Source organism: Cebidichthys violaceus, unplaced genomic scaffold (genome assembly GCF_023349555.1).
Source record: "Cebidichthys violaceus isolate CVI_PGR_0920_01 unplaced genomic scaffold, fCebVio1.0.p SCAF_23, whole genome shotgun sequence".
Taxonomy (NCBI): Eukaryota; Metazoa; Chordata; class Actinopteri; order Perciformes; family Stichaeidae; genus Cebidichthys; species Cebidichthys violaceus.
In genome coordinates this window covers 8,260,986-8,404,074 of record NW_027176406.1, presented here as the reverse complement: position 1 = coordinate 8,404,074, position 143,089 = coordinate 8,260,986, and the positions used below count along the sequence as shown (strand labels likewise).

General features: G+C 39.9%; 8 protein-coding genes and 2 long non-coding RNA genes across 24 annotated transcripts in view; 5 read left to right on the top strand and 5 right to left on the bottom strand.

Moving 5' to 3' along the window:
• Window positions 1-6,214, top strand: part of gprc5ba (G protein-coupled receptor, class C, group 5, member Ba) — a 15,283-nt gene extending 9,069 nt beyond the window's left edge. Inside the window, exons 2-4 of one of the 2 annotated variants that reach the window (XM_068718463.1) lie at window positions 1-921; window positions 1,122-1,267; window positions 2,824-6,214. The exon at window positions 1-921 is cut by the window's left edge and continues 97 nt beyond it. In XM_068718463.1, coding sequence (XP_068574564.1) covers window positions 1-921; window positions 1,122-1,267; window positions 2,824-2,868 — 1,112 coding nt within the window. In that variant the 3' untranslated portion in view covers window positions 2,869-6,214. The remainder of the gene's footprint in view (window positions 922-1,121; window positions 1,268-2,823) is intronic. The other variant, XM_068718464.1, reaches the window with a different exon arrangement.
• A 615-nt stretch (window positions 6,215-6,829) lies between these two features.
• On the bottom strand, window positions 6,830-20,343 carry iqck (IQ motif containing K). 2 transcript variants are annotated; one of them, XM_068718466.1, is made up of 10 exons: window positions 20,264-20,343; window positions 20,055-20,170; window positions 19,845-19,974; window positions 19,598-19,695; window positions 18,876-18,928; window positions 18,566-18,643; window positions 18,236-18,320; window positions 11,481-11,592; window positions 8,139-8,357; window positions 6,830-6,917 (listed from the first exon to the last, which is right to left on the bottom strand). In XM_068718466.1, the coding sequence occupies exons 1-10, from the start codon at window positions 20,313-20,315 to the stop codon at window positions 6,862-6,864; spliced, it is 999 nt and encodes a 332-aa protein (XP_068574567.1). In that variant the 5' UTR covers window positions 20,316-20,343; the 3' UTR covers window positions 6,830-6,861. The 2 variants fall into 2 exon arrangements, with proteins under 2 accessions (XP_068574567.1, XP_068574566.1); XM_068718465.1 differs by lacking the exon at window positions 6,830-6,917 and having other exon boundaries at window positions 7,086-8,357.
• A 1,093-nt stretch (window positions 20,344-21,436) lies between these two features.
• sun1b (Sad1 and UNC84 domain containing 1b) lies at window positions 21,437-48,516 on the bottom strand. Of its 8 annotated transcripts, none has more exons than XM_068718240.1 (23): window positions 48,410-48,516; window positions 47,446-47,506; window positions 34,533-34,727; window positions 33,860-34,125; window positions 32,517-32,783; window positions 32,238-32,372; window positions 31,842-31,970; window positions 31,057-31,140; window positions 30,084-30,194; window positions 29,816-29,935; window positions 29,613-29,706; window positions 29,102-29,160; window positions 28,317-28,519; window positions 27,718-27,993; window positions 27,524-27,616; window positions 26,398-26,507; window positions 26,127-26,271; window positions 25,723-26,037; window positions 25,517-25,601; window positions 24,326-24,441; window positions 23,574-23,741; window positions 23,381-23,473; window positions 21,437-23,299 (listed from the first exon to the last, which is right to left on the bottom strand). In XM_068718240.1, exons 3-23 carry the CDS (start codon window positions 34,652-34,654, stop codon window positions 23,183-23,185), a joined length of 3,108 nt encoding a protein of 1,035 aa, XP_068574341.1. In that variant the 5' UTR covers window positions 34,655-34,727; window positions 47,446-47,506; window positions 48,410-48,516; the 3' UTR covers window positions 21,437-23,182. The 8 variants fall into 8 exon arrangements, with proteins under 8 accessions (XP_068574341.1, XP_068574338.1, XP_068574337.1 ...); XM_068718237.1 differs by lacking the exons at window positions 47,446-47,506; window positions 48,410-48,516 and adding exons at window positions 42,950-43,047; window positions 45,279-45,574; XM_068718236.1 differs by lacking the exons at window positions 47,446-47,506; window positions 48,410-48,516 and adding exons at window positions 42,950-43,047; window positions 43,505-43,710.
• Window positions 48,517-51,526: 3,010 nt separating this feature from the next.
• On the top strand, window positions 51,527-61,451 carry LOC137878724 (centriolar coiled-coil protein of 110 kDa-like). 3 transcript variants are annotated; one of them, XM_068719118.1, is made up of 14 exons: window positions 51,527-51,674; window positions 52,477-52,648; window positions 53,533-53,661; window positions 55,023-56,235; window positions 56,399-56,520; window positions 56,726-56,903; window positions 57,191-57,300; window positions 58,862-58,978; window positions 59,143-59,244; window positions 59,325-59,441; window positions 59,899-59,972; window positions 60,099-60,164; window positions 60,248-60,307; window positions 60,788-61,451. In XM_068719118.1, the coding sequence occupies exons 2-14, from the start codon at window positions 52,484-52,486 to the stop codon at window positions 60,861-60,863; spliced, it is 2,529 nt and encodes an 842-aa protein (XP_068575219.1). In that variant the 5' UTR covers window positions 51,527-51,674; window positions 52,477-52,483; the 3' UTR covers window positions 60,864-61,451. The 3 variants fall into 3 exon arrangements, with proteins under 3 accessions (XP_068575219.1, XP_068575220.1, XP_068575218.1); XM_068719119.1 differs by having other exon boundaries at window positions 52,438-52,648; window positions 56,726-56,804; XM_068719117.1 differs by having other exon boundaries at window positions 52,438-52,648.
• A 1,869-nt stretch (window positions 61,452-63,320) lies between these two features.
• On the bottom strand, window positions 63,321-77,044 carry LOC137878108 (nuclear GTPase SLIP-GC-like). Of its 2 annotated transcripts, none has more exons than XM_068718226.1 (22): window positions 76,959-77,044; window positions 75,877-75,958; window positions 75,539-75,651; window positions 72,431-72,478; window positions 72,261-72,294; window positions 71,993-72,085; window positions 71,764-71,854; window positions 70,930-71,146; window positions 70,619-70,831; window positions 69,342-69,548; window positions 69,048-69,223; window positions 67,974-68,067; window positions 67,799-67,886; window positions 67,531-67,652; window positions 67,053-67,226; window positions 66,803-66,960; window positions 66,485-66,608; window positions 65,879-65,987; window positions 65,627-65,760; window positions 65,324-65,405; window positions 65,115-65,193; window positions 63,321-65,030 (listed from the first exon to the last, which is right to left on the bottom strand). In XM_068718226.1, exons 2-22 carry the CDS (start codon window positions 75,941-75,943, stop codon window positions 64,985-64,987), a joined length of 2,469 nt encoding a protein of 822 aa, XP_068574327.1. In that variant the 5' UTR covers window positions 75,944-75,958; window positions 76,959-77,044; the 3' UTR covers window positions 63,321-64,984. The 2 variants fall into 2 exon arrangements, with proteins under 2 accessions (XP_068574327.1, XP_068574328.1); XM_068718227.1 differs by having other exon boundaries at window positions 72,431-72,475.
• Window positions 77,045-78,794: 1,750 nt separating this feature from the next.
• On the top strand, window positions 78,795-80,585 carry LOC137878497 (uncharacterized). Its single transcript, XR_011103622.1, has 3 exons — window positions 78,795-79,258; window positions 79,501-79,645; window positions 79,737-80,585. It is a non-coding gene; the product is annotated as an uncharacterized lncRNA (long non-coding RNA).
• Window positions 80,586-86,186: 5,601 nt separating this feature from the next.
• On the top strand, window positions 86,187-88,414 carry LOC137878190 (uncharacterized). 2 transcript variants are annotated; one of them, XR_011103596.1, is made up of 3 exons: window positions 86,187-86,259; window positions 86,646-86,755; window positions 88,317-88,414. It is a non-coding gene; the product is annotated as an uncharacterized lncRNA (long non-coding RNA). The 2 variants fall into 2 exon arrangements; XR_011103595.1 differs by lacking the exon at window positions 86,187-86,259 and adding an exon at window positions 86,276-86,358.
• A 403-nt stretch (window positions 88,415-88,817) lies between these two features.
• Window positions 88,818-90,642, top strand: LOC137878527 (centriolar coiled-coil protein of 110 kDa-like). The gene is made up of 5 exons (XM_068718865.1): window positions 88,818-88,896; window positions 89,354-89,427; window positions 89,554-89,619; window positions 89,703-89,762; window positions 90,243-90,642. Exons 1-5 carry the CDS (start codon window positions 88,822-88,824, stop codon window positions 90,316-90,318), a joined length of 351 nt encoding a protein of 116 aa, XP_068574966.1. The 5' UTR covers window positions 88,818-88,821; the 3' UTR covers window positions 90,319-90,642.
• A 2,905-nt stretch (window positions 90,643-93,547) lies between these two features.
• On the bottom strand, window positions 93,548-114,466 carry LOC137878107 (nuclear GTPase SLIP-GC-like). Its single transcript, XM_068718225.1, has 22 exons — window positions 114,415-114,466; window positions 113,343-113,424; window positions 110,446-110,558; window positions 110,219-110,266; window positions 110,043-110,076; window positions 109,770-109,862; window positions 109,423-109,513; window positions 108,613-108,829; window positions 108,289-108,516; window positions 101,330-101,536; window positions 101,036-101,211; window positions 99,127-99,220; window positions 98,952-99,039; window positions 98,689-98,810; window positions 98,210-98,386; window positions 97,959-98,116; window positions 97,634-97,757; window positions 96,567-96,675; window positions 96,311-96,444; window positions 96,001-96,082; window positions 95,797-95,875; window positions 93,548-95,697 (listed from the first exon to the last, which is right to left on the bottom strand). The coding sequence occupies exons 2-22, from the start codon at window positions 113,407-113,409 to the stop codon at window positions 95,667-95,669; spliced, it is 2,472 nt and encodes an 823-aa protein (XP_068574326.1). The 5' UTR covers window positions 113,410-113,424; window positions 114,415-114,466; the 3' UTR covers window positions 93,548-95,666.
• Window positions 114,467-130,697: 16,231 nt separating this feature from the next.
• LOC137878106 (nuclear GTPase SLIP-GC-like) lies at window positions 130,698-139,382 on the bottom strand. Of its 2 annotated transcripts, XM_068718223.1 has the most exons (22): window positions 139,305-139,382; window positions 138,631-138,712; window positions 138,295-138,407; window positions 138,072-138,116; window positions 137,896-137,929; window positions 137,625-137,717; window positions 137,286-137,376; window positions 136,892-137,108; window positions 136,564-136,791; window positions 135,179-135,379; window positions 134,876-135,060; window positions 134,380-134,473; window positions 134,206-134,293; window positions 133,943-134,064; window positions 133,482-133,658; window positions 133,235-133,389; window positions 132,903-133,026; window positions 132,292-132,400; window positions 132,042-132,175; window positions 131,746-131,827; window positions 131,539-131,617; window positions 130,698-131,454 (listed from the first exon to the last, which is right to left on the bottom strand). In XM_068718223.1, the coding sequence occupies exons 2-22, from the start codon at window positions 138,695-138,697 to the stop codon at window positions 131,409-131,411; spliced, it is 2,484 nt and encodes an 827-aa protein (XP_068574324.1). In that variant the 5' UTR covers window positions 138,698-138,712; window positions 139,305-139,382; the 3' UTR covers window positions 130,698-131,408. The 2 variants fall into 2 exon arrangements, with proteins under 2 accessions (XP_068574324.1, XP_068574325.1); XM_068718224.1 differs by lacking the exon at window positions 138,072-138,116.
• Window positions 139,383-143,089: the final 3,707 nt, after the last annotated feature.

Sequence of the window (143,089 nt, the reverse complement as noted above, 5' to 3'; positions counted from 1 at the left end):
TTGAGCGTCCCTACACCCTCCTCTGTGACCTGGACTCCATATGGGGTGTGGCTGTCGAGTCAGTGGCCGCCGGCGGGATGCTGACTGCCATCATGTTAGCCCTAATCCTGCTGTGCCGCTTACACCACATCAGTGAGGCTGAGAAGCGCAGCGGCGTGGGACCCATCCTCTTGCTGCTCCTCGGCATCCTCGGCTTGTTCGGCCTGAGCTTTGCTTACCTGATCGAGCAGGATGAGTGTTTATGTTTGCTCCGCAGGGCCCTGTGGGGTCTCCTGTTTGCCGTCTGCTTCTCCTGCTTGTTGGTGCAGGGTGTCCGCCTACGAAGGATTGGCCGTGAGCGCCGGAGCCCTGGTGGCTGCGCCCTTACAGGCCTCGCGCTGGGTTTGAGCGCCGTACAGGGTATCATCGCTGCCGAGTGGCTTCTTCTCACCGTGCTGAGGGAAGGACGAGCTGCCTGTGAGTATCTGCCACTTGACTTTTCACTAGCCTGCAGTTACGTGCTAGCCCTCCTACTAGCCGCGCTGACTGCCGCCTCCCTGGCCCTGTGTGGGAAGACACATCAGTGGCGCTGCAATGCCATCTGGCTGCTGGTGACCTGCCTGCTGTCGCTGCTCCTGTGGGTGGCCTGGGTGGGCTTCTATCTGTACGGCAACGCCTGGCTGGGGAGATCCCCAGAATGGAATGACCCGGCACTGGCCATTGCTTTAGTAGCTCAGGGTTGGCTGCTGCTGATCTTCCACGCCATTCCTGAATCCCACATCTGCCTGAGACCCCCTCCACAGCCAACTGCCCCAGATTACTTTGACACCTCCCAGAACTCGACACGGATGAGGGAGACCAGCTTCGACGAAGACATCCCTCTCTCTCACAGGCAGTTTGTGGAGAACCAGGGCTACGGATACAGCGATGAGAACACTGCAGGTACCGTACAATCCAATATTTTAGAGCAGACAGGCGTAATATGTGCGGACAGGCTGTAGGTGGAATGTAGGCCAAAGTGAGTAATAGAATGCCAGGAAATACAGGGTTACACAGCAAGTTTGTCTTTCTTCAAGGGAAACAGGGAGTTGGTGAGTCACAGTAAGTAATCTCCGTTCGCCTCTCTGTGTATTCAATACAAGGCTTGAGGAGCAGTGCCGGTGCCGGGCAACATAACAGCAACACCGCCGCTAGGCCCAGTGCTCCTTTTCGCAGCAATGTCTACCAACCCACTGAGATGACCATGATCCTGAACGGGGGAGCGGTGAGTACATCCTCCCAGTCACAGGTACACGCCGCTTACACGCCGCTCTCTCATTCGACCACGCCGACAAGACTGCATGCACATTTGTGCGTTCAAGACCGTACGTCATTGCTCACGAATGAGGGAGAGGTGTGAGTATGTGTGTGCGCATTATCAGTTTGCCGGATGCATGGTCATGTGCCTGTGTGTGTCGTATTTTGTGGGCACATGCATGGATGGTTTTGTCACAAATGGTCACTCATCTGACATTGAGTTTGTGTATGGGTGAGTGTGAGAGAGCTTCCATTTGCTCCTGTGTGTGTAAATAAGCTGCGATGCTATCTGTCCACTGAATGATGCGACTGTCTGCTGCCCTGTCACGCCCTTTGTTATGCAGGATGAATGCGCACTCGGGCTGGCACAGGTGAACTTATTTTCAGCCCCTGTGTTATGAATTTAGCACAAGAGCCCAACACACCACTGGAGGCTAGAACGCTGAAGCAAGACTTTCTACTGGGTAGAACATCATTTGTAGTCACTATTCCTAGAGATAGCAGGCGTGCTGATTTAACGGACAAAGGGAACGCAGAGACTCCTTAACTGCCCTGCATAAAATATCATCAGTGTTTTTGTGCATTCATTTTAAAGACAGATTATTTATATAGCATTCTTCATACTCAAAGGGAAGTGCTTTGCATCAGGCATACAATGCATTAAATGAGAAATTCATCTTAACATAGCGATTTAAGAGGATAAGATATTTAAAAGATGAAAGCACAGAATTAAATAGAAGGGAGTGTAGGATGCAAGTGCAAGATGGATAAAGGTCTACGTGTGTAAGATTGAGTTCACTGAATAGTTTGACATTTTTTTCTAAAACTTACCCTTATTCACTTCATTGCAGAAGGTTAAATGAGCAGATTGATACCACTGTCTTGTGTGTACAATACATATTAAGCAGCACTTAGCTTAGCTTAGCTTAAAGACTGGAAATAGGGGGAAACAGCTAGCCAGGCTCTGTCCAACAAACACCTATCACCCGCAATTTCACACCTTGGTTTTGTGCGAATTAAACAAGTGAGATCAGTGAGCTTCAGAGGATGCTGGTTGGTAGATTTTGACACAGCCAGGCTAGCTGTTTCCCCTTGTTTCCAGTCTTTGTGCTCCTATGTCTGAGAGTGGTATGCATCTTCTCATCTAACTCTTGGCAAAAAAGCTAATAAGCTTAGTTCGCTAAATATCAAACACTTGCTTTAAATGAAATGGGGAGCATAAAGGATAAAGATCTTGAGACAGGTCTAATACCTTAAGGAGGTTTGTATCTGCTTTGCACAGTACAATAGGTAAATGCTACTTTGCTGTGGTTTGCCTTAAAATCCGGTACAGTACAGGTACCAGATGACACGAGACAGTTTATGTTGAGTTAGAAGACAGTCAGAGATATATTTTTTCCTAAACCACAGAGGGATTTGTAGACAAGCATGTGTCAAAATGGGTAAATGTGCAGCTACCGTATGAATGTGTGTATAAAGATGCATGTGTGAGTATTGTTGATATCCAAATTATTCAATCATTTACAAACTTAATTTTTCCTTCTACAGGTGCCCTCTGCCCCTCCAACCTACACAGGGAGGCAGCTGTGGTGAGTCAGAGGATTGGAAAGAAGATGTGTGGTAGAAAATGAAGAAGAGGAAGGAGAGGTTGGGGAGGGAGGGATCCGGATCGAGGGGCCCGTCTGGTTGAATTGGACTTAAAACATGGATGCCAACAGGGTTGTTTCACTCTGTGTACAGACTTTAACACTGACTGTGTGCCAATCAACTATTGTATGAGTGTGTGTGAGTCTGAGAGAGAGTAGGGCATGGAGGACAGAGCTAAAGTTCTTCTAGCACACAAATCTCTATAGAAGGGTTCAAAAACTCAAAATGTGACCAGCAAGTAGCAAAACAAAACACACGCTGACTCAGATCTGAAACATGCAGTATACTTTTTCATTTTGTTTGATTTGCTCCCCTGAGACTATACAGCACTGTAAGCATCCTTGAAAAACTGTGAAATCTATCGCTTTTTCCTGCTCTCTCTCTTTCTGTCAGTCAGGATGTCTTTTCTGCTGCTCTTCACAATGCTGACTCTCACATGGAAACATTTGGCTCTGTCCTCCATCCATCCACAGTGTAGGTAAAGACAGAGCACATGGGCAACTGTACAGCTTAAGCACCACCCGTTTAAAATAATCAAGCCTCTGTGAGTGTGTATGTACAGAATATGAGAGGGGGATAAAAGAGTGTGCGTATTCCCTACATCTCATCTCCACCGCTCCAATAAACCTTCCCCTGCAGACTGTTACCCCTCCGTGAACACGTCTTCTTCCTCCCTCCCTCCGTATCTCTGTTTCCGGTTTCACTGCACCGTCTGTGAATATAAAACATAACTCCTGCCCCATCCTCACACCTGCATGGACACTTTGCAAAATGTGAAACAAACTGAATCCCGAACTGCGGGAAAAGAAGTTCCCATTGACCACGCGGCCTGAAGCACCTGAACAGAAGGATTTCAAGCTGCTAATGAACTGCTGTTAGATACGATGGAGCAGAGTGGATTCTGATTGGATGGGCAGGGCGTCAGTCATCATTGGGGAGGCACCTCTTCATGAATCTAGGTCAACTGCTCTCCCACATCTCCGGTGGCCACTGGCGTTTTGAACCAGCCAGTAGAAACTGTCACTTTATGTCAGCAGGAAACGAAGCGAGGAAATGACATGTTCTCCTGTGCTTAGCTCCTCTATCTGTGTTTATGTGTGCGTTTGTGTGATTTTATGAGTGACGGGGGGGGGGGGGGGGATACAAAAATCAAGGTTGCTTTCTGGTGCTAAATATTCCTCCACACAACTCCCAAGTGTGGCACAGAACTACAAGAACAACGCTGATGCATAAACGTCAGTCAAAACTGTGAGTGACAGGCTATAGATAGAGCTGTGGCTGCTGTGTGGAGATATCCTAGAGCCTTAGAAAGATCAGATTTACAGTGCAAGGTAGAAAGAGGGAGATCAAATGTTAGAGGAGGAAGAAGGGGATGGGAGCGAGGAGGAAGGAGATAGCGAGTGACTGGCCGAGGGGAGTCTATGCGACAGTGTGAGATCTGTTAGAGAAAATGGCTCCCTGGTCGGTGTGTCTCTGTGTGTTTGTGCGTGATGTGCGGGCGGCCGTTCTGCTCTGATCTATGTGGTTGTGTTCTTTCTCTGGTGAAGCATCTCTCTCCCTCCTCCTCCTCATGGTCGGCTATAGCTCAAGTGTAGCCCCGTGCCAAGAAGGACTCTTGTTTCACTGGAGTCTCCGTTTCACGCCCTTTTCCTTCATCACGACACCAGCTCTCTCTCTTCACCCGAGAAGCTGTGTACATAGTAGTGCTGTAAAGCTTTGCTTGCTTGTTTACTTTTTTTTTCTTCAAACTGTAGCCTGAGGTTAGACACCAGTGTCATATGACCCACTGGAGAACTGACTGCAAACTTATCTGGGGATTTTTTTTTTTTTAAACTGGTTTGCTTTGTTGTTCATACATTTGCTTATTGTTACAATATACTTTTATTTCTCTCTTGCTGGTGTCTTTTAGTTTTCAGACTAGCATTCTTGGAAATGTTTTGCCAACACTAGATATGCTTCTTTTTTGGGATTAATGTTGAGAAAAGTTATGAGTTGTCATTCATAGGGATCTACTTTGGTTGTACCTCCGGTTCTCTCTTTGCTGTAACAGTTACGGGGACATAAACCACCTATTTTTTTTTTATTTTTTCCAAACAATTATATTGGCTGTGAATAATTTTCAGCACATAATGCAGTAGACAATTACTTATTCTTCAATACTTATGGGATAGTTATTTTAAAAGAAATTAGAGCAGGCAGGGCTGAAAAAACTTCAAGCCCCTTCCAACAGTCGCTTTGATGACCCCTGATCTTACATCAACCCTCAACTAAGAAAAGCCAAAGGGTCAACCCTTGACTGCTGCTGTACATTCATGTCTTACCCACCGGCTATTCTAAAATAGGACTGGTTTCATCAGGCCATCTCGATGCCCAAAGACAGCGTGTCCTGTTAGAGCGTCAGGCTCTGTGGTCAGAAACAGGCTACGCTCCCCAGAGCCATGCGTCATGAAGAAGAACGGTCCTCAGGGTTTTGGATGGTCAGCATTAACGAGACAAAACTCTCAACACTTCGAGCGGAGGAGGGAGGTTTCAGTTCTTGCGATGTTTTTCACTCAATGTGGAGTACAAAAAAACAATAACATGTGACTTTGTAGATTTTGCACTTGTCGACTACCTATCTGTGCATGCTTATCACCATTTCTACATGTAAGACCTTTCTCAGACGTACTTTTGAATACTAACTATTTATGTAAAGGTCATGTGACAGCAATCATAATTTCAGTGTATATCAGATGACACACTTAATGTCTGTGCTTTCCTAAACACAAAAAGAGAGCTGGCTCTTGAGAAGCAAAGAGATTAAAGTCAGGGGAAAATGGTCCAAAATAGTAGGATTCCCCAAAAAGGAATAAAATGCCATCATCACTGGACCTAATAATAACTTCCTCTGTTAGTTTGAAGACTCGAGGGTGAAAAAAAGAGAATCTTCGGACTGATATTGTCTCTGTGTTTAAAATCAAATAGACTGTGGTGAAATTTGCACAAAACTTCTATATGTTAAGTTTGTCATCCCTGGGCAGCCCACTGAACACCCATCCTCCCTGGGTTTGACATGTCCTTGCCTGTCCTCTCCTGATTTGTCTTGCCTTCAGACTGTTCCAGCGGGGCAGCTGACAGGGGTGATATTGGTTTTCACAGCTGTGACTGTGCAGTGACGCAGCATGCCTATGTATAGAACTTGATTCCCCTGATTAGAAAAAACAAACAAAAAAAATAAACAAACAGGTAACTCATGTTTCTGTAACTGAATCAGGAAAAAATAAGTACAATAAAGTGTCATGTTTGTAGTTAACTCCGAATTGGATGTGGTGTTTTTTCACGGGTAATGATGCAGTGACATACCTGATTATTCTGAAGCGTCAAAATTAGAGCCCAAAACTAGAGATATGACATATCGTCCCATATATATATACACTATTTTCTTTTAAACAATTTTTACATTTTTTAAAGGATACTGTTAATTTTGTTATTTAAAATCAATACATCTATTAAATGGGGCTTGTTCCATTTGAATAACCTTGAAAATATCATCATTAATTTAGGCCTATAACTTCCTACATGTTTTAGGGGTTTGAACAATGTTTGTGGCATACTGTTTATATTTAAGAACATGGTGTCAATGTAATTTATAATCAGTGTATTGCTAGCACACACAGGATTACACTCTTGTATTCTACACTTCCATTGCAGCCCAGCACCAGTTGTTTACTAGCTTTGCTCCGACAGCCTGCTGCCCACTCCCCTCTGCTGCTGTGTGATTTGGTTTCAGTCGGGCCCAGTGCTGCCAGACTCTGTGGAGCTGTCTGCACTATCAGATGTCCCCAGAATGAAATGAGCTGTTTTATCACCTCACCCAGTGGCAGCTGTCTCCTAGGCATCCACATACCTGCAAAGAGAGATACATGACCCTCCTCATGCCTCACTGTGAGGCGGTGTGCATCAGTGACTGGGATAGTCAAGAAAGCAGTCCATCACAAGGCTGCCGCCTCGCTGCTCTGCAGAGGAAACCAGAAGTATCCTCTCAGGTACGTGATGGAAATAAGCCAGGGGTGCACTCTATTCACTCAGTTTAATTGACACACAGTCAAGAGAAGACGTTATAGCTTGCACGGTCTTTTGAGTTGGCATGAAGGAGAGTAAAGAACTGAAGTGGAACATTTTTGCTAATCAAATTTTATTAACTTTCCATGACATTTAAGATGACGTTTGAACACTACCAGGAACAAAACAAAAAAAAGACTGAAGCTGATGGAGCCATCAGGGGCAAAATGCAAAATGTGTAACCTTTAGTTACATCTAGCAAAAGACCAAAAATAAAAATATTCCAACTGAATAAAATACAGCATGTACAAAAGAAACATTTTCACTATCGTACAAGTTTGACACTGTATGATGGTGTCCGTCGGTCTGTCTGTTAATTTGCATATTTTCATTGTGATGTTAGTATTTTATGTCATGTGCTCAATGAGTACTACAGGGTTATTATCACTTGTAAAACAGTAAGATCTAAGGAGAATGTAGAATATTACTCCTTGCTGCTCTGTCAGCTAGCTGTTAATCACCCACCAGTGATCTCAGTGATGTTTTTAAAGACTTTTTTATTCCCTGTTTCCCTGGCAGGACCATTTCCTTTCCTGATAAACAGGATAGAAAGTGCTGCTCTGCACACTGACTCACTTTTCACTTTGGCCTCAATTCCTGGCTTGAATGGAAATGCTATAAACTCTTTTGTTGAGTGATATGTATTGCTAAGGAAAAAGGTAATGACAAAGCAAGGAAATACGATTTGATTATCTTCCAGTGAGCTATCAGCTCGAGGTGCTGCATGGAAATATTAAGTCTGTTATGGAAGGCTTCACCCTGACAGTAATAATATGTGAACCCTACTATATGGTGTTCATTTGTCGGGTGAGACTCGTGAAGGGAAGTGATCCATCAAAAAAGCAATGAAAGCAATCAACTAATTAGACATGAATCTCAGACCATAAATCCCTGCCTGGCCATATCCAATTGGTTACAGGTGTTTTTAATGGCTTGTTTGACTGAGCATTTTGGTCGGTTTCACATCAACCTCATAGAGTTTAATAGCCTCTAAAAAATAGAAAACAACTTGTTCACGGGAATGAGCTAATGATTTCAGTTAACAGTACCACCAGTCTAGCTCAGGTTTTGACTTCCTAGTAAAGAAGGAGACGCTGCTGTCAGGGATATGTCACCATGCACGGATACAGCCAGGAAACCAGTCAGGGATGATGTGGAGGCCATTTTCTCCATGCTGCAGACGCTGGGGGTCAGCCACTCAACACCCTCAGGGGTCATCTGAAGGGTGGGGGTGTGGACCACAGTGCTCTGGGGGGTTGGGGAAACCACCTGGATGGATACATCTGACTCGCCAGGCTGGGGGCTTCCTGGAAGATCTGTCATGGAAGAGCCCACTGGAGACAAACAAGAACTGTATCCTTAATATGAACAAGTTCATTGTGGTTGCAAGAAGACCGTTACGAATGTTCATCACTTAACGTCATCTCCTCAACAATAAGCTTTTCTTTTTTGAGAATCTTTACATTCTGCTGCATTCCGCACTGCGGCAAAATCAACAGTTGCCTTCAAAAGTGCCTTCAAAATCCAGAAAAAAATTTCCTGATAAAAAATCAATTGCCTTGAAGGCCCCATATTGTAGAAAGAGAAAATTCCATGTCTTTTTTTTTATTTTATTTTTTATTACAAAGCAGGTTTAGGTGCTATAAACATATCGTGAAAGTTTCAAAAAGCTCAAAGATGTAGCCTATCTAATTATACTCTAAGCCTCCTGATTAGTTTCTGAAAAAGAAAATGGCTGTAATTGTGGTTTTAGGTGTGGTTTTGAAAACTCTTTGGGGTGCATCAATACAATCTGTAGCATCAACACCTGCATCGATGCAGCTATTTAGTAGCCTTTTTATCTTTTAAAGACACCACGAATCCTACTTTTAATAATGTGCAATTTATCAACATCTTCTTGGTCTTCTTAATAAATGAGGAAGGTAATAGAAATGCAGAATGTAATTTGTGCCAGACTCGAGTACAATGCACTGCAATTGACACATTTATATAACCGTTTGATTTCATGCCAAACTATTAACAACAACATGAATTGACATTTCAAGTTGTTACTATTATCACCATTAGGAGACGCTGTGTTTTCCCAGGCTAGATAACTACTCTGTTTTAACAGTGCTTGGACCGATGGTACACGTCAGGCTACAGTCAAGGACAGACGTGGTGATTCATGATCTGTTGAGAGCTGCACCTGCCCAATGATCCGTGACCTCTAGACCTTGGAGTATAATCGTGTGTCTGCTCTCTGGGCTACTTCGCTCTTTCCCTGTTTGTTTTCTTCTCCGTCTCCAGCTAATTCCGATTTCAGGCTGTGAAACGTGAAATGGCAGAAGAGGTATCGCATGCTGGTCTCCTCGGGTCAAATGAGACGAGTGCAGCTGTTGCTGGATCGACTTAAAGTGTATACAGTGGGGAGAGGGCTTCCTTAAATAATTTTCTCTTCGTCACTCACCCTCTCTCTACCACAGCCTCTGTCCAAAACATGGCTCATTTATCAGACAGCGCTGGGGGGGGGGGCAGTGCTTGCTTCATTACATCCAAAACAACAAAAGGCAAAACCAGCAAACAAACTGCAACTTCAGCACCAATCTCTTCCCCTCCCTTTCTGCCTCTTGTCTCACACGTTTCTGGTTCTATCTCCGACTCATCCATTTCAGATTCTGTTGAAGAGGTCAGAAAATGGCTTCCATTCAGGCCAGTCTGGGCAGACACTACACTCACATGCTCTCTTACAAAACACACACACATCCCCAGGCCCCCTGCTTAAATGTCAGGTCAGCAGTTGTGGTGCAGCAGCATGGCAGCAGTTAGCCACAGCATACCAGCCAGGCTGTGGCACCCCAGTTGAAGAATGTTTGTCGATCCACTGCAGCGAGCGCCTTTGTTGTGTGGAATGTGTCGGTGTGGAAGAAACCTGTGTTTATGGTGCAGTCATTGTTTGTGGGCGACAAAAACAGAGATGATACGACGCCCAGCTTTAGTGTGCAAGTTGGTGTGTGTGTGTGTGTGTGTGTGTGTGTGTGTGTGTGTGTGTGTTTGTCATCACATATATGCACATTCATTTAAAGTGGCTATAGTCAATATTCATCAATATTCTGGATCACGTGACTACTTGAATGTGGACAGGGTCGCTCGTGGCGGCAAACTCTTTGAGAATTGCCACCCGACTCTGCTTTTCCTCTCAAGAGTATTTCAGCTGTTCTGGTTCACTCTCACCGCTCTCATAGTGTCGTTTTTGACAAGAGCAGTCCACTTCCTGTCTTCATGCACTCTCAACTGCAACACGTGAACGTACAATGTAACAATAGACTCCTGTGCAGCTGGCCTGTTGTAGCTGGAGGGTTACTAGCTATTGTGATAATAAATAAACTAAACAGGACTTAGAGCCTAGAGTCAGGCTAACTGATCTGTGAGGCTGTACTTTGTGCTAAATGCTAAGGCTTGAATGCTAGCATGATCCCAATAATAATGCAAATGTGCTCATGTTTAATGGTGACGATGTTCATCATATTAGTTTAGCATGTTAGCATGCTAATATTTGCTACTCAGAATGTAATACAGCTGAAGCTGATGGGAATGTCTGTTTTGCAGGTATTTTGTCATAAATCAAACCTGATGGTCGAGCCAGAAGAAAAACATTTCATCACAATCCATCCAACAGTTGTTGAGATATTTCATCTCGACCAAAGTGGTGGACTGACGAACCCCTCGATTAATACTCACTGGTCAGGAATCATGGTAGAGTGTATCACTGAGTGTGTGTGTGTGTGTGTGTGTGTGTGTGTGTGTCATTGAGCTCTAATGCCAGTCAGTCACAATAGGCATGGGCCTGCATTCTCAGCTGCTCTGCACACAGTACACACACGCGCAAACACATTCAGGTATAGAGACACTTTATCACTTTATACGTCTCTCTGTCATGTCCCTCCCTCTTTGCACTGTATCTCGTCTCTTTCTCCACATGTATCCCCAGTCTCCTTCCTCCCTCTCTGTCACTCAAGCACACCCTGAGCCCTGCGGACATTTTATTTCTCCCCTTCACTTTCAATCTTCTCTCTCTTTCTTCGACTCGCTCTCCCCGTCTCTTTCTCCATCTCTGTCTCTGGCCTCATTCTCTCTCTGTGTCACTGCTCTACTCATCTCCCTGCTTTAACTTCAAAGCCTTGTTGGGATGAATGCTGTATCTCTGCAGTTTATATGCGTGTGCGTGAGACTGTACTGTGCGGCGGCTGATGTGTATATTATGTGATATGATATGTGTATATTGTTGATATGTAGCCTGTTTGTGTGAATGCTAACGTGTGTTGGTATCCTGCCTGCCTATCAGCAGCTGTTGCCGGCCACAAGAGAAAATTCAAAATCAATGGTATTGTGTTGCCAGTGAGCCTGAGGCCTGGCATTCACTGATTGGAGTGTGTGTGTGTGTGTGTGTGTGTGTGTGTGTGTGTATTTGCTCTCACCTCGGCTCTCTTGTTGGGCCCAGAACTGCTCAACAGTTTTACCAATGTCGCTGTTCTCTCTCAGTTCTTTCTGCCACTGGCGTAGCTCCTGCACATCTGGGTGTGCCCTGATCTATAACACGCACGCACGCACGCACGCACGCACGCACGCACGCACGCACACACACACGCACACACACACACACACACACACACACACACACACACACACACACACACACACACACACACACACACACACACACACACAGCACATGCAGACAGTACATGCATAAATTAATATTCACAAGCAAACATAATCAATAGCATAATTAAGTTAAGTAAATCAGTGCTAGTAAGCGGTAAGTGATGTCCATTAGAGTGTCCAATATGTTTTTTAGTGAATATATCATTCTGTGTACTTGTATGCTGGTTAAACAGTGGAAGTGGCTCATTTACCGTGTTTGGAGACACACATCCACATACGTGATACTATGCTATTGTTAGATCACATCTGTCTAAATGACAATGCTTATGCTTCATCACCTCTGTAAATAATATATTATATACTGTGTGCTTACTACAACAGGGTGAAACATCTTAATAAACATGCCATTAGATGCTCCATCATCTTCTCAGTCAGGGCCCTCAGCTTTGGACCTTCTAAAGATCTGAGGCTTAAAGAACCAGCAACATCTTAATATATTTCACTCTTTTCATTCTATTATATTTAGTGTATTTTATTTGCCTTACTCTTTAATTTCCTTGATATTATTTAACTCTATAGCACTGATATGTTTCAATCTGGATTTTTCCATGCAACACATCCTGTAACATTGTTTTCAAAGGTACTCTATGTGTATAAATAAGCTTTATTTTTATGATTATTTTTCTATAATTCTGACATGTGGCAAGTTGTGAAATGCAGCTTTAACTTTTATGCTACACCTCTGAACAACATAGTTAAGAACCTATATTAAGACATGTGCATGTGTCTCAGTATGTGTTATGTAAAAGTTTAAATTAATGATATGGCACTCTATAAATGTAGTGACTAAATGACTAAAAGGTCCCAGCAGAGAAAAGGCTTCTGTTAGTAGTAGATGTATAGCTGAGTGTCTTTGTGCATCTGTGTCCACATAGGTGGGTAAATGGGTCAAATTGTGCTGCAGATTCATGTCAAAAAGCTGTCTCTGATTCTTCTCTCCATCCAGGCTGTAGTTGGCATGAATTATGCTTTTGTTCCTGGAGGTAACCCCTGTGGCTGTTGTGTGTGCGCGGCTGGCTTTCCTGAGAGATTACTAAACAGACTTGCTGTTTTTGATGAATAGAAAATGTCCCTGAAGAGCTCACTCTCCTTTATTATCACCCCTCTCCTCTTCCTCTACCTACTACTACTACTACTACTACTACTACTACTACTACTACTACTACTACTACTCAGCCTCCTTCTCCTTCCTTTTCCTCCTCCTTGTCTTCCCTGTCTTCTCCTTCAGTACCAAGGTGTGCCTCTCCCTCTCACTCGACTTCTGAAAATATCTCTCATACCAACGCCTTATTCTCCCCTCATTCTCCAGCACAGCAATGATTCATCTCTCTCCTCTCTCCTCTGTATTCTCTCCCACCGCTCCAATCTTGTTTTCCTGTTACTCCTCCCTCTCTGTTCGTCTGCTTGAAAGGCAACAATAGTGTTGCTATTAGCAGTGCGTATGAAAGTGGGTCTGTTATATAAGCCTGGCGATGGTTTGAGGAATGGGTAAGACTAGCGTGCTCCAATAGTTAATTTACCGGGTGTCACAGTTCTGTAACAGCCTCTCTGCTGATGGGAGCAAACCATAGAAATGGAAATGAGGGGTGAGGGTCAGGAGGGATGGGGGGTTGGAGTCTGTCGTGTCTGCTCACCATCGCTTGTGTGTATATTTGTGTGTGTGTGCGTGTGTGTGTGTGTGTGGCCATTTCTACTCTGTCATTTTCCATTGGTGTCCTGCAGAAACATTACAATGGTACAGTTCTTCTGTACTGCTAAACAACGGAAATATTTCTCGGCTGGGGGACCCCTGAGACAAAGCTTTACGATGTGCCACACAAAGACAAAATCAAAGTCTCAGTTCTTGGAAAGCTGACTTTTTGAATATACATGCTTTCTACTAGCCGCTGCCAGTTTGTGTGTGATAGCAGGAGACAAAGAGCTGAGTTGAGTGGGTGAGCGTTTTGAAACCTGTCTGTGTGCATCAGTACAGCTGATTAGCAGGGGTGAGGTATTGTTTTGACTGTGTGCATCAAGGACTGTGTGTGTGTGTGTGTGTGTGTGTGTGTGTGTGTGTGTGTGTGTGTGTGTGTGTGTGTGTATCTCTATATGTGTTCTGAGCGTATATGCATATGATTTACAACACCAAAATCTGTCTTTTTTTAAAATCTATGCTTCTGAATAATTATGAATCATTAATAATAATACAGTTTTGTGTTGCTATGATCGTCCATGTCACAGCACACGTGCCTCATGCTGGGTGTATGAACGAAGGCTGGGATTAGAGTGATTAGAAAAAAAAAGTAAAACATTGCAAGGCTACATGGAATCACATGCATTACTTGACATGCAAAAGCACAACTACAATAAAACACACACACATATTGAAAATAACACAAACACACAAAAAAAGACGGACTTCCGTCTCTCAAAGGCAGCAGCACAAGCAGAACCCCCCTCCCCCCCTCGCTCCCCACGTATCCACAAAAATGCCCTCTTTCTCACACACACACACACTTCAATCTCACTGCACAGCCTTTCAAGCTGCCTTCCCTTTTTGTGCAAAGCTGCCTGTGAGACCGAGCTCCTCTCGCAGTCTCACACTCTGCACAATGGCTTCTGTCATTCAAAACTGGCTGCAGTCACATCCTCAACCGCACTGACAGGCTGCATAAAGACAGCCACCACAGCCTGCTCCATCTACTCCACGAACCCAGTCCACCCACCGATCCATCATGCTTCCATCAAGGTTTAACCAGCTGAGCAACCTGTGATTTGATTCATGCCTTTGTAGACTAATGCACAGAAATTAGTAGAACTGTGACCCTACTGTCCTTCGTGAGAACACTTAAGACATAAATGCTCTCTATATTACATACGATAGTGGATATTACAAGACTACCTGAGTAGGCCTGTCATGCCATGACCAGGTCCATCTCACTCTGGGACAGCGTGCCCCCTACAGTGATTCTGCAGGAAGGGGGAAGTGAGGACAAAGCAGAGCCACCGGACCGCCCGTCCTAAGTGCCTGTGACATATTTTCTGCATGAGTGTCACTACACGTGGCCTGTCACTGACTACTGGAGCTCAATTCAAACCATTCATTTCTTACTGCCCTCAGATCATTCATCTGGAATCGCAGACCTAGTTCTGCTGTTGACTCTACAGCTTTCTGGGTGTGAGTGTGTGTGTGTGTGTGTGTGTGTGTGTGTGTGTGTGTGTGAGAGTCTTTCAAACAGCTCTATTAGTTTATGTCATGTGGAATACATTCAGTACTCAATGTCCTACTTTTAGACCACAACTGGGCCTGCTAGCAGCCCAACAAGACTTTCTTTAGACATGTATGGACTGTAAAAAAATTTGATTCAAATTGACTTACCAAATAATAATAGATTATATTTTGTGTGCATCGTAGCTCTCAGAAACAAAGCATCCACTTCAGTTGAGAAAATCTACATCAGGGTTTCTTACATTTTGGGAAATAGGCTTATTCATTTTTCTGTTGAGAGTGAGATGAGGAAATTGACACCACTCCCTATGTCTGTATGGTTAAGCAAAGTCTTTATGCTAAGTTGAGATAACCAACTGTTAGTTGTAGCTTTGTAATTACTGGACACAAAGAGTGGTATTGATTTTCTCATCTAACTCTCTATCAGAAGGTGAATAACCGTATTTCTCAACATGTTGAACTATTCCTTTAAGTTTTCTAAAAAAAAACAAAACAAACAAAAACACCATAGAATCAAATCTGACAACGGATCATGGACTGGAACAAGGAAACAAACATCTTGTCTGACCTGCATTAGAATATGCTTCACAGGACAGTGCTGTGCTTTTAGCCAGGAAAAGGCCAACCTCAGTGTGTTCACGCTTAATAGATCAATAGAAATGATCATTATGATAAAAGCCTGCTTCTATACCTGACCACAAACCCTTAATATACTGACAGCCTAAATGCCTATTTATTACACAACAGCCACATTACTCCAACTCAGCTGACCAGACCTGCGAGAGCCTGAGAGGTCTGAGTGATCAGTGCGTGTGCACAGTGTGCGTGCATGTACACATGTGTGCATTAGTGTAGCAAGCGTGGATGAATGGATTAGTGTGAGCACAGTATAAAGAACATTATGTAATATGATTAGACCCAGCAGCTCTTCATAGTTGTACATGAGATAAACAGGAGACAATCGCATTGTCTAGGTCATAGATGTGAGTTAGTGTGTGTACCATCTCTACCGCTGCTCTTCTTCACTCCTCAATTTGTTTTGATGAAAGAGATTAATAATGCAGGGATACAATTCCAAGCTACAAAAATACCCTGCTCCCTGGCCCTCAGTCTGTCTGTCTTTCTTACAAACACACACAAATATACACACACACACACACACACACACACACACACACACACACACACACACACACTCTGCAGTCAGCGCTGCGTCAGGCAGGTTATATAACTGCAGAGCGTGAGGGGGAAAGAGAGGGTCTGTGGACAGGGGTGAAGAGCACAGAGTACATTGATGAAAGTAATTTGGATAAAGTTGTTAATATCAAAGCATTAGATATCTATATGTTACGATATTTTGTGAAGTATTTAAAAACCACACCATTTTTTGGGGTGTTTTTCTAAAGCAAAATCCCATAATCCTATTATAAACCCTCAAAAATATTCTCAAGCACTTACAAATTAGGACAGATTATGGTGAAATATAGCCTGATATTCTTCACTTTGATATTTATTCTGTCAACCATGAGAGCTTGAGTTTTGTCAGAATACATTTAGAATGGGAGACGTTAAAAGATATTGTATGTACGTATGTAATAACATTGAATGATAACATGCTATTTAAAACACCTACAGTATACATTCTCATGCCAGAAGACACACACACACACACACACACACACACACACACACACACACACACACAGAAACGAATGAAGTTTTACAGTGCATCAGTGCTTCACAGATGACTCTGCTCTGCTGCCCACTGAGCTGTTAACGGCTGCTCTTCTCGAGCCAAGGTAACAGCAGCCGTGACAAACTACAACGCCTGTCAGGACTTTGCCTCAGTGCCTACCCAAAATATCTCCACCCTGTGTACCTTGAATAAGTCATGATCTTAGGATGCAAACCCTCAACTTCAGAACCTGACTGTGATGTGCTTCTCAGAGGTTTCATCTCTCTCCCTATTTCTATCCGCTACAGATGTTGCCAAAGATCCATTTCCTGCCTCCACCATGCCCCATTCCTCATCCAAAAGCCACACTGCAACATCATCTTGCCTCTCTCCTCCCTTTTATCATCCATCTATCTGAAAAATGTTCCTAACATAACCTGAGCGTCATCCTTCCAGATATATCAACCTATTCCCTCACTACTGTCCCTTTCTGGCTGTGTCTCTCCTGCTCTGAATTCCTTGGGGTGCTGGGCTGCAGCGCTATCAGCGGCCTCACTGAACCTCTCTTCGTTCAGGGTAAACAAAGTGAGGAGTGACAGGCAGCCGGCTCACTGCTGCCACCTTATGTAAGCAGAGACTGGTATGATTTTTTGGTTGTTACAGAAATAGGAAAGAGGAAGTGTTGCCCTCTGCTGGTGCATAAGTAGCCCAAACAGGGATACATGCTGCAGGCACGCACGCACATCTTTTCATGCACACACACAAAAATTCAGCTACATGTTCAGATTGTTCAAACAGAATGTAATTGCACATGACAGCACAGCTGGCATCTTTTCCTCTCAATGGTTTGTGCAGCGACACTGAAGCTGAATCCTCCCACAAGCATGAATGATACAAATAAATAAAATAAGCGCTTCTGTTGAGAGAAACAAAAACAAGATCCCCTCCTTACATCCCTACAGCATACAAGACTAGGTTTATTTGTGTGGAGAAATTGCTGCTGTTTGCCTCTGGTATAGTGTCTGTTTATGTCTATTTATATCACAGCACAGAGTACTTCAGACCACAGCACCCACACAGGAAGGACTTAAATCCCGGCATCATTGATGACATAATCAAGCTGCTGAATGAAACTGCCATCCCTGTGGAAGAGGAGCTCTTCAGCGAGATGGGATTATACAACAATATCACACTGTGGGCCAATGCACATGCAGGAGGGCGGCACCCCCCCCCCCCCCCCACACACAGGCTGTGTGTGGGTTGCAGGGTTCCTTCAAGCTTTACTTTTTTTCCACTCTGACTTCTTAAATCAATCTGGAAAGTTTGGGAGGTGGTAATTAGAGTTGGTCAGCCTGACGAGCCCAGCCAGGCATCACTAAAGTTATGTGTAAATATGTCAAGTGAAAAGGGTTTTCTCCCAGGCTTTTAATTCAATTTCAAATGTCCCCGATATTCTTAGTTTAAGTGTTTATTTTCCATATTTTTCAAGGCATTCGAGACTTGTGTTGGGCCAATGTAACTATTGTTCTTTTACCTCCGTTCGTCTGCATTCCTCAACCCAGTCCTTTAAAATATGTTTGTAAATAAAGTCTGCAAAGATTTGCTTCTAGCTATATCCAGTGTACCTTGTATCCCCTCCAGAAAGCCTGGATGAGCAGAGCAGCCTGATCCTCACTCAGCAGTAGATACAGAGGGATGGGAGACCTGGGGCTGAAGACAGAGAGAGAGAAAAGACGGACAAAATAAAAGTGTTTCAGCTCATCTGCATAATGAAAATGCAGCATGTATCTCTAGATTTTGCAGGTTTTTTCCCATTAAATTATTGTTTGTTTCATACTTTAGACACAGCAACCTGGTGACAATGGAACTCCAAATGGCGAAAGTCAGATTTGTGTCATTTGTTGACAAACAATGAAACAGCTGTAGCGTGCCTGACAGGTTGGGGAGACACTCACTGCATGCTGAGAAAGTCTTTGACAAAAGGGATGTCATGGAAGTTCACTGGGACCTGTCCTCGTCTGCGGGGGTTGTGGCTGAGGAAAAAGTAAGCGGAAGAGGACCAAAAAAAACGTGACACACAATTTGTCTTTGCACACAGCATTAAGAATATGACATTATTGGGAATAAATGGGATGAGGTGCACATTATACAGTGAAGAGACAGAAAGAGAGAGAGAGAGAGAGAGAGAGAGAGAGAGAGAGAGAGAGAGAGAGAGAGAGAGAGAGAGAGAGAGAGAGAGAGAGAGAGAGAGAGAGGTCCTTTTACTTGTATAGCCACTCAGTCAGGAAGTCACACGGGTTAAAGGCTGTTTTTAGCCTCTGCAACACAAAAGAAAGTAATGCCATCACGCAGAAGTAGTATTCAGCATTACTTTCACACATCACAGGAGTAAAAGTAACAATATGTCAATGTAGAAATAGTCCTTTATGGTTGAAAGTCCTGCATTCAAAACCTCACTTGAACAAAAGCACAGAAGTGTTGTCAGCAAAAATGTAGTAAAATGTACTCATTTTGTCTCCTGTCAATGTTATATCATGTTACTGGATTACTATTAATGATGCAGTAATGTGTAAGTATTTATACTGCCAAAGTTTGTCACGGTGAAGTGAATTTAAATGACTTCATATACTTCTAATTTAATATATATCAATATATTGCATATTATATTATTTGTATGTCAATTTTGAATTAGCAAAGTAACTAATAACTTCAGCTGGGAAATAAATGTGAAGTAAAACATTTTTTTCCAACTGATTTGTTGTGGATACTTTAAGTTATGAAGGAGATGAAAATGGAAATGCTATTAGTAAAGTACAAGTACCTAAAAACTGTACTTAATCACAGCACTTGAGTTAATAATGTACATTTTTACAATATTTATCCTAACAGACCTTAACACACAAAGTGCTTTGTTTTCAGATGAGGTCATTTAAACAACATGAGCCAGCTGTAACTTTATTTGTTAGATTATCAGGAGAAATTCAGACCTCGAAACAGCCATGTTTCTGGGCTTCTTTCAGCAAAGCCTCAAGTCCAGGCAACAACACTGGAAACACTCGCCTCTCCAAAAACCGTGTAACAGGACCTGACACACACACACACACACACACACACACACACACACACACACACACACACACACACACACACACACACACACACACACACACACATAATATTAATGCCCGTGATGGCAGTTGCACTCTGCAGGACAAAGTTAAATCATCATCTTACGTTCATGTAGTAGTGGAGGCGACGTAGTTCCAGCAGTTGACGGGCGCTTCTGGCTTGAACAGAGTTCAGAGGAGCCAGGGTGGCAAAGAAGAGGGTCAACGTCTCTCACGGGACCATCGTCCACAAACATCTAATGAACCAATAACGATAACATCAGGACATGCCCGAGTGACAGGAAACTAAACCAGACACAGGGATGAATGAGCTGACCGTGGCTGTGCTGAGTCCATAGGACACAGGAGAGTGTGTACTGGTGCTGTACTGGGAGTGCCGAGTGCTCATTGAGCCATCAGTCCACACAGCACTGGGCTGCTCCGCTTCATACTCTCCAAAAACACATCATCCATTAAATGCTTTTAGTTTACGCAACTTTCAAATCACAACAAAGCTTGATAGCCAATAGAATAATATCACCTTACCTTCACACTCTTGTTGCCAAAGGGATTTTTTGTCACCGATTAACTTCGCCATTATTTTGAAGTGGTTGCCAGGGACTCGCTCGGTTGTCCAGGAAGTAGTCATGCCATTGACTTCCGGTCTACAGGAGCATGGACTACAGGAGCAGGAGACAATAAGGGACAATAAAACAAATGCTGAAGGTTGTTTAAAACAAAGGAATGTCCTAATCAACGACTCAACGGTTTCTGGAATACAACATGATGGCTCACCGAAAATATATATACAAGTACAAACTACTACCGTAGAAGTACACCGTTAACTACAGCTTCAATACTTACGGGAAATTGACACTTTTTATCATCACAGTGTAACACATCGTTACTAACTCTAGTTTATATAGTTTTATACTAAAACGTAGCCTACCTGAACGGTGCAATTCTTGCCAAACAAACGGCACTTCTTTAATTCTGTTGTTCTGCTATTCTCCGCTAGAGGGGAGCAGATGACTTCAAATAAATGATCAAAAGCCTTCATGACTGAAGAGCTATAATGTGATTTCACATTTGCACATAGTATTTGCCTCACTATAAACTCTCGGAGAAAAAGAATCACATTTTTTTTGAGGCATTATGCTTTATCATTAATCAAGGTATGTCAGCGTTTCTATTTGGTTTACTCCGAATGGTATTTGTTTTTAAGAATGCTGTAAATATTTAAGTAAACTATTAATGAACCCTATTGTAGGGGTTTATGCATGTAATAGCCCCTTAATAACGCCATACATTGATAGTTTACACATTCATTTAAAATACCTAAGATGCCATGTACTTAATTAGCTTTTTTACCTTTTCTAAATAATACATTATTATTTGGTTATCATTGCACTTAATAGTGTTTTCAGAAGAACAGTTAATTAATGTTAGTTTAAGTTTTTTTTGGTTTCATTCCGCTCGTCATCTTGTACTTTTTTATATTTTAGTGAGGACGTTATTACGTTCCTGATGTGTTGCTCTCCTATGAGGAAAAGTTTCTGTTCTAACATGATGTCCAATCTATTATTGTTGGCTCTAAATTAAGGATGAACCAAAATTGAAATATTGATCAAAACTATTGTTATGTTTGTATAGTAATAAATGGGCACAACATAAAGCTTTTGCTGAAGATAGCATCACAATCTTAGCCTTTAGCCATGATTACATTATGACAAGTTCTTCAAAATTAAAGTCTTTATTGGAATATATTCCAAAGCAGTTGAGTCATCTCATGACTGAACAAAAATAGCCATTTATCTTAAAAAAAAGTCCCAAGATGGTTCCAAAATGCACTGAACAGCTTTTGACAAAATATACATTGCAGTAACTAATTTCTTGCATTTACTATTTAACTTGTTAATAAATAAGATTGTGAACGAAACATTTTTTATACATACAATTTGAGACTTCCCCATATATGCAACCAAAATCAATCACTACACTCGCCCGCCATTTTTAAAAACAAAATTGTGAAGACCTGTGCCACAAACATTTCTCTAACAAGCTGTTGCAGTGCATCCTCTGACATCAACAACCCCCCAAAACATACCAAAAAAAGCAAAACACCACAATGAGTAACAGTAGAAATAATGGTAGTAATACAATAATAATTATGATAATGATGGGATGATTTTCTTTATAAAGCAACACTGATAAAAGCAGATATAATAAAAGGACCAACTATCAACAACGAAATATACAAATTACATTCCTTCAGGGTTTCAGAATAGAGGGAGTCCATGTGAGGAGGACGATTATAACTGAGCAAGGAGACAGACAGAGTCCCCTCTTTAGAGAAACGGAAAAGAAAAGTCACACTCTTGTCTACAGGAGTAGTTATATTATTTAGCGTTCAACAGCAAGACGGTGAAAGCTAAATAACGGTCATTATTTAGCTTTCAACGTCAGTCATTAGTAATTTGAGATCCAGGCACAGGAGCCAAAACTTCAAAGAGGACACGCTCATGTAAATCCATGTAAAAGTTAAGTAGTATGGTTTGGGAAGAATCACATGCTAGAATTAACCCTGGAGTCCATCCATAACCATACACATATTTTGTCTAATGTACATAGCGAAGAGCCTCCTAATACTCTGAACACATAGAGCTCAGGTCAGATGAGTATAGTGTTGCTGTGAAGTTAAAGGATGATTTGCATCAAGCCTCCACTCGAGGAAACATTCAGTGTGTCCATAGGCAGCATGTTCTGTTCCAAAAGTTATGGCTATGTGGATGCATGATGCCGAGCCTTTGAATGTAGTGAACCTTGCGTGTCCACTGTACACCCACTGTCAGTGTGGTCCAGTCCTGCAGGCTGCCCAAACAGCTCAAATAAATCCACTGCAGAGACTCGACAGCAACAAAGAGAGTGACATGCCGGTACAGCGCCACAGGCAAAAGATGCAGTGGCTTTGATCCTGAAAATAGTCGACTTACGGGAAATCAAAGTTAAATACAGATGATTACAAACGGAAATCAAAAAGATGGAGCGTGTGAAGAAATGGTGGAGATGAGTCCGTAATCCCCCATTTCAAGCATCCACCTCCCTGTAGGAGTGGAAGGTGCGAAGATGGGGATGGATTTGTCCGCTCAGTGGAGCCTGTCGCCCCTCACAGGCTGATTCAGTGCAAGAGGCCTTTTTATGAAGAGGGGACTGGGAGTTTTAGCTTCTTCTGTGGTTCTATTCCTCTTCCGCGATCATTTACAGTCCCTATACAGACTTCCTTGAGATTCTTCCAATATTACAAAACACATGTCCATGATTCAGTCTGGGCACATTCCTTTAACAATCCACAACTTCACTGTCTCCGCGTCATTCGTCGAGTCCCCTCCGTTTTAAAGAAGTTGGCCAGAGCTATGTACAGATAGGGTGATATGTCATTTATGAGCGAGAATGGTAGTGGTCGGTTCACTGAGGCCGAGGTTCTCCATGGACTCGAAAGCGGTACATGCAGGTGTATTCTGGATGACCCCAGTTAGACAGCACCCGCACCTCGATGATCTGGAAGGCCCTGTCGTTCTGCTCCTGAAAGAAAAGAGGGGGAATATTCACAACACGCTGGCAGACAATGAACTGATTTTTATTTGTAATGGGTTAGGAGGTTACCATAACAGGAAAGCTTTGCAGTGACTCCCCATCTTCCTCGTATATGTACTGCCCCAGCAGCTTCCCTTCTTCCTGGTACTCGTCATCTAGACCCTGTACAAAAGCAAACGGTCCAAAATGGGCACTCATCAACTGTGTCCAGTTGTTTACAATGTTTCTTACAAAAACAGTTAAGTCGCATATGTTTTCTTACAAAAACAGTGAAGTTGCGTGGGGCGCTGGTGATGTTTCCTGTCGGGGACATGGCCTTGGGGATGTGCTCCACGCAGAAGGATGTAGGCAGGATCCTTAGGGACAACCGGATCACCAGATAACCCTGAGAGCCTTTGAACGCCCAGCAGTTACCGGGGTACACATCGGGCTGGGGAAGGGAAGTGAGTGGAGAAATGCCAAAATAAGTTTCACAATAGTAGCCAGTGTGAGTGTTCCAACTAATTAAAGTTATTTCCCACCAAACATTCAACAACAATAATTTAACACTCATATCGTTCATCAACCAAAGAAGAACCAGACTTGGATCTTAAACCTATTATAGTGAGCTTTAAAGACGGCTTCACAGTTTTAAAACAAAAGGCTGGTGCCCATATAAACATTTAAACAGTTGTAGTGGGCTGTAATCAGTCCTATTCATACTGGCCATTAGAAGATCTCTTCCTTATGTGCTTTCACTGTCAGTGATGGGGCAATAAAAAAGGCAATATGAAGTTTCAGCAGACTGTGTTGTTAAATCAAGTGAATGTCTTCCAAACAACAAGATTTACTCTTTGTGTTTCCCCGCTGAAAGGAGGAGTGATTACAGCAATAAAAGGCTGTTTCAAAGTTCACATGGCCACCAGACTATTGTTTTAAGACAGAAGTGAAACATTGGGAACCTATCCTTTAACTATCTCTACATAATCAGTAAAACAGACACTTCTCTCATGGATACCTCCTGGGGAGGCTCACCTGGATGACGACACGTGGCGACTGGGAGAAGTACCAGAGCGGCAGGCCAAACAGACTCATGAGGGCCGTCTTGGTCTCATATGTCTCAGAGCAGCGAGTGCTCAAGATGCTGCCACCTGAACGAACACAAAGGGTAAGAGGAAGCCGTCAACTTGAATTCAATATCAAATAACTATTAATTCACTTCACTTATCATAAGGAGAGAGACAAAGTCTGCATTTAGTACACATAAGATAAATCTTCCTCATGTTTGCTGAGGTTTCCTAATCATTAGGTCCTGCCTCAGTGGCTTAACAGGGAAGCATACACTCCAGGGTTCCCTGTCTGAAATTAAGAGCTCCTCTAATTTGAAATTATTACATTTTTATAATAATTCTTCAGGGAAACTATCAGTGGCAATACATCACACAGTGAAGGCCATAAGATAAATAACTGAGGTTGTTTAAACCGTCATCTAGTAACATTGATAATACAATAGCTGTGCAGAACAGCATGTTGCAATGTTGGGAAAAGACAAAACCTTACGAGTTTAAACAAGCTGGCAAAAAAAGAGACAAACAGCTGCATTCAGGTGCTGATGTGCAAGAAAACCTCACTGCTGCATTTCAGGTCAGACCCCAGAAGTTAGATTGATAATCACCAGTTGGGCCGCTACTCGCTCCACTTATTAAAACAGGCAGTGAGTTGTGCAGCTGCTCATGGTGGCCTTAATATATATGATGTGACAACTCAATAAAAGGATTATAACCAAGTGAAAAACCATGGCCCATATCTGTTAACACAGACCAGTTACAATGGCCAAGCCTACTATCTTTTAAAAGATGTTTGGCATCTCTGCTTGTATTAATAGCGCGAGTAGAGACAGACAGGACATGCAATAAAGGTCCCCGGCTCAAAACAAACCAGGGTGGCTGGGATTATATGGGTGTGTCTGAACTACTAGGCTACCAGGTCGTCTTAATACCCACGCGTAATGTGAAGCAACTCTGTCATGTAGGTCAACAGACTGCTCAGTAACACGCCTGACAATGGAGCCTGAGCTTTTGCTGTTAATACCCTGTTGTCCTCTAGCCTGACTAATACCTGTACAAACACTACATAAGAGAAATACATTAGAGCACAGTGCAGCTAGCTGACGTTAGAGGGTAAAGACTCGGGTGGACCGGCATCAATGTGAGGCTTCTTTCTTACCTCCAGACTCCAGGGCGTAGTCCACCAGGCCTGTTCGATCCTGGGAGTAGAGCCTCAAAGCATTTTGGACAATCAGCTTCACTTGCTGGAGTAGAGACACACATCACAAGAGTTAAGGATTAAATAAGGGCCTCAAACACACATTTTAAAAGAGCTCAGCCTCCACAGCGATGATGATGTTGACAGAAGACGTGTATGCTCATTACCTCTTCTGTCAGTCCCTCAGCGGCAGCGGTGTGTTGGACAGTTCCCGTTACAGTCTTAACGATGGTCTCGGCTTGAAACCCGGCCTCACCCAGGGTTTGGGCCCGGTTAAGCTCCAGCTGCAGGGACACGTTTCTCAGGATGCTCAGCTCAAGTGAGGACAGGGAAGCCTGCAGGTCGGGTGTGGTCACATAGCGCTGGGACAGCCAGAGGATCAGAGACTCAGGCACCGCTCCCTGCTCACCACTGCCGAAGAACAGGGCCTGCAACTCCTTACGCACCTGGGAGGTCACCTGTGAGGACACCTGGGCTGATATCTGTGAAAAGAATAAACATATATAGAAAACTGAATCACAGCAAAAGGCAGATTAAAGCCCAAACAGGAGTCAATATTTGTATTACTTACTGTCTCCTGCAGTGTGTCCAGCTGCTCACACTTGCCCTTACATCCCACAACACCCTGCAGGTCCTGTCTGATTTTGGCCAGCTCCACCTCAAGTCTCTGCACCTCCACTAGCAGAGCATCATGGTCCTCCTGCTTCACACCCACACTGAGTGAAAGACAGAATCTACATGTGAGCGGTCATAATATTGAAGAATATCAGAAAATATGAGTAGCACGGAATAAAAAAAAATTAAAAAAATGTAATGTTTAGTTATTTCTTTGATTTTTGTACCTGACAGGAACTGTGTCTGCTGCTGAAGTGACAATCTCCTTCTGTCTTTCCTGCTTCTCATGTTCATGTTCATGTTCATGCTGCTGCTGCTGCTTCTGCTGCTGCATCTCCTGAAACAAATGTCATGTATATGGATTACTGAAAATAGCACAGAAAATACAAACAATGACATTTTCCCTGGCACACACTTCCATTAGATATTTGATACAGCACCACTGCTCTTTTGTATACAGACCTAACCTGGCACAAACACAACCAGGTCTGCCTTCATATCTGTTGTTGCCCGTCTGAGCTTGTCAGGATATTATTTGGTCTTTTTAACACTGTTGTCTCTATGGCTGTGGTATGTTTCCCATTATCTCATGCTATTATAATAGTTTTTTGTAGAGATGCACCGATCGATTGGCTGCCGATGGGAAACCGGCTGGTTTTCAGCTGATTGACCAAGACGGGTGACTGCAGCTCATAATACATAATTAAAGTAATAGTAATATTAATGACAAGATTTTTAATTATTTTTATTTTTTTATCAAAGCAAATAGTTGAATACAAATGCAGTCATTTATTTCTTAATCATTTTAATTGTTTGTTTTTATGCAAATAACCACTATGGATGACAATAACAAAGTAAAAAGATAACATTTAGAATTTTTTTTATTTTACACCAAGTTTTGGACGGTTGAAATTATTTTTCCGGGATGGTGGTTAAAAAAAAAGTTAGTCTAGAGCTTTGCTGTCTATTATAGTTCCTAGAAAGAAAATCTGTATCGGCAGGTCAGACAAAAAAAAAAGGAAATCGGTGCATCTCTAGTTTTTGGTCAGTTAATGATTAGACTTCAGGCTTTGTTCCTTGTTAATGTTTAACATTTGTCTTCTACTCTTACATTCTGTACTTTAGCATGGATTGCAATATTGTGCTTGCTTTTATGATTTATCTACTTAGTTTTGCTTCCATTTGCAAAGACACTAATGAACAATTAGACATTTACATACAGTAACACTGGTAAGTGTGTGCTTAGCGTGTAAAATAAGAAATATCAAAACATGTAAGGTAATAAGCCATCTTGCAGGTATGTTTTCAAGATGTGTTATTTTAGTTGAAAATGAGTGAATCTGCTGAAAGTACCTCAGTCTTGGCAGCCAGAGTCTTGAGCAGCAGCTCTAAATCTGCCAGCCGTGTTGCCTGACCCACTTGCTGCTGTTTCTGCTGCTCTGCACTCTGCAAGGAGCAGGAATAAAGAGAGAAAGAGTGAGATACACGTACACTTTTAAATAAAAGAGTCACCATTGTCAAGTCAACACTTATCTTCATCTCTTTACCTGTGCTCTGTGCGTGTTCTCCTGCTCCAGCTCTCCACGTAACACAACGAGTCTCTGCTCCAGCATGGAGGACACCCACAATCCCAGGCTCTCCCTGTCGGTCTGAGTGTGGAGCTTCTCCTTCAGGGTACTGTAAAGACCCAAAATGTCCCCGTGGCGCTGCTCCTGCTTCTGGTCACCCTGCTGGACTCGCTCCCACAGCAGGGTTAGTTGGCGCTCCACGCGCTCCAGTCGCTCCAAGTCCACACTTGAGGCCGTCACAGGGGGAAGGAACGGCTGAGGAAGAGAAGGTTTGCATAAATATAGATTATTATTTTTTTACAAATTTGTGGTGACTTCAAAACAGCTTGGCATTGTACGAGACACACAATAGTTTGATTTATCTCTAAAATACACAGTATCTGTGCGCAATTAAGGACAGGGCAAAAGAACTGTGGTCATTGAAACATATCTAAAGTAAAAAATGTATACACACAGACTCACTCACTCACTCACTCACTCACTCACTCACTCACTCACTCACTCACTCACTCACTCACTCACTCAGGGCTTTTGCATAGTTATCTAGAGCTATTCATTGTTTCATCTTTGTATCTTACTGGTGCCTGTGAGACTGGGGGGGCCGAGGTGAGCTCCATTGGAGATTCTGCTGCAGGAATGGGGACAGAGGCAGGAACTGGAGCAGAGGCTGGCACCAAGTGAGACAGCAGGGTGAAGGGAGACGCAGGACGCCACTCGGTTAGGTTTATGGCTGGGAGGTAGGCGAGCAGGACGGCAGTGGACGGACCCCACAACCATAAAGCTGCATAAAGACAAAAGACTGGGAAGGTTAACCCACACTCATCTGCTGGTTGGTCACTCACTAACTCACAAAGTGTGGATAAACCTTGTTCAAACCCTTCAGAAATGTATTTTACATTATAGTCAATATCACAGACGCCAAACAGGCTACCATACAGACAATATTTACATTTAATGTAAAGCGCCAGCAAAAAAATAGTGTCTTGTGTTCAGTAGCTGGACTTAAGTGTTGGAACAAGCATATACAGAATTCATATTTGAAAACGAAAATCAGGATTCAAGGGACAAGTATGTAAATTATAGAGTAGTTCACCAGACAACCAAACAGAATCAAATAAAAATGACTGTGTTTGTGTTTTGCTGCTGTGTAAGTATGTGTAAGCAATGCTGAGACAGACTGGAGTAACTCACTAGGAGCCCAGAAAGGCTGACCTCAATCTGATACTGGATTTGCAGCATTACTCTGGGGATGCATGCTGGTAAGACATCTTCTGCCTCTCTACAGGCTGACCCTTCTCTGTATGTGCTCACTAAATGGGTTACAACTGCTATAAAAGGAAGATAAAGCTTCTTATAAACTCACCAAGGAGGAGCAAAAGGGGCAAAAGGAGCAGCAGGAGCCTCCAGAGTTTGGGAAGGCATCTGAAACACAGAGTCACACACTGGTTAGAAGGACACACAACGGACAGGAGTGTGTGCTGTTAATTAAAAAAAAAAACAAGGACCCTCATGAATCAAAACGGTCCACTGCTCCTCGTGACAAGTTAGGTTGAATTATTCATCAAAATGCAGTATTTCAAGACACCGGGTAAATAACTCCATCATGATTGCTGCCATAGCTCTGAAAATGTGTCTTTCCTGGAAAATTTGTGGGTTTTATTCTCATTTAAATATTTAACAATCATATAACTTCATCAACTAACAACTTTCTCTTCTTAAAAAGCAGTCATTAAATCTTATTGATTATGTAGGGGCAGCGGACACAACATAACAATGACATAATATCACCTTATGAAGATCATATGGTGAATCTGTTAGCAAACAGTGGCTTATTTACACATCCATGGTTAATAAAAGAGGGAACGAGCTCTTACCGTGTCAGAAAGAAGACGTTGAGGAGAGACATGAGAGACACCAGCTGGTACCACCCTGTTGCAAGAAACCACAGAAGTCCCCTGCCTGCCTTCACTGGGCAGATTAAATAAAGAGAGAAAAAAACACATAGCGATCGAGAATGAGAACACAACCAGACCATGTTGCAGAAGAAAGAAGCAGAGAAGAGGATGAGACCACCAACCTGGAGCTGCCAAGAGCATCCAGAACAACGAAAGGAGCGTCTGCACCACTGTCCCAACCCCTGATCCCAACGCCTGGCCCGCTCTCACCACACAGTAACCCGGAAGGATGAGAAAGTGACCTGGAAGACAAAAACAAAACAAAAAAGTGAACTGATTAATTACAGCAAGAGTGGTCTATACCTACAAAGAAGGTTGAGTTATAGACCTGTCAGCAATGTAACAGTGTATGTACAGGCTGTCATCAACATTAGTGAGGTGCTGGTTAACCTGTGTAAGCTAGGACGCTCCACAGTGCGCCCAACAAGCGTCGAGGCCTGGAGGCCTGTGTGAGGAGGACGGTGTGCGTCTCTGAATGCTGCTTCCCTTTACAGTCGTCGCCTGTGTGTGCCGAAATGATGGATGGCAGGCAAACAGAACAAAAACAAAAAGGATGCATGAATGAATGACATTAAGATGGCTTACAAGCAAAAAAAAAAAAAACACATTCAAAAACAAATTCTGAAAGTAGCCCAAGCAACAGAAATATAAATACAAAATGAACAAGCAACACTAAATCATATGTTCGTAATAAAAAGAAAATACAAGTGGGCCACATGCATCATGTTGCACAATATGCAATTTACTGTATGTGATGACAACATGAAAAGCTAAACATATACAGTATATGAATGAAACTTTCACTACATTATAACTGTTTAATTATCAGCCTAATTGTACAAATGTGGGGCTGGATAAGAGGACTTCAAACACAATATTAGGCTTACTTCTTTTCTATGATCCAAAATTCTGTTTACTGTCAGCTGAGTGAAGCTGCATTGCTTTGTTTATATATTTATTAATATTTGTTATATTATTTCTAAACGTAAGAGAAAGGTCCACAACTTGACCTATTGTTGCAAATGTTTAACCTGTTTTTATACTTTTTGTATAAGTGTAAAATAAAAACTTTAACTACACTAAAGACAAACGGGCCGCTAAAGTTTATTAATGTCTGACACCAAAACTTGACATAAATGATCATTTCAAATTGGTCCCTTGAAACAGATTTGGTTGATTGAAAGAGAGGTATCTCCGGGTCGACAGGCTGCTGATTGGTTAAAGCAGTTCACACAACCTCTGCTCACTGGTCCCAACACAGGTCACGCATATAATTAACTCCATCAATGACTGACACCACAAGAAAACACCAAGAAGAGGGGAAAAAGAAAGAAATGTGTGTGTGGTTTGTGTGTCTGCTTACACAGGGAACCATTGAGTTTGAGATGCGATGCATCTTCAGTCACCAGATCCTTCACATTCATGCTTCCACAGAAACTTGAGTGAGCTGCAACAAATGCACAACACATTTATTTACATAACAAAAACCACGTCGCGTGAGAAAAATGTGACGAAATGAACGTTAGATGAAGAAGAAGAGTAAATGCACATGTCACCAATGTGACGGGAGAGGTGCTTGATTTCATCATGAAGAAAATGAGAATAGATCTGCATGAAAATGGTAGAAGAGGATTCATGTTTACAACTGCTGGAAACAAGAATAAAGAAATGAGCTGATGGAATTATTCTGCAGCTGTGAAAGAACCAAATTAAATCAGCAGTATAGCAGAAATAAACATTGGACAAATTGAACTTGAGTCATCAATGAGGTAGTCAGGGTGTCTTTTTAGCTCTGCTCGAGTTTTCATGAAAGTGTACATCTTACAATCTCATGACAACTAAAGGTGCAACTTGTCATGTGATCCGTTTTGTCCGAATTTAGGGGATGTACAGTTTTTATTTTGTTTCTAGTATACATTCTCCTTTAGAAATAGAAAGCAACAGTGTGAGAGTGAAGGCTGGATAGACTGAGAAAGAAACAGAGATTATGAAGAGATCAACTACATTCATCCTATTATGAGGCTTCTTACTCCTTAAACATAAAAAGAAAAGATCTTAGGAAGGAGAGAAATAGTGAGAAGAAAGTTTATTAATAGAAGAGCAGCAGAAGAGGTCAGGGGCTCTGCCCTTTGTAGTTACGGCTGGTACCTTGTCCTTCATAGCCATTAGCTCTGTAGCCCATCATCCTGTGGAGAGTGGTCTGCTTAAACAGCCACAGTTGGGAAAAACTGGAGGACACGGCTCGTCTCATCGAGTCCGAAAATGATGCAAGGACACCTGGTGACACACCCGCCCCGCACAATCGCCGTTAGTCAAAACGCACAGTCTAGGCTATGCTAGAGATACACAGTAACACAGAGAAAAAACGACAGGATGCTATGAAAAGCCCGGTGAGAGGAAAGACAATAAGGTGCATGTGAAATAGAAATAGTCCATGAAACTGCAAACTTTGCAAAAAAATTGCCACTGCAAAAGACAGAAGAAAAAAACCAAACCGAATGATGGGTGAAGAGAAGAGCAAAGAACATCTCTTGTTGTTTATACCTTTTCCTGGAGGGCTCTTGGCCCGTGAACCCAGCCAGATCACATTGTTGAAGAGCAGGGTGACTAAGGACACTATGGGGGCCAGGGCTCGTTTGCTGTAGCGCACACACGTGTTAGACATAGACACCAGGACACCTGGAGAGAGACGCCACTACTAATTACATTCTCATCATCACAACATACTGCCCATTTCACCGTCCAGCTCCAATAAATTTGCAGATTATGAGGAAGAACAGCATTTTAAATACGACATTTCCGTCCAACTCGACAGTTTCTCACCCGTCTTGTTCCTTCGACTCCTGTCTCTGGAGTATACGCTTGTGAAAGGTGACGAGGTGGAGGAAGAGAAGAGGCCTTCTGAGGAAGCTTGTGCAGCCTGAGATGATGATAATAATGATGATGACTGTGTGATAGGGGAGTCCGTCTTCTGAGAGTGGAAAGAGCAGTCTTTGCAGATGTATCCATTGGCGAGTGATGTGTGGGACTTTGACGCACTGGCGTCGCCGTTGACATTTGACGACCTGTGGTCATTGCTGGAGCTCTTCCCTGAGAGAGCGAGAGAGAATTACTAAGCAAGTATTATATTGCTTTATTTGGTACATAGTGGAATAGTAAATACATACAGTGGTGGAGGAAGTATTACGATCTTTTACTTGTGTGAAAGTATAAATTCATAGTAGCATTCATATAGTTCATAGTATATGAACTATTGGAAAAATCTTCTTCAAGTACTCACATTGTAGTGAAAATGGGCTATGCCAGTGTTACATTAATACATATTATACTGCTGCATTTTAATGTTGTAGCCGCCTGCTTTATAGCTTATTTTACTCATTTTATGTACTGTTAGTTGGGTTCATTTACAACATAGTGCATTGTATTTCATATGCTCATTGTAGAAATTAAAGAAAATATTTAAAAAGTAGTTGAGTGGAGTAACAATATGAAGTAGTATAAAATTAAAATATTCAAGCAAAGTACAAGTAACTAAGAAATGTACTTAAATGCAGTGCTTAAATGTACTTTCCATCAATGAACACCTAACATATGCAGGTATAAGAGTCCACATTTTACTTAACACATGTTTCTAAGCAGCAAAAAAATATTCTTGTTAACTGTTATAAAGTTAAGAGAGCAAAGTAATGCAATAACCTCATACACATGACAATTTAAAATATTGATGATATACATTATAACCTGTAACTAGTATTTACCATTGCATCACTTTCTACTGCTTCTTATACTATTCAAAGTTTGTGTTTTAATTGCATTCATTTCATCCCACTGAAAGACTTTTTGGATCTATGGCACCTAGTTTTTTCATGCAGATCCACAGTTCAATGATATCTCATGATACTCCATTCTTGAGTCATTACATTCTTGCTACCAATTAGGAACCAGTTGATAATCAGGTTTTGAGACCGGATATCCAGGATCGCTAATGTTAGATCAACAAAGGTAGATCGCCCAAAGAGAGCCTGAATGAGTGAAACTTGATGTGTGACACAGGCTCAAGGAAAAGTTAAGTTGTATATCCTACATAATGGAATTAGATTTAAAAAATGCTCAAATAACTTGATTTTGCAAAAGTGTGATGAAATCCACATTTTTCTTCAACTGACCCCAGTGTCCATCCACAGAAGTGGAAGTGGTGGTTGTGGTGACGGTGCGTTGTCTCAGGTGGGACTGATCCAGGATGGAGCTGAGCAAAGAGCCATCAGACGCTGTGTTGCCTTCATGAATGATGATGCTGCTGCTGCTGCTGTTGTTAATCGGGGTGTTTGCGGCTGAGAAGGAGAGGGTTTTCCTCGGTGTGTCGGCTTGGCTCAAGGATAAAGACAGTGAGCTGGAACTGGACTGTTGCTGCTGCTTTTTACTCCGCAGCGTCCTGGGAGAGCAGAACATGAAGAGGTGTGAGTTTTGTCACATGTAAACATGTATGGCTACGGTATGTAAACAGGAAGTAGATTGGTTGGAGTATTATAGTACTCTTAAATAATAAAAGGTCGGGTTTAATGCGCAAGATCTTCCTTTACAAGTTTTATTATTCAAACTTGGTTACAACGCTGCAGATCTTGCTCTCTCACACACACATCAGAATTACTTTAAAATCAACACTTTAACTGCACAACAGCTGCTAGCATAAACAAAAAGGCCAGTAACGCCTCCAAGCAGTTATCCATGTTGAATCATTGTGTTTTCTGTATTTTCTACACAGCAGAGCCAATTGCTCCTCACTCAAGTTAATTGCTTTGTTAGTTGTGTGGGAGTGTTTGTGTGCATTGCTGGTCTCACCGTGTCTCTCTCCTGGTGCTGGTGTAGCTGCTGCTGTTGCTGTGGTTCTGCGAGTAATCGGCCAGGCTCTCGTGGCCATGTTGACCGGCACCCGTCTGCAGACGCAGGCTCCGCCGTGACATCCTGGGCGACTCGTACACGGCAGCGATCTGGTGCTCCTTCTCAAAATCTAACGCTGCTGTGGAGTAGCTGGAGCTGAGAGCGAGACAGGAGTGGAGCAGAGAGAGCGGGAACGTTAGAGAGTGGAAATTCCTGAGGAGACAACAAACAGACCTCGAGCAACTCCAACCTCAAATCAATACAGGGATATCCTGTACTCTTCCTAATTTGTGTACCATCTTCAGATAGGCTTTCTTATCAAAAACAAAAATAAACAAAATGCAGGAACAGACAGTCCGGGTAGAGAGCTGTGATGCTGTTTTTCCCCGCAACTGGCAGTGGGCCCAGAAGGAAGTGACTCACTCACAAGGGAGGGAGAAAACAAAAGAATAGGCCCAGTGTGTTTCTGAAAGTAAAATTAAAGAAAAAGAAAAAAGCCACATAAACATCCCAAAGTATGCAAGTAGGCTGAAAAAAAAATTCTTCCCCACTCACTGCAATCGAAAGCCAACCGTAAGTGGAAACACACCATTGTAAATGTTGAGTTTGCCATGCGTTGTACAGCTGTGACTCACAGGGCCACACCCACCTGGCAGAGTAGGCAAGCAGAGTCAAGGCCAACATTCAGACAGACTAACAGGCAACAGGGCACGAGTTGCGAAATTCAGTGGAACCATGATAAAAATTGTTTTATATAAACCCACTTAGCTGGTGCAAACAAACAAACAAAACTAAAAACTACCACGACTGTGCCCTCTTTCTCTACTGTGGTAAAGCAGGTACAATTTTATTTTATATTGATTTGTGTTCACTGACAGCTGCCAATATTTATATTGTGTGATCAGTTATAATAACAGAAACTAAAATGACCGGACACCGCTGCACTTTGCAGACTGTGTACACTCCTCAGCATGTGGCTCAACTAGGTCAGGCAGAAATACTCCACAGACATGCACGGGAGGGTGGATAAAAAAGGAGGGGCAAAGCACTTTATCTGTCGCTGGAGGACAGAATAAACTTCCTGTTAGACGCTTGAAAAGGACAAACAAGAGCTGTTTGGTTTAAAGCACGAGCACAGAGTCCCTGACGGTGGTCCTTGCACAGCAGTAAGTATATCGAAACAGAGTCTTGCACACAAGACAAACTACACTGAGCAATATCAACAGTGTGTGTACATGCATGTGTACAAGTACAGTGCATGTTGCTCTCTGGCCCTACCTCCGGCTCTAAACCCTGAGGATTACACACCGAGAGCCAATTATGTGCTTTCACCCTCGCACCGCCTCCTGCTCCAACTGGCTTTTCTCTGCACACATTACCAGGGACGCACCTCTCCCTCTATATGCCGTTGACCAGTTAGCTAGCATACCTGTACATGTTTAGGACCAGAGCCCTTGTTTACATGTGTGGGATACGGTTTGTTCCACTAAAAGCACAACACTAGCAGACGATCATTGTCTTTTCTGTTTTAACACAACCCTCTCCTGATGTCTCACTGTCCACCAAGAAATAAATCTTTGAGAGGAAAAATGTGTCTGGTGTTGAACCTGTGAAAAACAAAAGTCAAAGATATGGCTAGGTTGATTTAAAACCTCACAAAAAACTGTCCAACCAGCGCAATTATTTCTGTGTGCTCCTGTACCTCGAGGGCCATGTGTCCATCTCCTGACACAGTCACATACCTACAAAAAAATAAAAAAATCTCACCCGGAAGGAACGTTGGCGGTATCAAGCAGACCATATATCTCTACATGTACTGAGTTGCCTGAGAGACATAGTTACACACTGCCAATAATACCAGAGTCAGAGGCCATGCTGGGACAGTTGAGCAGAGAGCTTACTTTCACTGTGGCCTCCTGCCGTAGAGACACCCTGGAGGAGACACTCTCAGTAGCTGAACACAGGTGGGACAGACATCCACGGAACAAACCAACTTTCCTTCACATTTACGTCACTGCTTGTCTGATCAAATTTGACATTCAAATCATGGAAAATAGCAGCGGGGCTGAGTTTCCAACATAGAAGACGGCTACATTCATTCCAGCGGGCCATATGACTTCATAACAATATTAACAAACTTCTCAGTTGCAAAATATAGCTGCAGGGCAGAGCAGGGTGTGTTTGAGAAAGAAAAAAGACCGTCTGTCTGTCTGTCTGTCTGTCTGTCTGTCTGTCTGTCTGTCTGTCTGTCTGTCTGTCTGTCTGTCTGTCTGTCTGTCTGTCTGTCTGTCTGTGTGTAGCCTACAGCCAGGAGCAATTGTTAATGTAACCTTTTACTCTACCTGGCTAGTCAGGAACAGTCGCATGGATTTTTATTTGATCGACACAACAATCTGGTTAGCACAAAATTAAGATTGTGCATCTCCATGTGGTGCTGGCGATCACACGGTCCTTAAACAAACTAAAACCATGTTTAACACTTAGCGACTGTTAAGATCCCAGCCCGTCTCATCAGAAGCTGTAAACAATATTCAATTAGTTAGCAAAGTCTTTTCAGATGTTCTGGGTTTCCAAAACTGATCCGTGTGCTGCTCTCCCACGGCCCACATCACTGATAAAAATAGAGACGGACACTGTGCTTTCAGAACCGAGTGAACAAGACACAGATAAAGAGACAGACTAACAGTATGGAGAAAGAAGATACTTCCATCGTGACATTCGGCTTCCTGGAATCTCTCCTTACATAACACTAAAGCTTTGATGCTCTTCCCACACTCGGTGGGCACAGCCAGCTTTCTTACAAGACACAACTACACAGAGCATCAGATCAGATAGTATTCTACATTTTAGGAGCTTATGTTGTGCTATTTACCACATAACATTATGCACAGAGACATGAGCGTGAAGGATGGGAATCAAGGTTGGCGGGAATCTTTGTGCACCTGTTTTAAGATCGGAGCTGAGCGAGTTGAAAGAAAAAGTGATACACGAGAAGACGCATGTTGTAAAATGAATTTGTTAATCAAGGGGGTCATATCAAATACCAAACTAATTTTCCACCATTTTCTGTCATTTTATAAATCAAATTATTAATCAATAAAATACTACGTAGATTGATGTTCTAACTCATTATCGAACAAACGGGTATTAAATCCCATTTATGCTTAATAATACAATATGATCTAGGTCTAGCTCAGGATTCATATTACTTCAAGATGCACAGTTGGAATGAGATCAGATCTTCCAGACGGCCTCAGGATGGGATGATTTATCCAGGTGTAAAGGCAACATGATGAATGTGTTTGCGTCATCGAGAGTGGATCTGCCGGTGGGATGGAAGCACCTTTACTTCAGCGTCTTCCCTTTACCGGCTCAACATATCATACCCTGGAGGCAACAAGAGACTACATTTTATCACGGCAGTGTTGGGCTCACCGCAGCAGCCAAAATGGCAAAACAGGCTTGTCATCATTTCTTTCAGATCAAACCACAATGCCATGGAAGCCAAGTTCCTCCTTGATAAAGAAAACATCACTTCTGACGAGTCTACACCTCCAGTACCGTGTTTGTTCGCTGCCACTAAAAGGGACTTGCCACCCACCCACCTTCTGCCTGCTTTGCATGGTCTATGCTAAAAAAAGTGATCACCCATCACAAAGCATATAGAACGGACACAATGAGACATCAGGTTCACACGCAAGGACAACGATCTTTACCCTCTACAAAGCAGATGTGTTTTGCTTTTGAACAGATGCAATTTCTGTTTGGTTATTTGGAGCAAGAATGCATTACCTGAACGATGATGTAATCATAACTTTTTGGGGCTGCAACTAAATGCACATACTAATACTACAGACACTAATACTGCATATTATTCTCTTTATATTGGTGAGCGATGATTAATTGTTGGGTAAATATAATGGGTTCCTAAGATCCGGACGTCTTCACATTGCTTGTCTTGTCTGACGAACAGTCTAAAGAAAACATGAATACACTTCCACAGGGAACAAAACAGTGTTAAAATAAGATCCCCTTTGTACTAATTCTATTAACAACAAACAAAGAAACTGATCTTATAACAGGACCTAATCGGCAGCTCTGGGATTTAAGTCTACTATAGAGTTCAAATAGTAACACACTTGCAACAAAAAGGCCCAACTATGAAACACTGGCCACCGCTTGTGGTCTCAAACATACACATATTTCAGAGATTATAGAAACCACGTGAGTTGTAAATCTCAACTTCAAACCCAAAGTGTGGTTACAAAAGCCCGGTCAAATGCTTGCCAGAAAGCCTGTGCACTCACATGCACAAGAAAACTGAAAAAAAAAGTTCTCACAAGACATGGGGCGTGTTGTTCCCAATGAACGTTATGGAGCACAAACTGCCCCTCAAAGCTACGGAAAACATTCGTTCGGTATTGTTAGTGTTTACTGTATGTTTCTGGTGAGACCACTCAGAGATTCTTGTCCTACCGTGAGATAAATTAAAAGACAAATACAAAAAATATTTTATCCCTGCAAATGTTAACAGCCTGTCTGATAGAGTCAGACATCACATCTTGAAATCAGATTGATGACACTCTCTACTAATGAGTCTGTACTCTCATAAAACGTATTACTATTTTTTGGTTGTCTCTATAATCCGATCTGGACTACATAAATGTGTTTTTCTCCCCCCTGTGATACACAGAACAGACGATATATGATATGGGAATACTGTGAGTACAAGCAGAGAGAGTCTAATGTCTTCATGGGTTAGATCACTGCCAGCACCACATCATTTTAGAGACTTCGGATGCTGTAATTCGGCTGAAGTAAACACTATTTTGTCACCCATTCCCAACAATTCATTTTAATCTCCTCCCTACTTGTGGGATCATGCTGTGTTTACTAAACGTATACTGCACTCATTTTTCCCACTGGAATTCAGCTAAAAAGAGAAATCTGGGGAAGATACCAAATCAGGCACAAACGTAGCACACTCTGCCTTTGTGTTTCCTCAATCCGTTACAGAAAGTCTTTTCCCCTGAGGTGAAGAGGCCTATATTTACTAGAGGCCAGGAACTGGGAGTCTGGAACAGAGCAAAGAGCCTTCGAATTTCCATCCAACTATCTCTGGGTGGGTAGAATTTGGCACTGTGATTAGGATCGCTCCAGCCCACCCTCATGTTCCCTCCCACGGAAACCACTTTCCTTCTGCCCACTCTCTCTCTCTCTCTACCACCCCCCCATGGTGTCCTTCACTCGCCACGTTATAGCACTATAGTGTTCTGTCTCATGTTGTCTCTAACCAGCTGCCTGGCTCAAGAGAGACTGATCAGTAGCAGAGGCTGGTGTTAGCATTTCCAACAGACAGATGCTCTGACACAAACGAACACGAGCCTGGCTGATACAGAAACACAAATGCTTCAGACGTCTGAAACACCTCCACGTATGCTTTATGCATGCAAGGAGACACGTTCGGCTTTTAGAATTGGTCATGGATCTGTTCATTGGAGTAGTGACAGTTTGAAAAGCAGGAACAGTTAAAGAAAAGTCTTTATTGTCGTTGGTTTGGGAACCAAAAAGGAGCGACTATGGCACAGTTTGGCTCCAGCTGCTGTCATTTGCTTTGTGCAACACTCGACTAGTGTTGCGCGAACTGAAAATACACTCGGACCAGATGTCAGAACAACTGTGACAGCAGCGTGAACGACGCCTGTCCAACTGGCATCCCTGAACCTCATGTTGTAGAGCGTGGTTCACAAAAAGAGAAAGCTCCAACTGTATTGAATATGCTCTCTCTCAGATTTAGAGGACGGGAGGTTGGGTTTGTACATTTTCTACCACTTATCTCTCGTACAATGTTTTATCTTTATCATCAGTTATCGGCTGCTGCTCTTCCTAGATGACCACATCCAGAATCAGATGACTATATCACTGCTGCTGCTTACTATTGTCACACTTCAGCAATCACTTGGAAAAACCCACCAACCCACCCTGACCCACTTTCACCATCATAAAATATGAAGGGTCTGTGTGCGTCCACACACACACACACACACACACACACACACACACACACACACACACACACACACACACACACACACACACACACACACACACACACACACACACACACACACACACACACACACACACACACCTGATTTTAGTGAGGAGATGTGCACAGTCTGTCTTTCAAGAGTTACAACAGCTCAAACGACAGAGTGTAAAGAACCATTGAACCCCTTTCCAGCCGGGATGCAAATCACAAAGCTTAATCGATTATTTCAAATGCAAGAAATACACGTAAAAAAAGAGCCCCTCAAATTAAAGGCTTAAAGACGTGATTTCAAAGTTAGCTTCAAGACATTGTCGTTCTTTTTCCAAGTCCCTCAGTGCACAAAACATCTTCAATATGACACAGATAATGATCAAACAACAAGACTATAATCTCTTTAACTGAAACCACTGAATCCATCCAGTAAAGAGGAGACTAAGAGGAAGTGAGAGAAGGAAGAAGCCTCCCAATTCATTAAACTGTGTTGGGTTATAAATCTATTAATAAGAGTGTTTCCCTCACTATATTTACAATATCAATGAAATCAACACAAGGTTGGTGGTCCAAGCTGTAATGGTCTTTCTCTGGTATGTGGACGGAAACAGAGCGTGATTGGGTGGCCTCCTCTTTCTCTTTCTCTTGGACCATTCAATGGCTTGTCACTGCCCTTTTGAGTTTTGGCAACAGATGGGCCAACGGTCTCTGTCACCTGACTCTGTCAGTCTTTGAACTGCTCTCTTGTATTCACTGTGGGCCACAGACACGTACAGACACTAACGTCTGAACACAATCAGACTCTCTGTAGGGTTCATATTTCTGAACTTTGAAAAAAGCAGCAAATATAGCATTTACTTTCTGGCTGTGCTGCTATTTACTTAGAGGCTTGAGACAAAGACGTGCGACTTACCGGCTTCAGTTAGATCATTTACATTTCAGTTAGTTTGTTTCTCGAGAGCTGAGAATCACTGAACGCTCAGCTGCAGCACACACAGGCTATTCAAATCCACAGATCCATCAACTAGCTAGTCAAGAAGCATAAACTATTAGACTAATCCTGGGATCAGGGCCACGGTTGTGACCGTGAGGTTCATTAATAGCTTCTCGTGTTCAAAGGAACACGATTAGCTTGTTTCAGCTTTTCAGTCTACACAGTTTCAGTCTCCACACTGTGACTCATAAGACTAGTTTTCATATTACTTGTGTGCACTTAGCATGCGACAAAGTTGACCTGAAATCACAAGGATGTTATTAAGGGTTTCTTTTGCCATTCATGTCATGATACAACATACCAGCTATTCTACATATCAACATCAAATCACCCAACAGCCAAAAGGCTTGGAATGCAACCGTTTTGACAATGTGCTCTGCGATTCAGCACAGCACACCTCGAAGTCTAATGGGGTCTTTGCTCAAACTGGATTTTTTCACAAGACACTGTTGTACTCTCATTTAAACAATGGGAGGCCTTTACTCCCAAAAGTCAGGCAATAACTCGTAAATTCCCCAAAGTCAGAAAGTGAGCTAAGCATGGGGTAAGGTGATATTTCATTCCCTGCCCTACACACCCCGTCTCTGTTTTGACAGCACCGAAGACGGCAGCATTCCTCCACATGCACAGACCTTCCTAGTGAAGTGCCGAACCACACCTACGGTATGAGCTGTGATGAGAAACAATGCATGGATGAGTAGCGCGACGGGAGAGGTTGGTGTTACAGGACTGGTACATGCCGGGTATACAGAACTGACTGCGCTGCCTTTAACTTCTTAAAAGCGGAAAAAAGGTGAAGTTGGCAGCTTGAATCTACATTATAGTAAAAGTAAGTACAGAGAAATCTGAGCACATGCTCTGTTTTTACCCTATGCAAGGCCCTCAAATTCACCACTAAGCATACAAACACACACCAACTGAATCATGAGGCTGAGTCATCAAAACCACAGGATTTCCATAGGAAAAAAAAAGGAAAAAAAAGAAGAAAAAAAAAGAAGCCAACCTTACAAAACCTTTGCAAGTTAAAAAGCAACAACGTAAATACATTGAAACATGTCATACAGTAATTGTATTTGTAATCAATTTCCAATCTAACTGGGAAACATGGCTGGGCTATCAAAGCAAGATGCTTCCTAAAAACAACATACAGTGGAGCCGACTGTATGCTCCATAGCAAACTTTTTAGAGAAAAACAAGACAAATGGAACATAGTAGCAGGTTGATATTCTGAATTCGTTCTACCTGGAGTCACGAATGGCATTCAGGGTGTAACTGAAATACCACAGGCCTGACTGTTTGATGCTGTAACCAGCGTACTGCAGCACAGCACTGAGGTCTCACCTGAGAGAGTAGGTATAGCCGGTGTTTTCAGGAGCACACTGTGGCGGCGTGTATGTGTGCAGTTGGGAAAAATCCATGGTCATTCTTCTTTGTTTAGGCTGCAAGAATCAGGATGCAAGGGATAGGACTCTTTAAGCCAAATCGGACATGGCTTGAGGGGGATAACAACAACCACAAACAAACCAACCTTACACACACACACACACACACACACACACACACACACACACACACAAAAACGCAAGCATTGCCTTGTTCAGCCTGTCTCTTGCACACAACTTAGCTTTGCTAATGAGCTCAAGATCTGCCACTGTGTGACTGTCTTTAAAAAAAAATGGATTCAGAACCGTATCTACACATTAAATACAAAACAGCACTAGTACAGCGCTGTTCACTGGGCTGCTCTCCAACAATCACAACAACTGGTTACTGCTACTCGTGCAACCGTGTCAGAAAGTCCAGCAGGCCCTAAAGAGAGCTGCTGGACATTCCTTTTCCTCAGGAACACAACAACAACGCTACTGTGGTTCGGACAGTGGACGAGCATTGGCCGACCTCTTCCTGCATGTTGGCTCTCGCCGGTTGTTGACGAAGCTGTAATGAATGACTCGTCTCTTCTCCTCCGGTCGGCAACTGACAGGAATGGCTGGCAGAGACGGGACGACGACGATCCTCCCTCCAGTTATATTAAGTAGACTCCTCAGCGGGACAGCTACTTCTACAGTGACTGCTTGGGTAAGCTCCACACAAGAGAATGAGCGGTATTATGAAACAGCAAGGGGTGGAGCTGGATTTTAGGCAATGGGCGGGAAACAACTGCTAGGGCTTCTCATAGGGAAACTGGCATTATGGAAACAAGCTGTGCAAATACTGTTACCATAATACACTCGGCTGCCAGTTCATTGGTGCACCTTTCTAAAACGAATGCAGTCCAATACAACAGTGCAGGTACGATTTATTGAAGGACTGTTGTATTAGACTGAATTAGTTTTAGCAAGGTGTGCCTAATAAACTGGCAACTGGGTGTATATTGTCAGACAAAACTGCAGAGCATATCCAGGTGAAACTTAGATGCCTTGACAGTTTATATAAAAAGGTTTTAACCCTTGCTCTATCCAACATAAAGATTACGATTACTGTGTGTGACTGTTTGATTGAGCATTTCTGGTCATAACAAGCTCAACCATGCTGTATATCGCTCCACCCATATCCTGAGCAAGAAGGGAACTCCTACTCCCAACATCTGATAATGCAGAAACGAAGCGACAAATAAAACAGATGGCCTTTTCCCTAAAATCCTCCCAAATTCTCAACCCATAATCTTAATCATGTTTCAAATCCGCGTCCAAGTCTCCAAGCCGAAAGGACGGATAAACAGAAACAAATATCCAAAAGCCAAGGGGACTACTTTAATTCAGCAAGGATTAGTTTTATTTTGACTCGACAACTGGTGCAATGAATCATGATGCCGGCGCTTAATGTGGGCAAACCAAAAGGATACACCAGACGACTCCTACAGTGCATCAACTGCAGAACCGAGGATAAGGGAGAGTATGGTGTTCTTAACAACAAAATGCAATATCTGCGGTCTCTATTCTTAGCATGTGGCTAAATCTTTTCAGAAATGTGACATAATTCAATCCTTGAGCTCATAACTCAGGAGACAGGTTCAACAATAACAGAGCATGCGTTCATCCTACACACACACGCGCACACACACACACACACACACACACACACACACACACACACGCACACGCACACGCACACGCACGCTACACAGGGACACCTGTCCCACAGTGCTGCGTGTCTCCTCACACGTTTGTTTTGCTGGCTCCTTTACGCAAACTACGCGGGGTGCGATAAGTCAAGCTACTGTCACAACAGTGTTTCAGACAGGCGACGTTTAAAAACACACGTACAGTTTATTAATAACCGCACAGTGTCCGGCCAAATGACATATAAGCCCCGTTACGTTCTCACATTGCCCGGTGCTAAATTTAGACGCCATGTATTTAGGCAACGCGAAAGCACTGACTTACAGGCTGTAGCGAAGAAGCGCTATTCCCATGTCTTCTCATACTGGTTCTATTTACATTGGTTTTAGTCAAATCACGTACTCTTAATGACATGGATGAGACATATGTATTGTCTGCTGATGTCGCATGTGGAAATCACGCAAGAAAATAAGGCCTAAGATTGCGTTAGTTGTGGGTAAAGGAGCGCAGCAAGGACAAAAATAAATCTGGATAAAACGAAATGACTCAGTCACAGCAAAACATCGTAGTAAGATTAACGCATAGGATGTTATAGTAGCATGTCAACTTGCCCGCGTGGTTAGAGTCCATGTATGTTATTATTGTTTTAAAGAGCGTAATCCAAAGGGAAACGATCCACGCATTACTATCACGGAAGATGCGCAAACTTCTGGCAGCATCCCGACGAACGGAAACCAAAAGATGATCTATCACTGCGCACCCACAGATCCTAAACGCTATTTTTCTGGTAAAAAAAAACAAAAGTTTGCTGGTAGCTTGAGAGTGTTATGCTAGTGCACAACAAGCAGATTTCCAAAATGGCTTCCCGGTCGTAACAAAGCCAGAAGGATCGCTGCCGAGCTGATCCTCCCACTCCCGGGCCCTCTATTGTCGGCCAGGGCGCACACTTTAAATCTATTGGAGGAGCGAAGCATTGATGCAACGGCATGCACCGGACAGCTGCTGGACCTGCGAGCACCGAGAGGGACCACACTATTGTTTAAGTTCACGTTGAACCCCTGGAGGCCGTTGTATCACATCTGCCACAAAAACAACCTCAAAACACATTTCTGACACCATGAATGGCATTGATACACCACTCATAATGTAGTATTGTTATGTACTATGTGTATGCACTATTTGCCTATTATGCATTGTCATTATTATTGTCATTTATTATGCGACAGCTCACTACAGTTCCTCCAATGAAACTAGAAGCACAATTTGTCTTTAAGGCCCCAGATGACATCATTATTATGAAATACATTTCTAGCAACCAATGTTTGTTATTGATCAATCATCATGTAAACAAGAGCAAGATCAAAGATGGCAAGTCAGTGTCATATCCTGCCACGCTTAATTGCAGGAACATAATCAGGATTCTTTTAAATCCTGAGGTGGTGAGGTCCAATCAAGCAACCCGTCCCCAAAAAGTATGTAAAAATGTTCAAGTCATTTGAATTTTTCATATTATGCTTGACAACTTTTAAATGATGTTTTCTGTAAAACAAAAAAAGCCCTACAAGAAGGTCTGAACGCTAAAACCTGTGTTCCCCCACCATGTGTACGTTTCAACAAACTGCCCCACTAGTTCCAAAACCCACAAATACTCCAAACAAAATAGAGAATATGGCCTCAGTGCTCTTGTCTGTCATCGAAAAGGTTTCAACGCTGAAACAAACTTGCGACAGATAATTCTTAGAATGCAGAAAGAAGAAAAAGTTGGCGTCAGTATTGTTGCAGCATTGCTACGAACATTTAATAATGGGATTTGATCAATGAACCAGTGTTCTAATGCAATACATATTAAGTTATTACAATGTTCTCTCTATTCTTCAACACTACTCATAAACATGTTAATAGGAGTCAATATAGTGCGTTATACTGCTTATATTACTCATAGAAGTCCGCAAGCGTAGACCTGTAATCCAAGACTTCTTAAAGTCACTAAAGGGTGTAATGTATACATTAAAAGAAATCATTCAATAAGAGTGAAGTTGAATTAGTATTGCTTGTGAAAGCCGCAACAATTACTTCACATTCATCTTGATAAAAATAGCATTCGGGACCTTGAAGGCTCTGTAATGTGACAGTAGCGTTGAGTACAATTTAAGTGCAATTTAGCTGGTAGTTATGTACTTTTACTCAAGTATAATTTCCATTGCAAGGTTTTTAACTGACATCTCTGCAGTCAAAGCAGGACATTTTCCACAGAGATATAGATAGATAGATAGATAGATAGATAGATAGATAGATAGATAGATAGATAGATAGATTAGTTAAATCCTTAAAATTGATGAGAGCAAATAAGGTCTGAGGCAAGGCGCCACCTGCTGGACAGCAGTCTGTACACTTCATTTAGAAGGACTTTGGATCAGACCTGACTGAGACCTTGCAGAAGGCGGGCTAGCTCTCTGCCAAAGACTAAACAACATGGTTGTTCACACCCTGTTTCAGCGTAGATAAGACCTCTATGAAAATAACTTACATGGAGATACATGAGCCATAGGGTCAACGTTCAAGGTGCATTGTTATGGGATAGTAGTATGTTCCAATTGAATGCATGCATGCAATAGCACATACCCTGTAAGGGCAGCTGCAAATGTACTAAAAGTAAAAATAAAGAGTATGTGAGTTGGGGGCGCAGCTCACAGCAACAGTGAGCAAGCATGCACAATATCCGACCATGGAATCAAAGCAGCTAAATGGAATTCAGTCATCATTAATGTTAATATTTACCTGTGCTTCTCCTACTGTGACACGTCTTCCATGAAAAACTCCAACACGTCACAAGATAAATCTGAGGGGTCGTGAAGAAAAATAAAGCATGTTACAAAAATCTGTAGTTATGTCAAAGTTCTGACACCATGTGAGAAGTTTCAGGGGTAAATGTCTCTTTGGTGGAACTGCTAACAATTCATAGACAACTGAAAGGTGACAAAAGGCCCCAACCAGGCACTTTCTTTCTTGTACAAGGTTAACATTACTTGTATGAAGTTGCACAAAAAAGGGAAATACACAATTAAAGTACCTAAAAATAGTGAATTAATGAGTAAATGTAGTGAGCTACTTTCAACCTATGACAATACCCCCTCTTCTTCCAGCCACTCCTCTGTGTCTGGAACAGAGCTAGGACCAGGGGAACAGCTTGACGAACAACTTTAACTAAAGAAAGACCAGAAGCTAATTTTACTGTCGCAAAAACAACAAAAGTACAGAAGTACAGCACATTGCTTTGCATGGATGCTCTGGCTTTTCTGACGTTAAGTTCAAGGAACTAGTCGCAACAGGCAGGAGGCGTTACAAGTTAAAATGTGATTTATTGAAAGCCAATTCAATAAGCCTTCATATCATTATCAGCGTGTGAAAGTGGCATGTTTAATGAGTCCGTAGACAAACTGTCCAGTGACCAATACATTAGCCTACCTTAGCCTTCTGCTACTGCTACAGGTTATTGGTCAGGAAAAACAAAAGGCGACTCACTCTCCTGGCTTCCTTATGTGTCTCTTCTTTTTCTTTTTTTTTCAGTAAAAACTACAAACAACACGGGTTCCACAAAAACGCTGCACCACAGAGACAAAACGTTAAGGGCGCTATCAGCAAATTTAAGATTGGAGCTAAATTGTAGCCTCTGCTGACAGTTCAGGATAGCACGTGTGGATATAATTGACATAATTATCAACACAGAAGTTAGACTACTCACGTGTAAACTGACGACTGTCAAACGTGTTTATCCTGAAATTAGTAAACGCTACATAGAGTCCGTTAGAGATCTCAAGCAGTTGCACAGTTACTTCCCTTAATCCAACGTTCGCCTTTCCCGCACACGGTCATATTTTCCGTTGCGACGGCAACGTCACGTGTGTCACTCCTTATATGGTAAGGATGACCATATATGGGATCTGTCAAACCGCCTCTTGAAACCTGCTCGAACCAACATGCTGGAAACTGATTTTTGATATAAAACAGCACCTCTTAGTGGCTGCTGACAAAATAATTGAAATTAAAAATAAATAAAAGTGAATTAATTACAAAAACTAAAGACTACTGATACTATTACCACAACTACTTCTAGTAAGCTACTACCACTACCAATAGTAATACTGATGATGAAAGGAGGAAGAAGAAGAAGAAGAAGAAGAAGAAGAAGAAGAAGAAGAAGAAGAAGAAGAAGAAGAAGAAGATATATTAAACTGTTTTCTAACTTGTCTCTCATGTGAAGCCTGACAGAGACATTTTTTTTAGGGACACTAAGATATGAATAATATTTATTCTCACAGTTGGGTCAAAGAATTGCTTGATGAAACTAGTATTCCTTAGCTCAAACAAAGAAAGCACTGTAGAAAAAAAAAATGATATTTTGATGTAATTGTAAGTCTGCTAATTAAGTTCATATCGTAGCTAAATATCCCAATGCTACAACACATGCTCCAACCAATTTCCAGTGATTTATTTTGCTCACTAATACTTTTCCATACAAATATTTACAGTATTTCAGTTGTGTGTATATATATATATATTACATTACATTACATTTAGCAGACGCTTTTATCCAAAGCGACTTACAATAAGTGCATTCAACATATATATATATATATACAGTATATATATATATATACATACATATATACAGTATATATATATATATATACAGTATATATATATTATATATTTAAGCCTGTTCTTTTCCCTGCTCCTATTGCTAAAAAAAATACCCCAGTTCAAAGACCAGGAATGACTGCATGTCTGTGAGCAGCCAGAGAAAACCTGAAAAACTGGACCCCTGTCATTCGTGGAATGATGGTGATATGATTCCATTGTCCTTGCGATCACATGACTCCATTATGTGAAAGGGAAGATGATTTAGCCTGAGCGCAGTTGTCTGCTCTGTCTTTCCTAGTGTGTAGAGAGCTGTTAGTTGTGTGTGTTTGGTCTACAGTCACTGACGATGAAAATCATAATTTTTCTAATGTGTATGTGCTACCTTCTTCCTGTGCAGCCTGATGACGTGGACCGCTGTAAGTAAATTAAACACTACAATTCTGCTGGTGTCCTCAGTCATGATAGTAGGATATTTGTAGTTTGGCTAGTCTTTGTTTCTGTTGACTGTTTTTCTTTTAAACAGACGCCTATTGTGAGAGTTGTCTAACAACAGCACAAGGTATGGTGAACTATTCAACTATATTTGCCTCAGCGCGAGAAACAAAGGTTTCAAATTATAGACACTGAATTATCTCTGCCACTTGTTTTGACTTGTTTTGACTATTTCCTTTGACAGAGATTGAGAAAGCCATGAAGGAAGCCCCAGCTGAAAGCAGACAAACAGTAGTGGGAAACCTCATCAGTGGGGGGGTATGTGAGAAACTGTTGTCCTACAAACATGACCACATCTCTATGGACAAAATGACATCCTCCTGCATGCACTTGTTAGGTAAGATCAGGAGGAAATAACAGTGGATTAGCATGTTTTTTACACTCTTACTAATTAATAATCTATTTTTAATCCCCAATCCAGAGTCTCATTACGACCAGTTCCATGAGGCTTTGGTGAATGAAGAGCCAAAGCATCTGGATATAGTCCTGTGTTATGAGCAGTCCATGGCATGTGTAGGGGTAAAACGGCAGTCTTTTGAGGTAGGGTATGGGTCTAATTGTGAAACATTAATATCCCATTAATTAGACTAAACTGCTCATATGAGAACTTATACTGTTTATGTTGTGTGACAGAGTTCCAAAACCACCTTCACAGAAAGCGACATTGAAGCTCTACTTCGGGACAACAAGGCACATGTGCGCATTGCTCAACCTGTCCATTCAGGTTCAAAAGACGAGTTGTGAAAACAACAACCTCATTTTGATTCCTACCGAATGTACAATGGCTTGTTGTCATGATACTGTGTTTTTGAGTGTCAGTAAAATAAAGACATCACTGACAATTATTGTCCTGGGCTGTTTATTATACCTGACTTGGCCTCAGCCTTCAGCAATGTAAAATAATACAAAGAGCTTTAGACCCACCATAATCTAATCTAATCGAGTCAAAAGATCTTTTGGTCCAATTGACAAACCATTTCAAATTCAAATCAGCACAACATGGCAACAGAGCCACAGGTTGAGGCTGCTGGGCCCTTATTGACCCCCCAAACCCACCAATTGCTCTCTGTGCATTGTGTATCCTGTCTGCACCAGTAGGAACTACCCTGTGCAGGAATGATATGATTGTCTGTGTGATGGTGGGTAAGTGGTTACTTGATTAAACAACCTATTTAGGAATATGTTTCTCATCTTGAGACCCAGTCTCAAGGAGTATGTCAAAAATATCACCACTATCAATTATCATTATTTTATCTTAAACTGTGCACATTCCAAAATTGATTTATAATAACATTGCCACACAGCAAAACAAGGGCCATGTAAAATTCCAGAATAAGAATACTGTCCACAATGCACATAGTGGAAAATGGGGAGTTAATAGGACCAGTGGTTCATTTTGTAACCCTGAGATGAACAATAGGATAACTATTCTTTTTTTTAAATCTGTAACAAATGAGGTGATTTAACATCTAAATGATGAGGTAATTGTTCGACAAACATCTCGTTCCATATTTCTAACAGGTTCACCCTTTACTTTCCTCTACTACTTCTTCGTGAACAAAAATAATCTATAAAACATTCTAAAACCATTCATTTGTTTGTGCGTGGGTAAAATGTTGACAATGGAATGAAATGATTACCAATAGCAACATGAACATATTGGAACGCGGCCGACAGCGCTGTTGCCAGGAGGCGCTGTTGGAGCCCGGAAGAGTTGAAACTGATGATGATGGTCAACCCGAGATTGAAGGAGAAACACCAGGTTCATGTTGTAGCCGCACATTGTTGTTTCCCTGCGACATTAGTGCGAGTCTAACACTGCCGTCATCGGGAGAAAAGAAAAGGAGACATCACTCCCCCCCTCTTTTTTGAAGGTAAGAATCGAGCAATAAGCACCGGTGTAACCTTATCAACTGTCAGTCTGCCGGGGCACATCTGGACTAAAACGTCTTTATGATTTTTAAAAGATGCCGTAAAATCGAGTATCATTTAGATTAAACCTTTAAAAACCGACGGTAGCAAGCTTGCTCTGTAATAGCTGGGCAACGTTACCAAAAGGAAACCATTCCCACCTCTACCGCGCTGTCACTAGGCTGTAATGAATCTGTGTGCGGTAACGTTACTGTAATTAGGCGACCGAAGACCACGAGGTTACTGACAGCATCGTAAGGACCCCAGGATGAATTAAAACCTAATCGAGGGATGGTAATGTTACTGGATAAACCATAAAGATTAAACGATAATAGCGTTAATTGCAATTGGAATTGTGTTTTCATCCATACAGCTGTGCGCTAACGCCCTGTGTGCGCTACCTGTCTGTGACGGTCTGTCCTATCCATTGCTGACAGGCATTTCACAAATGGAAACTGTATTGATAAGACACACGATGCCATATGCATTTCCATGGCACACGGAAATGGAAATCGGTCACCAGCGAGGTCTGATAGAAAGGAATGACAGGAATGTGATGAGTGATCAAACCATTAAGGGCAGACAGACCCTCTTTTGTTGTAGGCTATCTGCCCTGCTCTTCCACATATGATCCCAGCTGATTTCCTCATAGTGATTCACACCCAGTGCAGTCAAAAGCTCACATGTCCACTGACTAATTCCCCACTCTCTTATTTAATTTAACAGCTGGGTGACGAGGCTACATGGTGTGTGTTTCCTATTCAGAGTGTGGATGTGTGGGTGTCCGGAGATGGAAGGCTATGAGGAGTTCTGTCTGCGGAGTTTGGCCATACTGCAGGAGGAGGGGAAATTCAAGAAGACGACTCGTGAGCCACTGTGGTCCCTGAAGGCTCTCTCTGTCATCCGCTTCCATGGAAGAGCTGTGCTTTCGCCACTGGTGAGGAAGAAGTAAACAGACATGAGAAGTTATCGGGGGAACAAAAGCAAGATGTAGTTAAACTAATTACAGTTTCTTCATGAAAAAGTAGACAGCAATCTGAGCTAATGTACGCTTGTAAAAGGTTTGTTATTGCCTGGGTCCAGACTTTTGAATCCGCCAACTCCACCGAGTTTGAGCCGACTGACACTTTCAGAGTGTAAATAGTTGACAGTTCTGTTTAATATCAGGCAATGTTTGTTATCCACAGCAAGTAATATTGTTGACATTCTGCTTTTTAATGATACAATGTTTGGTTGGTTTCACTAGGAAGTCTGTATATCCATCACTGTCCTGCTGTGGCTGTGTTTTTGTATATCTCTGCTGCATAGTAACAGAAAACATTGCGTACACTGTTCAGTCATAGTAAAATGAGAAGGGTGTTATGATACATATTTCAGGCATAAACCACAGATGTACACAGATGTACATTATCACACAGTCTGAAGTAGAGTTAAATATTAAGGGTCATTTTTTGAGACCTACATAATATATATCTGAAGCACACGGGCTGAGTAGTTCCAATTAGATCAGCACTTGGCAGGGGAAAGAGAGTGGACATAATTGATTACGAGGAACATCAAGGCTGTTTGATGTTAGTCAGGAGAATCCATCTGCTAGTGACTGCTGACCAAACAAGTTCTCAGGAATAGCCACATGATGGAGAGGCTAATGTGAGGCTGAGGATTCAAACAAAGGAGACACAAACATACGTATAATGGAAGAAGAGTGATCGTGTTATCAGCAATAACTGAAAATAGATCACAAAGAAAACCTCACGAAATACATGTGTGAGTTATTGAATAATCTTCCCTCATGTGTTTGTGTGTATCTTCTTTTTACAGTTGAGTGCAGAGCAGCGTAGTGAGATGCGTGACCACAGACAGAAGGCGGTCCAGCTGGAGGTGGACAGGCAGAACATGCAGAAGAAGAACCTTATGGCCCGGGTTCAGTGCATACTGGACCAAGCTCAGGTCAGTAGAACAGTATGGTCCTGGTTACAGACCTGGGTGTTTTCTGTAACAGGATTCAGTGGAAAAAGGACTATGGAAGATGTTTTGTGAAATTAATGTGATATTGTGTACAGTGTGCACTGAATAGGCTAAGTTAAATAACAAAATCCATATGCCATAAATGCTTACCAAAGTCATTCAATATAGATTTTGCCACTCTCTATTCAGAACATTAAACATGAAGCCACTTGGTTTATTTCATAATCACACTTCATCTAAATTTCTTAAATATGCCCATATGTGAAATAGGACTGTGTGACAGTCATTACATTACATTACATTACAGTCATTTAGCAGACGCTTTTATCCAAAGCGACTTACAATAAGTGCATCAACATTGGTAATCAAAAGAACTACTAGTCACCAGAAGTCATAAGTACATTTCCTTTTCCAAACAAGCATCTAAGAGCATGAAGCAGAGCATAACTCAGAGCCAAAGTACAGGGCAGAAACAAGAAAAACAGTTAGTGCTATAAGTAATATGAATACAATAAGTGCAACAAGCTAGTATGAATACAATAAGTGCTAAGTGGAAGGCTCAGGGTAGCACTTCCTGAAGAGGTGGGTTTTCAGCCTGCGCCGAAAGATGGGCAGCGACTCCACTGTCCTGACGTCAGTGGGAAGTTCATTCCACCACTGTGGGGCCAGGACAGAAAACAGCCGTGACCGGGTGGATCGGCTGCCAGGACCTCTGAGCGACGGGGCAACCAATCGCCCCGAGGCAGCAGAGCGAAGTGGTCGGGCGGAGGTGTAAGGCTTGACCATGGCCTGGAGATACGAAGGAGCTGTTCCTTTCACTGCCCTGTAGGCTAGCACCAGAGTCTTAAACTGGATGCGAGCTCTTACAGGTAGCCCACAATGTAGCACAAAAACTAAATTACAGTCTGTCCCAGAATCTCTTGTGACATTTGCAGACTTGGATACAGGTTGTCTGACTCAACACTGTCTCTGGTAGGCTGTGCTATTTTTACCTGATGGTTTCAACTGCCTCAACAATCCATACTGGGCTATTTATTAAGAGATCTGGATTAATATCAAGTGTGTCCCTAAAATAGTTTCAGGTGATTCTAAAGTCTAAATTTGGATAACATACTTGACAAGGGACTTTTTCCGTTTAGGCATCTGCCATTTGGTTGAGAACCAACAGCGGACTATCTGATATTTCTTTACATTTAATTGTTTTTATGTCAGTGATAAATGAACTACTTTAAACCAATGCAGTTTGGGGCATATCATTCCATCAGCTGGTCATCCTTTATGGTTGCTTTTGATTTGAACAATTATTTAATGATTGGTCATCATGACTTATTGTCTCTGCACAGGCACATAAGGTACCAAGTGAAGATGTTGAAATGCCAGTTTCTAAATCTGCGACAGTCAGTGGCTACACCCTGGTCACTGACTCTCCTGGACTTCCCAGAGACCCTGGATTTGGGCTTCAGACAATTAAACAGCCATGCTCTGAGACTCCCATCCTCAACGGCTACAAGGCAGTGGAGGAAGTGATGGTGAAGATGGAAGAGAAGAGTGAGGAGGAGGAGGAGGAGGAAGAGGACGAGGAAGATATTAGTTTGGACAGCCTTCTTAAGAGATCAAGGGAGTATGTGAAGAGAGAGCAGACTCAGCAGGAGTCAAACGTTGTCCACACAGTCACCAGGACTCCCCTGCCGGAGACTATCTCTGACAAGGAGAAGAAGAGCTGCAGTCCCATGGGGGACACAGGTTTTGAGTTTGGATTCAGTCTGCATCATAGCCCTGTTGGCCAATCTCAGACCCAAATCCAGTATAAGACTCTGTGCGACCCCAGTCCCCAACAGTCTGGCTGTCTCTCACCTAGTCTACCCGACAGGTATGCTCGTCTCCCCAGTCCACAGTCCAGCATTAGCCCCCGTGCACATAAACGCAAACCACGCCCAGTTTCTACAGGGAACATCCATATTTCTTTTCCCATCGGCCCAGCAGACCTTATACCCCGAAGTCCAGTAAGGTCAGGGGAAGTTGCTGGCATGGCAGATTGGGGAGAATCTCTATCAGGGGCCATGATGTCCCCCAGTCACAGGGGCTCAGTGGGTGGTGAAAGTGGTGGTGGTGTTAGCAGTGGCAATCGTCGATCCAGCCACTGTAGTACCAGTCCATTGCAGGAGCCCTGTAGTCCCATTAGTGCCTCAGGGTTGAGCCCAAAGGGACACCTTGACCATCTAGCTGTAGGATTTCGCCGGCGCTGCCACACTTTGGACAGCCAACTTCATAGCTGCCACTCTGGAGTCAAGCACATAGACCGCAGCCAGGAAAGGGTTCCTCGATTCATGGCAGGAGTTACATGGATGGCTCCAGGTTGGCGCACCCCTGCAGCCCCCTTAAACCAGTCGTGTGAGGTAGATGATCCCTCATCATCTCTGCTGAGGCCCTGCATGACTTCTGACTTGGCTCAGGTCACACTCAGAATGGAGCCTGATGACCCTCAGGGGACAAACAATGGAAGGATCACACCAACTGTCCTCAGAAATGCAGCTGAGGCACAAGCCAACAAGACAGGTGAGTCTCTCTTGAACAGTTCCTGTAATGCACACTGTATTTACTAAACTCTACAGAGTGAAAATGTATCATTTCCTCTGAGATCACAGTTTCTCCCATTGCACTTTTAAGGCAAAAAAAGTATGATTTTTTTTACTGTGTATTTATTTGTGCAAATCAACAGAGGACACCCAGAGGAGAGCACTGGCTCTGGAGGACATGCAAAGGTGTCTGGAGGAGGAGTATGCCTTGAAGATGTCTCTCCTCCTGGCTGAGCAGGAGAAAGAGCAACAGCACCTCTGTCTGGTCAGCACAAGGAATCACACATTATCTATTCTAAATAGAAGTAGATACCAAAAATGTATTTTTTTGTGCGGTACTTTGTCAGTTATTTTACAGGTTGGCAAGAATTATTTCGTTTTTTAGTTGCAATGTTGAAGTGTAAATTTATTCTCTTTTGCTTAAGGTTATAGTGCTGAAGTGTTTGTCTCCTGTATTCGCATGTGTTCAGGAGCTCGAGGAGACAGATAGAAGACTGAAGGAGCAGGGGTGTGTGCGGCCTTTGAGTGGGGATGCTTGTGGGTGGAATTGTAAGTCTGTGAGTGACAGCCGTCCTGTTGTGAGCCCTTCCTGCCCAGGACTAAGCCTTGCGCACACACCATCTGAGCCATCACCTAGACACAGTATAGGTACCACTTGACCATGCTCACTTATTACTCTGTTTTGAGTTTGTAAAAAAAAAAGTGAAGACAAAATGACAAAAAGAGTGTTGTGGTCTATTAACTCTTATTATTACTACTTCTATTTGGACAACTCTTCATTCACCTTTTAAACAATATAAATTGGAAAAAGAGCTGCATGTAAAGTCTGCGTGTGAGGAAGCCACAAGTGATGGCGATTGCGGCTTCCTCACACGCAGACAGCTCAAAATGGAGAAGGTCAAACACCTAAATTGAAAGTATGTTTCTTTTTCCAGGTTTTCCCAGTCCTGTAAGTTCCAGTGTGTCCTCTCCCTCTGTCCAGCCTCCCGTTTATCTGTGGGGACCCACATGGGCAGTTAGCAAACCTCGAGCGAGGCTGAGTCTGGTAGGTATGCACAAGTAGACAAGAGGGTGTGTGTGATTACATAAGTTACACATGTTGGGATCTGGCTGGAGCGGGTTTGGTTATTGGCAAATATACAAATGAATTATTGATATTATTTAAAATGATTAATATCAATAGGATTGTTAACATAGATTAATAATAACGGTGCATCAATAAACAAATTGTGAATTTAGTCTCAAAATTGGTGTTCACTTAGAAAAATGTAAAAGTACTATTCCACATTTAGAGTGAACAGTGAAGGTTTGAATCAGCCCTGACCTTAAAAACAATACTTCACAATACTGATAAAATATCAATAATATTATAAATCAACAAACATCTATTATACAATTGCAAGCATACTAAACCTAAAAGCAACAAACAAGCAGGTGGCGAGGGGAGTGTGGGTGTCTGTATGTTTGTGTGTCGGTGTAGGAGGGGAGAGAGAGAGCAAGGTGGCGAAGGTGCTGTAGTCACTTGAGTGGTTATGCCACTCGGTGATTATTTAAAGGGGGAATGAGACACTCACTGGAGGCCGCGCTTAACACACCACGTGTGTAAGAATGACCGTAACGGCGCATGTGTGTTTTTTTTGTATGTTTGTGTGTGGGTTAGAAAAAAAGAAGAGGAAAACTCTCGAAGCGAAGTAGGTCCAACTTTAGCACACTGAAGCCTGGCTGGTGAACTCAGGTTTACCGCATCTACCGACTTTACTCGTGGTGGCGGATTTAAACATAGTAAAGCTCAGCAGTGTGGGACAACACTATTACAGCAGCAGGCACAAAATGATATTTCACAGCACTGAACGGGACTCGGCGGTCAGTAAAATACATCACACGGTAACAGTGACGTTAAACTTAAACAAACAAACCAGGTTACAAAAACACACCAAGACCTATCTCTGCCCAGACAATAGCCTCTTACTTGACACCGCTTCGTTGCAATCGACGTGTGTTCATCCGTCTTTCTATCAATAGAGTTATCCAACCGATGACCGGGGACCATAACACGCAAGGTCAGCAGGTTAAGCAGCAAGCTGGCCCTCGTATGGCAGCGAGTGTCGACTTGAAGAATCCGGGAATTCTTTGATCTTCCTTCTGTAGGTGATTTAAGAGCACTTGGGGCACAGACGTTATCAGTCTCTCTTTCAGGGTCCAAGTGTGTGAAGACATAAACAGTCTGTTGCTCGTCCAGTGACGTTAAGACTGTTACCTAGGTTTTTTTTGGTTACCAAAGTTTTTACCTACTTTAGCAACACGAGTCGCAGTGGAAGGAGTGCGCCGATGTTTGCAGCCTTGGTGACGACATGGCCGTGTCGCAGGGACTCCCTGGGGTTCGCGTGGGACTCGTCCAATGAGGCACCAATGTTGTGGTTTAAACCAAATCTCACACTCAGCTGAGATTTTTAATGCCTGATGGGGGTTTGGCGCGGTTTCATAGTTTAGGCTTTTCTTTTTACACGTGAAGTCGCAACACATATAAGATGGATGTTTATTTCTCAAACCCTCTTTGTGTTTTCTATCTTCACACCCCCATGTTCTCGTATCTTCTTGTTGTCCAGGTTATGACAGCAGAGCAGCAGAGAGCCTTCTGTCGAATTGGCGCCATCATTCGCGGCTTCCTCACTCGCAGACTGCTCAAAACAGAGAAGGTCAAACACCTGCGACAGACCATCCTGGTGAGATTACACATTTAAGACAAATAACACACGCTAAAAATATGCACAACCAATTGAAAACACCTATGTGATTTTAATAAGAGTTAATGAATAAGTCTATCATCATGTTAATGACTGGGGAAAAACTGTATGTTTAGGAATGTGTACTGTATATATGTGTTTAGGACACACAGGAGTTCATCCGTTCCTTCCAGACAGAAGGTCCACAGAAGAGAGGCCCCTGCTCTGCACAAGATCGCTCCCTGCAGGAGAGAGTTAGAGCCCAGGTATGAACGTGTAGTTACCGTCTATAGACAGCAGAGGTCCATCTTACTTTGTGTTTATGCGTGCCTCTTTTGTCCCGCAGTTACGTGCAGCCCTTTATGACATCCATGAGATCTTCTTTGAAATGCCTCTCTGGGATCGATTAGCATTGCTGCAGCAGGACAGGGAGCTCCGAGCAGAGAGGAAGCTGCGAGACATGGTAACCTGTCAACCAATCAATCACACATCCATATTTGATCAGAAGAACGTGACATGTGTTGCTCCTCTTTTAAAGGAAGAAGTGAAGGAAAAGTTCAGATATCTTTTCACTCTCAGTATGAACTTGGAAACTTAACTTGAGTTTGTACTTGTGCTTGGTGAGCAGTGAAGCATTTGTCTGGACGATTTGTGTAATGTTTACCAAAGCATAAATCAAGACATGGCTTGTTATTGTAGCTACATCTGTTAAGATGAATTAGAATTGTTCTACCTGCTGATAGCTGGTGGTACTTGAAAAGCTTATCATGATGAACTGTACTTATATTACACCTTGATTACCACACAGACAAAGTGACTTACAGGGAAGAAACACTGTTTGGTGGCAGCGTGCCTCGTCTTATACCGTCAGTGTCAGTGCTTCAGTCATAAACTATGATCCTTACTGACTGTTTCAAAAGGAGAAAGCCAAGGGCCCCAAGGAGAGAGTGGTTCTGTCTGCTGCCACACAGAGGTCTCTGGACAGGAAAAAGAGGTACGATGGGAAAGAGGAACACAGCCTTACATTGCAGATGAGATCTGGTTTTAGACGCTAATGTTTTTGATGTTGGGATCCAGGGATCAGCAGTGTTTTTATTGAATGTGTTTGGTTCTCCTCCAGGGTCGGTGAATCCCCATCAATGGCTAGAAAGAAGCAGCAGAAGCCAAAGAGCCCCACTACTAACAGGTGCTCTAGACTGTACTACAATTTCCTGTGTTTAATGTCCCCAGAAGATTAGTTCTCTAAATACATCCTTTCTTCATTGGCAGAGCCCTGAAGCCAAGCCAAGGCCAAAATTCTCCTGTGCCAGGCCAGCTGAACCGCCAGGGGTGAGACTTGTTTCACCGTAATCGCAACGTGCCTTATCTTGCTATCAAAAACTACCATATGTCATTTCTTAGGAGATACGTCTCTCCACCTCACCCCACTACTGAGAAAATGCTGATGTGCTTTTTGGGTTGCTAGTGTCCTAATTAAAAAGCATTACACTTTTTACTTGTTCTGACTCTGAGAACGGTAGTCTTCTAATAAAGTGTGTTGCCTTAAATCTGTGTGCTCCAGTATACTTTGGACCTAAGCCCTGAAGTCTCTCCTGATTGCGCATTTCATATTTCATATGCTGACCTAATGTATTTTGCATATCAGCAAAAATCCAGAAGTGGATGTCATGTTTGGCAAACCAATGAACTGTAATTCCAATACTTTATTTACCTCTTGCTAAAGGCAACAGTGTACACAAATGTTTGGATTTGAGCTTTTACAGATGACTTTAAAGTCAGCAAAGTATGACAGTGGCTTTTTTTTCTCAGGAGCTGGTACAGAAAGACCCCAGAGGAGAGAGTGAGGCGCTCAGACAGCCTGAAGAAGCAGCACTCTCTGGGTTAACAGATGACTCAACTTCCCCCGACCTGTGAACTTTGATTTTTTAGTCTTTGAATACAAACCTTGCCCCACTGAAAGTCCAGTCTGTGCTGCTAATATGATCGTACCATCTGAAACTCAAATGATTGTATTCACTACCATACTTGAGCTCCCTGGTATACATCATCACAATGTCATTGTGTTTTACTGTTGTAGCTTGCTGAAAAGAGCTGAACTGAGCACAAATCTCACAGGGAGCTTGATATTGTCTGGTAGACACATTTTACACTTTAAAGAAGTGACAAAAAAAGTAAGTCTATTTAAATGCAAGCTAGAAGAAGGTCAGAGTTAAAAGAAAAATTATTTGTATCTGTGCCGAAGAGCATTGCCTTTGCTATCTGTAACATGTTAGAATGCATATATTTACCATGTTGTGTTCATAAACATCTAGTGCTTATAGCTGTAAGAGAATTTACAAAATGACTTTCATGGTGACAATCACATGAAAGTATTTAAGTGAGTATAATACATTAAATAGAATAGTTTTGTTCAAGGGCTTTAAGTACCTGTTTGTGCTTTCTTTCTGTATTAAATGGTGCTGAGTTTACATTACTCTGAGGCATTTCAGTGTGTTTCAATATTGGTGATATATTTTTTTTTACACAGTGGCGCACTGTTACATTAATGTAGCTTCACACAACAGGAGATGCACAGCAACACTGAGTAAAACTAAATTACTGAGACGATTGATTCAAAAGCATGCCAAATTCTCTGTAAGTTTTCCCTCATTGTCGACTGCCATGTCAACACAGACTCTAAATATAAGAATATAGCATGTGCATATATTATTGTTAAGGAATTGGTACACCACACTATCACTGTGATACCACACAGAAAAGGTACTTTTTTATGTTTTTTATCACCAGAATAAATTCTGAAATTATTTGAATTTTCTGGCCTCTGATTATAAAATAAAAATAAAATGGAGAGATATTCACAGTGAAACTGGATTGACCCAACAAGCAACGCAGGGGAGAAAATGACAGTTACAAATCTCATGATACAGTGTGGTCGGTAGTTAAGGTCAGCCACTTGCTAAAAAAAAAAAAGGTTTACATGTGACCTAATGTAATGGCACTGATATAATTGCCTCTATGATCCCTCTTATATTTCTATTTTTTTATGTTATGTTATTATTTTTCTTGGACAGTAATAAGAAAGGAACTGATAATTGTGCAAAATGATGCTCGTCCCTATTTATGGCCCATCTGTGTATCTGCATGTTCCATGTTCTTGCATCAGTAAGTGGCAGTTTGAAGCATGAACAAGCATAATACATTCCACTACCATTAATCATTAATGAATAACAACACACCTTTACTAAACTTGTTTGTACATGAACAGTAATCATAAGGAAAACTGACAAATGGTTTGGAAATTAACAGCATCTGGATTGTGTAAATAATCGTCAGGTGTGACGTATCTGGCTTTAGGCGTAGGAGGCAGGATTCCATTTGTGGAATCTCTTGAACGACATACAAAGATATCATTGAGTTGACTGGGTCCATCCACAGAGACACAACTAGTTTGGACACACCCAGTGGAACGGAGTGCATGTACTCGGGTACAAATGCAAAAACAATGTCAAACAAGAGAAGTATGCAAAGCAAAGGCAACTCTTTTACTCCATATTTTGACTTTTCAGCTTGCGTTGCATTATGCTTCAACATTTCGTCTGACCTAGCTGCTCGTTTCACTTCAACAATGCTGTTTGCGTGTTGAAATTAAATTTGTTTTAACTTGCTGGTGCATGGTACAAAGAGCAGCTTATTCACCAATGCACACATACAAAGTGGACAGACTTGTGTAAAGATAATGCAAACCATTTATCCTGAAGAGAAACTACCTTGAGGGCATACGAGTAGATCCAAGAAGAACTGAGAGCATTTGCAAGTGCTCTTTAACAAAAGAGCACTTGCAAATGTCATAAAAACACTAAGATTTGAGAATAGTCTACAAATGTGTAAACATTTATGTGGCAGAATTGAGCTTTTCATTAATCATCCCACAACCCCAAACTGTATAAAAAAATCATTATCAGGACAAAGGTTTGGAAATTAACAACATATGGATTGTGTAGAAACATTTTTTCCTACTTGTTATAAGTTTCAAGAACATAAGGCTCCTGTGTGAACACACCTACTAACAGGTCTTAACTACTATGTTGGAATTTATCACACATTTATAATATATATAGTATTTGAGGTGTGTGTTCCTAAAAATGCTTGGGAACTGTAATGTAGATTTGTTTCAGGCAATTTAATTTTAGGTCAGATCTAAGACGAGAAGTTTTAATAAGAAGAATTTGACAAGAACAAAGTTGGAAAATCATTTGTTAATCTCATAATAAAAACTGATGTTAGTGAGAACCTAAAGAAGCGTTTAGATCATTTTACAACTTAAATGACAAAGAAGCCAAAGTACATGTGGCACTTTAAAAGTGAACTTTATTGGCCAGTATACCATGTCAAGAACTTTAAATTCATTTAGAATCAGTGTAGATTAAGAAAAAACAATTGTTCAGTAAATAATGAGAAACCAGATAGAATGGTTTATTACTATCCTCTAGCGCTATCCAATTTTTTATATATGAATTAACACACTTAGAAAACAATATTTCGCAGTAGGAAAGTTTTGTCCTTGAACATGAAAGAAAAAAGATAAAATCATTCTTTGAAAATCCAACATACAGTACGTACCGTGATCAAGGTTCAGGATTTATGTTAAACACCCATAAAATCATTGGAATTTCAATCACAATCAACCAAGACTAAACTACGATAACAAATTTAACAAAAAAACAGGAACGTGCGGTCAGGGGAGGCAGGTGATGCTAAAATAAAATAAATATTAATATTTCTCTACTGATCTGTGCTATAAATGTAATTTCTGTATGATTCCAATCATTTCAAGCACATGTCCTGTTCAAACAAAGAGGAGACAGTGAGGTGAGGCAGCGACGAGCTGTTCCTCACCCCATACTGTGAATCCCTCACTAACTGGGTTGAGCGCGTGTCTTTTGCTTTCTCATTGTTTGTCACCACTGTAGTATTTGTAGACACCTTTATTATATGCCCTTTCTTTCCATAGAATAGGTAGGCCTACTGTATTTCACGTATGTGTAGAACATATTTAGTGTTGCTGATCTGACATTAAACCGCAGTGAAAAAGCACAGAGGGGAGGCAAACACTACTCTGCCTCAAAGGGTTTATGCTTGTTCTGTCGTTGCTCTTCTTCTACACTTTTCTTCTTCTTATATTTTGCTTTGACCACAAAAATGTAAGATTCAATATCCAAGCTTAAAATGTTCTCAAAAAACAAGGACATATGAACAAATCAACAGCAATTCAACGTCGGACAGGTAAAGTAACCTTTTATGTGTTTGTTGTTCTCTTTATACATCCGGGGTTGTTACACAGATTATCGCGGAATCTCATGATTTTCGCGGGTGGTGCCCGCGAGCGCTCCGCTTCTGAAACGCTCCCGGTGGAGCAGATCACGGCGCACACGCTCCTGGTGGAATCAAATATGTACCTTACCTATGTGTGTATAAATAATGCTGGTATGAAAAACAACCAGGAGTCAATGTGCAAGCTGCCAATTGAATGGTGATTTAAGCTTCTCTATTGGGTTCATATATTTGTAAATCTGACTTATGTAGTGTCAGTGCCTCACCAGCCACGAACCTCACCGCACCTCACTGCAAAAAACTTATATATTCAAGAAGAAAAAAACTGTTAAATCATTAAAACAAAATGTATCTGGGACATCATAGTGGACTGGTGACTAAGACCTGTACAGTGTAAACCACAATGTACCTGGTTTGAATCAGACTGGGGACCTTTGCTACATGAAATCCCGCTCTCACCCCCCACACACTTTCTGTCTGCATCTTATCTTTAATCATTTAAAAGCAAAAACGTCCTACAAAACATAGAAAATATAAAATCTCTATGCATGTCTTTCACAACAAGCTAATTCAAAGTACATATCAAAACACTCAAAGAGAACCTGGATAAGATGAGTTGACAAAAATGGTTGAGACCACATCCAGAGGCCTCACATCTCTAACATGCAGGGCTCTTCAGTTGGTTATCAGCTGTGCAGCTGCCGGGCTGGGAGGACCAGCACTAGTGTAATAAAAAGCATCGTTAGCATTATTCAGAACAGCTCAATCTGGAGGCATTATGTAGATATTTTAACAACAGTTTTACCAAATTAATGGTTCTTCATCTGAGCTTCCCTTCAGTTTTTTGTAGTGGTCCTTCACCATCAGAAGCTCCAATGTAACATCTAAAGAAAAAACCCATAATGTTAACATCAAGTTCACTATTAATCACACTATCGGGAATGTGTTGACCGATTCATTCCAATCAGTATTTTTAGTGATTATCATGTTTATATTTTGTAACGTTGTCTTTACCTGGGATTAAGACACCATCTGTCTTGAGCGACAGCTCGATTGATTCTTGCATTGTTTTTTCCAGATCGTCCAGGATGTCCCTCTATATTAGCATAACAATCTTTATCACTCACAGCCAAAATGTGTCTTTTAACAAAAGCTGAATGTTTGTGAAAGGGCCTGCAGTGTGTTAATAGCAAAAGCAGTATTCAAAAAGAGACATATTCCACTTGATATGATGACCTAGAAATGTAGATAAAGATAAGCAGCACAACATGTTTTTCTATATCCTCATCGTACGACGTATTATAAAATGTTACAAACCATCAAGTAATCCAGCTGTTTCAACATAACATCTTTAGCTTTCTGGAACATGACGTTTCTTGACCCAAGTACGTGCTTCTCAATAGTTTCCCTCATTTTACTCAGCGTGCCCGTTCCTTTAATTTTTTTTGCATCTACAATAAAACAGAAAACTTTCGTCAATTAAATCTTATTATAATTACATTCTGCACAATTATGAAAAATGTTCATTTTTACAGCGTCAGGTTTTATATGTCATGATCTTTATAGTACCGTCATAGCATTTCTGCATGTTTGTCTCAATTGTTGTCGTCAGACTGCTGTAGATCGTTTTCTTACGTTTGCGGATGATTTTGTTGAGTTTTGTCTTTATCTGTTCTTCCTAAGAGAGAGAATATGAATCGTAGATCCACATATTTTGAATAACATCAAGGTAATATACAAATAACGCTGAACTTGCGCCCCCCCCCCAGATTTTACCGAAAAAAGGAGTAAAATATTTAATCAGATTTTCAGAGTAGCACCAGGTGAGGGTGCACATATATATATATATTTTTCCCACTGATGTCAGATCACCTCAGAATCTCCAGTACGTTGTCATGAATATGGGCAGGGCCATCAGCTTTGCAGCAGCACTTAATTTTTCAGGGCGTTTCCAGTTTTTACATTTACTGTATTGATAAACTTCTTCATATACAGTGTATATATGTTAACAGCTAAAAACATCTATATTTCATTCATTCTCTCATGTTTAGTCTTCATGTCAGTCCTCAGTCACAAACTTGATGTTTGGGATGATTTTCTCACCCTTCTGCTGAAGCCTTTCTGACCTGGACTAATAGCTTAATAAAGACTAATGGTACTATTCTCCTCTTTTACCTCTGTACTGAGAAATATCAGTTGCAGTTCGACATCTTTGTTCTCTGTCTTCTCTCTCATCATCTTTGTATCAAGTGAAAATGAATTGAGGACTCCGTTGAATGGTCCACGTTCTCCTTCATTTCTGAAACATGTTAACAAGTTGAAATGTTTCATAAATGCAGCATTGACAAGTTTGTATTTCAATAATGTAATTTGTATGTATGCATTATATCACATAACTTTTAGAACTGTATAATTTCTTAATTCTTGACATTCTCCATAGTTTGTACAATTAGCCTGCACAGGGTTTTATGTCTTTATTAAGTCATTTCTTACGGGAAGGTCTTCTTGAATTCCTCATCAATGCTCTCAGTCAGGCATGAAGATAACTTCATATTGAGGTTTATTTGTTTCCCCTTTTTTTTTGGTTTGTAGTTGCCATCGTGCTCTACTATACACTTCAGTGTCTTGTGGAAAGCACTACCTGACTTATTCTGAAACAAAACAGAAAAAACTAACATTTTAAAGACATTCATATGAAGTGCAAAATCCATTGTAATGATGTTGTTATAATTCAAATACGTACAGGATGAATCACCGACTTCAAGACTTTTTCACATGAACTTATAGATTTTTCAACCCCCTCACTGAGGCACTTTTCAAAAGTCAGATAAGTCTCTTTCATTGGTTTCCTGACTTTATCAAGTTCATCCCTCATCTTTAGTTGAAGGACTGTGTACACAGCTGTCTTTATGTCAGCCTGAAATCAACAACAACACATTCAGTATTCAAAGCAATGAAACCATACTGCTATGTGACTGAGTTTTCTTGATTTATTCACATTTATACAAAATGTTGTTGATTTTGAGTTAGACCACCATTTAATTACTGTTGTTATGCAGCAACACAAATTCAGGAAAACAACTAACTTTATTGATTAAAATGTATGTATGGATGACATTACATTCAAGTAGTCTGTGTTTGTCTTTACCATGTTTTCACATTATTTTCTGTCAATATTAATGATTAAAGACAAAGAAAAAGGTTTTATTTCTTGATCTCACCCCTCCTCTACGTCTGGCCCCTTGAATCAGAGAGAGAATCCCACGAGCTCCAGACACATAGTTTAACGTCTCTGAGTGACAGTCATTGAGATCCTGCAGAAACTTCTGAAGTTTGGGTATTTCTGAAAAAAAAAAAAAAAAAATTGTAGTTTGCATCTTACATAGTTACAAAACATACTTACATTTTATTGCCATAATACAATTAGTCATTCTTGTTTGTTTTGTTAAAGTAAATCTAAATGTGCTCATATATGAAGACTTCACCTACCAGTGTCGTCTCGATATAGATAGGTTTTTTCTAGAAACTCGTCGGAGCTCACTGTGAACACTTTGAGACTTTCATCACTGAAATGTTTCTGAAAAGAAAAAGTTTTGGTTTTAAGGCATACGTGCAGTTGTAGACAATCTTTGTGTTATACTTTCTGTCAGTCTATAAAACTCACCTTAACCTTGTTTAGTTTGCTGAATTTTTCTGTCACTTCTTTCTTGGCTCGATCGTTTGTTTTCAATATCAAAGCACGAACATCAGCTGCTGAACTAAATGAAAATATTTGCATTAATTTGCACCTCATACAGTATTTGGAGAACTGAAACCTCAAATTCCAACTTTTTTTTGCATCCTGTCACAGCTCTGCCCATTCTCTCCCATCACTCCACACTCTCCTCACTCTAGTCATCAGCACAACTCCCCTCACCTGCCCCCTAATCAGGTCATTCACTGCACCTGTTAGTCACCCACCTCATCAGCTCAATCACTCTCACCTGTTCACTCTGCTGCACTTACTATATAAACCCCTGCCTCTCAGTCACTCTTTGCCAGGTCCTTGTCTTATCTACCTGCTCGTCTTGTTCCCGGTTTCCCCGTCTGCCTGCCCTGCTAGATTTCCCCCTTTTGTCTCTTGTCTTGTCTTGTTGTGGATTCCCTCTTGTACTCTGGTAACGATTCCTGTTTTTGTTCTGTTATCATTAAAACCCAGTTTCACTGCACCTCCATATGTCTGCGTTTGAGTCCTCCACCACACCCTGTGACACATCCAGAATAAAAGTCTAAATGATCTCTTTTAAACCTGTAGCTGTAACTATCAAATCCACCATTTATACTGAAACGATCACTTTATTTTACAAGTCTGTGATCTAATAGGACGTTTTCTGGAAAGAACTATGTAAATTTGTAACCACAGAGACAAAGTTACACACACTATTTCAGCTTAGTTAGTAGTGTTGAGTGTGTGAGCAGTTATTGATTTCTAAAGAAATGTCTTTGAAAGAACTGATAAAACCGATGACAAGCATTAAGAATGACTTTATAGAAATAGACAATCTACTCGCTGGTGGTCTTGTTTTCTCATGTAGGTCATATATAGACATCAGTATTATTGTTGAGACTGTTTCATAAACACTTTAAAATTCCTCACAGTTCCTTTAATATATATATATATATATATATATATATATATATATATATATATATATATATATATATATATATATATATATGTACTTTTGGCATCACTTACCGATGGTTTGATTTTGCAATATAATCAGACTTGGTGCAGATAAAGTGAATATGCTGACACTGGCCACCATTTCCCATGAAGCTAGAGGCACTTTTCAGGATCTTCCAGGCTTCTGGCTCTGATGCAGCTCGATTCCTGTCAGTCACGATCCACACAGTGGAACAACTTCCAACGAGCTGAAGGGACATGACAGCAAGTCAATTATGATGGTTATCAGTACTTTGTAATAACATGATGTCACAGTTTGCAGATAACACAGTAATACACTAAACAGCATTGCATGTGATGAATTACCGTTTTCCACATCTCGTCCCTGTTCTTGTTAATGTCCCCATTTCCAGGAAGATCCACAAGTGTGACATGCTTAAGAAGATCATTATTTGGCACCCTGATAGTCACACACTTCACTAGTGGCCAATACCACCTCTTTATGTCTTTACCTTCTCCATCTTTTGGGTCGCTTCTTGTGTATCTGACTAATTTTGCAGATAGCTCTTCAGCCTGCAATAAATATTAAAATGAGATTAAAGCAACGTAAGGCGATTTCATTCATAAGCACAGACTCCAACTTCAAACTGCTTTACAAATTGTACAAAAGAATTAGAACAGGAAAATATAGAAAACAAGAGCAATTAAGTAACCCCGTCATTGAAACAACAAAAGCAAAAAGCTAAATTTGGATCAACAAATAGTAAATACTAAACCGGAAGTGGATACAAAAGAGCAATTTTGGGTGACAATTGAAATTGATGATGATCAGATTTTGACAGTGCCTAAGATTATCTAGGTCATAGCAAGTATGTTTATCATCGTAGCATAATGCAGCTTCCCTGTGTTTCATGTTGACCTTTGACAGTCAGCAGACCCCGGTCTGATGATTACGTTTACATGAAGGTTCATATGGATAGAACATGTAAGAAACATAATGTGGAACTAAAAAATCTTTTAAAATCAACCAGATAAAGATTCAAGGTGTGCAATAATTCTATATATGTCATTAAGGGCACCAAAGACAATCACCTCAGTTCTGTCTTTATTTAGCAAGAGACCAATTTCAAGCCATTGATTTTTTCAATGCAGTGACAAAGTGAGTTGATGGTACCACGGCCTACCAGTGAAAGAGAAATATAGATGTGAGCATCGTCAGCGTTAAGTGTCCCTGTATAAAAAGGGATCATGAATAGACTGAATAGAAGGGGGTCAAGTACTGATCCTTGTGGTTCTCCAAAGGTCATGCTTACCTGCTGGGAAGTTGGGTTGATTGAGATAAAATAATTACTATTACTATTACCAGCTGAACAAAAGTGTGAACAATTGAATGTTGTTAAAACAGTTATATAAATGTATTTATCTACCGGTAGACAGACTTCTTTATGATTTTTCTATAAAGAGTACATTTTCTATAGGTTTGTAGTTTTCGAGGACAGGTGCAAGGCCACTCTTTTTTTAAGTAGAAAGTTTCACATACTGATTTTACTTTTACATTTGTTGAACTAAACCAACCTGGAATGGCTAGGCAGCATGCATATTACATAAACCTCAATAACATTTCCCTCTTTACTCTTACTTACTGTTTCAACTGTCAAATTCTTCTCATTGGAAAGGAGAAATTCTGGGATCTCTTTGAAATATTTGCCATCTATGAGGTCATCAGGAGATTTGTTTTTCCAGTCTTCTCCATACAGCGCTGACAGCTTTTCAACTATGTCCTGATAATCATCGTCATCTTGATCCGCATTATCCCCAAGGAAATTTTTAGAGAACCACAACTCATCTTTCCACTCCTGAATAGAAATTAAAAAAATACCTTTAACTTTGTTAAATTATATGGCATGCCTTTTTAAACAGCTTCAAGTAAACAAACATATTCAGCTCATTTTACCTCTTTTGTAATGAACTCAATGTCTGCCTCATACTTTGAGTTGTGCGTGTTAGCCTCCACTTTAATCATCACTGAGGTACATGCACTGACGTCTCCAGAGGGCAAGAGATTCTTTACTTCAATGACGGCATTTATCAAAGAGCTCTTTCCAGCCCCGGTTTTGCCAAAGACACCGACCACCTCCCTCTTGTCCGTCTTCAAATCACAGATTTTTTTCCTGTTGTACAAGAGTTTATGTGTGGGTTAATTCATTTGTTTCAAAAACATAAAAACACTGATAGAATGTGTCAAAATCAGAAAGAGATCCGTCTATGACCAGCCCTCTTCAGCATATTGTACTATCTTCAGTTGAAGTCATTTGCTGTAAATTTTGGCTAAATCATGATTTTTTTTTTCAAACATCCTATTAGACATTTGTGTGAAATTGTCATAATTAACTGAATTCTTCAGTTATAATCAAAAACATGTTTTGTGAGGTCACAGTGACCTTGATCTGTGACCACCAAATTCTAATCAGTTCATTCTTGAGTCCAAAAAAAATCCTTCAAGACGTTGGTGAGAAATGGACTGTGGCATCACAAGGGGCCAGGTATTGGAGGGGTGCTACATTCCTTTGATCAGCAGCCAATCCACAAAATGGCCGCCAATCTACACACTACAGCTCCCAGAATGCCTCACCAGTCACCCAGGTGTGGGTGTTTAACGGGCAAACCCATGATGCCTGGCTCAACACTACCAGTCTTAAATCTCTTAGTGGAACTGGCCCCTGCTCAGGAGTGGAACCAGGCCCGTATAACATATTAATATGGAACATTTAATAAACTTTATACTTACGTCAGGAACATGTTGAGCTTGTTGTCTTGGGGAGGTATTTTCTGACGGACACAACTCATGATGTCTTTCACATCAGACAGTATGATTTTTTCTGTCAGAGTGAAAGTAAATAACTGTTCAGCAGGAACCATGAACCAGTGTATCAAGCTAAGTAAAAATGTTATTACATAAAAATGTTAACACTATAGTAAGTTGTAGGTTGCCATTGTTTGGAAAGTATTATAAATACCTGAGTATGATCCTGGTTTGTTGGCAAGTCGTTGTTTTCTAGTTGGTGGTTGACATTGGCTGGACTCTCCCTGAAGATCCAACTTTCTCTTTCCTTATTGGATATTTTTTGTTGGGGGGGGGGAAAGCAGAAAGAAAAGTTTGTTGCATCTGCCTCCCAAAATATTAAAACATGGTCTAGATATAGCTTCTTAGTCAAAGTAAGATATTACAACCTTAAAAACTTCAATGAACACGACATGTAATCAATAAGATAAAGTGTATCTCACCTTTATCACTTGTGTCACTGGTGGACGGACAAACCTGAGGGTGAACATGAACATTTGTGTCTTAAATCAACACTAAGTGGCCATGTAAAAGTTTGAGCAGAAATTGAAAACATAATCTATATAATTCATGCCTTATGATACCCGAGTGCTTGAAACTTCATTCAACTTACTTGAGCAGACGAATCAACTGTTTCTGGATTTTCTGTGTTTTGTTCCTTCTAGTGACGAAAGACAATAGTTGCAAATCCATAATAGTAAATGTTAAAATTCTAGCACATGCTATTATTGTTAATGAAGATATGATGTGTCATGAAAACAGAAGTCTGTGCTCCTATATATTATAAGACGGACGAGCTTGGCGCACTGGTAAAGACCGTGAGGGATTTCCGTGAGTGTAGCGTCATGTGATTCACAGAGACATGGCTGCACACGGATTTCCCCGACCACATTGCGTCCGTGCCCGGCTTCAGGACTTTTCGGGCGGACAGAGACGTTATACAGAGCGGTAAGAAGAGAGGTGGCGGGACTGCAGTGTATGTGAACGAGAGGTGGTGCAATCCCGACCACCCGTGTGTGAAGGAACGTTTCAGTAGCCCGGATATTGAACTGTTAGCCGTGGGAATGCGTCCTTACTATTTGCAGAGGGAGTTCTCATCCGCCATTGTTGTGGCTGTGTACGTACCTCCATCAGCTGACGCTGAGAGGGCAGTGGACACCATCCACTCCACTGTATCTGGACTGCTGAGTCAACATCCTGGTGCATTTTTGGCAATTACTGGAGACTTTAATCACACCACCCTGTATAGCGCCCTGACAACTTTCCCACACGAAACAATAAAACTATGGACCTACTGTATGCAAATGCAATTGATGCATACAATACCACTGCCCTCCCCCCGCTTGGCAGGTCCGATCACAACCTGATCCTGTTGACACCCAGGTATGTTCCTCTGGTGCAGGGGCAGCCTGTGACCACCAGGACTGTGAGGAGGTGGTCTCAGGAGGCTAATGACGCCCAGCAGGACTGCTTTGAGTTTACGGATTGGGATGTGCTGTGTGGACCACATGGGGAGGACATCAACAGCATGACGGACTGTATCACAGAATACATAAAATTCTGTGAACACACTACCATCCCATCCCGGGCTGTACACTGCTTCCCTAACAACAAGCCATGGATCACCAGTGACCTGAAAGTTCTTCTTAATAAGAAGAAAGCTGCTTTCAGGTCTGGGGACAGGGATGAGCTCAGAGAGTCCTGCGCGGCCTGAAGGTGAAGATCAGGGAGTGCAAGGACACCTACAGGAGGAAGCTGGAGGCCAAACTCCAGCATAACAATGTGAGGGAGGTGTGGACGGGGATGAAGCTGATTACTGGCTTCAAGGTTGGTGGGAGACAACCAGGGGGCTCCCTGGAGAGGGCCAACGAGCTAAACTCTTTCTTCAATAGATTTAGCTCACAGCCCTCATCTGTCTCCTCCACACACCTCACCTCACAAACACCTCGCCTGCCTCCTCCCCTCCCTCCTCTGTCCCCCCTGGTGAGCGGCATGGACAATGAGCCCCCTACTTCAAAGGGCTCTTCCACCACCGACACCATGACCACCCCCCTCTCTCTGTGACGACTGGCCAGGTTAGAAGACAGCTGGAGAGACTACACCAAGGAAAGGCTGCGGGACCTGATGGCATCAGCCCCAGGGTCCTGAAGACCTGCGCCATCCAGCTGTCTGAGCCTGAAGCAGGAGGAAGTCCCGGTGCTGTGGAAGACGTTGTGCCTGGTTTCTGTACCAAAAAAGCCGACACCATCTGGCCTCAATGACTACCGACCAGTTGCCCTCACATCCCATGTGATGAAGGTGCTGGAGAGGCTGGTTTTGGCTCACCTCCGACCGCAGGTGAAATCATCACTGGACCCTCTGCAATTTGCATACCAGCCTCATGTGAGAGTGGACGACGGCATCATCTACCTGCTGCAACGAGCTCAGTCACACCTGGATGGAACCGGTGGCTCTGTGAGAATCACTTTCTTTGAATTCTCCAGTGCATTTAACCCCATCCAACCAGTGCTGCTGAGTGAGAAGCTGCGGGTGGTGGGGGTTAACGCGTCCACCGTCTGCTGGATCACTGACTACTTCACAGGAAGACCACAGTTTGCCCGACTGGGCAGTGTGCTGTCTGATACGGTGGTCAGTGATACTGGAGCCCCACAGGGAACTGTTCTGTCTCCCTTCCTGTTCACCTTATACACCACTGACTTCCAGTACAACTCGGGGTCATGCCATCTGCAGAAGTTCTCTGATGACTCCGCAGTGGTCGGGTGTATAAGGGACGGACAGGAGGAGGAGTACAGGGCAGTAGTGGAAGACTTTGTGGAGTGGGCCGGTAGAAATCACCTGCTTCTGAACGTGGCCAAGACCAGAGAGATGGTGGTCGACTTCAGGAGGAAGACAACGGCTCCACAGCCACTGAGAGAAGATGTGGACATGGTGGAGGAGTACAAGTACCTGGGTGTCTCCATCGACAGCAGACTGAACTGGAAGACCAACATCAACGCTGTGTACAAGAAGGGGATGAGTCAACTCTTTTTCTTGAGGAAACTTCGATCCTTCAACGTGTGCAGCAAGATGTTGGAGATGTTCTATCAGTCTGTTGTGGCCAGTGCACTGTACTTTGCTGTAGTCTGCTGGGGGAGCAGCATTGGAGCCGGAGACACCAACAGACTTAACAAACTGGTTAAGAAGGCCGGCTCCATCATTGGCTGCAAACTGGGCAGTCTGGAACAGGTGGTGGAGAGGAGGACACTGAAGAAACTATTATCCATATTGGATAACCAGGACCACCCTCTCCACCACCTACTGCAGGGACAGTGGAGCACTTTCTCCAACAGACTGATCCAGCTCCGCTGTCATAAGGACAGGTACAGGAGAACATTCCTGCCTACCGCAATCAGACTGTATAACAAATCACCTCGGGCCAAATCATTCACTGTTGGTTAAATCTTTGCACTATACTGTTTATTTAGTTGATTTAATATTATTCTGTTATTCTATTTCGATGTATATAGTGTGCATTATTTATCTAATATCTTTACTCTGTTATTATAATTGTATATATTGTGTATTGACATGTGCATTTTTTATATTATATTAAGATTTTTACTGTAACCTATTGCTGCTTGCAACAAAATAATTCCCCCTCGCGGGATCAATAAAGTTAGTATCTATCTATCTATCTAAATACAGTATTTGTGTAAATTGTGTTCACAGAACAGAACGTTACCTTTAACAACTTGAGTCTCTTCTTGAATTTTGACCTTGGTCCCATTATAGGGATCCAGTCGGCAATTTCTTGATCATCCAGACAGTAAAGACTTTCCTTGTCAATTTCATGTTCTGCAATTAACAAGAAGAATTGCCAGGACTAGTCAGAACTGCTCTCTCCCATTTTCTTGAAACTATGTCTGTCAAGAATATGTCAGCATTGTAATGAAGAACAACATTGCAGCATTTTTCATAGTTCTTTTAGTTCTGTAGATGCTTAGACGTTTCAGTATTGGTAGGTCATATAAACACTGTATAAAATCTGTGCCCAAAAAGAGAGTCATGGTAATACTTTACCTTCAAATATTGGTATCAACTGTCTGAGATTCCATTCAGTTAATTTATTACGAACAAAATCATCCATGACCACGAACGGCAACTGGAAGGCAAACAAATAATCATGTTTTAAATCAACCACTGCAACTTTGTAGAGTTACATTTCACTGAAGGAAAAGAAGTTATGAAACTTCTATTATCAGCCTCAAGGAAATAGCAAAGACTAAGAAAACATGAGGCACATCACAAGGAACGGTACACCTCATATAGACAAACAACAGTTTATACAAGTACAACTGAAATTAATAAATTCATCAACTAGTCAATTGCCAGAAAAATAATTTGCAACTATTTTGATAAAGTCAGTTTTCATGTTTAAACAATTTATGGCTCCAGATTCTCGAATGTGGATATTTGCTTTCAATGTTAAGCATCTAAATAAATTTTTTTATTTCATATTTTTAGGTTTGGCAACAGTCCAAGCTTAAAAATATTAAATAAAAAATAATCCTTGTTGAACCATTGTGAAGGTGTCACTTTTGGCATCTGGGTAATTGTGACAGCATTTCTCACTATTTTCAGATTTATTTTTACAAACCAAACAAACGAAAAGACTAAATGTTCAGCAGATTAATCCATGATGAAAATGATAATAAATTGCCGTCCTTTACCAATTAATGATCTACAACAGTAACATCCTGCTTCCTGCACGAGTTATAATAATCTAATGATATGATTGAATAACAGACATACGGGCTATTTTTCTGCATTGAAATACGTTCAGTCCCTTTTCCTGAATAAACCACTGCAGCACCAGGCCTGGTCAAATACTCTGATGCTGGGAGCGTCGACATCAGCATACGTTACGTTTACGCAATCTCCCATGTAGTGTTAGATATCTGGCAACATATTGTTTGTCCCCAAGATTACCAACTTTTCATCAAGTCGGGATAAGGACACTTCATTATTTAAATTATAGCGTGTAACTTTACAACCTTTGGTTTGTTATTCACGGTAGAGATCTTCCGGCTTTCAAACGGTCAATAAGAATCACCCGCGGTGTTTGATTTCCTTGATGTCATACTATTAATTCAAACGGTTACCTGTAGCGAGAAGACAATAGATGTAGATCAATCCCGTCCTCCAGGTTTCAAGCGGGTGGAGAAGTCCTTCGTTCTCAATAGTTGTCCGACTCCACACAATCAACAAAACCTAACGTGTTTTTGATACCTGGTTCTGAAACTCCTCCCATGATGAATCTCCCTACTTAATTATGTATTTATTTTTATTCGTTCTTATGAAAATCGTGTTCTGCTGCACAAATTTGTATTTGTTTGTACTGTTCTCAAATAATGTGGGTAAAATTATGTATAATTTTGCTTTTTGAGCCTCAAACTGTAAATGCCATATGTTTGAACATACTGAACTATACTGACAACTGAAACATTAAAGGGAGGAACGGTTTTGTAAAGCGGACACAAGCCTAACCACTGGAAACCACTGTTTTAATTTTGAACATCACATTTTATGAGTTTATCAAATATTTTAATGTCAAATCTTACTAAAGTAACTGACTGCAGCTGTCAGATAAGTGTGCTGGTGTAAGAAGTATAGTATCCCTTCTGAGATGTGGTGGAGTTGGATGTACAAAGTAACTTAAAAAGGAAAACGTGCCTCAAAATAGTACTAAAAGTACTGTACTTGGGTTAAATATTCAGTTCTTAATTGATTTTCACCCGTGTTAAAACTACAAGAATATATATATATATATATATATATATATATATATATATATATATATATATATATATATATATATATATATATATATATATATGTACACTCACACACACACACACACACACACACACACACACACACACACACACACACACACACACACACACACATATATACACAGACACAGGAACAACAGGGGCCAAAGACCAATCCTAACAAAACCATTCTATCTGGTTTCTCATTATTTACTGAACAATTGTTTTGTCTTAATCTATACTGATTCTAAATGAATTTAAAGTTTATGACATGTATACTGGCCAATAAAGTTCACTTTCAAAGTGCCACATGTACTTTGGCTTCTTTGTCGTTTCTGTTGTAAAATGATCGAAACGCTTCTTTATGTTCTCACTAACATCAGTTTTTATTGTGAGATAAACAAATGATTTTCCAACTTCGTTCTTTTCAAATTCTTAGATCTGATCTAAAATTAAATTTCCTGACACAAATCAACATTACAGTTCCCAAGCATTTTTAGTAACACACACCACAAATACTAAACATATTATAAATGTGTGATCAATTCTAACAATAGTAGTTAATATATGTTAGTAGGTGTGTTCACACAGGAGCCTTGTGTTCTTGAAACTTTAAGAAGTTTAACAAGTAGGAAAAAACGTATCTACACAATCCAGATGCTATTAATTTCCTTAAAATCTTAGTGCTTTTATTACATTTGCAAGTGCTCTTTTGTCAAGAGTACTTGCTCTCAGTTCTCCTCGGATCTACTCATATGCCTTCAGGTTAGTTTCTCTTCAGGATAAATGGTTTGCATTATTGTTGCACAAGTCTGTCTGCTTTGTATTTCCAGCAAGTTATAACAATTTTAATTTCAACACGCAAACAGCATTGTTGAAGAGAAACAAGCAGCTAGGTCAGACGAAATGTTGACGCATAATGCAACGCAGGCTGAAAAGTCAAAATATGGAGTAAAAGAGTTGCCTGTGCTTTGCATACTTCCCTTTTTTGACATTGTTTAGCATTTGTACATGCACTCTGTTCTACTGGGTGTGTCCAAACTAGTTACAGCATGTCTCTCTGGATGGACCCAGTCAACTCAATGATACCTTTGTATGTCGTTCAAGAGATTTCACAAATGGAATTCTGCCTTCTACGCCTAAGGCCGCAATTAAAAATAACCAGATACATCTAGGGTTGGGTACCGAAAACAGCTGTATACAACCGGTGCCTACCGGACCGAAACGCAACGCAGATTTCGGTGCTTCATTTCGGTGCCTGAGCCGATTGAAATACTGCCACTGGTGGCCTAAAACGGACGTTACAGCCAACATAAGCATCACTTCACTTGCGCTAGTTAACGTAACACTACTCTGATGACTCCGTCCTGGCAGCAGGTAACAATAGCCTACCGTTGTATAGCTACAGTAGCTAGCTAGCCATCAACCTTTTAACAGAGAAAATGCCGAAAGGTAAACGGTCAAAAGTGTGGCTGTATTTCGCACCGCGTTCGACTGCCTGCGTGAGCGTGAGCCCGTGATAAGCACCACAGCGGGCAGTGTGGGCCTCCCTGGCCCAGGCGATGGGGAGACTGGTCCCAACGCTGAACAACTGGAGACCGATGATGAGAACAGCAGCCTTACCTCAGGTTAGTAATGTAACGTTGATTGCAAATCTTGCATTTATAAAAGTAGGCCTGATAACAAATGATAAATTAGGCGTTATAACCATGTTTAAGTTAGCTAGCTAGCTACTAGCAAACGGTAGGCTACCTGCCGCCATCATAGCAAGTCAGTGTAATGTTAATGAAACTAGCGATGGCATGTGCAGTGATGCTTCTGTTGCCTGTAAAACATTTAACATTATTTATGTTTATTTTTGGCTCTCCAGCTTCAACAGCTGGCTCACCTTGGCAAAGAAGGCTCATTTAACAAAAGAGAAGGTGGAGGAACTCCACAGGTCTGTGACCAGATGTGTGGCCAAGGGACTGCATTCTTTTTCCACTGTGGAATCTCCACGGTTCAGTTAAAAAAAAGTGATGTGAAAACAATATTTGTATCAAATCTGTTCCATTAAGACAATTCGTCAAAAAGACTAATAAATATCCTCAAATTAATTTTATACAGAGAGATGACCACTGCCCTCAATCCTCTACTGACCCCCATCCAGGGAGGATCTGTCCAACACACTAGTTCATCCCAGTGTGTACAGGCCTCATCACACCATCTGAGAGGACATGCAGTTAGTCAGGAGAGGTGTCGTATTTTGCCAGAGAAGGCAAATATGCTCATATTTCTGCAAAAGAATTGCTGAAGTTTATTTATATTTATTTAAGTATGCTGTAAACTGTTGTTAACAGTTAATATATTGTTCATTGTTTGAAGTTAAAAAGTTTGAATCTGTAGTTTGAAGCCAAGTGTTTTGTATTTATATTTATAGTATACTTCAAACAGTTAATATATTGTTCAATTTGAAGAAAACAAATTGCCTTGGCAATATAAAAAAGCCTTTCTTTAATGTCGTCAATCGTCGTTTTGTGTGGGGTTTTTTTGTTTGTTTTTTCAGTATCGGTTCAGGCACCGTTTAGGCACCGGTATCGTTTTAAAAGTATCGTTTTAGCACTGGTATCGGAAAAAACCCAAACGATACCCATCCCTAGATACGTCACAGCTGACAAAAACGAGTCTAGTAGGAAAAAAAGAAGAAACAGATATTGTATATGTAGCTGTGAAAGATATTAAGTCACTTTGGTCAAACACAATCTAACATTGCTTCATCTCAGGAAGCTACTGATCTCGTAAGTTTACTTTCAATAATTGCCTAATGTGCTGATAAGGCCTTCTCCATATGATCTTCAGATGTGTGCCAGTCTTTTGGAATTTAAATATACTGACAATGGTTATAAAACAGAAAAAATATGAGTTAGTAAAAAAGTGCCTACCGTGCATGTTCTTCTTGTCATTGCAGTATGTATCCTGTTGCACATACAACATTGTGAATAAAGTCTCTCTGATTGAAATGTGTTTGCAAAAAGTTTCTAGGGTGATTAGTCACACGGGCAAAACGTGTTGTTAACCTTAAATCCATGATGGTTACAATGGATTCCATTCATGGTCCAGTTTCTCAGCAAAGCAAATATAAAAATGTCCATAGAAACTTCTTAAAAAACCTGCAGCAAAATCTCTCTCTCTACTGTGTTATGTGGCATTATAACGTAGGTCAAAATGAAATAAAAATAAGCAGAATCACTATTTGAAACTACATGCCCAGAAAGTAAATAGGAGAAAAGTATCCAGTTAATAGGCTTTAAAGGCCCAAAACTAAGATTAAATTACAATAAACTACCAACAGCACTGCATCATGAGATATGCAACTCCTATTTAAAGGATCTAAAAAGTTCTTTATGTTCTCACTAACATCAGTTTTTGTTGTGAGATAAACAAATGATTTTCCAACTTTGTTCTTGTCAAATTTGTTTTACTTAAAACTTCTCGTCTTAGATCTGATCTAAAATTAAATTGCCTGAAACAAATCTACATTACAGTTCCCAAGCATTTTTAGTAACACACACCACAAAATACTATAAATATTATAAATGTGTGATCAATTCCAACATAGTAGTTAAGACCTGCCTTATGTTCTTGAAGTAGGAAACATGTTTCTACACAATCCAGATGTTGTTAATTTCCAAACCATTTGTCAGTTTGTCCTGATAATGATTGCTCTTCATGTACAAACAGGTTTAGTAAAGGTGTGTTGTTATTCATTAACGATTCATGGTAATATAATGTATTATGCTTGTTCATGCTTCAAAGTGCCACTTACTGATGCAAGAACATGGAACATGCAGACACACATGTAGGGACGGGAATTATTGATACTGCTTTTTGATCCAGAGGTTTATCACAACTCTCATCACTTCCTTTTTAATTACTGTCCAAGAAAAATAATAACTTAATAGAACTTAAGTCACGATATGAACTTGAAAAAATTGTAAATAAAAGAGGGATCACAGAGACAATAACATCAGTGTCATTATATCAGGCACCAGTAAACCTGTTTTAACAAGTGGCTAACCTTGTATGCCTTAAGGTTAGTTTCTCTTCAGGATAAACTATTTGCATGAGTTTGTTTGTTTTGTTTTGTGCTTTGGTGAGTAATCTGCTGTTGATCCAGGGAGTTATAAATGATGTGATGTACAGATGATAGGAAGAATTGCAGTACACAAACAGCTTTACTTTTTTAGCTTTACTATATATAATAATCATTAAAGTTATTATTTGCGTTCAAGGTCAAAATTTTCCTACTACAAAATAATGTTTTCTAAGTGTGTTAATTCATATATCAAAAATTGGATAGAACTAGATGATAGTAATAAACCATTCTATCTGGTTTATCATTATTTACTGAACAATTATGTTTTGACAAAATGAGCCTTGTTTTTAGAACCATGCTTAAGCAATCATAAAAATAACTGTATAGCGCTTACATCCTGATTAGTTGACAATCAAGCAATTAGGTGTTTGACCAGGTGGCACATGTATTGGCCAATTAGTCCATAGCTGTGGCTTTTTGATTGGCAGTGTTTTGAAATGACAAGTGGCTTTATGTCAGAGTCCTGTGTCTCATGTCGTGATCTGTGTGCAGTGTGTTACAAAAAGTGTCACTTTGAATTGCAAATTGGATGTAAAGCAGAAAATGTGTTTAGAGTTTTAAAGACTTGATCTTTAGGTTTTGCTCTCATAGTGTTAGTCTCAGTAATTGTGCTTTATGTGTCATGTTAGTGTGTTAGCATTGAAAAAAAATGTAATCACAGAAGTGGATTATGTATTTGCAAACTTTGTAATAAACGCTGACTTTTACTTGTAACCATTTCTAACCTGGGTGCTGTGGCTCAGAGTTAAAGCTGCTTGTCTTTCAATCCAAAGATCAGCGGTTGGATCGGATCCTCCAGTCCATGTCGATGTGTCTTTATGCGAGACACTTAACCCTAAATGAATGAATGTGATGAATGGCTGTGAATGATAATGGATCAGGTGGCACCTGTACAAATACAAGTCTATTTACCGTTTACCCTCATATGAACCATGTCTAACCTGTTTACGCCTTTGTCATAGTACTTTTCAGGTAGATTGCATATTAAACATGGCCTCTTAATTAATCTACATTTCAAAAGCAAATACGTTTATTTTGTGGTTCTCATAAATTCAGTGTTTTCCTCTGAGTCTTTTGAAAGAAACCAGGTATCAGGCATCAATAAACTAGCTCAAATGGTCAGGATGGGTAATTAATCTGGCTGTTTTTCTCCTCTGTGAGTTTGTCTTGGACATGAGGTAAATTGAGGGTTTGTCACTCAGCACCATTAGTGACCTGGAAGTCATGCAAACAGTTTCTGGAAGATTTTAAGATTCCAAATTCTTTATCATCATCGTTATTGTCCCGCTTCAGTATTCTTCATCTTTCTTTGATTATCTGTACGAGCACCAGTAAGTTAGAAAGGATGTGTGGTGACTGTGGATAAGTGGAGCCTTTCAATCAGAGGGTCGGCGGTTCGATCCCTGGCTACTGCTCTACTAGTCTAGTCAATGTGTCCTTGAGCAAGACACTTAACCCCAAAATTGCTCCTGTAGCTGCGTCTACGGTGTGTAGATAGATACTGAATTGTAAGTCGCTTTGGATAAAAGCGTCTGCTAAATGACCGTAATGTGTGCACACAATAAGAATAATTTCAACACACAAACGATTCCTCTGGAAAAAAAGACAACGACCCTAAAGCTTCCTGATTGCTCCTCCAGGAAGTTGTGATTGCAACATAAAAGTTGCAATCAGAAGTAAAACTGACTTTTACTTCCTCATATGAACCTGTTCATGCCTTTGTCATTTGTTCTTGTCTTTCTGTTGCAGCAACTGTTAATCTCTTCAAACCATGTGATCTCTGTCACTGCAGGGAGGAGACAGTTAGTATAAAAGAGTCCAAAGTACCCAGAGCACCAGAGGAGTGCAATAAATAGAGTTCAAAAGAGAAAAACTAAATTTATGATTGTTCAATACTACTTGCATACTGTGGGGATAAATCAAAACATCTGTACAGCAAAACATACTCTCTACTGCCCTCTGGTGTTCACAGCAAAGAACACCTTATAGTGGGGGTGTTATGGGTCTCCACATGCATGCACAAGAAGCACAACTGATTGTCTTCTTTTATTTTATCGAGCAATGTGATTGATAAAGCACAAATTCCTTAAGATATTAAAACACAAGCGTCACAGCAGTATCAGATACTGTCACACTCATGGTAAAATACATACTGCAAAATTTGCACTAGCAGTACAATAAATAGTACATCACATAACAAAACAGGTTTATTCCAGAACTGTCCAGCTATCAACAACTAAATGTATGTGGGTGAAGGCTAGTGTCACAGTCAAATTGAAATATTTGGTATTTCAGCTTTTTATTCTTTGACCTTTGCAGTGAGTTTCAGCTCATTGTTCATCTGTCCGGCCACAACTTTACTGCTGGTTCACTCTCAGCGCTCTCATTGCATCATCTTCGGCCGCAGCAGACATAGACATAGATCTTAAAACCCACTCTACACTTCCTGCTCAGCAAGCAAACCAAACATTTGGATGAATGTTTCACTGTAAACATTTCTAGCAACATATTCAAGATTCGGAAGGAAAATAATATTTACAGTACAAGTGAGTATCCTCACTTGTACTGTAAATATTATTTTCCTTGTCCTAGAGGACCTCGGGCCTCTCTTCTTAGACATAGAGGCTGAATCTGATTGGATAAGAGCTCTACTTAAAACAAGCTGCACTGGAAGCAGCGCTGCAGGCTGGAAGCAGAGCAACTGAGGAAGACAGGAGCTGTGCAATGAGAAAATAAGCTAATGGGAAAAAAATATATAATACTTGTAGTGTATTTGTGAAAAATTATTAAATTATAAAATAGCTATACCTTTGTGATTCTGTTTAGGCCAGCAGAGAAGGCTTAGCTGGCCCTGACGGCCCACCACTGGTAATAAGTAATAATGACACGTTAGTTATGTTATTTATTGTGTCATGCCTGTACAAGCAAACGCAGAGCCGACATGGACATCCTGCAGTCCTGCTCTCACTGTTAACTCTCCTGCTCCCATCGGTTCCTACAGCTAATGGTCATTTACCTGAACGTAACTCTGCAGAGCTTTAAACAGTCCTTCAGCTCATTGTTTTCAGTGAGAAGACTACCAGCAAAGTATGTGTCTAGGTAGGGAATGCAGTGGAGCATTTAGCAGCTAAAGAGCCTGATATTTTCCTTTCGGCGATATTGGAGATCAAGACAGAGCAAAAAGAGATGGAATATTGGACAATCACCAGGTCACAAGAAACAAAACTCCAAATGAATATTAAGTTGCTCCGAATCTGATGGATGTGCAAATTAGCACTGTTTGCAAACAAGATTAGCATGTCAACTTAAAAGGTGATAATATACCAATGTTGCGTGAACAGCTTCTTTCTGCTGTGTGGCTCCAAATTCAATTAAATAAAAAAAAATGTTATAGCCCCAAATCACAAATTTGCCTCAGAGGGCTTTACAATTTGTACACATGCAACATCCTCAGTCCCAAGACCCTCACATCGGAACAGGAAAAACTCCAAAAAAAACTTTAACAGGGAGAAAAGAGGAAGAGACCTTAGGGAGAACACAGAGGAGGGATTCCTCTCCCAGGATGGAAAGAAGTGCAATAGATGTCATGTGTACAGAATAAACAACATAACAGAGTTACAACACATTCAATGAATATGACAGAACCATGGCAGGAGGCAAGAACATGGTCCAGCTATAACAAGGATCCACGGAAACCTGCGAGGCGAGAAAGCACAGACTCCGGTGAAGAAGCAAAGTCAGTAATGTTCGTTAATGGTATCGGTAATAGAAATAGTAATGTGAGTAATAATAAAAACTAGACAATGCATTTCCCGTAGAATATGCGTTGGAATGTTGAAAGCTGAAATGAATCGCAAAAGAATTGCTGAAAATACAGAAATGGGAGACTACCTGTCTGAAAAATGTTGAAGACCCAAAGCGTTAAACTGCACTGCTGAAAACCCTTCTAGTTGAAATGTCTAACTGGCAGACTTGGAAGCTAAACTGTATTATTTAAAGAAGCTAAGAGCTTCCAGGTTAGTTTAAACATAAGGTGCATAAATTATTGTGTTTTAGCAAGTTGTATCAATAAAAACTGACCTGGAAGAAAACATGAATTATTTTAGTCATATTTAGAACATGAGGTAGAGGAGCATTCAGCCTCTTGTGGCCAAAATGTAAAAAGTATTACAAGAGCTGAGCAGGAGGAAGAGCAACAGCACCTTTGTCTGGTCAGCACATGGAATCACACATTATCTATTCTGAATAGAAGTAGATACCAAAAATGTATTTTTTGTGCGGTACTTTGTCAGTTATTTTACAGATTGGCAAGAATTATTTCGTTTTTTAGTTGCAATGTTGAAGTGTAAATTTATTCTCTTTTGCTTAAGGTTATAGTGCTGAAGTGTTTGTCTCCTGTATTCGCATGTGTTCAGGAGCTCGAGGAGACAGATAGAAGACTGAAGGAGCAGGGGTGTGTGCGGCCTTTGAGTGGGGATGCTTGTGGGTGGAATTGTAAGTCCGTGAGTGACAGCCGTCCTGTTGTGAGCCCTTCCTGCCCAGGACTAAGCCTTGCGCACACACCATCTGAGCCATCACCTAGACACAGTATAGGTACCACTTGACCATGCTCACTTATTATTCTGTTTTGAGTTTGTAAAAAAAAAAATGAAGACAAAATGACAAAAAGAGTGTTGTGGTCTATTAACTCTTATTATTACTACTTCTATTTGGACAACTCTTCATTCACCTTTTAAACAATATAAATTGGAAAAAGAGCTGCATGTAAAGTCTGCGTGTGAGAAAGCCACAAGTGATGGCGATTGCGGCTTCCTCACACGCAGACAGCTCAAAATGGAGAAGGTCAAACACCTAAATTGAAAGTATGTTTCTTTTTCCAGGTTTTCCCAGTCCTGTAAGTTCCAGTGTGTCCTCTCCCTCTGTCCAGCCTCCCGTTTATCTGTGGGGATCCACATGGGCAGTTAGCAAACCTCGAGCGAGGCTGAGTCTGGTAGGTATGCACAAGTAGACAAGAGGGTGTGTGTGATTACATAAGTTACACATGTTGGGATCTGGCTGGAGCGGGTTTGGTTATTGGCAAATATACAAATGAATTATTGATATTATTTAAAATGATTAATATCAATAGGATTGTTAACATAGATTAATAATAACGGTGCATCAATAAACAAATTGTGAATTTAGTCTCAAAATTGGTGTTCACTTAGAAAAATGTAAAAGTACTATTCCACATTTAGAGTGAACAGTGAAGGTTTGAATCAGCCCTGACCTTAAAAACAATACTTCACAATACTGATAAAATATCAATAATATTATAAATCAACAAACATCTATAATACAATTGCAAACATACTAAACCTAAAAGCAACAAACAAGCAGGTGGCGAGGGGAGTGTGGGTGTCTGTATGTTTGTGTGTCGGTGTAGGAGGGGAGAGAGAGAGCAAGGTGGCGTAGGTGCTGTCGTCACTTGAGTGGTTATGCCACTCGGTGATTATTTAAAGGGAGAATGAGACACTCAATGGAGGCTGCGCTTAACACACCACGTGTGTAAGAATGACCATAACGGCGCATGTGTGTTTTTTTTGTATGTTTGTGTGTGGGTTAGAAAAAAAGAAGAGGAAAACTCTCGAAGCGAAGTAGGTCCAACTTTATCACACTGAAGCCTGGCTGGTGAACTCAGGTTTACCGCATCTACCGACTTTACTCGTGGTGGCGGATTTAAACATAGTAAAGCTCAGCAGTGTGGGACAACACTATTACAGCAGCAGGCACAAAATGGTATTTCACAGCACTGAACGGGACTCGGTGGTCAGTAAAATACATCACACGGTAACAGTGACGTTAAACTTAAACAAACAAACCAGGTTACAAAAACACACCAAGACCTATCTCTGCCCAGACAATAGCCTCTTACTTGACACCGCTTCGTTGCAATCGACGTGTGTTCATCCGTCTTTCTATCAATAGAGTTATCCAACCGATGACCGGGGACCATAACACGCAAGGTCAGCAGGTTAAGCAGCAAGCTGGCCCTCGTATGGCAGCGAGTGTCGACTTGAAGAATCCGGGAATTCTTTGATCTTCCTTCTGTAGGTGATTTAAGAGCACTTGGGGCACAGAGGTTATCAGTCTCTCTTTCAGGGTCCAAGTGTGTGAACACAAAAACAGTCTGTTGCTCGTCCAGTGACGTTAAGACTGTTACCTAGGTTTTTTTTGGTTACCAAAGTTTTTACCTACTTTAGCAACACGAGTCGCAGTGGAAGGAGTGCGCCGATGTTTGCAGCCTTGGTGACGACATGGCCGTGTCGCAGGGACTCCCTGGGGTTCGCGTGGGACTCGTCCAATGAGGTACCAATGTTGTGGTTTAAACCAAATCTCACACTCAGCTGAGATTTTTAACGCCTGATGGGGGTTTGGCGCGGTTTCATAGTTTAGGCTTTTCTTTTTACACGTGAAGTCGCAACACATATAAGATGGATGTTTATTTCTCAAACCCTCTTTGTGTTTTCTATCTTCACACCCCCATGTTCTCGTATCTTCTTGTTGTCCAGGTTATGACAGCAGAGCAGCAGAGAGCCTTCTGTCGAATTGGCGCCATCATTCGCGGCTTCCTCACTCGCAGACTGCTCAAAACAGAGAAGGTCAAACACCTGCGACAGACCATCCTGGTGAGATTACACATTTAAGACAAATAACACACGCTAAAAATATGCACAACCAATTGAAAACACCTATGTGATTTTAATAAGAGTTAATGAATAAGTCTATCATCATGTTAATGACTGGGGAAAAACTGTATGTTTAGGAATGTGTACTGTATATATGTGTTTAGGACACACAGGAGTTCATCCATTCCTTCCAGACAGAAGGTCCACAGAAGAGAGGCCCCTGCTCTGCACAAGATCGCTCCCTGCAGGAGAGAGTTAGAGCCCAGGTATGAACGTGTAGTTACCGTCTATAGACAGCAGAGGTCCATCTTACTTTGTGTTTATGCGTGCCTCTTTTGTTCCGCAGTTACGTGCAGCCCTTTATGACATCCATGACATCTTCTTTGAAATGCCTCTCTGGGATCGATTAGCATTGCTGCAGCAGGACAGGGAGCTCCGAGCAGAGAGGAAGCTGCGAGACATGGTAACCTGTCAACCAATCAATCACACATCCATATTTGATCAGAAGAACGTGACATGTGTTGCTCCTCTTTTAAAGGAAGAAGTGAAGGAAAAGTTCAGATATCTTTTCACTCTCGGTATGAACTTGGAAACTTAACTTGAGTTTGTACTTGTGCTTGGTGAGCAGTGAAGCATTTGTCTGGACGATTTGTGTAATGTTTACCAAAGCATAAATCAAGACATGGCTTGTTATTGTAGCTACATCTGTTAAGATGAATTAGAATTGTTCTACCTGCTGATAGCTGGTGGTACTTGAAAAGCTTATCATGATGAACTGTACTTATATTACACCTTGATTACCACACAGACAAAGTGACTTACAGGGAAGAAACACTGTTTGGTGGCAGCGTGCCTCGTCTTATACCGTCAGTGTCAGTGCTTCAGTCATAAACTATGATCCTTACTGACTGTTTCAAAAGGAGAAAGCCAAGGGCCCCAAGGAGAGAGTGGTTCTGTCTGCTGCCACACAGAGGTCTCTGGACAGGAAAAAGAGGTACGATGGGAAAGAGGAACACAGCCTTACATTGCAGATGAGATCTGGTTTTAGACGCTAATGTTTTTGATGTTGGGATCCAGGGATCAGCAGTGTTTTTATTGAATGTGTTTGGTTCTCCTCCAGGGTCGGTGAATCCCCATCAATGGCTAGAAAGAAGCAGCAGAAGCCAAAGAGCCCCACTACTAACAGGTGCTCTAGACTGTACTACAATTTCCTGTGTTTAATGTCCCCAGAAGATTAGTTCTCTAAATACATCCTTTCTTCATTGGCAGAGCCCTGAAGCCAAGCCAAGGCCAAAATTCTCCTGTGCCAGGCCAGCTGAACCGCCAGGGGTGAGACTTGTTTCACCGTAATCGCAACGTGCCTTATCTTGCTATCAAAAACTACCATATGTCATTTCTTAGGAGATACGTCTCTCCACCTCACCCCACTACTGAGAAAATGCTGATGTGCTTTTTGGGTTGCTAGTGTCCTAATTAAAAAGCATTACACTTTTTACTTGTTCTGACTCTGAGAACGGTAGTCTTCTAATAAAGTGTGTTGCCTTAAATCTGTGTGCTCCAGTATACTTTGGACCTAAGCCCTGAAGTCTCTCCTGATTGCGCATTTCATATTTCATATGCTGACCTAATGTATTTTGCATATCAGCAAAAATCCAGAAGTGGATGTCATGTTTGGCAAACCAATGAACTGTAATTCCAATACTTTATTTACCTCTTGCTAAAGGCAACAGTGTACACAAATGTTTGGATTTGAGCTTTTACAGATGACTTTAAAGTCAGCAAAGTATGACAGTGGCTTTTTTTTCTCAGGAGCTGGTACAGAAAGACCCCAGAGGAGAGAGTGAGGCGCTCAGACAGCCTGAAGAAGCAGCACTCTCTGGGTTAACAGATGACTCAACTTCCCCCGACCTGTGAACTTTGATTTTTTAGTCTTTGAATACAAACCTTGCCCCACTGAAAGTCCAGTCTGTGCTGCTAATATGATCGTACCATCTGAAACTCAAATGATTGTATTCACTACCATACTTGAGCTCCCTGGTATACATCATCACAATGTCATTGTGTTTTACTGTTGTAGCTTGCTGAAAAGAGCTGAACTGAGCACAAATCTCACAGGGAGCTTGATATTGTCTGGTAGACACATTTTACACTTTAAAGAAGTGACAAAAAAAGTAAGTCTATTTAAATGCAAGCTAGAAGAAGGTCAGAGTTAAAAGAAAAAATATTTGTATCTGTGCCGAAGAGCATTGCCTTTGCTATCTGTAACATGTTAGAATGCATATATTTACCATGTTGTGTTCATAAACATCTGGTGCTTATAGCTGTAAGAGAATTTACAAAATGACTTTCATGGTGACAATCACATGAAAGTATTTAAGTGAGTATAATACATTAAATAGAATAGTTTTGTTCAAGGGCTTTAAGTACCTGTTTGTGCTTTCTTTCTGTATTAAATGGTGCTGAGTTTACATTACTCTGAGGCATTTCAGTGTGTTTCAATATTGGTGATATATTTTTTTTTACACAGTGGCGCACTGTTACATTAATGTAGCTTCACACAACAGGAGATGCACAGCAACACTGAGTAAAACTAAATTACTGAGACGATTGATTCAAAAGCATGCCAAATTCTCTGTAAGTTTTCCCTCATTGTCGACTGCCATGTCAACACAGACTCTAAATATAAGAATATAGCATGTGCATATATTATTGTTAAGGAATTGGTACACCACACTATCACTGTGATACCACACAGAAAAGGTACTTTTTTATGTTTTTTATCACCAGAATAAATTGTGAAATTATTTGAATTTTCTGGCCTCTGATTGTAAAATAAAAATAAAATGGAGAGATATTTACAGTGAAACTGGATTGACCCAACAAGCAACGCAGGGGAGAAAATGACAGTTACAAATCTCATGATGCAGTGTGGTCGGTAGCTAAGGTCAGCCACTTGCTAAAAAAAAAAAGGTTTACATGTGACCTAATGTAATGCCACTGATATAATTGCCTCTATGATCCCTCTTATATTTCTATTTTTTATGTTATGTTATTATTTTTCTTGGACAGTAATAAGAAAGGAACTGATAATTGTGCAAAATGATGCTCGTCCCTATTTATGGCCCATCTGTGTATCTGCATGTTCCATGTTCTTGCATCAGTAAGTGGCAGTTTGAAGCATGAACAAGCATAATACATTCCACTACCATTAATCATTAATGAATAACAACACACCTTTACTAAACTTGTTTGTACATGAACAGTAATCATTATAAGGAAAACTGACAAATGGTTTGGAAATGAACAGCATCTGGATTGTGTAAATAATCGTCAGGTGTGACGTATCTGGCTTTAGGCGTAGGAGGCAGGATTCCATTTGTGGAATCTCTTGAACGACACACAAAGGTATCATTGAGTTGACTGGATCCATCCACAGAGACATAACTAGTTTGGACACACCCAGTGGAACAGAGTGCATGTATTCGGGTACAAATGCAAAAACAATGTCAAACAAGAGAAGTATGCAAAGCACAGGCAACTCTTTTACTCCATATTTTGACTTTTCAGCCTGCGTTGCATTATGCTTCAACATTTCGTCTGACCTAGCTGCTTGTTTCTCTTCAACAATGCTGTTTGCGTGTTGAAATTAAATTTGTTTTAACTTGCTTGGTGCATGGTACAAAGAGCAGCTTATTCACCAATGCACACATACAAAGTGGACAGACTTGTGCAAAGATAATGCAAACCATTTATCCTGAAGAGAAACTAACCTGAAGGCATACGAGTAGATCCGAGGAGAACTGAGAGCATTTGCAAGAGCATTTGCAAATGCTCTTGCAAATGCTCTTGACAAAAGAGCACTTGCAAATGTCATACAAACACTAAGATTAGAGAATAGTCTAAAAATGTGTAAACATTTATGTGGCAGAATTGAGCTTTTCATCAATCATCCCACAACCCCAAACTGTTTAAAAAGTGATTAGATAGATAGATTTTATTTTGAACAATAAACTTACAGAAAATTCTCAATAAACAAAATAAATAAATATGACATGTCATAAAAGGAGATGTATACATGAATATGGTTCTACCCCTTTTAATAATGAACTTGGTTATCAAATATCCATGTAAATAATCACCTTAATGATTATTATATAGCTAAAAAAGTAAAGCTGTTTGTGAACTGCAATTCTTCCTATCGTGTGTACATCACATCATTTATATCTCCCTGGATCAACAGCAGATTACTCACCAAAGCACAAAACAAACAAACTCATGCAAATAGTTTATCCTGAAGAGAAACTAACCTTAAGGCATACAAGGTCAGCCACTTTTTAAAAGGTTTACTGGTGCCTGATATAATGACACTGATGTTATTGTCTCTGTGATCCCTCTTTTATTTACAATTTTTTCAAGTTCATATAGTGACTTAAGTTCTATTAAGTTATTATTTTTCTTGGACAGTAATTAGAAAGGAAGTGATGAGAGTTGTGATAAACCTCTGGATCAAAAAGCAGTATTAATAATTCCCGTCCCTACATGCGTGTCTGGATGTTCCATGTTCTTGCATCAGTAAGTGGCACTTTGAAGCATGAACAAGCATAATACATTATATTACCATGAATCCTAAATTAATAACAACACACTATTACTAAACCTGTTTGTACATGAAGAGCAATCATTATCAGGACAAACTGACAAATGGTTTGGAAATTAACAGCATCTGGATTGTGGAGAACATTTTCTCCTACTTGTTATAAGTTTCAAGAACACAAGGCTCCTGTGTGAATACACCTACTAACAGGTCTTAACTACTATGTTGGAATTGATCACACATTTATAATATATATAGTATTTGAGGTGTGTGTTCCTAAAAATGCTTGGGAACTGTAATGTAGATTTGTTTCAGGCAATTTAATTTTAGGTCAGATCTAAGACGAGAAGTTTTAAGTAAGAAAAATTTGACAAGAACAAAGTTGGAAAATCATTTGTTAATCTCACAATTAAAACTGATGTTAGTGAGAACCTAAAGAAGCTTTTAGATCATTTTACAACACAAACGACAAAGAAGCCAAAGTACATGTGGCACTTTAAAAGTGAACTTTATTGGCCAGTATACCATGTCAAAAACTTTAAATTCATTTAGAATCAGTGTAGATTAAGACAAAACTATTGTTCAGTAAATAATGAGAAACCAGATAGAATGGTTTATTACTATCATCTAGTTCTATCCAATTTTTGATGAATTAACACACTTAGAAAACATTACTTCACAGTAAGAAAGTTAGAAAGTAAGAAAGTTTTGTCCTTAAAATCATTCTTTGAAAATCCAGCATAGAGTACGTTTTGTGATCAAGGTTCAGGATTTATGTTAAACACCCAGAAAATCATTGGAATTTAAATCCCAATCAACCAAGACTAAACTATGATTAAAAATTGGACAAAAAACCCGTATATATTCAAGAAAACAAAAATGTTAAATCATTAAAACAAAATGTATCTGGGACATCATAGTGGACTGGTGACTAAGACCTGTACCATGTAAACCACAGTGGTGGGCCGTCAGGGCCAGCTAAGCCTTCTCTGCTGGCCTAAACAGAATCACAAAGTTATAGCTATTTTAGAATTTAATAATTTTTTACAAATACACTACAAGTATTATCATTTTTACAGACTACTATTTTAGTGTAGTTAGTTGTGTTTAGTGTGTGTTAGTGTGATTTCTAAAGGAATTTCTTTGAAAGAACTAAGAATGACTTTATAGAAATAGACAATCTACTCGCTGGTGGTCTCTTATGTAGGTCATACAGCAGTGGTGGGCCGTCATGGCCAGCAAAGCCTTCTCTGCTGGCCTAAACAGAATCACAAAATTATTGCTATTTTATAATTTCATAATTTTTCACAAATACACTACATGTATTCTAATTATTTTTTTCCCATTAGCTCATTGCACAGCTACTGTCTTCCTCAGTTGCTCTGCTTCCAGTGCAGCTTTTTTTAAGGAGAGCGTGGCTTTTGTCAAACAGAAAGCTATATAGCAGATCTTAGCGTTTAGTAAGAGTTCAAGTTGAAAGATATGTATGAAGTTATGACATTGACATGACATTTTGAGCGTTTTTAAATGGATTTCTGGAGAAGGACATTTCCAGAAAAACTGGACATCATATCAAAGGGTCGGTCAAGCCCACAGCTAGCAGCCCTGACCCAGCATGGAAAAGGATTTGTATGAACGGTATTTCTGGCTGACAGCGGCGGACAAGCATTGCACATTTTATGGCTAAGAATGTGTTTCATTTGCAACTGAGCTCTTGGTGTTTGGAGCTACGCTACGCTAACCTAGCCAGCTACTATGCTAACCGAGGCAGCTACACTACAGGACACGCACAAGCTACGTGCTTTTGAAAACTTTTGGAGAGACCTGAGTGGACTTTTTAAGTGAAGAGCAGCTGTGGTAAGTTAACTGATTTTGAGTCCTTACATCTGCAGTAGCGTTTCTACTGTGTTCATTTGTCTATTGTGTCTTTTTTATGAATAATATAAATGGCTCGTGCTCTAGCGCCGCAGTGTTGCTGGATTGATTTGTTGCTTTGTTGTCATATAAATATATGTGACTGGTTCTAGTGAGTTTTTCTTGTCATTGTGTTAATTACATTGATTTTGACTATATGCATTGTCCGTTAATTACGAAGCATCCCGTCATGCGCGGGGTTATTGTCCGGACAATTGAATCCATTCAAGCTCCCCGCTAAGCTAGTTAGCTTAGCCCCCCTGAAGACACGTGCGGTGCCGCAGCCTCAGCTGTTTTTTGTTATTGTTCCGGGTTCAGAGGTCACAAAGCCTGTTGTCTGTTACGTGAGCGCAGTCCACCAATTTAAGCTTCTGCATTTTCCAAATGCACTAGTATTATTCAAACGTATTGTTCGGTTCTTAAGCCTCGTACCGAACGGTTTAATACGAATACGTGTTTTATTACACCCCTAGAAACAAATAACCATAGCTGTGGCATCATAATGAGCTTATTTGGACATGGCTCAAGTCTAGTAGGACAGCACAGAAGGCCCAGGAATAAAATGCACGGTCCGCCACTGGTAATCCACAATGTACCTGGTTTGATCACAACAAGCGAATTCAAAGTACATATCAAAACACTCAAAGAGAACCTGAATAAGATGAGTTGACAAAAATGGTTGAGACCACATCCAGAGGCCTCACGTCTCTAACATGCAGGGCTCTTCAGTTGGTTATCAGCTGTGCAGCTGCCGGGCTGGGAGGACCAGCACCAGTGTAATAAAAAGCATCGTTAGCATTATTCAGAACAGCTCAATCTGGAGGCATTATGTAGATATTTTAACAACAGTTTTACCAAATTGGTGGTTCTTCATCTGAGCTTCCCTTCAGTTCTTTGTAGTGGTTCTTCACGATCTCAAGCTCCAATGTAACGTCTAAAGAAAAAAACATGTTAACATCAAGTTCACTATTAATCACACTATTGGAATTTGTTGACCTATTCATTTCAATCAGTATTTTTAATGATTATTATGTTTTTATTTGGTAACGTTGCCTTTACCTGGGATTGAGACACAATCTGTCTTGAGCGACAGCTCGATTGATTCCTGCATTGTTGTTTCCAGATTGTCCAGGATGTCCCTCTATATTAGCATAAAAATCTTTATCATTTACAGCCAAAATGTGTCTTATAACAAAAGCTGAATGTTTGTGAAAAGGCCTGCAGTGTTTTAGTAGCAAAAGCAGTATTCAAAAAGAGGCATATTCCACTTGATTATATATATGATGACCTAGAATTGTAGATAAAGATAAGCAGCACAACATGTTTTACTATATCCTCATCGTACGACGTATTATAAAATGTTACAAACCATCAAGTCATCCAGCTGTTTCAACATAACATCTTTAGCTTTCTGGAACATGACGTTTTTTGACCCACGTACGTGCTTCACAATAGTTTCCCTCATATTATTCAGCGTGCCCGGTCCATTAATTTGTTTTGCTTCTACAATAAAACAGAAAACTTAAAGTTAATTAAATTTAGTTATAATTACATTCTGCACAATTATGATGAATAATGTTTATTTTTTCAGTGTCAGGTTTTATATGTCATGATCTTTGTTGTACCGTCATAGTATTTCTGCATGTTTGTCTCAATTGTTGTCGTCAGACTGCTGTAGATTGTTTTCTTACGGTCGCGGATGATTTTGTTGAGTTTTGTCTTCATCCTTTTTTCCTAAGAGAGAGAATATGAATCGTTGATCCACATACTTTAACTAAAATCAAGGTAATCTACAAATAGGCTCATCTTGTGTGTGTCCCCCCTCCCCCCCAGATTTTACCTGAAAAAGGAGCAAGTTTCTCCAGTTTTTACTGACATTTACTGTATACTTCTTCATATACAGTGTATACACAGTTCTCTACACTGGCTACCTGTAAGAGCTCGCATCCAGTTTAAGACTCTGGTGCTAGCCTACAGGGCAGTGAAAGGAACAGCTCCTTCCTATCTCCAGGCCATGGTCAAGCCTTACACCCCCGCCCGACCACTTCGCTCTGCTGCCTCGGGGGGATTGGTCGCCCCGTCGCTCAGAGGTCCTGGCAGCCGATCCACCCGGTCACGGCTGTTTTCTGTCCTGGCCCCACAGTGGTGGAATGAACTTCCCACTGACGTCAGGACAGCGGAGTCGCTGCCCATCTTTCGGCGCAGGCTGAAAACCCACCTCTTCAGGAAGTGCTACCCTGAGCCTTCCACTTAGCGCTTATTGTTTTCATACTAGCTTGTTGCACTTATTGTATTCATATTACTTATAGCACTAACTGTTTTTCTTGTTTCTGCGCTGTACTTTGGCTCTGAGTTATGCTCTGTTTCATGCTCTTAGATGCTTGTTTTGAAAAGGAAATGTATTTATGACTTCTGGTGACTAGTAGTTCTTTTGATTACCAATGTTGATGCACTTATTGTAAGTCGCTTTGGATAAAAGCGTCTGCTAAATGACTGTAATGTAATGTAATGTAATATATGTGTTATCTTCTAAAAACATCTATATTTCATTCATTCTCTCATGTTTAGTCTTCATGTCAGTCCTCAGTAACAGACTTGATGTTTGGGATGATTTTCTCACCCTTCTGCTGAAGCCTTTCTGACCTGGACTAATATCTTAATAGAGACTAATGGTACTATTCTCCTCTTTTACCTCTGTACTGAGAAATATCAGTTGCAGTTCGACATCTTTGTTCTCTGTCTTGTCTTTCATCTTCTTTGTGTCAAGTGAAAATGAATTGAGGACTCCGTTGAATGGTCCACATTTTCCTTCATTTCTGAAACATGTTAACAAGTTGAAATGTTTCATAAACGCAGCATTGACAAGTTTGTATTTCAATAATGTAATTTGTATGTATGCATTATATCACATAACTTTTATAACTGTATAATTTACAATTAGTTATTTCTAGACATTCTCCATAGTTTGTACAATTAGCCTGCACAGGGTTTTATGTCTTTATTAAGTCATTTCTTACGGGAAGGTCTTCTTGAATTCCTCATCAATGCTCTCAGTCAGGCATGAAGATAACTTCATATTGAGGTTTATTTGTTTCCCCTTTTTTGTTTCTTTGTAGGTGCCATCGTGCTCTACTATACACTTCAGTATTTTGTGGAAACCCCTACCTGACTTATTCTGAAACATAACAGAAAAAACAGAAACATTTTAAGACATTCATATGAAGTGCAATATCCATTGTAATGATGTTGTTATAATTCAAATACGTACAGGAGGATATATCACCGACTCCAAGACTTTTTCACATGAACTTTTAGATTTTTCGACCCCCTCACTGAGGCACTTTTCAAAAGCCCGTTGAGTCTCTTTCATTGGTTTCCTGACTTTATCAAGTTCATCCCTCATCTTTAGTTGAAGGATTGTGTACACAGCTGTCTTTATGTCAGCCTGAAATCAACAACAACACATTCAGTATTCAAAGCAATGAAACCATACTGCTACGTGACTGAGTTTTCTTGATTTATTCACATTTATACAAAATGTTGTTGATTTTGAGTTAGACCACCCTTTAATTACTGTCGTTATGTAGCCTCTCTGAAGCGACACAAATTCAGGAAAACAACTAAAATGTATGTATGGATGATATTACATGTACGTAGTCTGTCTTTGACTTTAACATGTTTTCACATTGTTTTATGTCAATATTAATGATTAAAGACAAATAAAGAGATTGGATTTCTTGATCTCACCCCTTCTCCATGGCTGGCCCCTTGAATCAGAGAGAGAATCCCACGAGCTCCAGACACATAGTTTAACGTCTCTGAGTGACAGTCATTGAGATCCTGCAGAAATTCCTGAAGTTTGGGTATTTCTGTAAATGAAAATGATTTTGCATCTTAAATAGTTACAAAACATAATTACATTTTCTTGCCATAATCTAATTAGTCATTTGTGTTTGTTTTGTTTAAGTAAAGTAAATCTAAATGTGCTCATATATGAAGACTTCACCTACCAGTGTCGTCTCGATCTAGACGTTTCTTTTTTAGAAACTCTTTGGAGCTCACTGTGAACACTCTGAAACTTTCATCACTGAAATGTTTCTAAAAAGAAAAAGTTTTGGTTTTAAGGCATGCGTGCAGTCGTAGACAATCTTTGTGTTATACTTTCTGTCAGTCTATAAAACTCACCTTAACCTCCTTTAGTTTTCTGAATTCTTCATTCACTGCTTTCTTGGCTCGATCATTTGTTTTCAATATCAAAGCACGGACATCAGCTGCTGAACTAAATTAAAATATTAGCATTAATTTGCACCTCATACAGTATTTGGAGAACTGAAACCTCAAATTCCAACTTTTTTTTGGAAGTTTTCTGGAAAGAACTATGCCATTTTGTAAACATAGAGACACAGTTACAGACTACTATTTCACTGTAGTTAGTTGTGTTTAGTGTGTGTTAGTGTGATTTCTAAAGGAATTTCTTTGAAAGAACTAAGAATGACTTTATAGAAATAGACAATCTACTCGCTGGTGGTCTCGTTTTCTTATGTAGGTCATACAGCAGTAGCAGTGGTCATGGCCAGCAAAGCCTTCTCTGCTGGCCTAAACAGAATCACAAAATTATTGCTATTTTATAATTTTTCACAAATACAGTACATGTATTCTAATTATTTTTTCCCATTAACTTATTTTCTCATTGCACAGCTACTGTCTTCCTCTGTTGCTCTGCTTCCAGCCTGCAGCTTGTTTTAAGTAGAGCTTTTATCCAATCAGATTCAGCCTCTATTTCTCTAGGTAAGAAGAGAGGCCCGAGGCCTGCTAGCTAGACCTTGCAGATTAAAGTATATGGTGATGATATTGTTGATTGTCAAAGTCTTCAACCAATCAGATCTATATTTTGACACGTTGGGTGTATTCTTTGACGTGCCAGAGCTGGCGAGGTAGCCTACAAGTACGTCAGCATTAACATGTGCCGTGATTGGTCAGTGGGCTAGCGTGACTGTTGTGATGCTGAAGCAGCTAGCAGAAGTTAGTATTAGTAGTAACAGTTCAAGTTGAAAGATATGCAAGAAGTTATGACATTGACATGACATTTTTAGCATTTTGCTTGGTGTAGATTCTTTTCTTTTTTTTTTACCTAGCTTTGTTTTTTTAACACTCCATGGCTGGAGGAGGAGAAACGGATTTCTCAAGAAGGACATTTCCAGAAAAAATGGACATCATAATAAAGGGTCAGTCAACCCCACAGCTAGCAGCCCTGACCCAGCCAGGAAAAGAATTTGTACGAACGGTATTTCTGGCCGACAGCGTCGGAGAAGCGTTGCACATTTTATGGTTAAGAATGCGTTTTACTTGCAACTGAGCTCTTGGTGTTTGGAGCTAACCAAGGCAGCTACACAACACCATAAGCATGGCAGGACACTCACAAGCTACTATGCTTTTGAAAACTTTTGCTGAGACGGTGGATCTACAACTCAACGAACACGTTCGCAGGAGGACCTCTGGCTGGAACTGAACCTGTACAACCGCGTCATAAAACTCTTTGTAATCAAAGAAAGGAGGATATACTTTTGTCTTTAAATGAACAGCAGCTTTGATAAGTGAAGTGCTTTTGTGTTTTTACATCTGCAGTAGCGTTACTACTGTGTTAATTTGTCTATGGTATCGTTTTTATGATATGGTTAATATTGTTCCCTCTGATGTGAATAATATTTGAATGGCTCGTGCTCTTCAGTGTGCGGTGGAATACGTGAAAACATTATATTTCCCACAATTTAACTTTCTGCATTTTCTAAATGCACTAGTATTATTCAAATGTATTATTCGGTTTGTAAGCCTTGTACCGAATGGTTTAAACGAATACGTGTATTATTACACCCCTAGAAACAAATGATAACCCGTAGCTGTGGCGTCATAATGAGGTTATTAGGAGGTAGTTCATCTGTAGTACGACAGCACTGAAGGCCCAGGTATATAGGCCCGCCACGGTCATATAGAGACATCAGTATTATTATTGAGACCGTTTCATAAACACTTCAAAATTCCTCACAGTTCCTTTAATATATATGTATATGTACTTTTGGCATCTTAAATCACTTACTGATCTTCTGAATCTTCAATATGATCAGACTTGGTGCAGATAAAGTGAATATGCTGACACTGGCCACCATTTCCCATGTAGCTAGAGGCACTTTCCAGGATCTCCCAGGGTTCTGGCTCTGATGCAGCTTGATTCCTGTCAGTCACGATCCACACAGTGGAACAACTTCCAACGAACTGAAGGGACATGACAGCAAGTTAATTATGATGGCTATCAGTACTTTGTAATAACATGATGTCACAGTTAGCAGATAACACAGTAATACACTAAACAGCATTGCATGTGATGAATTACCGTTTTCCACATCCTGTCCCTGCTCTTGTTACGGTCCCCATTTCCAGGAAGATCCACAAGTGTGACATGCTTAAGAAGATCATTATTTGGCACCCTGATAGTCACACACTTCACTAGTGGCCAATACCACCTCTTTATGTCTTTACCTTCTCCATCTTTTGGGTCGCTTCTTGTGTATCTGACTAATTTTGCAGATAGCTCTTTAGCCTGCAATAAATAATAAAATGAGATTAAGGCAATATAAGGCGATTTCATTCATAAACACAGACTCCAACTTCAAACTTCTTTACAAATTGCACAAAAGAATTAGAACAGGAGAATATAAAAAGAAGAGCAATTAAGTAACCCCGTCATTGAAACAACAGAAGCAAAAAGCTAAATTTGGATCAATAAATATTAAATACTAAACCGGAAGTGGATACAAAAGTACAATTTTGGGTGACAATTAGGTTTTAAATTGATGATGATCAGATTTTGACAGTGCCTAAGATTATCTAGGTCATAGCAAGTATGTTTATCATCGTAACATAATGCAGCTTCCCTGTGTTTCATGTTGACCCTTGACAGACAGCAGACCCTGGTCTGATGATTACGTTTACATGAAGGTTCATATGGATAGCAGTGGCGGGTCGTGCATTTTATTCCTGCATGGGCCTTCAGTGTTGTCTACTACAGTTGAACCACCTCCTAATAACTCATCATGACACCACAGCTACGGGTTATTATTTGTTTCTAGGGGTGTAACAATACACATATTCATATTATACCATTTGGTACGAGGCTTACGAACCGAACAATACCTTAATACTAGTGATAATTAGTAATAATACTAGAGCATTTGGAAAATGCAGAAGCTTAAATTGTGGGAAATATAATGTTCTTTCGGTGGAACCACTGCACTCAACCTGGCAACCCAGCCAATGTCAGGGACAACGTGCTGCCTGAAACGCCCACCATGGAAGAAAAACATTGTACACGGCACGTGTGTTCCAGGAGGTTATGCTAAACTAGTTTAGCAGGAAAACAACACGCACAAACTCACGCTACAAGCACACACGCTACACACTCTCCCTGCAGCGTTTAGGTAGCTGTTACCTACTGATTCAAACAAGGCTAAAGCAATCGCCACACAATCCCCATTTCTCCAGAAAATACATGAATGCGTGCATGACGGGATGCTTAATCATTAACGGACAATGCTCAAAGTCAAATTCAACGCAATTTACACAATGACAAGAACAAACTCACAAGAACAAGTCACATATATTTATATGACAACAAAGCATGACAAATCAATTCAGCAACACTGTGGCGCTAAAACACGTATTCCTCCACACACTGAAGAGCACGGGCCATTCAAATATTATTCACATCAGAGGGAACAATATTAACCATATCATAAAAATGACACCATAGACAAATGAACACAGCAGTAACGCTACTGCAAATGTAAAAACACAAAAGCAGTTCACTTACTAAAGCCGCTGTTCACTATTTAAAGACAAACTATATCCTCCTTTTTTTGATTTCAAAGAATTTAATGATGTGGTTGTACAGTCCATCAGTGCGGTTCAGTTCCAGCCAGAGGTCCTCCTGCGAACGTGTACAGAGAAAACAAAAACAAAACAAACAAACCTGATGCTGGTCATCCACCTCCCTCACCCTGTCACCATGCACCCCTCCCCTCAGCAACATGGTACCAGTGGGAAGCCAGTTAAGAGGGAACAAGGAGAGACAAGGACAAGCAGATAACATGCATGGGCTATCGTTTAATAATAAGGCGCCCTGGACAAAGCGTCTGCCACCACATTGTCTGAACCCTTGATATGCCGAATATCCAACCAATATGACTATAGTAACAGTGACCACCTTATCAATCTCTGATTAGGACACTGCAAAGTGTTGAGGAAGGTCAAGGGGTTATGGTCAGTGGAGACAACCACAGGCACTACCCCAGAACCGATGTAAACATCAAAATGTTTTAGTGCCCATATCAACAGCGGTGCCTCTTTTTCTATCGTAGAATAATTTAACTGATATAAATTCAATTTCCTCAAAAAGTAGCTTACTGGTTTATCAAAGCCCAGATCATCGATCTGCAAAAGTACAGCACCCGCCCCCACGTGACTAGCATCCACCTGAAGGTAAAACGGACAGTCAAACTGCGGGGCTGCCAAAACCGGGACACTACACAACAATGTCTTTACCCTTTGAAAAGCCTGTTGACTAGCGGGGGACCAAGCAAAAGTCGTTTTTCCCTTCAGTAAATCAGTGAGTGGGACTACCACTTAAGAAAAATTTCTACAAAAGCTTCTGTAGTATCGTACCAAACCCAGAAAACGCATCAGTTCCTTTTTTGTGGTAGGTGTATGATAAGGTTTTATCATACACGTGTGTCGAACGCGGCCAGAAGAAATGTTGTAGGACCCGATCATAGGTTTTCCTGACCCCGCTATGTCCAGATTCATCATGAGCCAATTTCAAAGCAGACTCTCTGATTTAAAATGGCAACACAATTTGGAAAATGGGGTCCCCAATAAAACTGTCACCATGAGGCACCCATTTTCTTACCAGCAGGGCATTGTGCATGAAATAACCTTGAGAATTATTTCTTACCTCCTCCGCGGGAAGCACCTGCTTGAACAACCCTCTCAAAGAAGGATCAGACTGCTGTTCAACCTTTCAGTCTTCCTGCAAAACTGAGAGGGGTACATCAGACAGGGAAAACGCACACAACTCTGACGTGTCACACTTCAGATTTTTAGAATCAACCGGCGAATCAAGGTTGACATGCATCATGGAGCGTGTTACCGCACATTCAGTAAAAACCTCGGGGAAGTTAACTTCGTTTTCATCAGGTTGCTTCCTTAACAGTGGATCCGAGGAAACCACAGGAAGTGGTGGCGGAACGTCAGCCCAAACATTACATTACATTACAGTCGCTTAGCAGACACTTTTATCCAAAGCGACTTACAATTCAGTATCTATCTACACACCGTAGACGCAGCTACGGGAGCAATTTTGGGGTTAAGTGTCTTGCTCAAGGACACACTGACATGAGACTAGTGGAGCGGGAGCCGGGGATCGAACTTGTGCGTTAGGACATAATCATCTACGAAAGCAGCCGCTTCTGTAGCAGTTTTTACCTTTCGGTCATTTATATATGTGGCAATCCTCTCGGGTATGATATTTCTAAACTGTTCTAGCACTATCAAGTCACACAGCTCCTCAAAACTGTCCACCTTTAATGCAGAACACCAGCGCCCAAAATGAGCTGTCAAATCACAGGCAAATTCAAGGTGTGTCTGCTTATCCCCTTTTCTCCACGCCCGAAAACGTTGGTGGTACGCCTCAGGGACCAACTCGTAAGCTTTTAACACCGGCGACTCGACGACCAAATAATTTGTACAATCTGCTGACGACAATGATCCATAGGCCTCTTGTGCTCTACCGGTCAATACGCACTGCAGCATTGATGTGCAAGCAGACTCAGGCCACTTTCTTGTGTCCGATACGTGCTCAAATAGAGAAAAATGTTTCAGGGTCCTTCTCATTCAATTTCGACAACAACCGCAGGTTACCCAAAATATCAAAAGATTCCCCTGAAGGCCTCGGGTAAGGTGAGGATTCCAGCTCCACAGAACCCTCAGCTATAAATATCCCACTTTTGATTAAATCCAGCCTGTATTGTTGCAGAGTCAACTTTGTTTGTTCAGCCTGGTAGCGCAATTTTTCCACAGCCAATTGCTTATCAATCTCTGCTTGTTGCATCATTTTATCATGCTTTAACCGTAACATAAGCATCTCTTTTTGCTGCTCAAATGTTAAACCCACAGGACCAGGAGGTTGGTCCTGACTACCTGTTAAAACAATCATCTCACTTAAATTTGTTTAAGTCTGCCTTTTAATTTTTGGACAATTTTATGTTTTTCTTGGAGGCTAAATTTAGCTCAGTGTTTGGTGTCAAAATGCCGACGTAAATTGTATTCCTTCATCACAGACACTGCCTCATAACACAGAAGACAGACTAGTTTTTCTCCTCGAAGCACAAACATGTATTTGCTTTCCCATCTTTCATTACATTTTCTTCCCTCTGCATACATTTTTCTCTTCGTGGAGATTTTGGGATCATTTGTCGATCTTTTTCAACTTAATCACTTGTTAGAAAACCGCTTTACGGGCTGTTGCCTCTCTTGTCCACCTGTTGTGATAGTTTTAATGTCGGGACACAGACAACATGCTATCTCATAATTTCGACCATGGGGATATTTTTATTTTCAAGTCTAACTTTAAAAAAAAAATTTCCAATGGAATAGAGCAATGGTCTTAGCCATTTCCTACACCAAACAGGTAAATAAACTACCCCGTGTACCATGAGCCAAAGCAAGTGTCAGCAAGGTGCCTACAAGGTCCAATCCGCACCCGAGAAGAGAGCAAATCCCCTCTAACTAATCTGCCTTCCCCAGTCTAACTAAACTCACTCAGCCCTAGTCTTCATGCAGTGGCAGTGGCGGGTATTTACACACTGAATACCAATAGTGCGAAAAAGACGACCAGCAATTGGCAACCTCCCCCAGACTATGGCCGTGCTCCCGAGCAATTGCTCCAACCACATTAACCGCAGCACTACCCAAAAAAACCCAGACGAACCCAAAGGTGCTCCCACACAACACTTTGGCACCAGCCAACACTTACCCGAACGCACTGATCATAACCTAGGGCTATCTCCCAAGCCTCTAGCCTTCTAATTTACCGTATATCTCCCCAGTAGCGCACAGCTTACCACAACAAACCTTTGACGGTTTCCACTTTACACACAACAACAATAACGCAGCTCCGTAGTAAATTTATGACATCATCTCATTCACGAACTTCTACGAGCCTCTCCATCAGACAATTCAATGACTTACTATGTAACGGACTGGACGAGCCCCCAATTTGTCACGACCCGGCTTGAGCCATGACAAAAAGGGAGACACACAGGTTTTGAAACGGAAAGGTGAACATTTATTAATCAACAACTGAAAACATGGTGCTGCAGGAAGGAACAGAGCGACTCGAGGACTGCAGAAGGCAGGTCCTAAATACCCCCTGGGAGACTGGCTAGGTGCTCCCAATTGTACCGCTAGGCTCTGCCTACAAGGGACCTGCAAGACACACAGACATCACAGACAAGCAAACGGGAATGCCCACAGCAGGCCGTGGTTAAAGCCAGAGGCCGTCACAGTTGAGTTGTAGATCCACTCGGGTCTTATCAAAAGTTTTCAAAAGCACCGTAGCTTGTAAGTGTCCTGTCGTGCTATGGTGTCTTGTTGCTGCCTTGGTTAGCCAACTCAGGTTAGCAAATCCAGCTTAGCTCCAAATAGCAAAATGCTCAGTAGCAAATAAAACGCATTCTTAGCCATAAAATGTGCAACGCTTCTCCGATGCTGTCAGCCAGGAATACCGTTCGTATAAATCCTTTTCCTGGCTGGGTCTGTGGGGTTAGCCGACCCTTTTTTACTTTTCTGGAAATGTCCTTCTCCAGAAAAGCGTTGCCACTAACTCTCAAATCAGTTTGTCCTCCTCCTTCAGCCATTGAGTGTTAAAAAAAACAAAGCTACACCAAGCAAAATGCTAAAATTGTCATGTCAATGTCATAACTTCTTACATATATAAACTTAAACTCTCACTACTACTAATACTAAGTTTTGCTAGTTAGCTTTCAGCTTCACAACAATGACGCTAGCCCACTGACCAATCACGCCGCACGTTAATGCTGATGTACTTGTAGGCCACCTAGACAGCTCTGATATATAAGAATACGCCCAACATGTCAAACAAAAAATCTGATTGGTTGAAGAATATGACAATCAACAATATCATCCCCATTTACTTAAACTGCAAAGGCTTCCTAGCTTGCCTTGGGCCTCTCTTCTTACCTAGAGAAATAGGGGCGCAATCTGATTGGATAAAAGCTCTACTTAAAACAAGCTGCAGGCTGGAAGCAGAGCAACTGAGGAAGACAGGAGCTGTGCAATAAGAAGATAAGCTAATGGGACAAATAATTAGAATACATGTAGTGTATTTATAAAAATAATTAAAATGTAAAATAGCTATAACTCTGTAATTCTGTTTAGGCCAGCAGAGAAGGCTTAGCTGGCCCTGACGGCCCACCACTGATGGGTAGAGCATGTATGAAACATAATTTGGTCCTAAAAAATCTTTTAAAATCAATCAGATAAAGATTCAAGGTTTGCAATAATTCTATGTAATTCATTAATGGCACCAACGAAATTCACCTCAGCTCTGTCTTTATTTAGCAAGAGACCAATTTCAAGCCATTGATTTTTTCAATGCAGTGACAAAGTAGTACCACAGCCTACCAGTGAAAGAGAAATATAGATGTGAGCATCGTCAGCGTTAAGTGTCCCTGTATAAAAAGGGATCATGAATAGACTGAATAGAAGGGGGTCAAGTACTGATCCTTGTGGTTCTCCAAAGGTCTTGCTTACCTGCTGGGAAGTTGGGTTGATTGAGATAAAATAATTACTATTACTATTACCAGCTGAACAAAAGTGTGAACAAAAGCAGTATTGAGATTTAACAATACAAGATGTCATTTAATCTTAATGTAAATTGTTTGGGCACAAAGACAGAGGAAAAATCCTGATTGGATGTTGTTAAAACAGTTAAATAAATATATTTACTTACTGGTATACAAACTTCTTTAAGATTTGTCTATAAAGGGAACATTTTCTATGGGTTTGTAGATATTGAGAACAGGTGGATCAAGGCCACTCTTTTTTTAAGTTTCACATACTAATTTTACTTTTACATTTGTTGAACTACCCCTGAACTAAACCAACCTGGAATGGCTACGCAGCATGCATATTACATAAACCTCAATAACATTTCCCTCTGTCAGACACACAAGAAGGCTTCTTATGAAGTGATACAAGATTTTTACTCTTACTTACTGTTTCAACTGTCAAAATCTTCCCCTTGGAAAGGAGAAATTCTGGGATCTCTTTGAAATATTTGTCATTTATGAGGTCATCAGGAGATTTGTTTTCCCAGTCTTGTCCATACAGCGCTGACAGCTTTTCAACTATGTCCCGACAATCATTGACATCTTTCTGATCACTTTCCTGATCCGCATCATCCCCAAGGAAATTTTTAGAGAACCACAACTCATCTTTCCACTCCTAAATAGAATTAAAAAAATACCTTTAACTTCGTTAAATTATATGGCATGCCTTTTTAAATAGCTTCAAGAAAACAAACTATTCAGCTCATTTTACCTCTTTTGTAATGAACTCAATGTTTGCCTCATACTTTGAGTTCCTCATGTTAGCCTCCACTTTAATCATCACTGAGGTACATGCACTGACGTCTCCAGAGGGCAAGAGATCCTTCACTCCAATGACGGCGTTTATCAAAGAGCTCTTTCCAGCCCCGGTTTTGCCAAAGACACCGACCACCTCCCTCTTGTCCGTCTTCAAATCACTGATTTCTTTCCTGTTGTACAAGAGTTTATGTGGGTTAATTCATTTGTTTCAAAAACATAAAAACACTGAAAGAACGTGTTAAAATATGTCTATGAACAGCCCTCTTCAGCATATTGTACTATCTTCAGTTGAAGTAATTTGCTGTAAATTTTGGGTAAATTAAGACTTTTTTTCAAACAAAACTAGAATTTCTGCCTCACGACTGTATCCCACAAACAAACAGTCAAGTTGCAGTTCACATCCATGTCTTTCCAAAGTGTCATCACTTCATCATGTCATCCTATTAGACATTTGTGTGAAATTGTCATAATTAGCTGAATTCTTCAGTTATGATCAAAAACGTGTTTTGTGAGGTCACAGTGACCCTGATCTGTGACCACCAAATTCTAATCAGTTAATTCTTGAGTCCAAGCGGATGTTTGAGCAGAATTTGAAAAAAAATCCTTCAAGACGTTGGTGAGAAATGGACGACCAGACAAACCCATGATGCCTGGCTCAACACTACCAGTCTTAAATCTCTTAGTGAAACTGGCCCCTGCTCAGGAGTGGAACCAGGCCAGCATAACATATTAATATGGAAAATTTAATAAACTTTATACTTACGTCAGGAAGTTGTTGAGCTTGTTGTCTTTGTGAGGTATTTTCTGAAGGACACTACTCATGATGTTTTTGACATCAGACAGTATGATTTCTTCTGTCAGAGTGAAAGTAAAGAACTGTTCAGCAGGAACCATGAACCAGTGTATCAAGTAAGCGGTAATGCACAATGAGGAGAGAGTGAGAGAAACTTTCTCTGCCATACGTCAGCAAATGAGAGAGTATTTTCTGTGGCCAAGATATAGAAACAGACATTTGCTATGTAAGTAAGCTAAGTCAAAATATTATTACGTAAAAATGTTAACACTATAGTAAGTTGTAGGTTGCCATTGTTTGGAAAGTATTATAAATACCTGAGTATGATCCTGGTTTGTTGGCAAGTCGTTGTTTTCTAGCTGGTGATTGACATTGGCTGGACTCTCCCTGAAGATCCAACTTTCTCTTTCCTTATCGGATATTTTTTGTTGAAAAAAAAAAAAAAAAGCAGAAAGAAAAGTTTGTTGCATCTGCCTCCCAAAATATTAAAACATGGTCTAGATATAGTTTCTTAGTCAAAGTAAGATATCACCACCTTAAAAAACTTCAATGAACACGACATGTAATCAATAAGATAAAGTGTATCTCACCTTTATCACTTGTGTCACTGGTGGACGGACAAACCTGAGGGTGAACATGAACATTTGTGTCTTAAATCAATACTAAGTGGCCATGTAAAAGTTTGAGCAGACATTGATAATATGATCTATATAATTATAATAAATGCCTTATGACACCTGAGTGCTTGAAACTTTATTCAACTTACTTGAGCAGACGAATCAACTGTTTCTGGATTTGCTGTGTTTTGTTCCTTCTAGTGACGAAAGACAATAGTTGCAAATCCATAATAGTAAATAAATGTTAAAATTCTAGCACATGCTATTATTGTTAATGAGATATGATCAATTATGTGTCATGAAAACAAAAGTCTGTGCTCCTCTAAATTATAAATACAGTATTTGTGTAAATTGTGTTCACAGAACAGAACGTTACCTTTAACAACTTGAGTCTCTCCTTGAATTTTGACCTTGGTCCCATTTTTGGGATCAAGTCTGCGATTTCTTGACTATCTAGAAGGTATAGACTTTCCGTGTCAATGCCTTCGTCTGCAATTAAAAAATACAGAGTTGAATCTCAGTCATGCCAAAATAAATTTCAAAATGCTGCATAAATCTATTGTATAATTGAGCCACATAAAAAAGTCAATATTTGTGGTTTTGAAATTTGGAATGCACCCAGTATTATGTGTATATGTATGTGTATATAATAAATATTATATCTGCGCAAAATATATGCTTTTGCTGCACGTCCTCTCCGCCTGTTTGCATGGCCAAATCCCAATGTCCTCCCTAAACCCTAAGCCCTGAACCCTCAAGGACTTAATTGATGTCACCTGGTAAGTGGTTGAGTGTGAGAGGCTCCAAGGGCTTGAAATGGTATAAATATGAATGGGACAGCACTTTGCTGCAACATATCACGTTACCATGAAAACGACAAAAAATAAGATATATAATTGTGTGTATTTATTTTATACTTTGTACTCTCTGATTTGAACGTCTTCAGGCTCTTTCCTCACAAGATGAGAGGTCATTTCATATAATCTATGTACTTGTTTTTGTCAAAACATCTTCGATGACAAAATCAAATATTTGATGGATAAATAAATAAATATACTCTGATTTTAAGTTTTTTTTTGTTCCATCATCAACCCTTAATGTTTCTGTGTAAATATAATAAGACAGGCTGAACACACGTGAGCCGTCCTCTTTGTTTACCTTATTTTTAACGTCTCCATGCGTCCACTGGTTACCCGTGTTTAACGTCACGTTGCTATGACTTGTGGGTAATTCCCTTTGGCTAAGTCAGCATACCATGCTGATTTACGGAAAGGGTTCATAAAGGGCTCAAAATGTCTGCCAGAGAGCCCTCAAACACTCGATGATATGACAATCCTAAACCCTCACTGACTTCGCGGGAGCGCGCCTCAAAGTCCGTGAGTCCGTAAGGGGGGACATTGGGATTTGGCCCATGTCTCAGTAGCGCTGGGGCCGTGGAAAATTGGCCCACAGGAGGCGGGTCTGTGAAGCAGTTTAGCCAATTGCTGATTAAAGATATAAATATGTGACATACAATTTAGCCAATCAGCGTCCTCAAATAGATTCAGCTTGGGGCCAAATTCGTATTGCCCCGAGCTGCGCGTTCTCGTCAGGACTAGTCTCGACAGGTGATCACCAGCGCGAGTGCCAGCGCGAGCACTTCTCCTCCCAAGACCCGTTTGAGAGGAGAACTTTGGCGGAGAAACTACAGGTGAAAGAGTTGCTGATCCCAGATCAACCTGAACTCACAATCAGACAGCAGAGCAGCGGGAAAGAGAAGCAGTGCATGCAAAGCTTCTCTAGTAGCTGGTACACCAGACTAGTTTGGATAGCTGGATGCGGTCATGCTAATAACTTATTTAGCTTTTTTAAAACCACAGGGACAGATCCAGCATGGACAGTTATGGGAGTGAGGGATGAGGAAGTAAGGAAACATGAGAACACCAGGGCCCACATGGATAACGCCATATTAGGCAAAGTGAACATCTTTTCTTCTACATAGTCTCATTTGCTTAGCATCAAAATTTAATTGAGATGGTAAATCAACAGTGAAAACTCATCATAGCTTAATTTAACACCGTTATTCCAAATTACTTCATGTTTACTTCTCCTGATCTTTACCTCCCTATAACAAGGTTCATAGGGGCATCTCAATAAATAAACAAAAAATAAATAAATGTTCTATTATTAGTATTATAATGTCGATATATATATATATCGATATTATATATACCGTATTTTCCGCACTATAAGGCGCACCGGATTATAAGGCGCACCTTCAATGAATGGCCTATTTTAGAACTGTTTTTATATATAGGGCGCACCGGATTATAAGGCGCATAGAATAGAGTACGAGTAAGCACAGTACCGGTGTTTACCGCTATTACTTCGGCGACGCCCCTGACTACGGTAGCCGTAATGCTGCAAGCGGTGCGGCTTTGTAGTTTACCAGTCGTACTGAAACATTTTGACAGAGCGCCGTGTACAACCAGTATGGATCAACCAATTAACCAATTGATCCATATATAAGGCGCTCCGGATTACAAGGCGCACTGTCGTTTTTTGAGAAAATTAAAGGCTTTTAAGTGCGCCTTATAGTGCGGAAAATACGGTATATATATATATATATATATATACATACACACACACACAGTATATATGTGTGTGTTTTATATTATACTGAATATTATATGATGTACTGTATATATTATTATATTATACTGAATTGCCTGTGAGGGTGACACAAATAAGATGTCCTGACGTGTTTGTCAACGTGTTATTTACTGCTTTTTTTCGTGTTGAAATAAATGTTAAATATTTAACTGCAAAGTAGTAATGTGTTTTTGATACCTTAATTTGTTTGCATTAAATCATACTGGGATGTTTGCTGAAATTGACTGGATGTGGCACAGTCCTACCTAGACAGTTTTACACCAGCCACCACTGCGTGAATGTATATTGATTGTATTTTAATTATTTATCACTCTTCAGTCTTGATTTCCGCACCGCTGAGAATCGTATCTCAATAACCTACAAGATACAGAACAGCGGTTACTCAAGTAGTTAGTTAATGTGTCTCTTTAACGGTGTGAAAATGTCCACGGTCTTTTACCTTTAGTGCTTTTGTACTCTCTGAACAGACACAAAAATTGCCAGGATTAATCAACACTGCTCTCTCCCATTTTCTTAAAACTATGTCTGTCAAGAATATGTCAGCATTGTACTGAAGAACATTGGGTCATATAAACACTGTATAAAATCTGTGCCCCAAAAAGAGGCATGGTAATACTTTACCTTCAAATATTTTGATCCACTCGCTGAGATCCCATTCAGTTAATTTATTACGAACAAAATCATCCATGACCACGAACGGCAACTGGTAGGTAAACAAATAATCATGTTTTAAATCAACCACTGCAACTTTGTAGAGTTACATTTCACTGAAGGAAAAGAAGTTATGAAAGTTCTATTATCAGACTCAAGGAAATAGCAAAGACTAAGAAAACACGAGTCATGTCACAATGAACGGTACACCGCATATAGACAAACAACCAACAGTTTATAAAAGTACAATTGAAACGATTAATCAATTCATCAACTAGTCAACTGCCAGAAAAATAATTTGCAACTATTTTGATAAAGTCAGTTTTAATTTGTAAACATTTTATGGCTCCAGATTCTCGAATGTGAATATTTCCTTTCAATGTTAAATATCTAAATTTATTTTTTATTTAATATTTTTAGGTTTGGCAACAGTCCAAACTTAAAAATATTAAATAAAAAATAATGCTTGTTGGACCATACCTGTGTCACTTTTGGCATCTGGGTAATTGTGACAGCATTTCTCACTATTTTCAGATTTTTTTTTACAAACCAAACAAACGAAAAGACTAAATGTTCAGCAGATTAATCCATGATGAAAATGATAATAAATTGCGTCCTTTACCAATTAATGATCTACAACAGTAAAATCCTGCTTCCTGCACGAGTTATAATAATCTAATGATATGATTGAATAACAGACATACGGGCTATTTTTCTGCATTGAAATACGTTCAGTACCTTTTCCTGAGTAAACCACTGCAGCATCAGGCCTGGTCAAATACTCTGATGCAGGGAGCGTCGACATCAGCATACGTTACGCTTACGCAATCTCCCATGTAGCGTTAGATATCTGGCAACATGTTGTTTGTCCCCAAGAGTACCAACTTTTCATCAAGTCGGGATAAGGACACTTCATTATTTAAATTAATTAATTTAAAGCGTGTAACTTTACAACCTTTTGTTTGTTATTCACGGTGGAGATCTTCCGGCTTTCATACGGTCAATATTTCCTTGATGTCATAATATTAATTCAAACGGTTACCTGTAGCGAAAAGACAATAGATGTAGATCAATGCCGTCCTCCAGGTTTCAAGCGGGTGGAGAAGTCCTTCGTTCTCAATAGTTGTCCGACTCCACACAATAAACGCAACCTAACGTGTTTTTGATTCCTGGTTCTGAAACTCCTCCCATGATGAATCTTCCTACTTAATTATGTATTTATTTTATTCGTTCTTATGAAAATTGTCGACACAAGATCGTGTTCTGCTGCACAAATTTGTATTTGCTTGTACTGTTCTCAAATAATGTGGGTAAAATTATGTATAATTTATCTTTTTGAGCCTCAAACTGTAAATGACATATGTTTCAACATACTGAACTAAATACTGAAAAACTGAAACATTAAAGGGAGGAACGGTTTTGTAAAGAGGACACAAGCATAACAGACTGGAAACCATTGTTTTAATCTATCAAATATTTTAATGTAAAATCTTACTCTGAAAAATAATTGCAGCTGTCAGATAAGTGTGCTGGTGTAAGAAGTATAGTATTCCCCTCTGAGGTGTAGTGGAGTTGGATGTACAAAGTAACTTAAAAAGGAAAACGTGCCTCAAAATAGTACTAAAAGTACTGTACTTGGGTTAAATATTCAGTTCTTAATTGATTTTCATCAGTGTTAAAACTACAGGAATATATATATATATACAAGTATGTAGAGAGAGAATTACAATGACAGGTCAGGCAATACCAGAAACTCACTGCAAAGGTCAAAGAATAAAAAGCTGAAATACCAAATATTTCAATTTGACTGTGACACTAGCCTTCGCCCACATACATTTAGTTGTTGATAGCTGGACAGTTCTGGAATAAACCTGTTTTGTTATGTGATGTACTGTTTATTGTACTGCTAGTGCACATTTTGCAGTATGTATTTTACCATGAGTGTGACAGTATCTGATACTGCTGTGACGCTTGTGTTTTAATATCTTAAGGAATTTGTGCTTTATCAATCACATTGCTCGATAAAATCAAAGAAGACAATCAGTTGTGCTTCTTGTGCATGCATGTGGAGACCCATAATACACCCACTATAAGGTGTATTATGTAGAAAGTATGTTTTGCTGAACAGATGTTTTGATTCATCCCCACAGTATGCAAGTAGTATTGAACAATCATAAATTTAGTTTTTCTCTTTTGAACTCTATTTATTGCACTCCTCTGGTGCTCTGGGTACTTTGGACTCTTTTATACTAACTGTCTCCTCCCTGCAGTGACAGAGATCACATGGTTTGGTGAGATTAACAGTTGCTGCAACAGAAAGACAAGAACAAATGACAAAGGCATGAACAGGTTCATATGAGGAAGTAAAAGTCAGTGCTTATTTTAATATTTTTTATGTTGCAATCACAACTTCCTGGAGGAGGGTTCAGGAAGCTTTAGGGTCGTTGTCTTTTTTTCCAGAGGAATCGTTTGTGTGTTGAAATTATTCTTATTGTGTGCACACATTACGGTCATTTAGCAGACGCTTTTATCCAAAGCGACTTACAATTCAGTATCTATCTACACACCGTAGACGCAGCTACAGGAGCAATTTTGGGGTTAAGTGTCTTGCTCAAGGACACATTGACTAGACTAGTAGAGCAGGAGCCAGGGATCTAACCGCCTACCCTCTGATTGAAAGGCGGCCCTGCTCACCACAGTCACCACACATCCTTTCTAACTTACTGGTGCTCGTACAGATAATCAAAGAAAGATGAAGAATACTGAAGCGGGACAATAACGATGATGATAAAGAATTTGGAACCTTAAAATCTTCCAGAAACTGTTTGCATGACTTCCAGGTCACTAATGGTGCTGAGTGACGAACCTTTTATGTGGGGTTAATTCATTTGTTTCAAAAACATAAAAACACTGACAGAATGTGTCAAAATCAGAAAGAGATCTGTCTATGAACAGCCCTCTTCAGCATATTGTACTATCTTCAGTAGAAGTCATTTGCTGTAAATTTGGGGTAAATTAAGACTTTTTTCAAACAAAACTAGAATTTCCGCCTCACGACTGTATCCCTCAAACAAACAGTCAAGTTGCAGTTCACATCCATGTCTTTCCAAAGTGTCATCACTTCATCATGTCATCCTATTAGGCATTTGTGTGAAATTGTCATAATTAACTGAATTCTTCAGTTATGATCAAAAACATGTTTTGTGAGGTCACAGTGGACTTGATCTGTGACCACCAAATTCTAATCAGTTCATCCTTGAGTCCAAAAAAATTCCTTCAAGACGTTGGTGAGAAATGGACAACCAGACAAACCCATGATGCCTGGCTCAACACTACCAGTCTTAAATCTCTTAGTGGAACTGGCCCCTGCTCAGGAGTGGAACCAGGCCAGCATAACATATTAATATGGAACATTTAATAAACTTTATACTTACGTCAGGAACTTGTTGAGCTTGTTGTCTTAGGGAGGTATTTTCTGACGGACACATCTCATGATGTTTTTCACATCAGACAGTATGATTTCTTCTGTCAGAGTGAAAATAAAGAACTGTTCAGCAGGAACCATGAACCAGTGTATCAAGTAAGCGGTAATGCACAATGAGGAGAGCTTGAGAGAAACTTTCTCTGCCAGGTCCATGTATGCTTCAGAGTGTATCATCAGGCTTCTACTATGGCAGATTAGTAAAGGATAAACCATGGTCTGGGTTTAAAACATCATACAGTTAAAGGCCACGGTTAAGTTAATTACTTTGAAGCATACGCATTGTTGCTATGGATACCTGCATGTATGCTGTTGAGTGATTGGGGTTGTCTGATAAGATTACAAACGTCAGCAAATGAGAAAGTATTATCTGTGGCCAAGATATAGAAACAGACATTTGCTGTTGCTGTTTGCTGTAAGCTAAGTAAAAATGTTATTACGTAAAAATGTTAACCCTTTAGTAAGTTGTAGGTTGCCATTGTTTGGAAAGTATTATAAATACCTGAGTCTGATCCTGGTTTGTTGTCAGGTCGTTGTTTTCTAGTTGGTGGTTGACATTGGCTGGACTCTCCCTGAAGATCCAACTTTCTCTTTCCTTATTGGATATTTTTTGTTGAAAAAAAAAGCAAAAAGAAAAGTTTGTTGCATCTGCCTCCCAAAATATTAAAACATGGTCTCGATATAGTTTTTTAGTTAAAGTAAGATATCACCACCTTAAAAAACTTCAATGAACACGACATGTAATCAATAAGATAAAGTGTATCTCACCTTTATCACTTGTGTCACTGGTGGACGGACAAACCTGAGGGTGAACATGAACATTTGTGTCTTAAATCAATACTAAGTGGCCATGTAAAAGTTTGAGCAGACATTGATAATATGATCTATATAATTATAATACATGCCTTATGATACCTGAGTGCTTGAAACTTTATTCAACTTACTTGAGCAGACAAAGCAACTGTTTCTGGATTTTCTGTGTCTTGTTCCTTCTAGTGACGAAAGACAATAGTTGCAAATCCATAATAGTAAATGTTAAAATTCTAGCACATGCTATTATTGTTAATGAGATATGATCAATTATGTGTCATGAAAACAGAAGTCTGTGCTCCTGTAAATTATAAATACAGTATTTGTGTAAATTGTGTTCACAGTACAGAACATTACCTTTAACAACTTGAGTCTCTTCTTGAATTTTGTCCTTGGTCCCATTTTTGGGATCAAGTCGGCGATTTCTTGATCATCCAGACAGTAAAGACTTTCCTTGTCAATGCCTTGTTCTGCAATTAACAAGAAGAATTGCCAGGATTAGTCAGAACTGATCACTCCCATTTTCCTAAAACTATGTCTGTCAAGAATATGTCAGCATTGTACTGAAGAACAACATTGCAGCATTTTTCATAGTTCTTTTAGTTCTGTAGATGCTTAGACGTTTCAGTATTGGTAGGTCATATAAACACTGTATAAAATCTGTGCCCAAAAAGAGAGGCATGGTAATACTTTACCTTCAAATATTGGTATCAACTGGCTGAGATTCCATTCAGTTAATTTATTACGAACAAAATCATCCATGACCACGAACGGCAACTGGAAGGTAAACAAATAATCATGTTTTAAATCAACCACTGCAACTTTGTAGAGTTACATTTCACTGAAGGAAAAGAAGTTATGAAACTTCTATTATCAGACTCAAGGAATTGTCCACAGCAAAGACAAAGAAAACATAAATCACATCACATGGAACGGTACACCTCATATAGACATCCAACAGTTTATACAAGTACAACTGAAACGATCAATTCATCAAGCAATTGCCAGAAAAATAATTGGCAACTATTTTGATAAAGTAAATTTTCATGTTAAAACATTTTACGGCTCCAGCTTTTCGAATGTGAATATTTGCTGTCAATTTTAAGTATTTAAATTTATTTTTTATTTAACAGTACAAATAAGAGTCATCTGCGGTGTTTGATTTCCTTCATATCATAATATTAATTCAAACAGTTACCTGTAGCGAGTAGGCTATAGATGTAGATCAATGTGGGTCCTCCAGGTTTCAAGCGGGTGGGAGAGTCCTTTGCTCTCAATAGTTGTTCGACTCCACACAATAAACAAAACCTAAAGTGCTTTTTGATTCATGGTTCTGAAAGTCCTCCCATCTCCCTACTTAATTATGTATTTGTTTTTTTTGTTCTTATGAAAATTGTCAACACAAGATCGTGTTCTGCTACAGAAATTTGTATTTGTATGTACCTTTCTCTAATCGTGTTGGTAAAATTATGTATAATTTACCTTTTTGAGCCTCAAACTGTTGGTATTTGCTCGGCTAATCCAGGGAGTATTTTGAGAGTGGAGTCACCAGCCCAAAGTATAACTGTATTTCCATTTGTTGCCATACATTTTTTACCCCAACCAAATATACTTCTCTATTTATTTGCCTGTAGAGTTCATCAATTAATTAGTTGACTTATCAAATTGTAAATTAAACAATTACTTGGAAACATCATGCAACATTGTGAAACTGGGGTACTGCTTTAACTGCAGATGTGCTCTGATACTATGTGACACCTCTACTTCCTGCTGAGAAGGAGAAGGAAGTGAGGCTCTAAACCGTGACACCCTAAAGCGTTCTGTGTTTTACGCACCTGACTGACAAATATGAAGCATGACTCTTGTAACCTTTAGCCATATAGTAAGTGCTATCTTAAAGTGTAATCAACTTTTTTTTCTGATTTATCCTCATTTTGATTTAGTTCATATCTAGTTCATAGATTTTTATCCATTTATTGCAACAAATGGAAATACAGTTATACTCTGGTGACTCTGCTCCTAAAATGCTTCCTGGATTAGCCAAGCAGCTACCAAGCCAAAACAGGGAGCACCATGCATAACCCTAATAGGTATTCTATACTTACTAGAATAAACTCAATAAATGTTAAAATTCCATTTTTTAGATGAGACTAAAAAGTGCCCAATAAAATGTAAAGCTGAAATAGTTTCTACAAGTTTATTATGGAAATGGTATATTGCCTAGTATAACCGATACCCCCTCCAAGAGTGAGTAAAGGCACTAGAGGACAGCTGTTCTGAAACCTCTGAACTAGGTATTAAACATCCCTCCAAAATCTACATTCAGACCGTCTCAGTCTGCTTAGGGAGGAAGAAAACATATAGCTGATCTTATTTCAGGCCTTTCATGTCGGCCTCTCCCATATAGCAACTGAAATGTGTACGGAAAAGGTGGTGGAGGACTGGAGTACTCCAGGACGGTCCGGTTCAATGGGCCATCACTGGAGGATGAACCCCCTGTGGTTGGGAACTTCGCTTGGTTATGAAGGACAGCTTCACAGCCCTGGTCCTATTATCCCAAATTTGGATGCCAATCTGACCCTTATTGTACATTACAAACACACAGCTATGTTTAGCCCCTGATATCACATACAGCACCAATAAAGCAAGGCATCAAACAATTTCAGCTAACCACAATAGTAAATCCCAACAAAATGAACAACAGCATTTTCACCGTAGCAAGTAGGTTTGCTATTCAATTGTATGGCTAATTAATTACTATCCCAAGGGAGACCAAGCAGAAATGAGCAAGACTGGACTTTGGTTGGAATGTATGAAATAAAATCAAGTTTTATTGGGTTTTTACAATAACAAGATAATCATAAATTACAAAAATGAAATGATACAAAAATAAGTAAAAACACCCTCTCTCTAAAGGATTTTAAAAGAAAAAACAATAAAAAGCAAAAATCCTTTCCAAAACCCTCAATAAAGAACAAAAAAGAACTCAAAATAAAAGCCCTTTTTTGGAGCATCTGAAGACTCTGTTTTGCTGTCATAAGGTTAGCAGTGGTGCACAGAGCAATATATTTTTGTTGTTGCAGGAGGCTTTGAACTTATCTTGATATATAGTTAATATTTACAGTCAATTATGGACAGATTGGTCATTTGACATCCACTGTTATGAGCTAATCAGTCATTGCATGCTCAACACGTCAACTCCGTTGCCAAACTTATCAATGAATCATAATCACACATTACAGACAATGCCCAGGGTCAAGTAGGCCATAAGTTATATAGCACTGATGTGACATAGCAATGTATACTGCTGGCACCAGGAAAAGAGATAAAGAACATGATGAGTGGTTGGTCAAAGCAGTCCTGCTGCTGCAAGAGCTTTAGCCTCACACTGACTCTAATATCTCTCATATGTGTTTGGTACAGGCACAAGCCAACCATCCACATATCTACATTTACACCGGATATCTTCTAAGAAGAATGCTTTGGGTTGATCCGTCCTTTCAACTCTTACAAAGATAGTCTTAGCTGTATTGTTAGGATGTTCATCGCTGAACAATGTCGCAGGTTTGATGTCGTACAGGTGGACCACAACGATTGGAACAGCCTGGCACAAACATTTGGATGTGCAAACACAGTTCTCTTTGAAAAGTAAAATCAACTGTATTTCTCCGAAGCAGCCATTCTTGAGTTTAACGGCGAAGTCTGTCTGGTCTGACTCTTTACAGTTTGTAGAGTGATAAACAGTGTGTCCACTAGTGAAGCTGTCACAGACTTCTACTGATTTGACGACGACTGGTCGATTTAAGAGCTCTTCTACTGATCGTTTTATGGATCCTGTGAGATCCAGAGGGTGTGATTTTCCAAGGGGTTTGTCAGAGCCACTGTCATCGTTTACTGCTGTGAGCTTGGCTAATAACTCACCAAAATCTGATTGTCGGTTAAATACCAAAGAACTAAGGTGTCTGGGTATGTTCTGCCAAATGAGAAACCTCTCGTAAATTTCTCGAGGGTTAACATTTCTGCCATTAAGCAGAGCCCTAAAATTTCCATTGTTTCTTTCAAAACTAAATGCTGACGTTGCCCAGAGAGGCCCCCAGTTCAGTACACTTTCAGTTAAGTGGATTAACTGATGGCAGTTGAAAGACACATTTTCATCACCATAAAGTACTTTCATGACTTCCACAAAGCGTACCAAGGACTTTTGGGCCATTTGAAGCTCATGTTGGGATATTGACTCTTGTAGCAGGATGTGAACACTAAATGATAGGTAAAAATAATGTTCCAGAAATTCAGGCTGCAGGATACCAGGCAGGACACTAATCGCATAAAATAAAAGGAATGCTCGCCACTGCGACGCTTTCCAAGTGTTCCAACACTTCAGCGACCATAGAGACGAGGGTTTCTTTTCTAATGGCGACCGTAGACGGAGAAGACGCGAGTCCATTTGTGAAATGTGTTGACCTGCATACCAAGGTTTCATTGAGTTGACTGGGTCCATCCACAGAGACATAAGTTGTTTGGACACACCGAGCAGAACAGAGTGCAGGTACTCAGGTACAAATCCAAAAACAATGTCAAACAAGGGAAGTATGGAAAGCAAGGACAATCCTTTCACTCCATTGGTTTCGGTGCCAGACTTCTCAGCCTGTGTTGCATTTTGCTTGAACATTTTGTTTGACCTTGCTTTTTGTTTCTCTTCATCATATGGGTAGGACCTCATGGATCCACTGCCTTTTTTGACCATCACGCCAGGGTGTAAACACCATTCACAACCATATTTACCATTGAATTGTTTGCAATTCCGGAGGATTGGCCTTGCCATGGCGTCAGAGGAGCAAACCAAGGAGAAGACTTTTGAGGAGTGAACCGCTCCATTGCTGTCACTCCACTGAAGGGGATTTTGGGCTAAATCACGACATTCATCTATGAAAGGCTTTAGAAATGTTTTCATCTTAGGTTTTTCTGTGCCAAACCAAAGTCCTGCAACTATCACATTTTCATTTCTTTGTGTGTAAGGAAGTTCATTAATAGTAAACTGAAGCGGTCAAATCGAGCATATGTCCGAGTCATAAATTGGTACACCATCACAATTCCATAACAGCGTGAGGTCATCTGAAGCCAGTGTTCCTTGTTTGAGTAGATTCTGGTACATTTCGCCGTCCATCACATCTTTAATGTCATTCCCTTGATTGACTGTTTTAGGTATCAACTCAGTGCCATGGATCTTAAGGATGCCCTTCAGAAGGTCTTTCAGTGATGCAGACAAAAAGAAGTTTCCATTTTTAGTACTGTCTTCTTTGTTGAACATTGTGCCACAGTTACAACAAGAACCACCAGGATCTTTTCCCATGTAGTTCTGACATTTTTCAACAGGACAGTAAAACACAGTAGCCAAGGCAGTAATCTTATCAGAGAGATACTTAGATGAATCAACCAGGTTAGGACTGAGAAAATTCAGTAGAGCCATCAAGTCACCCACAGCTGCATTTAGATGGTGACGCAAAATGAAGAGTATCACTGCAAGTAGGCCTGAACTCGAGTTACTTAAGGACAGTGGCTCCTCACTCTGCAAAGACATAACAAATATTTGAATATGCATTATACAATGATTTGAAGAAAAGTGTGTGTTAACAAAAAACATAAACCCCATTCGGAAGGGATTAACATTACAGGGGGAGCGGGGGAATATTCACTGTGCTTCACAATTATTTAACTCATATGCGGACATTAATTAAAGGATGTGGTCTGTAGACGCTGAGACGCGGCAGGACAAAGACAAAAGAGGAAGTCAAGAGTTTCCACATGGGGGCTGTCGTGGAAAAAACTATTCAATAGTACCAAGTGAGTCCAATAACACTGAAATAAGGAAACCCGAGTAAAACAAAAAACCTTTAGAGTATTTATTCTTTGCGCAAAGAAGACCCAATCATCACACAGAGTGCCTGTGTTGTCTGTGGGATGGAGAGAGTGACCTGTGTGCCGTTGAGTACACTTTTAAAGGGTCAGAGCATCAAAAGGAAAAAGGGGGGAAGTGTGTTTCTCCAAGACATCTGTTTTGTTTCTACTCAACACATTTCACAACAGTACCCAATAATAAAACATTTGCTACAGATCCTAATCTATTGATCCTGTGGTTTACCACCTCTAAGCTATACACTCTGTGATTACTATCTGCTCTCCCTACATCAAAGGTCTATGACTGATTTTTTGTAAACAACAACACTCACGACAGTTCAGATTTACGACTACTCTAATGTAAACAGGGAGTTACAGCAGACATATAGTACATCACTAAGGTTTAAACATAGAATATAGCATACAAGCAAGTCATAGAATAAAAAGTACTTAACACAAATAAAATTTCTATCACAGGGCACGGAAGAAAATCAATACCCCTTCTCATAACTCAGTAAATCTTAACACGCAAGAATTACATTTAGATATCTTACAGTGTGAATTACACTATAACATAGTAATTGAAGCTACATTTTAGATAAGGATATTTGTCCTCAAAATATTTTGACATTATTCTCAAAATATTATAACTTTTTTATTGTAATATTCTGCCTCCTTTTTTTTTTTTATCAGATTTGTTTTTTCAGCAGTGGCCCTAACACTCCACAATAATACACTACACACTAAAAATAAGGGGTAGACCTAAATGTTGTTGTCAGCATGTTTTCATCTATCAGACTTAGCAAAAACGTTTTTGACATCCTGTATTTTAACACTAAAGTCGAATTTCCCACAGAGCTCAGAAAAAGTAAATAGAGTAGAAGAACAAACAAACAAAAAACTCAGTGGTCCACTTTCATACTTTAATTATTATTGTGGTTGGGGTATTCCCCATATATTTGCTCCAGACGGGATTAAAATCTCTGACCAGCACATGTAATGTTAAAACTAGCCCACCACCCCTTGAGAAATAAATCCAGTCCGAATGGGGGTTCACAGCATAACTTCTCACCATCTCATTGTCCCGATCTGTGCCAGATGTTGAAGTTGACTCAAAGTGCCATGGAAAAATAGTCAGGTCCTGCATATGAGAACATCTAATTAGAACCTGCAGTATATTAAGCAGTATATTAAGGTGAGTTATCAAAACCATCTCAAAATGATGATGTGCAAAGATACTGCCATAACATGTGACTGGATAAGCCATAGTCCTTCACATTGACTTTGCACATGCTGAATGTTTCTGCATCTGCTAAAGGCTTTGTTTGAACAAGTCCTTCCGGTAACTCAGAGGAAATATTATGTGAAATAGGCTTATTCCCTTACTTGTTTATAATTAGAAGAGAAGATTAATATCATTCTCACATCAGAAAGTTGCATTAATCTTCTCATTCAGCTCTATGTAAAAGTGAATGAGTGATATTTTCCAAAATGTTGGACTACTCCTTTAAAAGAGCAGCTGTATTTGTCACTCCGTTCAGTTTGCATGTGTATTCAAAGAACTAACCAGTTCAGGGCTGTCCTCTTGGTCTGAATTTGTATCAGTGTCCATCGTTTCAGGAGTATCAGCGTGCTTTCTTTTCAGTGCCTGCAGTGAGGACACATGTTTAAATGTATATTTACTTCACAAGCACATACTGAAACAAGTGTGAACTACTGCCTTAATGCCTTTTTACCAGTACTTTGTTTGGTCAATAATTTTATATTAACTAACTTCTTTTTGTCTTTTTCAATGGCTCACTGTTTCAGTGTCTCAGTAATTTGTTCCGCAATGTTTTGTAGAATAGTTATATTTAGCTGATGTTATCTTTTTTTCCTGTCTTTTTATTTACATTAAAGTGGTACTGAAGTGCCATTAGTGTGGTTGGTGGCTGACAAAAGTATCAGAGCTTGTTTTTCCAACAAGAGACAGCTGCCATTGTCATTCAATTTTATAAAGTAAGAAAGACAGCGTTGGATTTCCCGCAGTCAGGGATGCAAGATCATTCTTTCATTTCATACAAACTCAAGACAGAAGTTAATGCTGCTGTGACTTGTGAAAGGTAGAATGTATAAACAAATATGAGTGCTGATTACTAGTAGGGTTTTGGTATAAAGTGTCTGTAACATACAGTTGCACATTACCTGTAAGTATTCTCTGAGTTTCTTTTTGAATTTCACTCTTGGTCCAATTTTAGGAATCAAGTCATTGAAGATGGCTGACTTCTCAAGACTCAAAAAAGTTTGCTTGTCAACGCCTTGGTCTGAAATAAAAAGAAATGTCAAAAAGAAACTTGCTGTGGTTTTCTATAAATAATCACATGCAGAAACTATCAATGATATGGTATTATTGTGATCCAGTTGCTTACCATTAAACAAACAGGTTTAAGTAATGTCAATATACAGTATGTGCCCACCAAAGCAGAACTGTAACACAGTACTTTACCTTCAAATCTCTGAATCAACTCACTGAGATCCCATTCAGTTAATTTGTCCCGGACAAAATTACAAGTCTCCGTGGAACTCGACTGCAAATGTGGGAAACAAACAATTATGTATGTATAATATATGACATCTATGTAAAATACACAACAACTGAACAATTAATTTTATTGCACATGGAAAAAGTTTGTTGAACCCATTACTACAAGTTATCATAACTATATTTGCTGGCTTTGTAAAACGATTGTCTATTGTCATACTGCAGGTTGATTTTATTATGTTTAACTTTGTGAAGCCTTTTTTAAATGCACTGTAACTAATCTGCTTTAACTCTGGTGAGGTGAAACTCTATAAAATGTTTAATTCAAACTTTTTATTTACATTAAACCTTTTAAAAACGAGGCCTATTTGCAGGCCTCAGCTCGAATAAAGATAAGAAATACCTAATTAATTGTATAAAAAAAAAATATATATATATATTTTTGAGATGAGAAAAATCATGGAACTATCAGAATACATGTTACTGGTTCACATAAGATAAGGATGGAACACAGCAGAACTTGGAAAACTCAAAAGCTCGATCTTGAAAAACAGCACTTTTAGGGTATTGTTTTTTGGAAAGTATGGGTATCCAAGACTTTTAATATGCTGGGCTCTTAGAACAACTGATATAGGCTCTATATACACAGCTATACATAGATACAGTGAAACATTTATGAAATATAGAGCATTTCAAATTAGAAAACTGATCAAATACTCCAATATTTGAATAAAAAAGTATTTTTAAAATTCAAAAACACTCTATATCACTTCTATGTATCACTCATGATGTTCATTGAATCAATAGACCGAAGATTGGACCTTTTTTGAGTGTTTTAAGCTCTTTCTATGCCCTTTTTAGTTATTTAGTTTAAGGTCAAATCCTGCTTCAGACTCTCTGTTCAGGGCTGTATCTCAGCCCCCCCCTCTCCGATTTTCACCATTGAGACATCCTTCGAACCGTAGGAGCCAATAGAATTGCCTGGAATTGAAAGCTAGATGATTGACAGCACTATTAGCCAATAAAGCTCAAAAAGGTCCAGCTCTGAAATCTGATTTGCTGAGCTTCCAACCCTCCCAAGAATCCGAGGAGTGTCGGAGAGACACGAATCGAACGGATTCACACGGAGCACCACCAGCTGGACAAACATGCGTTGGAAGTACGGAGATATTCCATTTTTTCGCTGAGATTCGACCAAAAGTAAGTACAATATTCGATGAAAGCTGTGTGACTTTTTGTGTTCGAAGCTGAATATCTCTGCGATGGTTTACCGGGGAGAGAAATGGAAACTATGTCCGTAATCTCCGTCAGGCGCTCGTGCTTTTTCATGCTGCATGTTCGTAGGTAGCACGTTGCTAACGGAGTGTAGCAGCCTTTTTCTCCGGTCTGTCCCAGTCATATCGAGTATGATTTATGATATTTTGTTATTTGTTTGCTTGGCTGATGGGAGATGTGTTTGTCTCATGTAGAAGTGACCTAGTTCATGTTGTTCCCAGGACGCTGAGGTTTCTGCAGAACTATAACATCACTATATTCGTTCTTCGTGGGTTCTCTGCCAGTTACTTTTAACACAAAACTCTCTAAGTTTTGATGTACTCTGCGTCCAAATGGGGGACCCTCGGGTGTATAAGGTTTTAAAGACATAGTACTTTTGGTGTATGTAAACTTTTGACCTCAAAGAAAGTAATATAAAATTCTCTAAGAAATTCTCTTTCTCATTATTGTGACATTTAGCAAAAGTTAAATAATTTTGGTAATCCTAACGGACCTGAAACAGGAGAGGTTTAGTCTGATTTAACTTTAGACAGTGAGAAAAAAAGTGTTATGTGTCTTTTTGCACAGTGTATGTAAACTTCTGGTTTCAACTGTAAGAATATAGCATGTGAATATATTATTGTTGAGGAATTGGTACACCCACTAGTTCACTGTGATATCACACAGAAAAGGTACTTTTTTATGTTTTTTATCACCAGAATAAATTGTGAAATTATTTGAATTTTCTGGCCTCTGATTATAAAATAAAAATAAAATGGAGAGATATTCACAGTGAAACTGGATTGACCCAACAAGCAACGCAGGGGAGAAAATGACAGTTACAAATCTCATGATGCAGTGTGGTCGGTAGTTAAGGTCAGCCACTTGTTAAAAAAAAAAGGTTTACTTGTGACCTGATGTAATTGCCTCTATGATCCCTCTTATATTTCTATTTTTTTCAAGTTCATATAGTGCATATTTTATTGCGTTATGTTATTATTTTTCTTGGACAGTAATAAGAAAGGAACTGATAATTGTGCAAAATGATGCCCGGCCCTATTTATGGCCCATCTGTGTGTCTGCATGTTCCATGTTCTTGCATCAGTAAGTGGCACTTAGAAGCATGAACAAGCATAATACATTCCACTACCATTAATCATTAATGAGTAACAACACACCTTTACTAAACTTTTTTGTACATGAAGAGCAATCATTATAAGGAAAACTGACAAATGGTTTGGAAATGAACAGCATCTGGATTGTGTAAATAATCGTCAGGTGTGACGTATCTGGCTTTAGGCGTAGGAGGCAGGATTCCATTTGTGGAATCTCTTGAACGACATACAAAGATATCATTGAGTTGACTGGGTCCATCCACAGAGACATAACTAGTTTGGACACACCCAGTGGAACAGAGTGCATGTATTCGGGTACAAATGCAAAAACAATGTCAAACAAGAGAAGTATGCAAAGCAAAGGCAACTCTTTTACTCCATATTTTGACTTTTCAGCCTGCGTTTTCATTATGCTTCAACATTTCGTCTGACCTAGCAGCTTGTTTCTCTTCAACAATGCTGTTTGCGTGTTGAAATTAAAATTGTTATAACTTGCTTGGTGCATGGTACAAAGAGCAGCTTATTCGCCAATGCACACATACAAAGTGGACAGACTTGTGCAAAGATAATGCAAACCATTTATCCTGAAGAGAAACTAACCTGAAGGCATACGAGTAGATCCGAGGAGAACTGAGAGCATTTGCAAGAGCATTTGCAAATGCTCTTGCAAATGCTCTTGACAAAAGAGCACTTGCAAATGTCATAAAAACACTAAGATTAGAGAATAGTCTAAAAATGTGTAAACATTTATGTGGCAGAATTGAGCTTTTCATTAATCATCCCACAACCCCAAACTGTATAAAAAGCGATTAGATAGATTTTATTTTGAACAACAAACAAAATAAAAAAATATTACATGTCATAAAGGGAGATGTATACACGAATATGGTTCTACGCCTTTTAATAATGAACTTGGTTATCATATATCCACGTAAATAATCACCATAATGATTATTATATAGCTAAAAAAGTAAAGCTGTTTGTGAACTGCAATTCTTCCTATCGTGTGTACATCACATCATTTATATCTCCCTGGATCAACAGCAGATTACTCACCAAAGCACACACCCAAAACAAACAAACTCATGCACATTTTGTCAAAACATAATTGTTCAGTAAATAATGATAAACCAGATAGAATGGTTTATTACTATCATCTAGTTCTATCCAATTTTTGATATATGAATTAACACACTTAGAAAACATTATTTTGTAGTAGGAAAATTTTGACCTTGAACGCAAATAATAACTTTAATGATTATTATATATAGTAAAGCTAAAAAAGTAAAGCTGTTTGTGTACTGCAATTCTTCCTATCATCTGTACATCACATCATTTATAACTCCCTGGATCAACAGCAGATTACTCACCAAAGCACACACCCAAAACAAACAAACTCATGCAAATAGTTTATCCTGAAGAGAAACTAACCTTAAGGCATACAAGGTTAGCCACTTGTTAAAACAGGTTTACTGGTGCCTGATATAATGACACTGATGTTATTGTCTCTGTGATCCCTCTTTTATTTACAATTTTTTCAAGTTCATATAGTGACTTAAATTCTATTAAGTTATTATTTTTCTTGGACAGTAATTAGAAAGGAAGTGATGAGAGTTGTGATAAACCTCTGGATCAAAAAGCAGTATCAATAATTCCCGTCCCTACATGTGTGTCTGCATGTTCCATGTTCTTGCATCAGTAAGTGGCACTTTGAAGCATGAACAAGCATAATACATTATATTACCATGAATCCTAAATTAATAACAACACACCTTTACTAAACCTGTTTGTACATGAAGAGCAATCATTATCAGGACAAACTGACAAATGGTTTGGAAAATAACAGCATCTGGATTGTGGAGAACATTTTCTCCTACTTGTTATAAGTTTCAAGAACATAATGCTACTGCGTGAACACACCTACTAACAGGTCTTAACTACTATGTTGGAATTGATCACATATTTATAATTTATATTTATTTTATATTTTGAGGAGTGTGTTACTAAAAATGCTTGGGAACTGTAATGTAGATTTGTTTCAGGCAATTTAATTTTAGGTCAGATCTAAGACAAGACGTTTTAAGTAAAAAGAATTTGACAAGAACAAAATTGTAAAATCATTTGTTAATCTCACAATAAAAACTGATGTTAACGAGAACCCAAAGAAGCTTTTAGATAATTTTACAACACAAACGACAAAGAAGCCAAAGTACATGTGGCACTTTAAAAGTGAACTTTATTGGCCAGTATACCATGTCAAAAACTTTAAATTCATTTAGAATAAGTGCAGATTAAGAAAAAACAATTGTTCAGTAAATAATAATGACAATACAATGGTTTATTACCATCATCTAGTTCTATCCAATTTTTGATATATGAATTAACACACTCAGAAAACATTATTTCGCAGTAAGAAAGTTTTGTCGTTGAACATGAAAGAAAAAAGGTAAAATCATTCTTTGAAAATCCAACATACAGTACGTACTGTGATCAAGGTTCAGGATTTATGTTAAACACCCATAAAATCATTGGAATTTCAATCCCAATCAACCAACACTAAACTACGATTAAAAATTGGACAAAAAACTTATAGATTCAAGAAGAAAAAAACTGTTCAATCATTAAAACAAAATGTATCTGGGACATCATAGTGGAGTGGTGACTAAGACCTGTACCGTGTAAACCACAATGTACCTGGTTTGAATCAGACTGGGGACCTTTGCTGCATGAAATCCCGCTCTCACCCCCCACACACTTTCTGTCTGCATCCTATCTTTCATCATTTAAAAGCAAAAATGCCCTACAAAACATAGAAAAGATAAAATCTCTATGCATGTCTTTCACAACAAGCTAATTCAAAGTACATATCAAAACACTCAAAGAGAACCTGGATAAGATGAGTTGACAAAAATGGTTGAGACCAAATCCAGAGGCCTCACATCTCTAACATGCAGGGCTCTTCAGTTGGTTATCAGCTGTGCAGCTGCCGGGCTGGGAGGACCAGCACTAGTGTAATAAAAAGCATCGTTAGCATTATTCAGAACAACTCAATCTGGAGGCATTATGTAGATATTTTAACAACAGTTTTACCAAATGAATGGTTCTTGATCTGGGCTTCTCTTCAGTTTTTTGTAGTGGTTCTTCACCATCAGAAACTCCGATGTAACGTCTAAAAGAACCCCATAATGTTAACATCAAGTTCACTATTAATCACACTATTGAAAATGTGTTGACCTATTCATTTCAATCAGTATTTTTAGTGAATATCATGATTTTATTTTGTAACGTTGTCTTTACCTGGGATTGAGACACCATCTGTCTTGAGCGACAGCTCGATTGATTCCTGCATTGTTTTTTTCAGATCATCCAGGATGTCCCTCTAAATTAGCATAAAAATCTTTATCACTCACAGCCAAAATGTGTCAAAAGCTGAATGTTTGTGAAAGGGCCTGCAGTGTGTTAGTAGCAAAAGCAGTATTCAAAAAGAGGCATATTCCACTTGATTATATGATGACCTAGAATTGTAGATAAAGATAAGCAGCACATGTTTGACTATATCCTCATCGTACGACGTATTATAAAATGTTACAAACCACCAAGTCATCCAGCTGTTTCAACATAACATCTTTAGCTTCCTGGAACATGACGTTTTTTGACCCACGTACGTGCTTCACCATAGTTTCCCTTATTTCACTCAGCATGCCCGGCCCTTTAATTTTTTTTACATCTACATTAAAACAGAAAACTTTAGTCAATTCAATTTAGTTATAATTACATTCTGCACAATTATGATGAATAATTTTTTACAGTGTCAGGTTTTAAATGTCATGATCTTTATCGTACCGTCATAGCATTTCTGCATGTTTGTCTCAATTGTTGTCGTCAGACTGCTGTAGATTGTTTTCTTACGGTCGCGGATGATTTTGTTGAGTTTTGTCTTCATCTTTTCTTCCTAAGTGAGAGAATATGAATCGTAGATCCACATATTTTAAATAAAATCAAGGTAATGTACAAATAGGGCTCGCCCCCCCCCCCCCCCCCCCCCCAGATTTTACCGGTTTTCATTTTAATTAATCAGATTTTCAGAGTAGGACCAGGTGAGGGTGCACATATACATATACATTTTTCCCACTGATGTCAGACCACCTCAGAATCTCCAGTATGTTGTCATGAATATGGGCAGGGCCATCAGCTTTGCAGCAGCAGTTAATTTTTCAGGGTGTCTCCAGCTTTTACTGACATTTACTGTAATGATAGACTTCTTCATATACAGTGTATTATATGTTAACTTCTAAAAACATCTATATTTCATTTATTCTCTCATGTTTAGTCTTCATGTCAGTCCTCAGTCACAAACTTGATGTTTGGGATGATTTTCTCACCCTTCTGCTGAAGCCTTTCTGACCTGGACTAATAGCTTAATAAAGACTAATGGTACTATTCTCCTCTTTTACCTCTGTATTGAGAAATATCAGTTGCAGTGCGACATCTTTGTTCTCTGTCTTCTCTTTCATCATCTTCGTGTCAAGTAAAAATGAATTGAGGACTCCGTTGAATGGTCCACATTCTCCTCCATTTCTGAAACATGTTAACAAGTTGAAATGTTTCATAAACGTGTGTTTCATCATTGACAAGTTTGTACTTCAATAATGTAATTTGTATGTATGCATTATATCACATATCTTGTATAACTGTATAATGTACAATTTGTTAATTTTAGACATTCTCCATAGTTTGTAAAATTAGCCTGCACAGGGTTTTATGTCTTTATTAAGTCATTTCTTACGGGAAGGTCTTCTTGAATTTCTCATCAATGCTCTCAGTCAGGCATGAAGATAACTTCATATTGAGGTTTATTTGTTCCCCCTTTTTTGGTTTGTAGTTGCCATCGTGCTCTACTAGACACTTCAGTGTCCCGTGGAAAGCACTACCTGACTTATTCTGAAACAAAACAGAAAAAAACAAACATTTTAAGACATTCATATGAAGTGCAAAATCCGTTGTAAGGATGGTGTTATAATTCAAATACGTACAGGAGGATATATCACCGACTTCAAGACTTTTTCACATGAACTTTTAGATTTTTTGACCCCCTCACTGAGGCACTTTTCAAAAGCCCGATGAGTCTCTTTCATTGGTTTCTTGACTTTATCAAGTTCATCCCTCATCTTTTGTTGAAGGGCTGTGTACACAGCTGTCTTTATGTCAGCCTGAAATCAACAACAACACATTCAGTATTCAAAGCAATGAAACCATACTGCTACGTGACTGAGTTTTCTTGATTTATTCACATTTATACAAAATGTTGTTGATTTTGAGTTAGACCACCCTTTAATTACTGTTGTTATGCAGCCTCTCTGAAGCAACATAAAATGTATGTATGGATGACATTACATGTACGTAGCCTGTCTTTGACTTTAATATGTTTTCACATTATTTTCTGTCAACATTAATGATTAAAGACAAAGAAAGAGGTTTTATTTCTTGATCTCACCCCTCCTCTATGTCTGGCCCCTTGAATCAGAGAGAGAATCCCATGAGCTCCAGACACATAGTTTAACGTCTCTGAGTGACAGTCATTGAGATCCTGCAGAAATTCCTGAAGTTTGGGTATTTCTGTAAAAAAAATGCAGTTTGCATCTTACATAGTTACAAAACATACTTACATTTTATTGCCATAATCCAATTTGTAATTTTTGTTTGTTTTGTTAAAGTAAAGTAAACCTAAATGTGCTCATATATGAAGACTTCACCTACCAGTGTCATCTTCATCTAGATGTTTCTTTTTAAAAAACTCTTTGGAGCTCACTGTGAACACTTTGAAACTTTCATCACTGAAAAGTTTCTGAAAAGAAAAGTTTTGGTTTTAAGGCATACGTGCAGTTGTAGACAATCTTTATGTTATACACTCTGTCAGTCTATAAAACTCACCTTAACCTTGTTTTGTTTGCTGAATTCTTCTCTCACTTCTTTCTTGGCTCGATCATTTGTTTCCACTATGAAAGCACGAACATCAGCTGCTGAACTAAATGAAAATATTTGCATTAATTTGCACCTCATACAGTATTTGGAGAACTGAAACCTCAAATTCTTTTTTTGCATCCAGACTAAAAGTCTAAATGATCTCTTTTAAACCTGTAGCTGTAACTATCGAATCCACCATTTATACTGAAGCGATCACTTTATTTTACAGGTCCGTGATCTAATAGGAAGTTTTCTGGAAAGAACTATGTCATTTTGTAACCATAGAGACAAAGGTACAGACTACTATTTCAGTTTAGTAAGTTGTGTTGAGTGTGAGCAGTTATTGATTTCTAAAGTAGTTTCTTTGAAAAAACTGATAAAACCGATGACAAGCATTAAGAATGACTTTATAGAAATATTGAACATATATGTATATGTACTTTTGGCACCTTAAATCACTTACTGATCTTCTGAATCTTCTGAATCTTCAATAAGATCAGACTTGGTGCAGATAAAGTGAATATGCTGACACTGGCCAGCATTTCCCATGAAGCTAGAGGCACGTTTCAGGATCACCCAGGGTTCTCGCTCTGATGCAGCTCGATTCATGTCAGTCACGATCCACACAGTGGAACAACTTCCAACGACCTGAAGGGACATGACAGCAAGTTAATTATGATGGTTATCAGTACTTTGTAATAACATGATGTCACAGTTAGCAGATAACACAGTAATACACTAAACAGCATTGCATGTGATGAATTACCGTTTTCCACATCTCGTCCCTGTTCTTGTTACGGTCCCCATTTCCAGGAAGATCCACAAGTGTGACATGCTTAAGAAGATCATTATTTGGCACCTTGATAGTCACACACTTCACTAGTGGCCAATACCACCTCTTTACGTCTTTACCTTTTTTTGGGTCGCTTCTTGTGTATCTGACTAATTTTTCAGATAGCTCTTTAGCCTGCAATAAATAATAAAATGAGATTAAGGCAACGTAAGGCGATTTCATTCATAAGCACAGACTCCAACTTCAAACTGCTTTACAAATTGTACAAAAGAATTAGAACAGGAAAATATAGAAAACAAGAGCAATTAAGTAACCCCGTCATTGAAACAAAAGAAGCAAAAAGCTAAATTTGGATCAAGAAATATTAAATACTAAACCGGAAGTGGATACAAAAGTGCAATTTTGGGTGACAATTAGGTTTTAAATTGATGATGATCAGATTTTGACCGTGCCTAAGATTATCTAGGTCATAGCAAGTATGTTTATCATCGTAGCATAATGCAGCTTCCCTGTGTTTCATGTTGACCTTTGACAGTCAGCAGACCCCAGTCTGATGATTACGTTTACATGAAGGTTCATATGGATAGAACATGTAAGAAACATAATGTGGTCCGAAAAAATCTTTCAAGTAAAGTCAGGTAAAGATTCAAGGTGTGCAATAATTATATATATTTAATTTATGGCACCAAAGACAATCACCTCAGTTCGGTCTGTATTTAGCAAGAAACCAATTTCAAGCCATTGATTTTTTCAATGCAGTGACAAAGTGAGTCGATGGTACCACGGCCTACCAGTGAAAGAGAAATATAGATTTGAGCATCGTCCACTTTAAGTGTCCCTGTATAAAAAGGGATCATGAATAGACTGAATAGAAGGGGGTCAAGTACTGATCCTTGTGGTACTCCAAAGGGGTGACGTTGGGTTGCTGATTGAGATAAAAATAATTACTATTACCAGCTGAGCAAAAGTGTGAACAAAAGCAGTACTGAGATTTAATAATACAAGATGTCATTTAATCTTAATGTAAAATGTTTGGGCACAAAGATGGAGGAAAAATCCTGATTGGATGTTGTTAAAACAGTTAAATTAATATATTTAGTTACTGGTATACAAACTTCTTTATGATTTGTCTATAAAGGGTACATTTTCTATGGGTTTGTAGATTTCGTGGATCAAGGCCACTCTTTTTTAAGTAGGACATCTCACATACTGATTTTACTTTTACATTTGTTGAACTACCGTTGAACTAAACCAACCTGGAATGGCTAGGCAGCATGCATATTACATAAACCTCAATAACATTTCCCTCTGTCAAACAGACAAGAAGGCTTCTCATGAAGTGATACAAGATTACTTACTGTTTCAACTGTCAAAATCTTCTTCTCGGAAAGGAGAAATTCTGGGATCTCTTTGAAATATTTGCCATCAATGAGGTCATCAGGAGATTTATTTTCCCAGTCTTCTCCATACAGCGCTGACAGCTTTTCAACTATGTCCCGACAATCATCGTCACCTTTCTGATCACTTTCCTGATCCGCATTATCCCGAAGGAAATTTTTAGAGAACCCCAACTCATCTCTCCACTCCTGAATAGAATTTAAAAAAATACGTTTAACTTCATTAAATTAAATGGCATGCCTTTTTAAATAGCTTCAAGTAAAAGTAAACATATTCAGCTCAATTTACCTTTTCTGTAATGAACTCAATGTTTGCCTCATACTTTGAGTTGTGCATGTTAGCCTCCACTTTAATCATCACTGAGGTACATGCACTGACGTTTCCAGAAGGCAAGAGATTCTTCACTTCAATGACGGCATTTATCAAAGAGCTCTTTCCAGCCCCGGTTTTGCCAAAGACACCGACCACCTCCCTCTTGTCCGTCTCCAAATCACTGATTTTTTTCCTGTTGTACAAGAGTTTATGTGTGGGTTAATTCATTTGTTTGAAAAACATAAAAACACTGAAAGAATGTGTCAAAGTCAGAAAGAGATCCGTCTATGAACAGCCCTCTTCCGCATATTGTACTATCTTCAGTTGAAGTAATTGCTGTAAATTTTGGGTAAATAAACGTTATACTGACCTCAGGAAGTTGTTGATCTTGTTGTCTTGGGGAGGTATTTTCTGATAGACACATCTCATGATCTTTTTCACCTTAGACAGTATAATTTCTTCTGTCAGAGTGAAAGTAAAGAACTGTTCAGCAGGAACCATGAACCAGTGTATCAAGTAAGCGGTAATGCACAATGAGGAGAGAGTGAGAGGAACTTTCTCGGCAGCAAATGAGAGAGTATTTTCTGTGGCCAAGCTATAGAAACAGACATTTGCTATGTAAGTAAGCTAAGTAAAAATGTTATTACATAACAATGTTAACACTATACTAAGTTGTAGGTTGCCATTGTTTGGAAAGTATTATAAATACCTGAGTCTGATCCTGGTTTGTTGGCAAGTCGTTGTTTTCTAGCTGGTGGTTGACATTGGCTGGACTCTCCCTGAAGATCCAACTTTCTCTTTCCTTATTGGATATTTTTTGTTGGGAAAAAAAGAAAAAGCAAAAAGAAAAGTTTGTTGCATCTGCCTCCCAAAATATTAAAACATGGTCTTGATATAGTTTCTTAGTCAAAGTAAGATATTACAACCTTAAAAACTTCAATGAACACGACATGTAATCAATAAGATAAAGCGTATCTCACCTTTATCACTTGTGTCACTGGTGGACGGACAAACCTGAGGGTGAACATGAACATTTGTGTCTTAAATCAATACTAAGTGGCCATGTAAAAGTTTGAGCAGACAATGAAAATATGATCTATATAATTATAATAAATGCCTTATGATATCTGAGTGCTTGAAACTTCATTCAACTTACTTGAGCAGACAAATCAACTGTTTCTGGATTTGCTGTGTTTTGTTCCTTCCAGTGACGAAAGACAATAGTTGCAAATCCATAATAGTAAATGTTAAAATTCTAGCACATGCTATTATTGTTAATGAGATATGATCAATAATGTGTCATGAAAACAGAAGTCTGTGCTCCTGTAAATTAGAAATATAGTATTTGTGTAAATTGTGTTCACAGTACAGAACATTACCTTTAACAACTCGAGTCTCTCCTGGAATTTTGCCCTTTTTCCCACTTTTGGGATCAACTCTGTGATTTGTTGATCATTCAGAAGGTAAATACTTTCCGTGTCAATTTCATGTTCTGCAATTAACAAAAAGAATTGCCAGGATTAGTCAGAACTGATCTCTCCCATTTTCTTAAAACTGTCTGTCAAGAATATGTCAGCATTGTACTGAAGAACAACATTGCAGCATTTTTCATAGTTCTTTTAGTTCTGTAGATGCTTAGACGTTTCAGTATTGGTAGGTCATATAAACACTGTATAAAATCTGTGCCCAAAAAGAGAGTCATGGTAATACTTTACCTTCAAATATTGGTATCAACTGGCTGAGATTCCATTCAGTTAGTTTTTTACGAACAAAATCATCCATGACCACAAACGGCAACTGGAAGGTAAACAAATAATCATGTTTTAAACCAACCACTGCAACTAGAGTTACATTTCACTGAAGGAAAAGAAGTTATGAAACTTCTATTAACAGACTCAAGGAAATAGCAAAGACTAAGAAAACACGAGTCATGTCACAATGAACGGTACACCTCATATAGACATAAAACAGTTTATACAAGTACAACTGAAACGATTAATCAATTCATCAACTAGTCAATTGCCAGAAAAATAATTGGCAACTATTCTGATAAAGTAAATTTTCATGTTTAAACATTGTATGGCTCCAGCTTCTCGAATGTGAATATTTGCTTTCAATTTTAAGTACCTACATTTATTTTTTAATTAATATTTGTAGGTTTGGCAACAGTCCAAACTTAAAAATAGTAAATAAAAAATAATGTTTGTTGGACCAACAAGCATTGTGAAGGTGTCACTTTTAGCATCTGGGTAATTGTGACAACATTTCTCACTATTCTCTGAATTTTTTTACAAACCAAACAATCAAACGATTAAAAGAGAAAATGTCAATAAGAATCACCTGCGGTGTTTGATTTCCTTAATATCATAATATTAATTCAAACGGTTACCTGTAGCGAGTAGACAATAGATGTAGATCAATCCCGTCCTCCAGGTTTCAAGCGGGTGGAGAAGTCCTTTGCTCTCAATAGTTGTCCGACTCCACACAATAAACAAAAGTGTTTTTGATTCCTGGTTCTGAAACTCCTCCCATGATGAATTTCCCTATTTAATTATGTATTCATTTTATTCGTTCTTATAAGGTGTTCTTGCTGTGAACACCAGAGGGCAATAGAGAGTATGTTTTGCTGAACAGATGTTTTGATTCATCCCCACAGTATGCAAGTAGTATTGAACAATCTTAAATTTAGTTTTTCTCTTTTGAACTCTTTTTATTGCACTCCTCTGGTGCTCTGGGTACTTTGGACTCTTATACTAACTGTCTCCTCCCTGCAGTGACAGAGATCACATGGTTTGGTGAGATTAACAGTTGCTGCAACAGAAAGACAAGAACAAATGACAAAGGCATAAACAGGTTCATATGAGGAAGTAAAAGTCAGTGCTTATTTTAATATTTTTTTATGTTGCAATCACAACTTCCTGGAGGAAGAACAAATGACAAAGGCATGAACAGGGTCATATGAGGAAGTAAAAGTCAGTGCTTATTTTAATATTTTTATGTTGCAATCACAACTTCCTGGAGGAAGAACAAATGACAAAGGCATAAACATGTTCATATGAGGAAGTAAAAGTCAGTGCTTATTTTAATATTTTTATGTTGCAATCACAACTTCCTGGAGGAAGAACAAATGACAAAGGCATAAACATGTTCATATGAGGAAGTAAAAGTCAGTGCTTATTTTTATGTTGCAATCACAACTTCCTGGAGGAGGGTTCAGGAAGCTTTAGGGTTGTTGTCTTTTTTTCCAGAGGAATCGTTTGTGTGTTGAAATTATTCTTATTGTGTGCACACATTACGGTCATTTAGCAGACGCTTTTATCCGAAGCGACTTACAATTCAGTATCTATCTACACACCGTAGACGCAGCTACAGGAGCAATTTTGGGGTTAAGTGTCTTGCTCAAGGACACATTGACTAGACTAGTAGAGCAGGAGCCAGGGATCGAACCGCCGACCCTCTGATTGAAAGGCGGCCCTGCTCGCCACAGTCACCACACATCCTTTCTAACTTACTGGTGCTCGTACAGATAATCAAAGAAAGATGAAGAATACTGAAGCGGGACAATAGCGATGATGATAAAGAATTTGGAACCTTAAAATCTTCCAGAAACTGTTTGCATGACTTCCAGGTCACTAATGGTGCTGAGTGACAAACCTTTTATGTGGGGTTAATTCATTTGTTTCAAAAACATAAAAACACTGACAGAATGTGTCAAAATCAGAAAGAGATCTGTCTATGAACAGCCCTCTTCAGCATATTGTACTATCTTCAGTAGAAGTAATTTGCCGTAAATTTGGGGTAAATTAAGACTTTTTTCAAACAAAACTAGAATTTCCGCCTCACGACTGTATCCCTCAAACAAACAGTCAAGTTGCAGTTTACATCCATGTCTTTCCAAAGTGTCATCACTTCATCATGTCATCCTATTAGATGTATAATTTAGCTTTTTGAGGCTCAAACTGTTGTTTAAACGCAATATGTTTGAAGAGAAACGTCTCTTCGGTTGAACAAACAACTGACAACTGAAACATTAAAGGGTGGGCACTAATGGTGCTGAGTGACAAACCCTCAATTTACCTCATGTCCAAGACAAACTCACAGAGGAGAAACCCAACCAGATTAATTACCCATCCTGACCATTTGAGCTAATTTATTGATGCCTGATACTTTCTTTTAACAGACTCAGAGGAAAACATTGAACTTATGAGAAACACAAAAGAAACGTATTTGCTATTTAACTGTAGATTAATTAAGAGGCCATGTGTATATGCGAACTACATAAAAAGTACTATGACAAAAGCATAAACAGGTTAGACATGGTTCATATGAGGTTAAACGGTAAATAGACTTGTATTTGTACAGGTGCCACCTGATCCATTATCATTCGCAGCCATTCATCACATTCATTTATCTAGGGTTAAGTATCTCGCATAAAGACACATCGACATGGACTGGAGGATCCGATCCAACCGCTGATCTTTGGATTGAAAGACAACCAGCTTTAACTCTGAGCCACCACCTAAGTCAGCGTTTATTACAAAGTTTGCAAATACATAATCCACTTCTGTGATTACAGTTTTTTTTTCAATGCTAACACACTAAAATGACACATAAAGCACAATTACTGAGACTACATTACATTACGATCATTTAGCAGACGCTTTTATCCAAAGCGACTTACAATTCAGTATCTATCTACACACCGTAGACGCAGCTACGGGAGCAATTTTGGGGTTAAGGGTCATTTTTGTGCCAATTTTGGCCACAAGAGGCTGAAAGCACCTCTACATCATGTTCTAACTAAAACTAATATCATTTCTTCCAGGTTAGTTTAAACATAAGGTGCATAAATTATTGTGTTTTAGCAAGTTGTGTGAATAAAAACTGACCTGGAAGAAAACATGAATTATTTTAGTCATATTTAGAACATGAGGTAGAGGAGCATTCAGCCTCTTGTGGCCAAAATGTAAAAAGTATTACAAGAGCTGAGCAGGAGGAAGAGCAACAGCACCTCTGTCTGGTCAGCACATGGAATCACACATTATCTATTCTGAATAGAAGTAGATACCAAAAATGTATTTTTTGTGCAGTTATTTTACAGATTGGCAAGAATTATTTCGTTTTTTAGTTGCAATGTTGAAGTGTAAATTTATTCTCTTTTGGTTATAGTTGCTGAAGTGTTTGTCTCCTGTATTCGCATGTGTTCAGGAGCTCAAGGAGACAGATAGAAGACTGAAGGAGCAGGGGTGTGTGCGGCCTTTGAGTGGGGATGCTTGTGGGTGGAATTGTAGGTCTGTGAGTGACAGCCGTCCTGTTGTGAGCCCTTCCTGCCCAGGACTAAGCCTTGCACACACACCATCTGAGCCATCACCTAGACACAGTATAGGTACCACTTCACCATGCTCACTTATTACTCTGATGGAGTTTGTAAAACAGTGAAGACAAAACGACAAAAAGAGTGTTGTGGCCTATTAACTATTATTATTACTACTTCTATTTGGACAACTCTTCATTCACCTTTTAAACAATATAAATTGGAAAAAGAGCTGCATGTAAAGTCTGCGTGTGAGGAAGCCGCAAGTGATGGCGATTGCAGCTTCCTCACACGCAGACAGCTCAAAATGGAGAAGGTCAAACACCTAAATTGAAAGTATGTTTCTTTTTCTAGGTTTTCCCAGCCCTGTAAGTTCCAGTGTGTCCTCTCCCTCTGTCCAGCCTCCCGTTTATCTGTGGGGACCCACATGGGCAGTTAGCAAACCTTGAGCGAGGCTGAGTCTGGTAGGTATGCACAAGTAGACAAGAGGGTGTGTGTGATTACATAAGTTACACATGTTGGGATCTGGCTGGAGCGGGTTTGGTTATTGGCAAATATACAAATGAATTATTGATATTATTTAAAATGATTAATATCAATAGGATTATTAACATAGATTAATAATAATGGTGCATCAATAAACAAATTGTGAATTAAGTCTCAAAATTGGTGTTTACTTAGAAAAATGTAAAAGTACTATTCCACATTTAGAGTGAACAGTGAAGGTTTGAATCAGCACTGACCTTAAAAACAATACTTCACAAAACTGATAAAAAATCAATAATATTATAAATCAACAAACATCTATTATACAATTGCAAGCATACTAAACCTAAAAGCAACAAACAAGCAGGTGGCGA

Bases quoted from the DNA above. Each gene is read 5' to 3' on its own strand.
- iqck (XM_068718465.1), bottom strand. From the start codon at position 20,315: ATGGCGAAGTTAATCGGTGACAAAAAATCCCTTTGGCAACAAGAGTGT. The intron at 18,929-19,597 runs GTCTGAATTTCT...TTTGTGTTGCAG, and splicing joins AGAAACATGGCTGTTTCGAG to AGGCTAAAAACAGCCTTTAA. The intron at 18,321-18,565 runs GTGAGTGTCTCC...CTCTGTCTTCAG, and splicing joins AAAGACTTTCTCAGCATGCA to CCCCAGGTCTCCCATCCCTC.
- LOC137878108 (XM_068718226.1), bottom strand. From the start codon at position 75,943: ATGGATGATTTTGTTCGTAATAAATTAACTGAATGGAATCTCAGACAG. The intron at 68,068-69,047 runs GTAAGTGATGCC...ATTTTCATTTAG, and splicing joins ATTGCAAAATCAAACCATCG to TTCAGCAGCTGATGTTCGTG. The intron at 65,406-65,626 runs GTTTGTAACATT...ATGCTAATATAG, and splicing joins AACAGCTGGATTACTTGATG to AGGGACATCCTGGACGATCT.
- sun1b (XM_068718236.1), bottom strand. The intron at 31,141-31,841 runs GTACCAGCCGTA...CATTTGTTGCAG, and splicing joins TAATGGCTATGAAGGACAAG to CTCACTCAAGTTTCTGTGGA. The intron at 23,300-23,380 runs GTAACCTCCTAA...CTTTTCTTTCAG, and splicing joins TGCAAAGCTTTCCTGTTATG to GAGCAGAACGACAGGGCCTT.
- LOC137878527 (XM_068718865.1), top strand. From the start codon at position 88,822: ATGCCTCTCTGGGATCGATTAGCATTGCTGCAGCAGGACAGGGAGCTC. The intron at 88,897-89,353 runs GTAACCTGTCAA...CTGTTTCAAAAG, and splicing joins AGAGGAAGCTGCGAGACATG to GAGAAAGCCAAGGGCCCCAA. The intron at 89,620-89,702 runs GTGCTCTAGACT...CTTCATTGGCAG, and splicing joins AAGAGCCCCACTACTAACAG to AGCCCTGAAGCCAAGCCAAG.
- LOC137878724 (XM_068719118.1), top strand. From the start codon at position 52,484: ATGTGTGGGTGTCCGGAGATGGAAGGCTATGAGGAGTTCTGTCTGCGG. The intron at 53,662-55,022 runs GTCAGTAGAACA...GTCTCTGCACAG, and splicing joins GCATACTGGACCAAGCTCAG to GCACATAAGGTACCAAGTGA. The intron at 60,165-60,247 runs GTGCTCTAGACT...CTTCATTGGCAG, and splicing joins AAGAGCCCCACTACTAACAG to AGCCCTGAAGCCAAGCCAAG.
- LOC137878107 (XM_068718225.1), bottom strand. From the start codon at position 113,409: ATGGATGATTTTGTTCGTAATAAATTAACTGAATGGGATCTCAGCGAG. The intron at 108,517-108,612 runs GTAAAATGAGCT...AATTCTATTTAG, and splicing joins TTGAGTTCATTACAAAAGAG to GAGTGGAAAGATGAGTTGTG. The intron at 95,876-96,000 runs GTAAAGGCAACG...TTTTTTCTTTAG, and splicing joins AGATTGTGTCTCAATCCCAG to ACGTTACATTGGAGCTTGAG.
- LOC137878106 (XM_068718223.1), bottom strand. From the start codon at position 138,697: ATGGATGATTTTGTTCGTAAAAAACTAACTGAATGGAATCTCAGCCAG. The intron at 132,176-132,291 runs GTACGATAAAGA...GTTTTAATGTAG, and splicing joins CATGCAGAAATGCTATGACG to ATGTAAAAAAAATTAAAGGG. The intron at 131,828-132,041 runs GTTTGTAACATT...ATGCTAATTTAG, and splicing joins AACAGCTGGATGACTTGGTG to AGGGACATCCTGGATGATCT.